Source organism: Cervus elaphus, chromosome 8, assembly GCF_910594005.1.
Source record: "Cervus elaphus chromosome 8, mCerEla1.1, whole genome shotgun sequence".
In the NCBI taxonomy this organism is placed as follows: domain Eukaryota; kingdom Metazoa; phylum Chordata; class Mammalia; order Artiodactyla; family Cervidae; genus Cervus; species Cervus elaphus.
Window position 1 is genome coordinate 39228466 of NC_057822.1, and position 107950 is coordinate 39336415.

Consider the following 107950-nt stretch of genomic DNA (forward strand, 5'->3'; position numbering starts at 1 on the left):
GAGAATAATAGCAAAAATCAATATACTTTAAATACTAAAAATGCCATTCTTCTGATTGTCTATTTACTGCATTGGATTTTTTAGATCTGATTCCTCAAACTGGCTCTGAAAAGCCACAAAGTCAAGAATGCACAAATGGTAGGTGGTAGACAGACATTCACATTAAAAAAGTGATCTTTTCTGTTATAAATAAACTGGGTAGAGGAGCTCAAGTGTCCCTGTGATACATGATCCCACATCCCTAGGAACTCAGCCTTGTTTGCTGACTCTCTGGAGCCTAGCTTCCTATTTAAAAACCAGGGTGATGACAGTGACAACGGAACCCTTCCCTCAGAATGAAGAAGTAAGGAAGTAGACACAAATAACGTCTGCAGATCCAGATTCTCAAGGTTTATAACTGAGTTGTTAACAATATTTTACACAAACAAGGCAGATGTAGATTTCTTTGTGGTTAGCCAACTCAGGATATTCACACATGGCCTCACATGTATGCATGCGTACTCAGTCATGTCCAACTCTTTGTGACCCCATGGCCCCGCCAGGCTCCTCTGTCCATGGAATTTTCCAGGCAAGAATACTGGAGTGGATTTCCATTTCCTTCTCCAGGGGATCTTCCTGACCCAGGGATTGAACCCATGTCTCCTGTGCCTCCTGCATTGGCAGGCAGGTTCTTTTCTAGCTGAAAATGTTAGAAAAGGGCAATGTTAGCACTTTCATTTGTATATCCAATAAGATGAACAGATGCATTGTGCCTTCCATTCTGAAAACGTGCAGTGTGGTAGGCTTTGGAGTGGGGCTGGCCATGGGGAATTAGAATTGGTGCATAGAGGAAAAGCAGGGCCAAAATAGGAAATGAAACTGACAATATAGCCGCAAGCAAAATTCAGAATAAGAAACAAAGGAGCCAAGAGGAACTGCATGTAGAAATAGATTAAAGTCAGGAAAAGTGGCCAGAATTTAGTTTTGCTACGTGACGATATCTAATGATGATCAGTGGTTTGATTTCCTTCATAGGGTCCCTCTCACACATGCAGTTCCTCGGCTGTTGAATCAGCTTGAGTATAGGAATCCAGTAAAGGGAAGGGACAGGGGAGCCAGAGAAAAGCCAATGAAAACATGTTGACCAATGTATTTTTAAAACAGTTACATCCTTTCAGGCATCCCCTGGTCAGTCAGTAAAGAGTCTGCCTGCAATGCAGGAGACCTGGGTTCAATCCCTGGGTCAGGAAGATCCCCTGGAGGAGGAAATGGCAACCCACTCCAATATTCTTGCCTGAAGAATTCCATGGACAAAGGAGCCTACTGGGCTACAGTACATGGGATCACAAAGAGTTGGACACAACGAGAGACTAACACTTTGACTTTCATATCCTTTCATTACCTCCCTTTCACAGATTCTGAAGGCAAGGCTATGGAACAGTAACAGATCACATCAGGCCAATTATAAGATTATTTGGTAGTATAATAAATATGGAAAGACCATCAATATCTATATTTTGTTGTTGTGTAGTCGCCAAGTCCTGTCCAACTCTTTCCGACCCCATGGAGCCCACCATGGGCTCCTCTGTCGGTGGCATTTTCCAGGCAAGAATTCTGGAGTGAGTTGCCATTTCCTTCTCCAGGGAATCTTCCTGGCCCAGGGATCAAACCCATGTCTCCTGCATTGGCAGGCAGGTTCTTCACCACTGAAGCACCAGGGAAGCCTGAATATCTATATTCAGGGAAGAATAACTTGACAGATTTGCTTCAGTCTTTAGCTAATGTTATGCTAGACAGTTCAGTATCAGTGACAGCACACACACAAAGTCAGTTCAATCATTTTGTATTACCTGGATCCATTGATATGTTTGCTTATTGCTGTCTCTGCTCTGCCCTGTCACTTCAATTGTGTCTGATTCTTTGTGACCCCATGGACTGTAGCCCACCAAGCTCCTCTGTCTGTGGGATTTTCCTGGAAGAATACTGGAGTGGGTTGCTGTTTCTGTACTTTCTCCAAATAATTTGGTACCAACTGCTGTTTTTTGAACTACACTGAAATAGAATTGTCAGTCATTGCATCCTTGCTTATACATCCTTCTGAAAGAACCCGTTCCTCCCACAGACCAACCCTAAGACATGGGCCTAGGTGGCCATGTTTGCTCAAATGTCCTTACCACATCAGCCTCCCAAATGGACACACCTGACTCAAGGAGAAACAATCAGAGCTTTCTGTTGCTCTCTCAAGAAATTTGAACTCAGCCAAATGGATGAGTAGGTCGGTGTCTGAGTGACAGCAATGGTAGTGAACAGAAGGAGGCCACAAGGCTGTGTCTGTGAGGTCTGTGGATCCGGTCAGGTTCACTGCCTTCATAAGACTCGGCCGGGCATTGATTTTCCTTGGTATAAGTATCATTATAACAAACCACACTTTTAGTCTAGATTGAATAGATCCTGTCTCTTGACACCACATGAAGCCCGGGTAAACTGCATTTTGAAAGAAAAGCACAGTGTTACACCTGGGCTTCCCAGGTGACACTAGCGGTAAAGAACCCGCCTGCCAGTTCAGGAGACCTAAGAGATACGGGTTCAAACTCTGAATTAGGAAGATCCCCTGGAAGAGGGCATGGCAACCCACTCCAGTATTCTTGCCTGGAGAATCCCATGGACAGAGGAACATGGTGGGCTACAGTCCATAGACTTGCAAAGAGTTGGACATGACTGAAGCGATTTAGCACACGTGCGTACCTTATGGTTTAAGAAAAATTACAGTCGTTTATTAAAGTAGTAGTAGTCATTCCAGTGCTCAGATAGTTCAAGCTTTTGTTGTTGCTTAGTTGCTAAGTGTCTGATTCTTTTGTGATTCCATGGAGTGTGGCCCTCAAGGCTTCTCTGTCCATGAGATTTCCCAGGCAAGAATGCTGGGGAAAAAAAAAAAAAGAATGCTGGAGTGGGTTGCCATTTCCTTCTTCAGGGGATTTTCCCACCCCATTGATTTAACTTGCATCTCCTGTGTCTCCTGTGTTGACAGGAGGATTCTTTAAGTTTTGAATGACAAAGAGTCATGTTAAAAACTGCTGATACTTGTGCTTTCTCTGTAGTTATAAATGGTGCTTAAGGTACAAATGACTCTCTGAAAATTCAGGGAGATTTCAGATGCTTCTACGATGCTTCTGTACTTCCGTAATAAAATGTATGATTTTAAAACCATGGCTAATTTTGGCTTTTTTTTTTTAAGTCAGCATCTCATTTATAGTGAAGAAAACTTAATGTTAAGGACTTCAAGTGAGGTCTTGTGCCCTAATCCTACCACTTCCCCTGCCTCTTCTCGTGGGGTTCTCAACCAAAGCAGTGAGACCACCAAGGACAGTAACTGGAGGAGAACTTGCCTGTCCTCAACACACAGCGAGGCATGTGAGAGTCGGCCCTCAACATGCAGGGCTTCTTCACGGTAAAGCTGAACTAGATTGGAACGTGTAACTCAGACTAAGAAACTGAAGCAAAGCGTCCTGTTCCATTCCCCTGGAGTCACTTTTGCCCATCAGTTATCAGCCAGAACTAGGAGGGAAAGTCAGTGAATACAACCATGGACACACGCCACCTTTCAAGCCAGTGGCCCTGCCCTTCAGTGAGACTCTACCCAGTGGGTGTCAAGCACTGACCGATCAGATGATCAGCTGCTTCTCCAATAGGTGGACATCTAGGAAGGGGTGAGAGAGAGCCATGGGCAGAGCTTCTCTCTGGGGACACTGTAGGAAACATTCAGCCCCATCTCCAGCAGGCTGTATTTCCCAGTATGAATCAGAACTATCACTTGTTTGAACCACTGTGGGGTGACGGGATGCTCTACGATAAACGCCCATAGGAGAAGAGAACAAAGTGATTTTAACCACTCTACCTACTACCATACATCTGTTCAAAATTAATATAAGATACAGCATTATGGGAGGAGGAAAGTATTTGTGTTTGCTATTGGTTTAAAAGTAATGATTGTGCCATTTCAAAACTAATATCTTTCAGAGAATTACTATTTTGTTGTGTTTGTTTTTCAACTGCTGCACTGGTTCTCAGAGTAGCTTATTACATGTAATGAACCATCTTGGAAAATTCTCAAGTCTGGTCTTCCCATTAGGAGTCACTTTAATATGAGATTATTAAAAGATAATTTCTCCATGTTATTAAAACTGTCCGATAAAGGCATGAGGGAAGAATATTCCGTCGGAATTTTAGAGTATGACTCAGATAAAGTCATTATATATATAAAGTGGTTACTTTATTGGTAACTGAAATACAGATTAAGTGTACACCCTTGTAACTGTAGCAGGCAGTCTTAGTTGCCCTCTCTACAGCCCTGCTGCCTTTTTCCTGACTAACTGAACTCTGATTTTGTTGGGATGGTCAATGGGCCCAACCTTCAGCCGTGAATCTTGATAGATCTAATATAGTCTCATTTACCAGTGATTGGTCTAGGGGCAGGCATGTGACCCAGTTTTGTACCGTGATACATGAGGAGAAGTCATCTTCCAGAGGGGCTGTATGTGTGAAAGAGAGAGGGGTGACGTGGGGTGGGGTATGGAGATGGGGAGGGCAGAGAGAAAGTGAATGCATGAATGATATACAAGAAGAAAGCGCTTTGACTTCCACCTACTTCCTTCCTGTTTAAAATGTTCTTCTACCAGAATGTAATGCTTGCAGCTTGGAGAATCATTTTGTGGCAGTAAGGACAGACATCACCGGCAGGGTACCACCAGGAAAGCAGAAGTGTAGAAGGAGAAAAAAACCTCATGCCTGAAACCAAGGCCTCAATGACGTCAAAAAGCCTCAGAGCCAACCCTGGATCAACTTGAGAGTTTCTATCAAACCAATGACAAATATCATTTAAGCCCCTGTTGTGGTTTCTGTCACTTAAACAGCCAAAAGCTATATAACTTGATAGGGAAATAGCTTTTATTTTGTTATTGTTATTGGGAATGAATAGGAAATATATTTAGATAATTTAGACAATTCTCCCACTCGGGTTCCAAAGCTGTATTGACTTTCGTATTTTTAGTGTTCTCAGTTCCAGTTAGTAAATGTTACCAGCCTAGTTCAGTCCTAGACCAATAGTTTTCATTGTTAACATGAATCAGAATCATATGTCAAAAACACATTGCTGGGCCCCATCTGCAGAGTCTCTGATTCAGAAGGTCGTACATGGGGCCTGAGAATCTGCATTCTTCACAAGTTCCCAGGCGGTGCTGCTGTTGCTGATCTGGGGACCACACTTAGATAACCACTGCCCCAGCCAATGGGGCTTCCTAAATCAACCGCCTCCCCAATTCCCTTTATCCACACCTATAGTCCTGAAGCTGTGGTTTTTCCAGTTGTCACGTATGGATGTGAGAGTTGGACTATACAGAAAGCTGAGTGCCCAAGAATTGATGAAGACTCTTTTGAGAGTCCCTTAGCAGGCAAGGAAATCCAACCAGTCCGTCCTAAAGGAATTCAGCCCTGATTATTCATTGGAAAAACTGACGCTGAAGCTGAAACTCCAATACTTTGGCCACCTGATGTGAAGAACTGACTCATTGGAAAAGACCCTGATGCTGGGAAAGATTGAAGGCAGGAGGAGAAGGGGATGACAGAGGATGAGATGGTTGGATGGCATCACCAATGCAATGGACATGAGTTTGAGTAGGCTCCAGGAGTTGGTGATGGACAGGGAAGCCCAGTGTGCTACAGTCCATGGGGTCGCAAACAGTCAGACATTACTGAGTGACTGAACCATAGTCCTGACACTCACTTTCTGGCCACAGGATTCCTCCCCACACTGACCAGCCCAGTGTTTTAGGACTTCTTCATGCCACCCAGACTAGTCCGCCACAATCCTCTGAGCTTTAGTTTTGCAGCCTCCCCACGCTCTCACAGACCACTGGCCCTGCCTAGAGTCTTATCTCACTGAAGCCTCCTTGGGTCTGACACAGTGGGGTGACCTTCCTTCTCCTGGACAAATCACTTTTTATCTCAGAAAGAAGGAAATTATGGAATTCCAACAGACAGAAATAAAGAGCCTTTTCCGCCCTCTACTCCCCGCCAGGTGGGAAATAATGTTGTATACAACCTTCGTTTGCTCCTTTGCTGGCCTTAACATGAGTGTCTTTACCTCTAAAATGGTCCTTGGCTAGAGCTGAATGCTTACTCATTCTGCAGAGGACACGGAAACGTTACCCACACTGACAGCTGAGCTGCTGGAAGCAGAGCCCGTAACCCTCCCAAGCCTGAGCAGCTGCGCTGTGCCTTAGATTAATTTCTTCTGGGCAGAAATGATAAGCCCTCAGAGATCTCTGATCACAAGCTTCTCACTTCATTGGTCCAAGGAAGCATGATTTCTATACAAAGGGCCGTAAGCAGGGTTTTGCAGAGGCGTGGTTTCCTTCTTTCCTGTAGGTACAATACCTGTCTCAGGGAAAGTGGCCCCAGATCCGAGTGTCTCTTGCCAAAGAACAGCATGCAGTAGTCACTCAAGTAATGCCACCAAGTCAGGTTTTCATCCACAGCCCCCAGAAGTCACTGCGATGATTGAAAAATTTCGTGATGCATCCTCAGTCCTCAAACAGACTTGACCCATCAGCAGTGTTTGACCTGGTGGATCATTTCCCTCTCTTCGTATCACTTGCCTTCCAGGGCAGGGCACTCCCGTGGTTTTCTTCCTACTTTATCCCATGAGGTGCCCCATTTTTTCTCTGTATCCTTTGCTAATTCCCCCTCTTCCCTTATAAGGTTGGAGTGCCCCAAGAGTCTATCCTTGGTTATCTTCTCTATCTACACTCATCTGTCAATAATTCCATTTAGTTCCATGGCTTTACATTCTGTCTGTGTGTAGGTAACTCTCCAACTTATATTAGCAGACTTTCATCTCTTCCAAAGTTGACACTTCTCTATTTTTCTTCGAATTCCCAGTTAAATGGCAAATAGGTAAATAAATTGACAAGTCCCAAATTTCTCTTTTATTCCAACATCTCACACCTCAGACTTGTTCCTTCCACAGAATCTCAGTGAAGGGGAACTTATCCTTCCAATTGCTCTAACCAAAATCACTGGAGTCATCCTTTACTTCTCGTTCCCTCACGTTCTACATCCAAGCTCTTAGGAAATCCTATTGGCTCTAACTCCAAAGTATGCTCCTGTAAATCAGATAGTATTGAAATGGAGCAGGATTGTATGGTCCTTGCCACCCCAGCATGTCTTCTGCCTGCCTTTTGTGAAAGAGTAAGTTTAATCAGAGAAGTGAGAAATGCTGAGACAAAGGAAAACAGTCAAAGGAGACTAAATAATAATAATGTAATCATTAAGCATAGTCAGGGGTGGCTACAGTCTGTGGGGCTACTAAGAGTCAGACATGGCTGAGCAAGTAATACACACACAAATACATATACCAAGTGAAACTCAAACATACTTAGGGCTTCACTGTAGCTCAGTTGGTAAAGAATCTGCCTGCAGTACAGGAGACCCAGGTTCGATTCCTGGGTCGGGAAGATCCCCTGGAGAAGGACATGGCAACCCACCCCAGTATTCTTGCCTGGGGAATCCCATGGACAGAGGAGCCTGGCGGGCTACAGTCCATGGGGTCGCAGAGTTGGACACGACTTAGCGACCAAACCACCACCACTACCAGGGACCTTTAACTCTTTCTCAAGGGCTGTAGATAATATTCTGGGCCATATCCTGTGAGCTGTCTTATAGATACCAAAACACCAGGTGGAGAGGTTCACTGCATGATGACCACACTGTACCCAGGACATGAGTGCCATAGTTCTGAGAATTGACCGCAAAGAAATGGGAACAAATGGACCCTGGAACTAAGGATTAACTGTACCTAAAACAGTCAAGATGATGCTGGTCAGACCACTGATGATCAATTTGAAGATGACTGTTCGAGATGACTGTGCTATTTCTGCATGTAACCCCTCACCCCTGCCTATAAAAGCTCTCACTCCCTGCTTGTGGAGGGGAGGGAGGCTGGCCTTTGGACAGATGTCTGCCACCCTCCCCCCTCCCCTTTCCACCAACCTGTCCTGTTTATTGGCTTTTGAGGGCCAAGCGGCCATACCCAGAAATTCCTTTTGGTAATAGCATCTCATCTATGTTTAAAAGTCTGTAGAGGCTGTCTGTTTACTTCAGAGAAAAGGTCAGAGGATGAGGTGGTTGGATGGCATCACTGGCTCAGTGAACATGAAACATTGAGTTTATGTCCGGGAAATGGTCAAGGACAGGGAAGCCTGGCGTGCTGCAGTCCATGGGGTCACAAAGAGTTGGACACGACAGAGTGACTGAACAAAAAGAAAAGGTCAGATCTTTACAATGGCCTCTCCCCATCCCCACCCTCACCTTTGCATCTCTCATCTCTCCTTGGAGAAGGAAATGGCAACCCACTCCAGTATTCTTGCCTGGAAAATTCCATGGACAGAGGAGCCTGGCAGGTCATGGTCCATGGGGGCCACAAAAAATAGTCAGACATGACTGAACGACGAACATCTCTCCTATGCCTCTCTTCCATGCTCTTCCCACTCGGCTCTGGCAGCACTGGCCTCTTAACTACAACTTACATCTGCCAAGAACTCTCCCTCCTCAGAGACTCTACCTGGCACACTCTTTCTCTAAATGGTGCTTAGCCAACGCCTTCACTTCCTTCAAGTCTTTGCTCAACTTTGACTTACTGAATAGAGCCTGCACATGCCACACTATTTAATACTGTCATACTCAGCAGTCTCAAATCTCTTTATCCTGCTCTACTTTTTATTATATTCTATGGCACTTATAACAATCAGTATTATTATTTGTTCATGTATTGTTACTCCATCTCCCATACTAGGATGTCAGGGTCATTATCTGTTCTCTGATCTTTTCTAAGCACCTAGAATAATGCCTGAGACATAATTGTGACCAGTATATGTTTTTTTCCCTCCCTTCTAAATTCTAATGGCAATCATTACTATTTTTTGAAGTATATATAAAAAAGGAAAACCAGTAAATCCAAGGAAGTGAGCAGGTTTTCTTCTAGGGTGATATTATCTAGGTAGAATCCAGCACCAAAGTCTATCTTCATCCTTGCACACACAATAAGAAGTATAATTCTCGGGCACTATTAATCATCCTCAAAAAAACAACCAAAACTAATGATAGAACTAGAATGCCAATTTATAAGTCTTAGGTTTAAAATAGAACCATCCAGGATACCAGATGTCCACAGTCCTGAGAGTGAGTTTACTTCCTATGCAAGCTACATGGGGACACAGATTATAATCAGAAGACTTGGAGTCAGAACAAGGAAAAGTATTTAGATGAATTGGAAATCTGAAAACTTCAGACTCTAATTAACTTTATCTCCACAGTAGAGCCATATGCCATATGGAGTGTTTGAGACCACTGGCAGGGTACTCTCTTCCTACACAGTGCTAACTAGTCTCTCCTGACTGACTTATCCAACACATTTCTTGGGTGCTTACAACGGCTCATACAACATGGGAAACAAGTACGCAGGATACAAGGAATAACTCTGCTCCCAATTCTGATGTGTGGGGATCTTCCCCACCACTAAAATACTCTCTGAGATCAGCCACACGTCCTATGATTCAGCTCAGTTCTTAACGCTGTCCACCTGGAGATCGGCTCAGATCCCACAGGCTGAGAGCTCAGTCCCAACACACACACACACACACACACACACACACACACACACACACACCACTTCAGACACCAATCAAAAGGTCAGACTGTCACCAGTGCTTCTGACCAACGGCTGTGTATCAGCAGTTCCACTGACTCTCTCCTTGGGCGAGGTTACTCTCCTAGAGCATCTCACAGAACTCAAGGAAAGAGTTCACTTAATAGATTACTAGTTTGTTTAAAAAAAAAAAAAAAGATATAACTCAGGAGCCAGATGGAAGAGATGCAGAAGGCAACATATGGGGAAAGGTTATGAAGCTTCTATGCTACTGTCCCCAAATCTCCATGAGCTCATCAACTGGGAAGCTCTCTGAACCCCATCCTTTGGGGGTTTTGTGAAAACTTCATTGTAGGAATGATTGATTAAATCATTGTTGCTATTCAGTTGCTCAGTCGTGTCTGACTTTGCGACCCCATGGACTGTAGCGCCATCTCTCAGAGCTTGCTCAAACTCATGTTCCTTGAGTCGGTGATGCCATCCAACCATCTCATCCTCTGTCATCCCCTTCTCCTGCCTTCAATCTTTCCCAGCATCTGGGTCTTTTCCAATGAGTCGGGTCTTCGCATCAGGTGGCCAAAGCATTGGAGCTTCAGCATCAGTTCTTCCAATGAATATTCAGGACTGACTTCCTTTAGGATTGACTGGTTTGATCTCCCTGCAGTCCAAGGGACTCTCAAGAGTCTTCTCCAACACCACAGTTAGTAAGCATCAATTCCCTGATGCTCAGCCTTCTTTATGGCCCAATTTTCACATCTGTACATGACTACTAGAAAAACTATAGCTTTGACTATACGGAATTTTGTCAGCAAAGTAATGGCTCTGCTTTTTAATATACTGTCTAGGTTGGGCATTAGCTAGCTTTCCTTCCAAGAAACAAGTGTCTTCTAATTTCATGACTACAGTCACCACCCACAGTGATTTTGGAGCCCAAGAAAATAAAGTCTGTCGCTGTTTCCTTTGTTTCCTCATCTGTTTGCCATGAAGTGATGGGACTGGATGCCATGATCTTAACTTTTTGAATGTTTAATTTTAAGCCAACTTTACACTCTCCTCTTTCACGTTCATCAAGAGGCTCTTGAGTTTCCTCTTCACTTTCTGTCATAAGGGTGGTGTCATCTGCATATCTGACATTATTGACATTTCTCACAGCAATCTTGATTCCAGCTTGTGCTTCATCCAGCTCAGCATTTCGCATGAGGTACTCTGCATGTAAGTTAATAAGCAGTGTGACAATATACAGCCTTGACATACTCCTTTCTGTTGGAGTACAGTCTGTTGTTCCATGTCCAGTTCTAACTGTTGCTTCCTGACCTGCATACAGATTTCTCAAGAAGCAGGTCAGGTGGTCTGGTATTCCCATCTCTTGAAGAATTTTCCACAGTTGGTTGTGATCCACATAGTCAAAGGCTTTGGCATAGTCAATAAAGCAGAAATAGATTTTTTTCTGGAACTCTCTTGCTTTACCGATAATCCAACAGATGTTGGCAATTTGATCTCTGGTTCCTCTGCCACTTCTAAATCCAGCTTGTATATCTGGAAGTTCTCAGTTCAGGTACTGTTGAAGCCAGGCTTAGACAGTTTTGAGCATTACCTTGCTAGCATGTGAAAACAGTGCAGTTGTGAGGTCGTTTGAACATTCTTTGACATTGCTTTTCTTTGGGAAACTGATCTTTTCCAGTCTGGTAGCCACTGCTTCATTTTCCAAATTTGCTAGCATACTGAGTGCAGCACTTTCACAGCATCATCTTTTAGGATTTGAAATCGCTCAACTGGAATTCCATCACCTCCTCTAGCTTTGTTAGTAGTGATGCTTCCTAAGGCCCACTTGACTTCACATTCCAGGATGTCTGGCTCTAGGTGAGTGATCTAGGGTAACCATCATGGTTACCCAGGTCATTAAGATCTTTTTTGTACTGTTCTTCTGTGTATTTTTGCCACCTCTTCTTAATATCTTCTGTTAGGTCCACACCATCTCTGTCCCTCATTGTGCCCATCTTGGTGTGAAATGTTGCCTTGTTATCTCTGACTTTTTGAAGAGCTCTCTGTGCTGCAGGCTGTGCTTAGTCGCTTAGAGTGTCTGACTCTTTGCTACCCCTTGGACTGTAGCCCACCAGGCTCCTCTGTCCATGGAGATTCTCCAGGCAAGAATACTGGAGTGGGTTGCCATATCCTCCTCCAGGGGATCTTCCCAACCCAGGTCTCCCTCATTGCAGGTGGATTCTTCACTGTCTGAGCCACTGTCTTTCCCAGTCTATTGTTTTCCTCTATTTCTTTGCCTTGTTCACTAAGGAAGGCTTTCTTATTTCTCCTTGCTATTCTTTGAAACTGCATCCAGGTGGGTGTATCTTTCCTTTTTCCTTTGCCTTTAACTTCTCCTTTTCTCAGCTATTTGCGAAGCTTCTTCAGACAACCATTTTGCCTTTTTGCATTTCTTTTCTTGGAGATGGTTTTGATCACTACCTCTTATACAATGTTGTGAATCTCCATCCACAGTCCTTCAGGCACTCTATCAGATCTAATCCTTTGAATCTATTTGTCACTTCCACTGTATAATCATATGGGATTTGATTTAGGTCATACCTGAATGGCCTAGTGGTTTTCCCTCCTTATTGGCTACTGGTAATTGATTCAGCCTTCAGCCCCTCTCCTCTCCTTTGAGGTCAACGGAGTAAGACTGAAAGTTCCAACCTGCTAAAAGGGAGGTTGGTTTCTCTGGCAACCAGTCCCCTATCCTTAAGTGCTTTGGAAAGTCACCTCATTAACCTAACCAAAGACAATTCCACATTCTCATCCCTTAGGAAATTCCAAGAGTTCAAGGAACTCACTGCCAGGAGATCATCTGGAGGAGGAACTGTTCAAGTCAGGCTGCAATCCATAGTGTCACAAAGAGTCTGACACAACTAAGCGACTGAGCGCTGAGCATGCCAGGAAAGGAACAAAGGGACAAAACCCAAATGTGCACATTTCTCAGTATGAATCACAGCATCACACAGAGAGGAACAAAAGATCTCTCATTCCTGCCTCTGAGGAGTTTGTTTTCTAGTAGAAGCCAATAATAAGTTAACAAATAAAGAACCAAGATGACCACAGGTTGTGCTAATAGTTATGAATAAAATGGAGTTATGTGTTGAAGCTACTTCAGATCAGGTGTTCCTGGAAGACCTCAGGGCTTCCACTGGTAAGGAATCCACTTGCAATGCAGGAGATGCAGTTCAATTCCTGGCTCGGGAAGATCTCCACTGGAGAAGGGGTAGGCTACCCACTCCAGCATGGCTCAGTCGGTAAAGAATCCGCCTGCAATGTGGGAGACTTGGGTTCAATCCCTTGGTTGGGAAGATCCCCTGGAGGAGGGCATGGTAACCCACTCCAATATTCTTGCCTGGAGAATCCCTGTGGACAGAGGGGCCTGGCGGGCTGCAGGTCCACAGAGTCACAAAGAGTCAGATATGACTGAGTGACTAAGCACAGCATGGAAGACCTCAGGGAAGCCTGAAGAATGAGTTTGTACCCTTAGATCAATATCGCCCTTTCGCTGCACATGTCCTCCCAACCCTCCCGTCAGCCCCCAGCCTCTATAACCATCACTCTACTTTCTGTTACAACGAGGTTGACTTTTTTCTTTTTAAATTCCACAGGTGAAATCATGTGACATTTGTCTTTCTGTGTCTGTCATTTCAAATTCACATAATATTCTCCAGGTTCATTCATATTTCCACAAATAGCAGGATTTCCTTCTTTCTTAAGGATAAATAATATTCCATTGTATATGTTATGCCCGATGTCCGAATCCCCGAGCGGGAAGAGAGAGAAGGCTTCCAAGACAATGCAACTCGCAAAAAGGGAAGTTTATTACTGTCTCGAGCCAGGGCTTTCTGCCACAAACATCACAGTGGTGCAGGGTCAGAAAGCGCCGAGCTCAAGCTTGTTACACAGATTTATAAGATATGCAAAAACGGTTAGTAGCTGGCTTAAGCGGATTGGTTACATGTTTGCAAAGTAATTCTATCGGTACAGACTTTCGCGGGCTTTTCAGCTCTCCCTTTGTTCTTACTGGGCGCATATTGATTGGCTGGCTCCAGGTTACCTGATGGGGGTAGGGAATCTTACCATTTCGGGGGAAGCTAAAACTTAGGTCCAGGCCGCCCGTCATGGTATTAACCCTGGCAGCCTCACATTTCCCCCTGTCTTCTTGTTCCTGTAGAGGAATCTTTCTCTTTATCCTGGGCTACCATCTGATATTGCTGCCTCAATACCATAATCTGAATGGTATTTAGACGTTCTTTAATAAATGACATTAGCCGGTTTAAAATACAAGGGCCAAATGTAAGTGTTAATAATAGCACTATAAGCGGGCCCAGGAGGGTGGAAACTAAGGTGGTCAGCCAGGGGGAGCGTTGAAACCAAGACTCAAACCATCCCTGTTGGGCCTCCCGTTCCCTCTTTCGTTGCGCCAGCCCTTCTCTTACTTTTGCCATAGATTTTTTTACCACTCCTGTATGGTCTGCATAGAAACAACATTCTTTTCCCAGAGCCGCGCAGACCCCACCCTGTTGGAGAAAAATCAAGTCTAATTCTCTCCTATTCTGCAAGACCACCTCAGACAAGGAAGTCAGAGACTTCTCTAAGTGGCTGATTGATTCTTCTATACGAGTTATATCTTCATCTATGGCGGCTCGTAGGGAAGAAAACCCTTGGCCTTGCAGAGATAGTGAAGCTATTCCTGTCCCTGCTCCTGCCAGCCCAAGACTGAACAAGGCTGCCATGGTAATCGCACTGATTGGCTCTCTCTTTTGTCTTAGCAATTCCCGGTCCCAATGTGAGTACATAACCTCTTCAGAGTGGTATAAGATTTTTGGCATTACAGCAACCAGGACACAGAATTCTTGACTCTGGTTAAAAACCTTCACATTTAAACATGGGGTTAGCCCAGTATGTGAACAAATCCACCAGCCCCCAACCTCTGGCACAATCCAATTTTTGCCATATAAGCGTAGGTTACTAATAGTCCGGGCACAGAGGGAAGTTTTATCACGTGGCACTGTGCCCAAACAGAGTCCCTGTCCCCAAACTTCATTCATTGTGAGGCCAACCTTGTGTTCTTCCCATCGGCATGGGGGTGAGTTCTGACCTGAAGATAAGTGGTAAGAGACATTGAGGCCTATGGCCTCATAAAAGGGTGGGTGAAGATTATAACAAAGCCAACAGGACTGGGTTGCATTAGGGTTGGTATGGTTTAAGACCGTAAAGGCTGCATTCACTAAGGCCCATAGGGGGTCCTGAATTGCTGAGCTAATGGTAACAGCCAGAGGGCCAGGGGTTTCTGTCAGTTTGCCTCTGAGGCTCGGGGTAGAGGAGATGTTAAACGTTCCTGGCAAGCTTGGTCTGAAGGGGGTTGGCTTGGGGGTCGCCTTGTGCCCCTGTAATGCTTTGACCAGATTGGGACCTAAACTATGTACCTGCACCGGCTCAATAACCTGTTTAATGATTAAAAGCTCGCCTGGGTAGGGGCCGGGCCAATTTACGTGGAGCTGAAAACCCCAAGTCAGTCCTGAGGTCCAGCGGTTTTCTTTTTTTCGCCCGTTCCTGGTTAAATCGTACTCGTACCTGAGGCCCCTGGTGTCTACGGTCCTTGAAGGTGAAGCTAACTAGATCTCTGTTTCCGACATCCCACCTCTGGGGTCCATCACAAGAGGTCACACAACTCCAGCTCCTGCAATAATAGCTTTCTATGCCACCACAGGTTTTCCAGTTAATTTTTACATAGCCCGGGCAAGCCCAAAACCCCAACCTATGGTTTTTTATCCCATCCCTATAGTACTTATCATAGAGACCGTCCTGCTGTGCGAAGAGGCTTGAGAGGTCGAAGTTCAGGTCCGGCCACCAGGTGTTTGGAGGGTGGATTCCTGAGGTCTCATTGAGCAGCTCATGAGTTTGCCCGTCGTTGAGTTTCCATGTGATCTTAGCAGGTTGATGGGGGTTATGACTGGTCACTCCTGGGTCGATGAGAGCTGCCATCAGCAGGAGAATTAGGAGGCCTCCCAGCGGACGAGTTTCAGTTTCAACGGATTTGACGGGTGAGGACTCGCCTTCCATTCTGCTCGCGCTTTTTCCTGTTCTTCCGATGTGGCTTGCCGCACGTGATTGCAGTGAACCCAGAGTCCAATCCCGTCGACCTTGACAGCGGTAGGAGTGGTAAGGAGAACAACATAAGGGCCTTTTTATTTAGGTTTTAATACTTTAGATTGGTGTCGTTTTACCCAAACCCAATCACCTGGGCCAATATTATGTGAGGGGAGGGCCCTCTTGTTTTGGCCCTCATGTATCTCTCGAATCAATTTCTAAACATGGTTATGCACCTTACTTAATGCTATCAGAGTTTGCTGGAATTGTCTCAAAGTAGGGGGTGGCAGACATTTTCCTTCGAAAATAGGATACACAGGAGGGAGTCTTCCATACAGAATCTCAAAAGGAGTAAGATTCAGCTTATAAGGGGTGTTACGTGCCCGAAAGAGTGCAAAGGGAAGGAGGGTCACCCAGTCCCCACCAGTCTCTATTGCCAACTTTGTCAAAGTTTCTTTTAGGGTCCGATTCATTCTCTCAACCTGTCCTGAGCTCTGGGGATTATATTCGCAATGTAACTTCCATTTCGTCCCCAGAGCTTGGGCCAGCCCTTGTACAATCTGGCTCACAAAGGCAGGTCCCTTATCAGAGCCCATAGTCACTGGCAGCCCATACCTAGGCACTATCTCCTCTAAGATCTTTTTAGCAACCACTATTGCTGTCTCTCCCTTGGTGGGGAAAGCTTCTACCCACCCCGAGAAGGTATCTACCAGTACCAACAGATAGCGGTACCCATACTTGCCTGGCCTTACCTCGGTGAAATCTATCTCCCAATGTTGCCCTGGCTTTTCCCCTCGGTACCTCGTTCCCGAGTGCTGCTTTTTCTCTGCCCTCATCAGCTGGCACGCTTCGCAGGCTTGAATTATCTCTCGTACAGTTGCATTTTGTCAAGGGAACCTCAGGCAGGCCATCTGGAGAAGTGTTAGGGTCTTTTTTTCTCCCAAGTGTGTAGTTGTGTGCAGGTGTTCACACAGGTGACGACCCAGGGTGGCAGGCAAGATCAGGTTGTTGTTTTGGTCTCGGTACCATCCATCTTGGTCATCTTTCTGGAGGGTGGTATCCTTGTTGATCCAGGCGAGATCAGGGAGGGAATATTCGGGAACTGGTGGCAAGGTCCCCATACCAGGGGGTGGAAGTCCCACGGCTAATATGGGGGTGGTGTAGTCCCGGCTAGCCGCTTCTCGAGCGGCCGCATCAGCAGCACGATTGCCCCGCGCCTTAGGGTCTTCTCCCTTCTGGTGACCGGGGACATGTACTATCACTACTGCCCGGGGTAGTTGGACAGCTTCCAAGAGCCTGCGAATCTCAGGCAGATTTTTGACCTCTTTTCCCTCAGCTGTCCGAAATCCCCTTTCTTGGTATACGGGACCTTGAATATGGGCAGTGCTGAAAGCATATCGGCTGTCAGTAAAAATGGTGACTCTCTTCCCTTTGGCTTGCTCCAGAGCCTGTATTAGGGCAATCAATTCTGCTTTTTGTGCAGAAGTGTTTGGGGGTAGTGTCTCAGCCCATATCGTCTGCCCTGAATCATCAACTATGGCGGCTCCCGCCTTCCTTTGCCCATCTTTTACATAACTGCTCCCATCGGTGAACCATACTAGCTCACTGTTGCTTAGGGGTACATCAGTTAAGTCTTTTCGTGCCGCCAGGGCCTCAGCCAGTATCTCACCGCAATCATGGAGAGGGCTGTCCTTCTCTGGGTTGGGTAGGAGCGTGGCCGGATTTAGGAAGCAAGGGGTCTGAAAACGCACCCGTGGGGCATCGAGCAGCAAGGCCCGGTAGTGTGTCAAGCGGGCATTGGAGATCCACTTACCCGGCGGCTGCTTTAAAACCCCTTCCACGGCGTGGGGGTGTAAACCGAGAGTTGCTGTCCATACGTCAACTTGTCAGCGTCGCGGACGAGGAGGGCTGTAGCTGCAATGATGCGAAGGCAAGGGGGCCACCCAGAGGCCACCGGGTCTAATCGCTTTGAAAGGTGTGCTACCGGCCGCTTCCATGGTCCCCATTGTTGAGTCAAGACCCCCTTTCCTATTCCTTGCTTTTCATCTACAAACAGCTGGAATGGCTTATTTGGGTTAGGCAGGGCAAGGGCTGGGGCTTCTAGTAGGGCCCGTCTGAGTGTCTGGAAAGCCTGTTTCATTGGCTCAGTCCAAGTCCACTTTGGGGTCTCTTTACTTCCCTCATATAAGGGCCGGGCCTTCTCAGCAAACCCCATAATCCACAGTCTGCAATATCCAACAGTCCCCAGAAACTCTCTCACCTGGCGGGGGTTTTGGGGCTCTGGTATCTGCAATATTGTTTCTTTCATGGCCTGGGTTAGCCACCTTTGCCCCTGCCTGATCTTATACCCCAAATAGGTGACCTCTTGCCGGGCTATTTGTGCCTTCTTTGCGCTAACGCGATACCCCAAGATGCCTAGGGTCTGTAATAGGTCCCCAGTGGCATGGCTGCAAGCTTCTTCTGTGGTTCCAGCCAACATAAGGTCATCTACATATTGTAGCAGAATGACCTCTGGGTGGCAAGCCCGATATCCATAGAGGTCCTCACTCAGAGCCTCATTAAACAAGGTAGGGGAGTTCTTGAACCCCTGCGGGAGGCGGGTCCAAGTTAATTGTACTACCGGTTGGCCCTCCCCCTCAGTCCACTCAAAGGCAAATATCTCCTGGCTCTGGACTGCCAGGGGTAGGCTGAAAAAGGCATCCTTCAAGTCCAGCACAGTGTACCAAGTGTACTCAGGCAGTAAACTGCTCAGGAGGGTATACGGGTTAGGGACAGTTGGGTGTATGTCATTCACCCGTTTGTTGACTTCTCGCAGGTCTTGGACAGGTCTGTAATCTGTACCCCCTGGCTTCTTCACCGGCAGTAAGGGGGTATTCCAAGGGGATTGGCATCGCTTGAGAATTCCGGCCTCCATGAGCCGTCGAATGTGGGGAGTGATCCCCCGCCGAGCTTCTTGGCTCATAGGGTACTGTTTCACCCTCACAGGAATTGCCTCGGCCTTTAGCTCGATGACGACCGGATGTCTCTGTTTAGCTAGTCCCATTCCTGCTGTTTCTGCCCAGGCCAATGGATATTTATGGACCCACGGTTGTACATCTAGTGCTATGGTCTCTGAGGACTTAGGCGCAAAAAGTCTGTATTCATCCCTTAAGGCTAGGGACAAGACATGTATCGGTTGTCCAAGTCCATCCGTGACTGACATTTCCCCGGGGTCAAAATGGATCTGAGCATTAACTTTAGTCAACAAGTCTCTTCCAAGTAGAGGGGCTGGGCATTCTGGTATCACCAAAAACGAATGGGACACCTGGTGGGTCCCCAGATTTACTTTCCGTTCTGTGGTCCAACAATATCTTTTTGTCCCCGTGGCTCCTTGCACTAAGCTGGCTTTCTTAGACATTGGTCCCAGTTTTTTATTTAAAACAGAGTGTTGGGCGCCAGTATCTACCATGAAGCCAATGGGTTTCCCCTCCACATGTATGGTTACCCAGGACTCGGGGAGGGGTGCCGAGTCTCGACTCCCCTAGTCACTGTCTTCCCCCGCATATAGAACTCAAGTTCCGGGGGGGATTTTCTCTCTCTGGGTCATTCCTCTCCTTGAGTCCCTCTTAGGGCACTCGTTTTTCCAGTGCCCCTGTTCTTTGCAGTAGGCGCACTGATCCTTCTTTAGGGCCTGCCTTTTTGGTTTTTCTTTTTCTCCCGTCCGGTGGTCTCGAGGTTCCCTCAATTCTGTTCTGGCCTTTAACCCCGCAAAAAGAATCTGGGCTAGCTCCTTCTGGTTCTTCCGGTTTTCCCTCGCCCTATGTTCCCTCTCTTCTTTCCTGATCTTTTCCGCTAATTCCCTTTCCTCCCGCCGAATTCGCTCTTCCCTTTCTTCTGGGGTCTCCCTATTATTAAATACCTTTTCAGCTACTTTCAGTAAATCCTGTATTGTCTGTTCTCCCAATTCCTCTACCTTTTGTAATTTCTTCCTAATATCTGGGGCTGCCTGATTCACAAACGCTAACAAAACTGCAGCGCGTGACTCCTCAGCCTGGGGGTCCATAGGTGTATATTGCCTGAAAGCTTCCATCAGCCTCTCTAGGAAGGCTGCCGGGCTTTCAGTGGGCTCTTGCCTTACTAAATTTACCTTTGCCAGATTTGTCGGCTTTCTTGCTGCAGCCCGCAGGCCAGCCATTAGAGTCTGGCGGTACACTCGGAGACGCTCCCTACCTTCCACCCGCTCAAAATCCCAGTTAGGCCGCAACAGAGGAAACCCCTCGTCCACAAGATGAGGCTGGGCGGTTGGCCTCCCGTCGACCCCTGGTACCCGTTTCCGCGCCTCTGCCAGAATTCGCTCCCGTTCTTCTGTGGTGAAGAGCACCTGCAACAGCTGCTGACAATCATCCCAGGTGGGATTATGAGTGAACAAAATGGAATCTAAGAGGTCAATGAGGCCTTGGGGCTTCTCTGAGAAAGGAGGGTTTTGGGTCTTCCAATTGTACAGGTCACTCGTGGAAAAGGGCCAGTACTGATAGGTTCGCTCTCCGTCCGGGTTAGTTGGTCCCACTCGGACGGGGAGCGCCTGAACAGTGGATGAAGGTAACTCTGGGTCCCCAGCGTCTTGCTTATCCCTATCTCCCTTAGTTTTCCCCCGGGTCCCCAATGCCGGTCCCCCCTCACGGTCGGTTCCCGTTGGCCCTCTTAATCTTCTCGGTTCACCTGTGGGAGCTTCTCTCCTCGGAGGGGATTGCAAGGAGGGTACATATGGCGGAGGCCTTATCTCCGTTTCTAGATCTATCAGGTTTGGATAAGATGATTCCTGAAGGACTGGTTTTGGGTCCTCTTTCTTTTTGGTTTCCTCCGGGGGGGTCTCCATCACCAGGACCTGTGAACTGGAGGAACTAGGAAGTTTGTAAACAAAAGGTTTTAACCATTTAGGCGGATTTTCCACTAGATCCTGCCAGACCATGACATAGGGGACTTGACTCGGATGGCCCCAGGGATCAGGAGCCATAATCTTCTCCTTCACAGCCTGTATGATGGACGGTTGAAAGGTGCCTTCCAGAGGCCATCCAACCTGAAAGGCGGGCCACTCTGCAGAACAAAAAGTTATTAATTTACTTTTTTTGACTAGCAAAGACAAGTCATGGGCCCTGGCCCTGACATCCGAAAAATGGTCAGTCATGAGAGAAAGTGAGGTAGATTCTCCCTGCCCCATGGTCAAAGAATAAACGGTAAGGAAGAGAGAGAGAATAAGTCAGAAGTGAGAAAGAACAATGCACCAGAAGAGAACGAGACTAGAGACAATGCCGGCACACACAAAAACACGGAGAGCCAAAGACAAACACACGGACAAACAAACGTCGGCCGACGACACAGCGCTGGGTTTTCGGGCCCCCTGAATTTTCTTGCCTCCCGGTAGCAGATTCACCTTACCGAATGGCGTCCGCTGTTCACTAGACTCGGGGTCGGGAGAGGAACTTTTCTTCCCGCGGAGTCGGCTGCCTCCCAGCGCGTCCGCTGGCCTCAGCCTTACGCCGGCTGGCTCCCCCTTTATAAAAGCCCTCCCGCGGAGTCGGCTGCCGCCCAGCGCGTCCGCTGGCCTCGGCCTTACGCCGTCTGGCTCCCCCTTTATAAAAAACCCTCTTTCTGTGCCAGATACCTCCCTGCTTCCTGAGCATCGGTGTTATTATTTATCCTTCCCCTTTGTCCTGTAAGCGTTCCCTTCTCCCAGTCAAGGGATCCCGGACGAGCCCCCAAATGTTATGCCCGATGTCCGAATTGAGCGGGAAGAGAGAGAAGGCTTCCAAGACAATGCAACTCGCAAAAAGGGACGTTTATTACTGTCTCGAGCCAGGGCTTTCTGCCACAAACATCACAGTGGTGCAGGGTCAGAAAGCGCCGAGCTCAAGCTTGTTACACAGATTTATAAGATATGCAAAAACGGTTAGTAGCTGGCTTAAGCGGATTGGTTACATGTTTGCAAAGTAATTCTATCGGTACAGACTTTCGCGGGCTTTTCAGCTCTCCCTTTGTTCTTACTGGGCGCATATTGATTGGCTGGCTCCAGGTTACCTGATGGGGGTAGGGAATCTTACCATTTCGGGGGAAGCTAAAACTTAGGTCCAGGCCGCCCATCATGGTATTAACCCTGGCAGCCTCACAGTATATATACACATCCCATTTTCTTTATCTATTCATCCATGGTTGAACGTTACTGTTGTTTCTTCATCTTGCCTGCTGTGAATAATGCTACAATTTACATGGAAGTTCAGATATTTCCTTAAGATATTGATTTTTATCTCCTTTGGATGTATACCAGAAGTAGGATGGCTGGGTAACAAGGTAGTTCTATTTTTAAACATATTGTTTTCCATAATGGCAGTACAAATTTATATTTCCACCAACAATGCACAGCGGTTCTCTTTTCTCTACTTTTTCTTGAGTCAACTTTGGTAACTTTATTAAAAGAGTTCATCATGTATGTAAATACGTATGTAAAATTATCCTGTAATTTATGTTAAGGGACTACCTACACATTTTAGTGTGTGATGTGTCAAGGATCTTCCTTGTCTCTTGGGAGTTAGAGTCTTCAGATGCATGTATAAGAGCTATCAGATATCAAACAGAATACTGACTGCTTCAAAAAATAGTTTCCATCACAACAAGGAGCAGTCACCAGTTTCTGATTGGTGTGGAGTCTGTCCAAATCAGGGCAAGTTGTGATGGTACAGGTAGATGGAACCCTCTTCTCACCTGCTTCCTCAGGGTGGAGCTGCTTTGTCTCAGAAGGTAAAGACATTGTGAATTACAAACTTGTGATTTACAGGCACTTCCGCCACAGTGGGCTTCCCAGATGGCAAGAGCAGTGAAGAACCTGCCTGCCAATGCAGGAGATGTTAGAGATGCAGGTTCGATCCCTGGATTAGAAAGACTCCCTGGAGGAGGGCAAGGCAACCCACTCCAGTAATGTTGCCTGGAGAATCTGATGGACAGAGGAGCCTAACAGGCTACAGTCCATGGGGTCACAAAGAGCCGGACGTGACTGAAGCAACTTAGCATACACACGCGCACTGCCATACTAGTAAAAAAAATGACAGCTTGTCAGTTATCTATGACGTTGAAAAAATATAATAACTTGTTTTGACTTATAACCCAAACAAACTATGAAAAAGAAAAAATGTGACTAAGTCTATGTGAACTTGAACCAGGAGGTGCAACAGTAATTAAAAACTCCCAGTTAACAGAAGTAAGTGAAACTAAAACTGTCCTCGGACCTTTCACCTTAGCTATCCAAAACCATCCAGGCTCAGGACTATCAATTGCTGCTTAAATTACTTTCCAACATCCCCTAGTTCATTCTCATGTACTTAAACATTTGTCTATTCAATTATATCATTTGCCTGGAACTTCAGACTATCAGACAACCTTCTTTTGGGGGGAGGGCAAGATTTTTGATCCATATAATCAATCAGTGCCAGAGATTGGCTCAAATCTCAACATGGCAGCATTCAGGAAAACATTTCAACCTTCCTCTTTTGCCAGGACCTCAAGTATTATGCTGTCTTGTTGCACATATAATGAAATTTAAAAACGTTAAAATCTGTTCTCAAATTTAAGTCTATATCACTCAAACAGATTTCCAGTGAGGCAGATTTTCTCTGGTCCTAAATTGTCTTATCTGCTCCCAGAAAATCAACAAAATTTGTAGAGAGAAAAATAAATTATACACTTTCCTCTCTCTACTTTATCCCATTCTTGTCCCATTACTAATCAATTTTCATTTTTCAAATGTCCCAAGTTTCTGGTTTTACAAAACCAGTAGTGCCATACTAATACTTTTTGAGAAGAAAGGAATAAATTGGCTTTTGTTGGAGTTGATACTGATTTTTCTCATGGTGTTTTCTGAAGTGTATTGGTGACCACTTATTGTTGTAGCCACACGTTCCGGGAAACAAACTCATTCAGAAGGACAATGCAGAGAGTGAAGTGCAATTTATTACACCTGCAGGCCCGTGGCAGAGTCTCCTCTTAGCCAAGGATCCCCGACCAGTTTTTGTGAAAACCTTATATACCCTAAGCATAAGTGCCCAAACCCAGCTCCCCAAATTCCCTGAAACTAGTCTGAACAAAGGAAAAAGAAAGATACAATCAAAGTTAACCTGTGATTCATATGCCTTAAGCCTAGGTGGTTAACAGTGGACAATTATCAATAGGCTTGTGGTCATACCCCAATAAGCATAATGGAATGTATTATTCTATTCAGTTACACAGATAATTCGGGTACTCTTTTAGGGGATGGAGGGCCCTGGGGCTCTTCCTTTCGGAGGTCTGGTTTTCCAGTTGGTATGCCGTTTCCATAGATACGGGGCATATAGCTCACAATCCGGCCCAAGATGGAGTTCTGCTTTCAAGATAGAGCCTGTTCTGTTTCCTCCTTCGTTATAATTGTTTTAGGAGCATCAATTGTGTTACAGGGAAGAGCCAATGCTGACTCTATCTTGGATCTGTTACTTTAGCCTTTGCTTCCTGTTGCTTTTGTTCACTAAAAGGGTACCGTTTATACATAATCTCCTGCCCCAGGGAACCCTACCCCTTTGCCTGAAAATTAATCCAAAGTGCCTTTGTTCAGGACCACATTCACCTGTGGATAGCTACAGGAAGGAAGAAATTAGCGCATCCCCTCCTGGAGGCTTGTCATTCTAGGAGATATTTGCAAGAGTAATAGCCTTTTTACTTTGTTTCCTCACCTCCCCCCATCTCCGTTCTATATAAGTGGTATCCAGACCCCTACAAGATGGTTGTTTTGAGAGAGTCATGCTGAGAATGCGAATAAAGTCATATTCCTTGCCTCAACACTTAACCTCTCAGAGCAGAGTGAGCTTGGACTCGGGGACAGCTGGGAGCGAGGACTCCCTGATGCCCTGGTTCTCCGGCCACTGCTCTTAGAGTCATGTACCCACGCGTGGCATTCCACCCCTTCTGAAAGACAGGCCTCCAGCCGCCTGGTGACGTTAATGGTAAAGTTCTAATACATTTGGGTTCATGTGACATCATTTTTAAAAACAAAACCTTATTAGGATTACAACAGATACATTTTTTAATTTGAACTTAAAATGTGTGTTTTCAGATTATACTTAAAACTTAAGAGGACAAGTGCATTCATAAATTATTATTATCCTTTTAAAGTCATATTTGGTGCCTTAAAAAATCTATAGCTCTCTCTGTGTGTTCCTAAAAGAACTAATAATCAAATGAATTAGACTCTATTCCTAGGTCAGTCTTATTACCTGGGATGGTTAGTAAGGTGGCTGTTACCCAGGATGTGGGGCCGTTCTTACTGTCTCCTAATCTCTACGGTAACCCCTGCTCTGGACAGCACACAGAAGAAGTTTTACTTGTCTCTCCCACACACACGAAATCAATATGAAATAGCCCTTTGAAACAGAGATGTAGGAGTGGCCTTAAATTATTCATCATCTTTATCACTAATGAATGCACTTCTGTGAGCCCTTAAAAACAGGGCAGCCTCGACATCAGTTTCTTGTGTCATTGCTGGGCAGTCAGAACAGGACATTGACTCTCCATAGGAATGCCACGTCTGACAATGTTACTACTCAACTTGTCCTTCTTCCAAAGCTGCTGAGTAACCACTGCAGAGTGTTTGACTAAACTGAGTCCCCAAGGAAACTAAGGAAGGTAAGGACCTGGCAAGGAGGCAGAGGCACTGTATTTCCAGGAGCGTTGTTGATAGGATGGCAGGCTGGACCCTTCTGCACCTACCTGAGGACTTCGGGATGGGCTCAGGAGATCACCAAGAAGCGTTCTAACCTGATGGCCCTTGCTACAGCTTTTCAAAACAAATCTTACTTGACTATATTTGGAACTTTCCTGGTTTGGGGCCAAGTCTGGTATTATAACTGTTGCTATCATATTTTTAAAGAAATAATGTAAATCAATTTTGTTTTGGTATCTCTCTTTGTAAAGTGTTGCTTATCTGCCCAATAATTTGTACCTTAACTAATATACTCATTAGAAGTAGAAGTCCTTTCTAAGCCTAATTATCATATAACTTTTAAAGACATTTTTCAACTGCTCATATTTAGAAATGTCTTACTCTTAAAACTGCTTAAGGTTTTATTATAAAACAACTTACTCTTTTTGTTGAAAGCAAACTGATACTCCATATATACACACGCACATAAATGCACACATATATGTAATAATGTGTTCAAGTAGATAGTATTTTTCAGGTATTTAATGTGTAGAATTATTTAATATAGTGCTATTAGAAATTCAAGCATTGAGAACTTCAAATTTTGTCCTTCAAAATTCAAGTAAATTTCTACTTTCTTGAAGTGAGAATCTAGTCCACTCTTAAAATGATAATGTCTCAAAAGTTCTAAGTATTCACCTACAGCATGATGACTATAGCTAGCAATACTGTATCATTTTGAAAGTTGCTAAGAGAGTAGATCTTAAAAGGTCTCATCACAAGAAAAAAGAGTATGATAATGATGTTAAAACTATTGTGGTGATCATTTTGTAATATATACATTTATCAAATCATTATGTTATATACCTTGGATTAATATAATGTATGTCAATTATACCTCAGTTTTAAAAAAACAGTTCTAAATATTCACCATATTAGTTTAAGGATCTGGTTCCAGTTTCTGAGATACAGCTCTAAATCCCTAGAGATGCTGCTGCTGCTGCTAAGTCGCTTCAGTCGTGTCTGACTCTGTGCGACCCCGTAGACGGCAGCCCACCAGGCTCCCCCGTCCCTGGGATTCTCCAGGCAAGAACACTGGAGTGAGCTGCCATTTCCTTCTCCAACGCATGAAAGTGAAAAGTGAAAGTGAAGTCGCTTAGTCATGTCCGACTCTGTGCGACCCCATGGAGTGCAGCCCACCAGGCTCCTCCGTCCCTGGGATTCTCCAAGCAAGAGCACTGGAGTGGGCTGCCATTGCCTTCTCCACCCTAGAGATGGGACCCATATTAAAAGCCTCCCCCTGCTTTCCTATTTTTTATCCTCCCGGAGATTTCGGTCTCTCTGAACACCTTGTAGTCATTGCTCCACAGGTAAAAGGACTTTGCTTAGTTGTCTTTTTGCTTCCTATCCCACTTGAACCACTTCAAAACCTCCTGCTTAAAATATTGGTTTGCTTCCAGTTACAAGGACCTTCTTCCCAACTGTCTTTCCAGGAAAGTCCTAAAATGAACCTAGATAAACAAGGTAAGTATTATTGTTAAGTTTCTGAGCACAGTTCAAAACAATACAGAAGTATTTTCAGACTTCCGAGTTGCAAAGGAGTGACATTTGACAAATGCCTGGCTGATAAAGAAACTGGGGGATAGAGAAGATTTTTTTCCTTTTTCTAAACAGAAATTCATAATATGTTGGGTATTTGGTCTGTGGCCCCCATAGCACCAAAAATAATTTAACAAAGACTTGATCTCAATGTAATTGCACTTCAAATTGCTATTCAAATACACAAAATAGCTCATCTCATTTATATATGTCTTAGTTTTTTATTATTAAAATGACGTCATTGTAGGTATTTTAGTTTTGGGGTAAGTTTACAGTGCTATGTGAGGCCAACGTCGGGAAAGAGACTTTCCTGGTGGTCCAGTGGTTAACACTTCACCTTCCAAAGCAGGGGGTATGGGTTCGATCCCTGGTTGGGGAGCTAAGATCCCACATGCCTCACGGCCAAAGAAACAAAACATAAAACAGAAGCGATATTGTTAACAAACTCAATAAAGACTTTAAAAATGGTCCACATCAAAAAAAAAAAAATCTCAAAACAAAGTTGAGAGAAAAAAGCTCACAGCTGTTACTATATGAATATTTGACATTTGATATATGGACAGGGGGAAGCTGATTCCCTCTGCTTCCAGCATCTCTGAATGCCAGGGTAGACCCACGATCGGCATGTGGTAGTTTTATTTCAGGATCTAGTAGCAGTCTTATTCCTCTGGCTAAAATCTAGATTAACTTGGCTTGTTTTATGTAAAATTCTGCATGCTCCTAAGTTATTTATCTAAAACAGCATTCTGAATATTTCAAATTATCTTTGGATTTCTAAAATTGGGCCTTCATACTAGTTAAGCTTCACACAAAGCAGTAGATAATGTATTCAAAGCCCACTTTTCTCTCCATAAAGGAGTTTTTTTCCTACATGTAGTATGTCTGCATCAGAATCGCTGGAGGGTTTGTTCAAATGCTGGGCTCCACCTCCAGGGTTTGTGACTCAGTAGACCCAAAGTAGGGACTGAGAACATGCATTTCTAACTAGTTCCCAGGCCATGCTGATGCTGTCCACTTAGGACCACACTTGGAGGACAACTGGCCTAATATATCTCTTTCTGGATCATCCAACTACATGAGGGACTGCTGAAAGAAATTTTTATTCCATTCTTAGTATCTGTAGAAAATGACACATATTTATTTGGCTAAGTTAAAATATGAGTCGTTTAAAGCAAAATTTGTTCCCCAGTTAAATTGCTTCCATGAACAAGACCATATGTAGCTTATGTTATCATTTCTTTGAACATTGCACATTATTTTGTTTATAGCTTTGGGTCTGATACATCCAGCAATTTTTCTTCTTTTCTTGAGTTTTCTCCTACCAGCAGGAGAAAAAAAAGAAGAAGAAGAAAAAGCCTTGAGGAAGCAGGACTGCTGGTGAATCACCTGGGATGCTCGTTCATTTTCCCCACGTACTCTATCACAGCTTGCCATGTTATGCTGCATAGCTTCATCAGATGACACTGCAAAACATAATTTGACAGGAGTGTGATGGGCCAGATGGTAGAGTAGCCATAGAATCACTCTTCCACCACGAGCAGCATCTGGGAACCTGCAGACTCCCTAGTTTGCTGATTCTCTGTGTTCATTTGGTGCATCTGAGAGGAATCAGGGCACAAAACTTGGCCACTTTCCAAAAGGAAAACCAATGTTGTACATTACATTTTTATAAGTCATTTCCGTACTATGGTGGCTACTCTCCATGTGTTTTCCTTCTCCAGACATGGAGCAGAGAGGGGTGTCTTCTTCCCTTCTCTAACACTGGACTCTTAACTGAAAGCTAAGCCTTTTTAAAACGTCAGGAAATAGTAAACAGAAGAGTTAAAACTGTAGGTCTCTGATATGGTTATACCTGTTCAAAAAAGAATTTTAAAAATATGGAGGGTTTTAAAATAAGCTATCTTGTTTAATGATAGTGTTAGGCACAGCCCACATTCCCCAGAGGTAGGTGTCTTTGGGACTTCCCTGGTGGCTTAGATAGTAAAGAATTTGCCTGCCATACAGGAGAACTGGGTTTGTTCCCTGGGTCAGGACTCATGATCATATATTGATCATTGAATCAGTGTATGTTTAGAAACAGGTCAGAGGTGTGCTCCAAGGCCTCAAGAGTGGGTCTGACCTGGTTCAGTGCCATAACACCCTTGAGTGGCTTAGAAGAGTGCCCCGCACTCAGTACCCACAGGTGGAACAGTTAGGACTTTAAGCCGCACCACTCAAGGGCAAGAAACAGCTGCATGCTTGTTTGTTTTTTACTTTTTGGCCTCGCCCCATAGCACGCGGGATCTCAGTTACCTGATCAGGGGCTGAACCCATGCCCCCTGCATTGGAATCACGGAGTCTTAACCACTGGGCCAGCAGGGAAGTCCTGAAACAGTCCTTTCTGAACCAAAATCAAGTCATCGCTTGGTATGAAATTTAGACTGAGTTGTCTGGGAAGCAGCCATCTCACAACAGAAATAACTCAGATTTTAATCCTGAAAATCTGGTCCCAAGTGTTCAAAACATCTGCTCTGAAGTGGCATCATGGCTGCCACTCACCCTGCTCTTTGCCCTTGGCTTTGGGGTCCACTTGAAGATGTGAGACTCCATGTCAAGACTGGACACAGAAATCCTTGCCAAGCCTAGTGGCTGGTCTCCCTGGTGACACCATACAGTCGTTCCCTCCACCCAGGAAACTGCTCATAATAGTAAGGGCAGCCCTGGAGTCAGCCCACAGATTTTAACCCCGGTTAGGCATCTCCCGCTTGCCTGTCCAGAGGTTAGCATCTCTCCCACCCCAGGGAAAAGAGAGGCATAGCTAGAACAACACTAACATCAAGATTGGTTTTCAAAGGCAAGGGAGATCCTAGAATGTCTGGATGTATATGGGTTAGGGCTGAGGGGCCAGGACAAAGGAAGAGGTTGAGATTCAGGCTGTGGGGGAAACAGCCAGGTGATATTTACCACAGAAAAGTCCCTCTCAGAGGCAACCTGCTCTGCTGACCATCCTGCATCTAGTCATGTTTCTTCTGGTGAAGCAGTGCACCTATTTTCTTGTGGAAGAACAACATCCCCCTGCTCTTAGCCCATGTAATTGTAGCAGTGTTGATTCCAACTCTCCTGTGCATGGATGGAATTGATTCTTGGGTGGGCCTTTCATACTAAGGCCTGAGTGGGTTGAATTCGGGGTGGCCCCCTAAGCACTGGCCCCTTAAAAGATGGTAAGGAGTAAAGAGAACTTAAGCCTCAGAACACACACAGAAATGGACGTGGAAACATTGCCTTTTCATTCTTTTAATTCTCCCACTGCTGTGAGAACAAGGAAGGAATTAAAATCACCATAATTTATCCTGCTACATGTTTTTGAATCAATGAAATCTCCCTCCTTCCCCCCAATAAGTCCTTGTTTTGTTTTGTTTAGGGCCCACTGTGTTTCTAGTCACAAACACTTCTCTAGCACACAGACCATTTATTCCCAATTGCCTGAGTTTTATAGTAATCAGCTGATGATAAATTTGAAAATAGCTTTATTTTCCTCAAGGCATCTTCCCTTCAGCATAATCAATACAAGTCAGTCCTGGACTCAAAGCTTGTTTGCGTGTGAAATCTTGCCTCCAAGTAAGCATTAGGGTGTAAAGTCTACTTAATTGAAATTTGTCATCACAGGAAACATTAGTGATGCCATGTTGCTTGGCAGTTCTTTCTAAAGTGTGTGACTGGTCACCTCTCTCAATGGCTGCCGCACCAATTTCAAATCTTCATCATTCCTCAAGTTTTCTGCTCACCATCTCCTCCTAACTCTGAGTGAATTTGTTCCTCACTTCAAAAAGAAAACAGAAGCCCTTAGAATGCCCTCTTCTCCCTAGCCATCATCATCTCCATATGTTTCTTCCTCTCAGGGAATGAGCTTCTCACCAGAGCTAATTCCTTCACCTATGTATCTTCTCCCAACCATTGCCTCTACCTCAGGGATTGTATCAGTTAGCTGTATTTCAATGGCTTGTGGGAGAAAATAGCTCAAAGAGGCCTTATTACCTTGTTTAATTAATGACGCAAGGGAGGACTAGCTTGCTCTGGTCCTAGGTAACGTCACTAGGGTGTGACTTTTCTCTGTCTCCAAGTTCATCTCATCTCTTCTTTGTGTGCTGATTGTACACTCAAGCTACACACCCAGACGAGAGAGTAACTACCACTACAATCTCGGATTCCAAGTTCAAGAGGAAAAAAGTAATTTAAACAGAGAGTCCTTGATCCAAGTTTCATTGGTGTATTCCTTGCCTGATTTTGGTTATGTGCCCATGTCTGCAGAGGACAATGATGTACTCACTGATCAGGTTGGCCAGGCCACATACTCCCCATGGAAATAGGAGTGTTGGAATGAAAACAGCTAGAATTTCATGGACTAAGATTAGGGGGAGATTGTTCACAGAAGAAAGATGAATGGATGCTGAATAGCTAAGGTATGTGCCCTTATATGTTTAGTCAATATATAGACTTAGCTATATGAAATACGACCTGGATCCCTGCTTCTTGGACCCTCAACCTCATCCTCTCTCCTGATTCCCTGTTTTGACCCATTAACATATTCTGGAATCTTGCCTACCTCTGAAAACAAGATTTAGGCTGTCTTCAGAGTATGGCTCTTGAAAGAGTTGTCTTTTTAAAACCCTGTGCAGTTTGATTTGGGCCCCCACATTCCCATAAAACTGTTCTTAGGGAGCCTTCAATAGTCAGGTTAATCATACACGGAGGTTACTTTTTAGCCCATAGTTAATCTCCTTGTGGCTCCCAGGGACTGAAGCATTGACTTGTCTCTACTTTCTGAAACTCACCTGCCTTGGCCTTTGCACCGTCGCTGTCTGCTGCTTTCTTTGGCTTTCCCTTCTCATCCTTCCTCTTGGGTTTCTCTTCCTCATGCTACTTAAGTGATTATGTTTCTCAGTCATACTGTTACTTAGCCTAATTTTATCTTCACTTAAAGCATTTTTCTTAGACAGCCTAATAGTTGAACATGCTTTTGCCCAAAGCCAGAGCTGCTGACTCCTAAGTTCTATCCCATCCCAAATAGCAACCCTGACCTCCAGACAGAGTCAAAAATCGAGGCCTGTTCAGCACCCTGAACAGCTCTCCTCTCCCAGCCAGTATTCTCGAAAACTGAGCTGTCAGTCTGGTAGCCACTAGCCACATGTAGCTATCAAGCCCTTGAAATGTGGTTAGTCCAAAATGAGATGTGCTACAAGTGTAAAAAAGACAGGAACAATAGAAAATATCTTAATAATTTTTATGTTGGTTACATCAGTTCAGTCAGTCGCTCAGTCGTGTCTGACTCTTTGAGAGCCCATGGACTGCAGCACGCCAGGCCTCCCTGTCCATCACCAACTCCCGGAGCTTGCTCAAACTCGTGTCCATCGAGTCAGTGATGCCATCCAGCCATCTCATCCTCTGTCATCCCCTTCTGCTACTGCCTTCAATCTTTCCCAGCATCAGGGTCTTTTCCAATGAGTCAGTTCTTCACATCAGGTGGCCAAAGTATTGGAGTTTCAGCTTCAGCATCAGCATGTTGGTTACATAATAACTTGATAGATTGCCTGCTTGCTTAGTCGTGTCTGACTCTTTGCAACCCTTTGGACAGTAGCCCGCCAGACTCCTCTGTCCATGGTGTTTTCCAGGCAAGAATACTGAAGCGAGTTGCCAGTTCCTTCTCCAGGGGACATTTCTGACCCAGGGATCAAAACTGAATCTCCTGCATCTCCTGCATTGCAGACAGATTCTTTACCCACTGAGCAAAGATTAGATTAAATGAAATACATTAAAATTAATCTCACCTGTTTCATCTTAAAATGTAGCTGCTAAAAATTTAAGCTGACATTATTTGACACATATTATATTTCTCCTATTGGACAGCAATATTCTAAAAGGTTCTCATGGCTACTCATGATGCTAGGAAATCTCTTTAAGCTTCTTATTTTCCCCACCATGTGGAACCTTCTGGCTGTAGTCCAGCATTCCCAGTTTCTGACCTGTTACCTTTCACCTGGCCTCTGCTTGATCTCCAAGCCTTCTCAGAAAGACACCTTGACCGACATGTATACCTGACCTCTCAGATCACCTTAGTTCCAGGCTCTGCAGTCCAAGGACCATGCCCTGAATTCCAAGCCCAGGCCTCGGGGGCCAAGTCCAGGTTCCACATTCCTGGATTCCCAAGTGTCTGAGAGTGGGTTCCAACTGCCTACTAGACATCTCCATTCAGCTGTCTTATAGAAACCTCAAACTCAGAGGTTAAAAAATGAATCCCCCTTCCACCTCTATGTGCAAACTTTTTCCTCCCCCGTTATTTCCTACACTTGATCTCCCTTCCACAATCAATCAGCCATCAATCCCTGTCAATTTCACTAGCAAATTATGCCTCATATTTCCCTGCAATTTTCTCTCGCTAGCTCCATTCAGACCCCTATCATGTTACAGAAAGTAAAAAATTAAACCCTTCCCATAATGTACTCCTGTCCCTAGATAAATAAAGTTTGATAGAGAGTTTTACAAATTCATGTTTAACTCTGTAGTACATTCTGGTGTTATTTTTGTTTATGATCTGAACTGTGGTACCTATATCATGTTTTTCAAAAGAGTTATACATCCGATGGTCTCAATATTATTATTAAATAAACTATCATTTCCTCATTGGTATAAACCACTGACATAAACCACCAATATAAAGGGAAGTTGTTGATTCTCATTGAGTTAAAATATCATATTTATCATATGCTAAAACCCTTTGTATACATAGGTCAGTTTCTGATTCCTTCCTATTCCATTACCCTATCTTTCCTTGAAATAAACACACATTGCATTTATTCTTACAGATTAATTTTATATTGTTTTGTCAAGTTCCAAATGATAACTGGAATTGGGGTTGGAATTGCCTTAAATTTTGGGCTTCCCTGGTGACTCAGTCAGTAAAGAATCTACCTGCAATGTAAGAGACCGCCTGCAATGCAGGAGATCTGGGTTCCATCCCTGAGATGGGAGAAACCCCTGGAGAAGGAAATAGCAACCCACTCCAGTATTTTTGCCTGGGAAATCCCATGGACTAAGGAGACTGGGGGGCCACAGCCCTTGAGGTCCTAAGAGTTGAACACAATACAGGTACTAAACCACCAACCACCACATCAGTTTAAATTTATAGATTCATTTGGAGTAGAGTTCACATTTTTGTGATATTGAACATTCCTACCCAGGAATGGAGGAAGTAGATGTCTCCATGTATTCATATTATCTATAATGTCTTTCAGTAAAACTTTATAAGGTCTTATACAATGTTTCCTGTACTTTAGACTTTTTTTAGATGTTAAAATTACCTGTTATAATTGTTCTTTAAAACAATGATCCTCAAAGTATAGTTCCAGAACTGAAAGCACAAGCATCGCCTGAGATCAGAAATGCAATTCCCAGACCCCCTCCAGACTCTGGGGGTAAGACCAGCAATCTGAGGCAAGATAAATTTGAAAACCACTGATATAAAAGGAGTTACTGATTCTCAAGCAACTGTCCAAAATCCAACCAACTTGCAGATGATCATCATGAATTATCTAAATAGAGATCATCCATAAATCTCTTCCTTCCCGAAATTCATAACTCTTATTTTTATGTTTCTGTAGATTAGAATTCCAAAACAGGGACAGCAAATAAATTCCTACTATATTATTACGTACCAGCTCCAATGGACTGATACTGACATTCTGGAGGGCTGTCCTTCAAGATCTACCCAAGAGACTCTGCCCCGTCTGGTACAGTGTGGAGGGGACAGAGGTGGCCCTGATGCCCTGAGGTTTGTCTCTCTGCTTCAGACTAGTACAGGCTCATAGTGGTGACATGGGCTGTGGGGCTGATTTTTCTCCTAGTTGAACTGGGGTATCTTTTGTCTACCACATTTATTAAAATTTGCCTTTTTATTTCTGACATTTTAAGTATGTTTTCTTCTCTTCCGAGATCATGTCCCATGTATCATGTACCAAGATCAGTTTTTAAAAATCAGACTGGCTTTAACCAACATATTCTGAGAATTCACTGATTCAATAGTTTTTTTCCTTCTTTTAATATATAAACCAACTGTTGAACAAAGTTTGAATTCCTAAACTAAATCTTTCTATATACTGGAACATAATTTTTAATATGTTCTTGAAAATGTTTGATATGTTTATCTTTGCTTTCATCTTATATAAGATATGTTTATTTTTTATATATCTGATTTAGGGGATATTTAGATGATACATTAGACTTTTGAGTTGATACTGGAACAATTCCATATTAGACAATTTTCCTTGGCCAGTTACACCAATTTCCTTCAAAGCTTCAACTCAGAATTTAGCTCAGTTAAATTTTTTTCAGTTATAACAGTGTAATTTTTTCAATAAATCTTTATCAGATATTAGTATTACAGTTATGCCAGTGTCCTAAAATAAACTGGGGAGTTTTCTCAGTGTTTCCAGTTTTTAGAAAAGTTGAGTAAAAGTAATTCCCCAATCCCTTGAAAGTTTAAAGGAATTTGCCTGGAAAACCATCTCTTCTTATGGTTGTTTATCTTTGAAGACTGTTTCTCCTTGTTAAAAATCTTCTGTAGTAACTAATCTTTCAAATATTTTTAGTGAATTTTGATGATGTCTATTTTCTATTACATATATATTTTCAAATTTGTTGGTATAAAATTATACAGAGCATTTTTCCATTTTAAAATATTATCTGTATCTATAAATATAAATATTTTTTCATTTCTAATGTTTTATATTTTTTCCTTCTCTATTCTTGTCAATTGTTTGCTTAATTTACTTTTCTTACCAAAAAAGCCAGTTCCTGTTCCCGCCCCCCCCCCCCCAATTCTATTACTATTATGGTTTTGCAGCTTAGGTACTTATAGTATTGAGAGTCATTCTTTTTTCATCTTTTTAGCCCCTAGATAGTGCTTAATTTCAACTTTGATTTCTAAATTGACCTCATGACATTTATAAAAAGTTTAAAATATGTTTCACAATGACAACTTTAAAAAAAAGTCTTTTCATTGATTATTTCTAGTTTTATTGCATTGTGGGCCAGAGAACGTGTCATTTCTCTAGTTCTGTAATATTTCTGCTACTTTTGAAATTCATTAAATTTTCCTTGTGGCTGAATCATGATCAATCCTATCATCTGGACCTGAGTCATTGAAATAAATTCTTATTTCTAATTTCACCAGTAACCCGTTCTTCACAACTGATGGACTGAGCTTTATAAAGTTTCTATCAATCCCCAGGAGGACTTCCTTGGTGGCTCAGTGGTAAAGAATTTACCTGTCAATGCAGGAGATTCGGGTTCGATCCCTGGGTAAGGAAGTTCCCCTGGAGAAGGAAATGGCAATCCACTCCAGTGTTCTTGCCTGGGAAATTCCATGGACAGAGGAGCCTGGGCTGGCTACAGTCCACAGGGACACACGACTTAATGACTAAATAGCAACAACATCAATCAATTCCATGCTTGCAAGAAAACTGCAATCTCTTTAATGAACTCACACCAACCTACCCCACGCCCTCCCTCCCCCAGCTCTCTGATCAGCCAGACTGATCTCCTTGGTCCCCATACACCTGTGACTTTGCACCAGCTCTGCCTAGACCTGGGAAATGCCATTCCCCCAAACCCTTCACCTGACTTAATGCCCTGAAGATTTCCTATTTTTCCTTCAAGAGTCAACTCTCACTTCATCTCCCCTGAGAAATCATCTGTCTGCACTCCTATGTGTTTAGCCCTATTATCAGTTCAGTTCAGTTGTGTCCAATTCTTTGCGACCCCATGGACTGTAGCATGTCAGGCTTCCCTGTCCATCACCAACTACCAGAGCTTGCTCAAACTCATGTCCATTGAGTCGGTGATGCCATCCAACCATCTCATCCTCTATCGTCCCCTTCTCCTATTGCCATCAATCTTTCCCAGCATCAGGGTCTCTTCAAATGAGTCAGTTCTTCACATTAGGTGGTCAAAATATTGGAGTCTCAACTTCAGCATCAGTCCCTCAAATGAATATTCAGGACTGATTTCGTTTAGGATGGACTGGTTGGATCTCCAAGGGACTCTCAAGAGTCTTCTCTAACACCACAATTCAAAAGCATTAATTCTTTGGAACTTAGCTTTCTTTATAGTCTGACTCTCACATCCATGCATGACTACTGGAAAAACCATAGCTTTGACTAGATGGATCTTTGTTGGCAAAGTAATGTCTCTGCTTTTTAATATGCTGTCTAGATTGGTCATAGCTTTTCTTCCAAGGAGCAAGAGTCTTTTAATTTCATGGCTGCAGTCACCATCTGCAGACCAAAAAGTAGTCTGTCACTGTTTTCATTGTTTCCCCATCTATTTGTCATGAAGTGATGGGACTGGATGCCATGATCTTAGTTTTCTGAATGTTGGGTTTCAAGTCAACTTTTTCACTCTGCTCTTTCACTTTCATCAAGAGGCTCTTTAGTTCTTCTTTACTTTCTTACATAAGGGTGGTGCCATGTGCATATCTGAGGTCACTGATATTTCTCCTGGCAATCTTGATTCCAGCTTGTGCTTCATCCAGCCCAGCATTTTGCATGATGTACTCTGCATATAAGTTTTAAAAGTAAGGTAACAATATACAGTCTTGACGTACTCCTTTCCCAATTTGGAATCAGTCTGTTGTTCCATGTCCAGTTCTAACTGTTCCTTCTTGACCTGCATACAGGTTTCTCAGGAGGCAGGTCAGGTGGTCTGGTATTCCCATCTGTTTGAGAATTTTCCACAGTGTATTGTGATCCACACAGTCAAAGGCTTTGGTGTAATCAATAAAGCAAAAATAGATGTTTTTCTGGAACTCTCTTGCTTTTTCTATGATCCAACGGATGTTGGCAATTTGATCTCTGGTTCCTCTGCCTTTTCTAAATCTATCTTGAACATCTGGAATTTCACAGTCCATGTACTGTTGAAGCCTGGCTTGGAGAATTTTGAGCATTATTTTACAAGCGTGTGAGATGAGTACAATTGTGCGGTAAATTGAACTTTCTTTGTCATTGCCTTTCTTTGGAATTGGGATGAAAACTGACCTTTTCCAGTCCTGTGTCCACTGCTGAGTTTTCCAAATTTGCTGGCATATTGAGTGCAGCATTTTAACAGCATCATCTTTTAGGATTTGAAATAGCTCAACTGGAATTCCATCACCTCCACTAGCTTTGTTCATAGTGATGCTTCCTAAGGTCCACTTGACTTTGCATTCCAGGTTGTCTGGCTCTAAATGAGTGATCACATCATTGTGGTTATCTGGGTCATGAAGATCTTTTCTGTATAGTTCTTCTGTGTATTTTTGCCACCTCTTCTTAATGTCTTCTGCTTCTGTTAGGTGCATACCATTTCTGTGCTTTATCGAACCCATCTTGGCATGAAATGTTCCCTTGGTATCTCTAATTTTCTTGAAGACATCTCTAGTCTTTCCCATTCTGTTGTTTTCCTCTATTTCTTTGCACTGATCGCTGAGGAAGGCTTTTTTTAATCTCTCCTTGCTGTTCTTTGGAACTCTGCATTCAGATGGGCATATCTTTCCTTTTCTCCTTTGCCTTTAGCTTCTCTTGTTTTCTCAGCTATTTGTAAGGCCTCCTCAGACAACCATTTTGCCTTTTTGCATTTCTTTTTCTTGGGGATGGTCTTGATCCCTATCTCCTGTACAATGTCATAAACCTCTGTCCATAGTTCATCAGGCACTCTGTTTATCAGATCTAATCCCTTGAATCTATTTCTCACTTCCACTGTATAATCAATCATAAGGGATTTAATTTAGGTCATACCTGAATGGTCTAGTGGTTTTCCCTACTTTCTTAAATTTAAGTCTGAATTTGGCAATAAGGAGTTCGTGATCTGAGCCACAGTCAGCTCCTGGTCTTGTTTTTGCTGACTGTATAGAGCTTCTCCCTCTTTGGCTGCAAAGAATATAATCAATCTGATTTCGGTGTTGACCATCTGGTGATGTCCATGTGTAGAGTCTTCTCTTGTGTTGTTGGAAGAGGGTGTTTGCTATGACCAGTGCATTCTCTTGGCAAAACTCTGTTAGCCTTTGCCCTGCTTCATTTTGTACTCCAAAACCAAATTTGCCTGTTACTCCAGGTATTTCTTGACTTCCTACTTTTGCATTCCAGTCACCTGTAATGAAAAGGACATCTTTTTAGGGTGTAGTTCTAAAGGTCTTGTAGGTCTTCACAGAAATGTTCAACTTCAGCTTTTTTAGCGTTACTGGTTGGGGCATAGACTTGGATTACTGTGATATTGAATGGTTTGCCTTGGAAATGAACAGAGGTCATTCTGTTGTTTTTTAGATTGCACCCAAGAACTGCATTTCAGACTCTCCTATTGACTGTAATGGCTACTCCATTTCTTCTAAGGGATTCTTGCCCACGGTAGTAGATATAATGGTCATCTGAGTTAAATTCACTCATTTAAGTCCATTTTAGTTCACTGATTCCTAAAACGTCGATGTTCACTTTTTGCATCTCCTGTTATAACCCTACTACAAATGTACATATTTTGTTTCTCCCTTGACATTGAGAACTCCTGTTTTTTTGTAATGCCCTCAGTACCCAGCATAATACCTAGGACCTCTTAGTCACTCAAATCTTGGGTGTTTTGTGTACATGAGAGGGGGACACATTAATGAATAAATAAACAAATATGAATAGCTATTTTATGTTGACTTAACTGCAGATGTCTCTATAAGCAAGCTTTCACACATAGTAGAAACTTGAGAGATACTTTCTAAATTTGTGGTGTTTTTTTCTACAGCTATTCCTTCAGACATTCATTTAACAAATATATATCATGTATTCCTTTGAAGACACAGATGATTCAAGCAAGAAGATCCCATCAAAGATTGGCCATTAGAGAGAAATGAGCATAAGGCAAAATAGAGAAGGCCACAGGCTGGGAGAGAGGTCAACCGTGGCAGTGTGGGAGTGCTGAGTCAGAGAAAGAATAATCATGGGCTTTCATGGGTCGCCACCACCATTTCTACCAGCATCATCTAAAATGATAGCAAACACCTGTAACGTCAAAGTGTGACTTGCAACCCATTTGTGTGTCATGAAATCAGTTTAAATGGTTAACCTAGAACTTTTTTTTCATGTTTATGTAGGTTATTTATTTATTCTAAATTTGAGAATTTTAAGTCTAGATAATATGAATTCAGTGGTCAGTGGCATTCTTTTAGATTTTCCTTTTTCTAGAAATGAAGACTAATCATTTCAGTCTCAACCAATCAAAAGTTCTATTTTGAGGTTGTTATATGTCTCTTAAACAAAAATCAAACTTGAAAGATCAGTGAAACAAATTAAATTGTAGGTCCTCAGCAGAAGTAAGAGAGATAATTATCTGTATTTTCTTTTTTAAATCATGTGAATACCCTAGGAGGAGAGTAATGTGATCCCTATTAATCTGATGAATACACTGAAGATCAAAGTAAACTAGTTTCCCCAAAGAAAAAAGGAAAGAATGGACCTAGATATGGCTCCAGCACTTTCTCTTCTCCACACTGTGAAAGGGGTGAATACATACTCTGTGCCTGGTAAGTGCTCAGAAATGCTAGCCACTATTGTAGTGATGTTGGTGGTGTTAAAAGAAGGTATATTAATAATTCTTTTCTGATTATAAAAGTAACATGTGCTCTTCACCAAAAATTTAGGTAATATTGACAAGTAGGAAGAAAATAACCAAGAATTCTAGCACTCACAGATACACACTGTTAACAATTTTGATGAATGCCACTAGAAATCAAGCTCCTTGTGGCAAGAATTTTTATCTGTTAACTGCTATGTTCAAGAGCCTGGACTTCTGCCAGGGTCATATAGCAAGAACTCAATAAAAATCTGCTAAATGAATGGATGGATAGGTTTTGAGTAATTTTCATAGATGCATAAATATGTGTGTACATATGAGTAGAATATGTTAACAATTTATATTCTACAGATAGTTTTTTGTCTTATTGTTTTGTTTCACAAGGTCATTTTGTTTTTGTATAAAAAGCGGATAGCTTCATAGAGGAGTCCTCCTCGTTGGGGGACTGATTACTTAATGTAGGGCACTATGAGAATGCTCTCTAGTGCCACCTGCAGCCTAGGATAGTGTTGCTGTTTAAGTTGCTAAATTGAACCTATGGACTATATAGCTCACCAGGCTCCTCTGTCCTTGGGATTTCCCAGGCAAGCATACTGGAGTGGGTTGCCATGTTACAAGTGTTTGCTATCATTTTAGATGATGCTGGTAGAAATGGTGGTGATTACCCATGAAAGCCCATGATTACTCTTTCTCCAGGGGGTCTTCCTGACCAAGGGATTGAATCCATGTCTCTTATTTCTCCTGCGTTGGCAGGAGGGTTCTTTACCGCTAGCACCACCTAGAAACTTTTTTTTTTTTTGGATCACACCTCATAACTTTTTGGAGAAGGAAATGGCAACCCACTCCAGTACTCTTGCCTGCAAAATTCCATGGATGGAGGAGCCTGGTGCACTACTGTCCATGGGGTTGCAAAGAGTCAAACACAACTAAGCAACTTCACTTTCTTTCTTTTCTTTCATAACTTATGGGATCTTAGTTCCCTGACCTGGAATCGAACCTGGGCCCTCAGCAGTGAAAGCACAGAGTCATAACCACTGGAACACCAGAGAATTCAAGGATACTGTAGAACATTATTATTTGCTCCCAGGTAGGAAAGAGCAACGGGCTTCCCTGACGGCTCAGTGCTAAAGAATCTGCCTGCAATGCAGGAGACACGAGTTCAGTCCCTGGGTGGAGAAGATCCCCTGGAGGAGGGCATGGCAACCCACTCCAGTATTATCGCCTGGAGAATCCCATGGACAGAGGAGCCCGGTGGGCTACAGTCGCAGGGCTGCAAAGAGTCAGACATGACTGAAGCGACTTAGTACTTGTACCAGGAAAGAGCAATAGCCCTTGTTTTCCTCACCTGCAAAATAAAGCAGGGCTACATGCTCTCTTGCCTTTCCAGGTGGCTCAGTGGTAAAGAATCTACCTTCCAACACAGGAGATATGAATTTGATTCCCGGGCAGGGAAGATCCCCTGGAGAAGAAAATGGCAACCCACTCCAGTATTCTTGCCTGGGAAATCCCATGAACAGAGGAGCCTGGGGGACAGGGGTACAGTCCACAAAGAGTCAGATATGACTTAGTGACTAAGCAGCATAACATGCTTGCTAGGATTTCCTTACAAGATTTATCTAATGGGAGAGTCCTTTATCTATGATATTTCATGTTTTCTTTACAGATGCCCTTAATAGTATTGAGAATTCCACTTATAGAACAGCCTTCAAATTACGATCACTGCAAACCCTGTGTCAATGTAAGTGCAGGCTTTCTTGAAACATTGAAATAATCTGACCCTGATAAATAAAGTAAAATGCACAAAGAACCGAAAACTCCCCCATGTGAATGACTGCTGAATCCAGAAGGTTGGACCTGTGCATGTACCCCCCTTGTAACAGAGAAGATGAAGTGGGTAAGATACTCCTGTGTATTCAGACTACATGCAGCTTTGATAATTATTTGTGGATGAGAATTTTAATTCTTAAAAAAATTTTTCCTACTTGTTTCTGGAATGTTTTTGTTGTTGTTGTTTATTTTTCAGGATACCATTATTGATACAAAATAAAATCACAAAATAAGTTAGTTTAACTTGTAGATTCAAATATAAACATTTCTAAATTCCTCCTACCACTTAAAATTTGCATTTTTAAGCTGTTCCCCCTATCTGTTTCTGAACCTGCAAAAGTAAGTTTGGAGGAATAATCCTCAGGCCATAAAGTTTAAAATTTTCTTGAGAATTTTCTGAACTGCTCTTTTGCATCAAATTTTATCTGATTGAATGCCACCATTTCTTCTCCTATACGGTTATAACTAGGTAAAATATGGTAAAATATAGTAAAATGTTTATCCCGTAAGAATTCTCCAAAACAAAATGACTGGGTCCTGACCATGAAAAACAGGCATTCAGCATATCTAAAGTGTTGATTTCTAATGAGTTTTATATTGCATTTAAAAATCACTTCATGTGAAATGATTTATGACATTTATTACAGCAGATATAAATGAAAATTTTTTACATATATATATACATGTATATATAAAGGTTGAAATTTTTTTATATATTACTTTCTGCCTAATAGGTTAGATAGACTAGTGGTTTCCAAATTGCTTCAGAGTGGACATGGGTGTGAAGTAGGATAAGAAAGGGTCAGCAAAGCAGGAAAAGGAAGTACAGGCAAGCCAAGAAAACCCAAAAGACAACCCAAAAGTTGTTCCTGCACCAGAACAATTCTGTTTTTCTCTATCTTTCATACTGCACTTCTGTGAAAGAATCCCTTTGAAGAAGGAATTCTTGGCCTAAAATGTTTTTATTCATGGATATAGATAAATCACTAATTCCAGAAATTCACAAAAGACAGAATATGCTCAATAAAAAATTCACCCTCAATTATGCTGTTTTCCTGGAGAATGTCTCCTAGTAAAGAAATTTAGCAGCCAATGTTGTACGAGCCTCCATCATTAATGCCTGTAATTGATGTAGTGTAATCTGAGGATGTACCTTTTTCAACTTTTTATTACACCTGGCATCAGAAACAGTGAATATAAATAATACTCATTGGAAATAGCAACAGTACACACAGGAAGAAGCTGGAAACTTCCACGTATAGAAGATAGCCACACAAAATTGGAAAACAAAAAGAAAAGTCCCAGACACCAAGATAAAGTATATCGTGAGCTCCAGGCGGCAGGATCTGGGGAGCTAGAGAGCGTTGCTGCCCAAATCTGGTGGTGAGATGAATGGACACCACTATTATCTGTTTTGCTGTAGTATAGAACTCTCTGCGGAAGATGCAGCCTCCTGTGTACCGCAAGCCAGGCTGAGGTGATAGGTTTTGCGATTGAATAATGATAAAAGAGTTTGCAGCCTCCACCACCTGCAGCCAGGTTTTTATTAAAGTCACATCCCCAAACCTACCCCCTCACTTCCTTAGACTCTCCCTTAAAAGCGGTATCAGAGAACAAATAAAAAATTTTTATTATACTTGCTAGATTTCTCATCTGTGAGGTTGATTTACGAAGTAGACAGAAACGCGGGGTTTTATCACTGCACAAGCTGAAGCATTTTAAATGCCAGCAGCTCTTGGTGCCACTGACATCCCCATCTCTCAGATGGCACGAGTGGGTGTTTATTCATTTTGTCTGTCATTCTCCATCTGCAAGAAACCATAGGGTTGGTTCTATTTCATTCTCCCTTATCTTTGTTGCCTTGTAACATTTTTAGGAGAATGTGATAAAAAAAAATATGTAACAAATAAACCATTATTTTTTGTAAGCAAACTTGGTTTTATTAAGTGCCTTCCAGGATAGTAATACTGACGGGACCAAGATCAAAAAAATAAATATTACTAAGGCAAGAGTGATACCTAAAGAGTCTGATAATTCAGCAACTGTTCTCTTATAAAGATCACTGGGTTTTTTAAGTAATGCAAGTATGTTTTAACATACAATATTCCTTCTCGAGCTAGGCCATGCACCAAGAAAAAAAAGTTATGTAAACATGAAAGGTGAATTTTCTCAATCCACTTAATAAAGAGTATAAAAAATGCTTTTCCCAACTTATCACCAGTATTCTAAATTCCTCAGAAAGCTGTTTTCAAGCTTTTCACTTCTTTACCTTTTAATTTCCTACTTTAAAGTCACATCTTAAGAGGTTATACTGGGAATAAAGTTCTAACTTTCCTTTGCTAACAAATGCACTTTTCTAAAATCAAATTAACTGTCAGCATAGGAATGCCTTAATTATGTACAAAATGGTGGCTCAGATGGTGAAGAATCTGCCTGCAGTGTAGGAAACCCAGGTTCGATCCCTGGGTCGAGAAGATCCCCTGGAGAAGGAAATGCATTCCAGTATTCTTGCCTGGAGAATCCCATGGAGAGAGGAGTGTGGCAGGCTTAGTCCATGGGGTCACAAAGAGTCAGACAGGACTAAGCGATTAATACACTGTATCCAAATTGTGGTCATATGTAACTCCCTTAAAAACTAGCTGCCATAAAAGAATGTCTTATAGACTAGATGCTGTTTACTTTTTTTGAAGCCTTTTGTTCCCATCACAGATGAAGCAGTGTTTCCTTTGCTTCCTGCAGTGGACTTGATTGGCAGTTCTCTGATTCAGCATGTCCTACTACGTCAGCATCTCTGGGAGGCAGGAGAAAGCACCCTCTCTCTGCAGCAGCTTTTTCAGGCTCTGCAGGCGATGTTCCAGAAAGTCAGAGTGGAAAAACCAGGACAGGTGCACCCCAGGGCTTCGGAACTCACTCTGAGCCTTCTCACTACGATGTATGACAGGTGAGGGTGAAGAGATCAAGCTGTGACCTAACAGGGGGTGTGCAGTTGCCTCCAGTCATTGACCAGCTGAGGATGCCTAATATTTGCTCAGGGTTTGAGGTCTAAGAAAGCTTCTTTGTTTGTTTTCCTCAAATGTATTACTCATTCAGAAGGGGAACAAAGAAGTACATGCTTAACAACCTCACTAACATAAATGAATCATGCAAAGCAATAAGAAGGAAAATCCACATTTTCATACAAACTGCATTTCCACTTCAGAGAAGCATGCACACCTTTTTCTAGGGCAATTACATCTATAGATACTAAAAATTACACTTTTTCTTGTTCAGTTGCTAAGTCGTGTCTGACACTTTGCAACCTCATGAACTGCAGCATGCCAAGCTTCCCTGCCCTTCATTATCTCCTGGAACTTGCTTGAACTGATGTCCATTGAATTGATGCCATCCAAGCGTCTCATCCTCTTTCCCTCCCTTCTCTTCCCTTCAATCTTTCCCAGCATGAGTCCCCGGTAATTTACTTCTTTGTTTATTTCTTTATAACCATTTATCAGTTTCTGTTTGTGGGATAAGATTGAATAACTCGTGCATAAATGGCTAACCTCTTGTCTTAGTCTGTTTGGGTTGCTACACAAAAATATCATAGACCAGGTGACTTAACAGACATCTGTTTCTCACAGTTCTGGAGGCTAGGAAGTCTAAGATCAAAGGCAGCTGCAGACACTTGGGTCTGGTGAGAAACCACTTGCAGGCACTCAGAGGTCCGTCTTCTGGCTGTATCTTCACGTGGTGGAAGAGAATGAGAGTTTTCTGGGGTCTCTTTTATAGTAACAGTAATCTAGTTCATGAGAGTTCCACCTTTGTGACTTAGTCATCTCCCCAAATCCTACCTCTAAATAGTCTCTCACTAGGAGCTAGGATTTGACATATGACTTGGAGAGGGAAGGTACATAAACATTTCCACCTTGTCAAAACTTGATTATGCATGCTCTGGAGTAAGTGATGTTGTGTGTGTGTGTGTATATGTGTGTTTCGCTGAACCCGAGTTTATCACTTTTTTGCTCCACTTCAGCTCTGTTTATCTATGTAGTCTTGACCCAGTTGGCTTCATCTTGTAGAATGGACTTTTAAAAATTCGCAGTGAATATAAAACATTTGGAAAGTGCAGAAAAGAGTAAGGAAGAAGCAATATCACCCCAAAGCCTGCATCCTAGAGACAAGGACAGTTTAACCATTTGGCAAATTCCTTACTAATTTATTGTTTCTTTTTTGTGGTGCAAATAATAAGTATGTCCTCAAGTGATTTTTTTTTCTTGATTTCAGGCTCCTTAGGCATTAAGCTTTTGGCTGTCCTTTCTATATTCAATGCCTGCCTCTAACAAACCACCTGCCTCTGATACATTGTTCTGTAGCTTTCAGAACTGCATAGCTGGTGGGCACAGGCTGATGAGGCTCTAGGTAGTGACCTGAGAAGAGGAAGATTTTTTTAACATAAAGGTTTGCTCATTCTGCCTGCCCTTTGGTCCTTGTCTCTCTTGTTTGTTTTCTGGGCCCGTGAACCCTAAAGAAAATGAGATCACCTGGTCCAGGAAGAGAAGGTGCACCCCTGGGTCCCCAGCGCCTAGGCTAGTGCTTTGTACCGAGAAAGCACCCAATAAACATCTGTTGAACACATAAATGGATAAATAATGAAGGATGAAATATTTCTATTCAGTTCTTAGTCCTGTCAAATTCTAGACATAGGAAAACAGACCATGAAGAGCATGAACTTGTAACATGATGTCAGAAATGTTCCTTCATAGTCATGGTTTTTAGAGAATAACCCTGCCTTTCCTATCCTTGCCTCTGTTGTTTTGTTGTTGTTGTTGCCATGCAGCACAGGAACGGGTTTTCTCAAGCTTGCACCTGCAGCCGCCGCTCTGATCACCCTCTCAGGGGACAGTCCTCTTACAAAATACAGAGGTAACATAAGTAGGAGTTTAGAGTGTCTGAAGTGTGGTGACCACCAGACCTCTCCAACACATGATAGTCTTCACTCACTCCTGTATCCCCACTGCCACATGGCTCTGGTTCAGCTTGTACCCAGCAAAACTCAGAATTTTCCAAAATGTTAATCTGTGTGTTCTAACTATTCATAATTTGGTTATCCTTGATATTTGTTTGTATAGAGATTATTCAGACATCAGTAGTTCTTATTCTCTTAAAGCAGTCCCTATTCCCATCACCATTCACCAAACTCATGGTCTTTGCCATTGATGTGCTCAATTATCAAAAATTAGAAATGTGTGTGGATCTTCACTACTTGTCAAGTTTCTTAGTTTGGGAAGCCTTCAAAATAGCAAGCGGATAATCAAGAATTATAACTTTCCCCTCTTTCCCCCTTTAGATCCTAAAAATTGTGTTTAGGATTCAAAGCACATACTCTTCAAAGATATATGGCAAGTATTCAACTAAAGGTTTCTCTTCCCCCTTATATGTCTAGCTCTTTTTCAGCTCTATGCAGAAAATAACAGGGGAGGTCATGATCTGGGGGCACGCATGACTCGAAGGGTTTTGAGAAACCTACTAACAGATCTACAACAGGTAAATCTCTAATGCTCAAGAGTTCTAAATGTGTTCCAGTTATATTTGTCATATTAATTATTAAAGGATCTTATTCTTTACAGTGTCGATTCTATCTTGATATAGTTCTCCAAGCAATCTCTCTCTTCTCTAGCCACTGGTAATATCTGAGTGTAGTCTGACCTATTGCAATTATTTCCTAACTGGTTTGCCCAACTCAGGCCTCTCCTTTCTCCAACTCTTCTTCCACACAGCAGCCAGTGACTCTTCCAAATGTCAATATAAATGCCTAAAATTCCTCATTGGCCATTTCTGGCTATAGAATAAAACCTAAACTCCTTAGTATCACAAGCAAAGCTTTCTCCAATCTTATATTTTCAAAAAGAGGTAAAATCATGATACTTATACAAATTTAAATGAATGCAAACAAATAAATATTTGTAACTCAAATATGGGTAACTTAAAAGTAAGTAAATATAAAAATGTATTCAATTTTTTATTTATTAACTATAAGAGGGCTCCAGTAAGATGTCACAAGTTGAAAGAAATAACTAAAGAACAAACTGATAGATTAAGAATGTTGTAATGAATTTGCAGGTGGACCCAAGAGTGGCTTGGGAAGGGGTGGGAGTTGTCACTCAACCAGGAGAGAATTCATTTGCATGTCCATAAATAGGAATTATTTGCATTGTGATCAGTTGTCAACAAGTTGACATTAATCTCTATAAAATTATAAGGTAGCCTAGTCAAAGAGAGTGATGCACATCTCTATAGGTTCAGATAATCCCCAATGAAAAGAAATCCAGTGGTTTCCTTTGTGTATTAATTTTTCCTTATACTCCTTCCAGCTTTGTCTCTCCTGCATATCAAAATCCTTACTGTATCTGACATGCTCCACTCCTGGCTTGTGCAGGTACATCTATCCACACACACTGTCTCTCCTTTACTTGACAAATACTGTTTGTCTTTCAAGTTTACTCAAAATATTAGTCACCTCGTCACTGAAAACTTCTTAAACTCCTTGTATATAACTTTGTTATAGCACTTGTCAAATTTTGTTGCAATCATGCCTTAGATATGTGCTTTTCCCACTAGGGTGCTTCTCAAGGGCAATGATTATATCTCAGTGATCTTTATGTCTCCAATAGCTTGAGAAGTGCTTGATACTAAAGTCTTCACGTGTGCATGCATATGTGCTAAGTCATGTCTGACTCTGCAATCCAGTGGACAGTAGCCCACCAGGCTCCTCTGTCCATGGGATTTTCCAGACAAGATTATTGGAGTGGGTTGCCATGCCCTCCTCCAGGGGATCTTCCTGACCCAGGGATCGAAACTGCATCTCCTGAAGCTTCTGCATTGCAGGCAGATTCTTTACTGAGGAGCTACCAGGGAAGCCTACTAAGGCCTTTAACAAGTGCTTAATGAAAACATAGATGAAATGCAGCCCTGAGTACTCAATAGTTGATTTCCATCATTTCCTATGCTTTAAGAATGTGCAAATAAAACATTGTTTTCATCCAATTAGTAAGGAATCTAACCTCCTTAATGTAAATATGCTTCTTAATTGTAAAAAATGACATAACCAAGCAAGGTCTTCTGCAAATGGGTTATGTAGGCTCTGGGTTATTTTGTGTACAAGTGATTACTGTCTCTATATCTTTTACCCCTGCTTTAAGGATGTCTTTATTATTCTTCAAGCCCCTGTGAAATCCTCAAACTAGGTTTTCTGCACTGTGAAACTATAGTAATTTTCTGTGCTTTTCCCCCTGGTTCTGAACTGTAGGGAAGAAAAAAATTCTTTTTCCCTTACCCATCTTAAGTTCTGTGTCTGGGGCCCTGTAAATTAGACTTGTAAAAGAATTAACAAGAGAAAAACAAACCAAAGTATATTCATGTGTGTGGTGCCTGGGAACACCCAGTGATGAGTAACTCAAAGAAATAGATACGACTCAGGCTTGTAAGCTATTTTACACTACATAAAGGAAAGGGGACTCTGGGCTTCTAAGTCGGGGAGGCAAGTTTATGAGAAGATGATCAGGAAATAGATGGTGAACAAGGGTTGTTTAGTAGGGTTTGTTTGTTATGCACATTTAAGTCTGTGATTTCTCCACTAACAAGGGTTGTTAAGGGTCCTCCTCTTCCTAATAGGTAAAGGCAGACATTATTGGTAAAAACAAATTTCCTATATAAATGTAAGTTACCTTTACAAAAGGAAAACCTGTGTCCTATTTTTAGAGCTTTTTCTGCTTCTATTGGCTCTCAGTGACTTTTAGTTCAAAATAATACATATGCCAAGGAGGTTTATTTGGGGGTGGCATATTCTGGTACACTGGAGAACCAAGGATTCTGAACGGGGGATTATTACAGTAAGAGTGGGAGGTGGATAAGGAGAAAGATTATCAGACAAGGAATACGATTTAGGAAAACCTACCCAAATTACCTTACTTCCCTGGTGGTCCAGTGGTTAAGACTCCACACTTCCACTACAAGGGGGATGGGTTTGATCTCTGGTCGGTATATCCTGCATGCCTGGCATGCATTGCAGGCCATGCAGTGCTGCCAAAAAATAAAATTAAATAAATAAAATATAATTACTTTTCCCCAAAACAATAAAAATTTAAAAAGTTACCCTTGCTTTGATTTGGTCTTAATATTAAGAGTTTATGTTCATACTGATTGCAATAATTAGTACTTAATTTATTCTGTAAATTTGAAACAACGTTTAAGATGCTCATAATTCTTAAGTGGAGCAATGATCTTTTTTTCATTTCTAAGGTTCAAACCTCAGATGTAGTTTTCAAAGACCTCTTCTGGTGGTTGCCCCAGCACACGGATCCTGTCACCAGTTTTCTGCTGACTCCCAGGCATATCTTAAGAAGTTACTGCCCCAACAATCCCCACATTTGAGGGGGAGACTGGGAAAATCTGCCCATCCCTTTATGCAATCAGCCTAGTTAGACTGAAGTGGTGAAGTGGATGTGATGAAAGAAGGTGGACGGAGGGGCATCTTCCTTCTGAAATCCTATGCCGCTTCCTCACTAGGACAGCTGGGCCCAGGCTGGCTCCCCACCCACGAGGCCCTAAAAATCTGCCCTTGTTTCAGGCTCAACCAAGGTCAACGAGCTGCTGAAATGGCAGCTCCTGCTGCGCCCTCTCCCCCTCATGCATCAGTAGGCTTCTGAGAAAGCTGTTAGGAAGGTGGAGATTTGCATAGTAAATTATCATCCCATTGACTTCCATTAAGAACACCGAGATGGGTTCCCATAGAAGACTCCGGGCCCCTCTGTGTGAGCCCACTCCCTCCCCCGAGAATCCTAATTATCATTTCAAGCGGTGTTCTGCCTATGCTGCAGGCCCTCTAGCCACATTTAATTCTTCCTTAGATTATCTGCAAGAAATTAGTCAAATGGGCACAAAATCTTTGTGCACACACTTAAGAGCCAAAAATGTAGGTTAAAACCCACAACAGAAGTGAATTTTCTTTTGACTGATATCAGAATCCCAGAACTGGCTAGTGGATCCTATCTGATTCACTTTCCTTACTGTACAAATGAGGCTAAACCTCTTTCCCAGGGCTCAAGATACCATCCAAATAAGTGGTTCAGTTAGTTCATCAGTATTCGCAGGCCAAAGTAGGGGTAATGAGTTATTTTTTCAGACAAAAGCCAAATAACACATCATGTTTAGTTCAGCTGGTGATGGGGTTATTATTAATTTAAAGTACAAGCCATCTTGTCACGATTACACAAATGTTTGTTGACTTCTGCCTGGCTAATTGTCAGCAAAGTGGTTCTAAGTGCCACTTTCCTGATTAGAAGAATGTTTATTCGAGTTGATGGACTCAGCAGGGGGGTCTTTGAAATTACTTCTGAACTTGGGAGCAATGCCTGCTGACAATCTGTGCTGTAGAAGGCATCAGACATGAAATTAGGACACGTGACCAAATGGGCATAAATGGAGGTGACAGGTACATGTATCTGTGCATATAGTTAATGTCAGGGCCAAGTCCCTGGCCATCTCAGCAGTCACAGGGTGTTCTCGGTCCCTTAGTTAAACTCCTTAATGTGGCTGAGTGAAAGATGGAAACCACTGAGTGAGGTAGTGTTAAATCAAGCCACTAGAATACATATCAGGTCCAGGTGTGACAAAGCTTTGGGAGAACCCCTCAGCAGAGTAGTCTTGGAGGGAGATCTCATTTGTATAGCAATTCACATCTGTTTTGTTTGTTTGTTTTACCTTGAGCAAAATATCAGATCTCAATTATTTCTTGTTGTAAACAAGGATAATAACTGCTCTACCTCAAAAACTGGCATTTATTAAAATGAGATGATGTGTGTTTGAAAGGTTTTCCTTAAAACTGCCCTGAACTTTAATATGGTATTGTTGTTACATGTAATTCGTAGGTGAACGAGGGCAAGTTCAGTTCAGTCACTCAGTCATGTCCGATTCTTTGCAACCCCATGGACCACAGCACACCAGGCCTCCCTGTCCATCACCAACTTCCGGAGTTTACTCAAACTCATGTCCATTGAGTCGGTGATGCCATGCAACCATCTCATCCTCTGTTGTCCCCTTCTCCTCCTGCCTTCAATCTTTCCCAGCATCAGGGTTTTTTCCAATGAATCAGTCCTTCGCATCAGGTAGCCAAAGGGTTGGAGTTTCAGCTTCAGCATCAGTCCTTCCAATGAATATTCAGGACTGATTTCCTTTTGGAGTTTCAGCTTCAGCATCAGTCCTTCCAATGAATATTCAGGACTGATTTCCTTTACGATGGACTGGTTGGATCTCCTTGTAGTCCAAGGGCAAAGAAAGGTTAAATAATTTAACTGGGGTCACGAGAGAAACATGGAAGCCCTCCCTGTATTGCCCTCATTGCCAGAACTTCTTACTCTCCTCGTCCCAGCCCCATTTCTCCCCACTTGTTCATTCTTTGTCTCTATTCATACACTGCACAAAATCCACACGTCTCGTTTGCCTAACTGAAACAGTTCATCCAGCCTCAGACACCAGATATGTGTGACTCTTTGACCATAAGTGCCACTGCTCAGGTGTGACTAGCGGCCACCCACTTCTCCATTTCTTAATCACTGACACAGGGTTTCTTGCCTCTTGTAGATTCCAACTGTCGTTGGGGAAAGTCGTGCTCTGTGCTCTGTGGAGAGTGCTACACGCAGCTGTTTCCAAGGGGTGAGTGCCACGCACATGTCCTTGGGAACTGGGGGCAGACACAGCTGCTGACCCATTTCAATCACACACCTACTACTCCACACGCATCCCAGACAACCTAATTCAGGAGGTAAATTCACCTAATTCACCTTTGCACGAGATAAACTTCTTCAGCAGAGTCAACAGAAGCAGAGCCAGAAGAGAAGATGAAAACACATCTACAAGAGACTGCAGTCCTGCTTGGAGACATATTTGACTGTGCCACTGTTTTTCAGGTGTTGAGCCCAGTAATCAAAGAAGAGAAATTCCTGTCTTGGTTGCAGTCTGAGCCTCCCATCCTCTTATGGATCCCAACCTGCTACCGACTGTCAGCCACTGAAATGGCCACTCACCCTGTTCGCTGTAGAATCTGCAGGAACTTTCCCATCACAGGACTGAGGTACAGTCACTCATCACTGTTACACAGACCATCACTCTCCAAATGGATCTAGAGTTGGAGATTCTTCTCTCCAGATTCTTTTGGTTGTCTAACTCACACTTTTAGAACTCAGCTAATTTGGTGGGGGCAGATAATAATTTCCTGTATGAATGATCCTGCTTATATTTTATTTTGCTTTCTATAATTAATGGAATATTAAGTTCTAGTGACACGTATTCAGACCACTAGATATTTTTATTCCTTAAAGGGAAAATGTTGTCTTTTGTTACCAAAACTCTTTTAAATATTTTGTAGTTAACCATAACGATAACAATAGTTTACATATTTTGTTCTTTAAAAATATTTTTGAAGTATAATTGATTTACAGGTTTGTGTTAATTTCTGCTGTACAGTAAAGTGGTTCAGTTATACACACATGCATTCTTTTACATATTCTTTTCCATTATGGTTCATCATAGGATATTGACTATGATTCCCTGTGCTATAGGACCTTATTTACGTTTGCTAAATGTTGAACAAATATTAGGTTGTGTGGTTCACATGGATCAGTTGTGGAAAACGTTATAACTCTATATAATAAATGGTGTTATTATGCCTAATGGTGGTATTATTATTATTTAGCAGAGAAGCTAAGTAACCTAAGCTTAAGCTCACATGGTTAGCAAGTGGCTGAGGCTGCGGCCGGAATCGAGTCCCTGCTCTGCAACCGTGATGCTCTGCTGCCTCCTTGTGCGGACAACTGAGAACATTCCTTGAAACCAAAGAAATGATGAGGCTTTATGGGAGCTGCTCATGCCAGAGCTTCTCTTTTCCTGGAGGAAAAGGCAGATTTGAAAGCTAGGTTTGGACATAGAAAATTCAGATCTTTCCATGGCTTTGAGATGACAGTCAAAATCCCATCTTAGGAAAAGGGTATTGTAGGTTTCCTCTAAATAAAACACTAAAGAAGTAAAATTTGAGTTATTATTAAAGGTGGGGAGGAGAGAAGGAAGCCAGCAAGTGGGGGCCAGGCAAGTGGGTGACCATCACCATGGATGAACACAGGTGTAACAGGGGCTAGTGATGTGGTGGAACTGATGAGCTAGGACAACCTGGGAACTCAAAACTGGTTTTAAAAGGGGGTATGCGCAGAAGGGGCAGGAAAAGTGACATAAAATAAGTCTGATATAAAATAAGTCTGTTGAGCTCACTAAGAACTGGAAATCAGGTTTTAATTTTGCTGAGGAAGTAAATTGATTTTGCAGAGAATTCTGAGGACACAATGAAATTTCACTCATAGAAACTCTTCACAAATAACACAAGTTGAGACAAAAAAACATACCAATGGCCCCAAATGTTGGTAACCAAGCAAGCTAAACCAAAGAAATATCCACACTACAATGAAAAGTAAATTCTTTTTTTAACTGGGCAGTGGGAAAACATTAATACGATTTTCAATATTACAAGTATATCATAATCATTTACTCAATAAACAAGCATTACATAAGCAGTTACGCTGTGTCCTGTACTGGGCCAGAGACAGAATTTGTTTTTGCAGTTACATAAAATACAACTTTAACATTGACGTATTTTTTTCAAAATCATTATATATAACATAAAGCATGTATTGTTATTTTTATTTGATCAAGGAGTCTTAGAATGTGAATGACTTGCTTAGGTCATTAAAAAAAAAAATAGCAAAAGCATGGGGCCAAATATGCCATACTATAAGTTTTAGGTTATGTCCCTACCTACTAAGAGTAAGATTAAGCTGCTTCTTAGAAATGCCTCTGTGTGACCCATCTTTCCTCCTAGAAATCTAAGGCAATGTATAGTTCTCCTATATGCAGACAGCTGAGTCATCTGGGCATGACCTCGAGCTTCTCTAGACCACAGTTTCTTTGTAAGCAAGAGAAGGATGGGTGAATCAAAGGATGACTTAGGCTTCTCTTAGCTGTAACCATCTGAGCTTATTAGAAAGTGCTTAAGTACATTATAGGTCTAACCTTAAACCTGTGGTTTTGACTCTCAGAAAACCCCAGCTATAGCATCAGGGCTTTTAGTTTCAGTGAGAGTCACAAAGTCATCTTAGAGCAGAAGTGTTCGCAGATCTGGAGTTAGCAAGAAGAGGGCAAGACTTGGCCTCCTAAAGTCGGAGAGAAAGACCAGAGATTGTTCCTAAGTTGAGGGTCCAATTTTAGCAGGACGTGTCACACTTATACTCCTGAATAGCCATGTAAGTTTGAAATGAGATTAGGGGGAAATGACGTGGTCCTTTGTGAGTAAAAGCATCAACAACAGACCAGCTCATTATCCACACTGCGCCCTTTCTCATGCCTCTGTCGGTAGTTTCAGAGCACGGAGGAAATAAGCCAAGGTTAGTGTCACCATATTGTCCTAAGGAATCAACTGCAACCATACAGTAAAGCCAAATAAAGCAGCCAGTACAGATGGCTTATCAAATCATCTTAGTAAAAAATACTTCATGTTATACACATCACGTCTCCCCGAGTACGCATGTTGAATAATTTTCAAAGTTTTATAAAACTTTACAAAGGCCTCGGCTACCCTGGTGGCTCAGACGGTAAAGTGTCTCCCTGCAATGCGGGAGACCCCGGTTCAATCCCTAGGTCAGGAAGATCCCCTGAACAAAGAAATGGCAACCCACTCCAGTATTCTAGCCTGGAAAATTCCATGGACTGAGGAGCCTGGTAGGCTACAGTCCATGGGGTCGCAAAGAGTTGGACACGACTGCGCGGCTTCACACTCTTACAAGGCCTAGAGGTCAGGATTTACTAGCCCCATTTTCCTCCTTGAAGAAACGAAGTCATTCATTTAACTCAATCAATAAATGTTCATTGAAAACCTACCATGTGCCAGGTATCTTCAATGAACTTAAGTTTCTGTTTCAAGGTCATCTAGTAATAGTGGCATGTGACTCTAATCAAGTCTCCTGCCTTGGTATTCTGTTTTATATATACATTTGGTGGTGGTTTGGTGGTTCAGTTACTAAGTTGTATCTGACTCTGTGCGACCCCATGGACTGTAGCCCACCAGGCTTCTCTGTCCATGGGATTCTCCAGGCAAGAATACTGGAGTGGGTTGTCATTTCCTTATTCAGGGGATCTTCCCGACCCAGAAATCAAACCCAGGTCTCCTGCACCTGCAGGCAGATTCTGTACCAACTGAGCTATAAGGGAAGCCCTTGTATATATGTGTATTTATTTATTGTTTACTTACTTGGTTTAACCAGGTCTTAGTTTCAGCACTCAGCATCTTCTAGTTGCAGCATGTGATCTCATAGTTGCGGCACATGGGATCTAGTTCCCCAACCAGGGATCGAACCCAGGCCTCCTCCATTGGGATTGTGGGGTCTTAGCCACAGGACCACTAAGGAAGTCTCCCCTTGGTGGTCTATTACATGGGTTAAAATAGCTGGCTCTCCATTCAGATGGTATCCCTGGACTCAAAGCCTAATTAAACCATTACCAAGTCATTGTGTAACTTTGTGCATTTGCTTAATATCTCTTTGAGTTTTAAGAACTGATTTAAAGAAACCGGTTTCTTCAAATGAGGGTAACAATAAGAATGCCTTCCCTTAAAGAACTTTCATGGGGATTAACTATGTCAATGCATGTCCCCTGCCAGCTGCATAGTGAGGGCTCAAAAATGTTTTCAATGCTACTATGATAGCCCTTCAACACTACCCACTGTGAGTCTAGGTATCAGGGACAGCAGTGAACAAGGGCCATGAGAGCTGGCCTCATGGCACTTGAATTCTCCTGCTTTGCCTTCCAATGATTTTGTTCAAAAACCCTTCTGCCATCTGGCCTCAGGAACATTCCAACTTTTTATTCCTCTGTTCTCCAGAGTTATCTGTAGGTCTGATAGATCTGACAAGCTCTAAACCCTTCTTCACCCCAGTCTGCATTACCTCATACCTCCTCTTCTTTCTACCTGGGATTTCTTTCACCTTAATCTCCCACCCAGCATTCTACACCCAGCACGAGCCTCACTTCTTCTATGAAAGCTAATCAGACCATCCCATCCCCAGGTGTCTTCACCTCTCTTCCTACTGCATTTATTTTCCATGCCTCTCACTCTGCACTTCATCACACGGTACTTAATTTTGCTAGTTAGTATACCTCAAGCTTCCCTATCATGTCTTTGCAGCAAGATAGAAAACTTGAAGAGTATAGGAATCTTGTCATAGTTTTACTTTTGTAACTGGAAACAGGAATTGAAAACTTAAATGCTTTCTGGGGCAGGACAAGTATATAAACGAGGGGAAGAGGGTAGGGAGGAACTGTCCTAAAGGAATAGCTGCCACTTTGCCCTCACCCATTGCTGCCACTGATGGGGAAGACACGACTTTATGTCACAGAATCTGTAGTTGCATATCAGTTAAAATATAGGGAAAAAGGTATAGATAGAGAAGGGACCCCTCCTACACTGTAGGTGGGAATGTAAATTGATATAACCATTATAGAGAACAGTACGGAGGTTTTGTAAAAAACTAAAAATAGAGCTACCATATGACCCTGCAATCCTGGTCCTGAGCATATATCTGGAGAAAAACATGGTCCAAAAGTATACACACTCCCCAGTGTTCTTTGCAACACTGTTTACGATAGCCAAGACATGGAAGCAACCTAGCATCCATTCACAGAGGAATGGATAAAGATATTTTGTGTGTATATATATAATATAATTGAATATTGTTTATATAATGGAACATGGTGTGTATATATATATATTCCATATATAATGGAATATTACTCAGCCATTAAAAAGAATGAAATTATGCCATTTGCACCAACTTGGATGTACTTAGAGATTGTCATACTGAGTGAAGTAAGTTAGATAGAGGAGAAATATTGTATGACATCCCTTACATGCAGAATCTAAAAAGAAATGATACAAATGAGAATTCCATGGACAGAGGAGCCTGGCAGGCTACAGTCCATGGAGTTGCAAAGAGTTGGACACGACTGAGCGACTTTCACTTTTGGGAGATACATGTACACACTGCTATATATAAAATGGACAACCAACAAGGTCCTACTGTATAGCACAGGGAACTCTGCTCAATGTTATGTGGCAGCTTGTTGGGAGAGGAGTTTGGGAGAGAGTGGATACATGTATGTGTATGTCTGACTCCTTGTCCACCTGAAACAGTCACAACATTGTTAATCATCTATACCCAAATGCAAAATAAAAAGCTTTTTTTTGGAAAAAGTATAGATCCCTGATATTTTACAAATGGTATGATTCTATTCATCCTTGAAAGTTACTAATTCTTGACTGTGTGGTCTCACAGCAATGCCCCCCAAAAGCACAACATTTTCCCTGAGTGCCTAAAGACACCCTTCCTTAGCAGAATGTCTCAAGATCTCCTCTCCTCCGACAGGCGATTTAAGGTTGTAACTGTTCATAATAGAGAGTCTGCAGAGCTGGTGTGTTCACAAACTTGGCTGTGTTTGTCACTCAGTCTTGGCTGTTGGAGAAGGAAATGGCAACCCACTCCAGTACCTTTGCCTGGAAAATCCCATGGATGGAGGAGCCCGGTAGGCTGCAGTCCATGGGGTCGCAAAGAGTTGGACACGACTGAGCGGCTTCGCTTGGACTTGGACCTTGGCTGATGGGGAACTCCCGCTCTTCACTGTATTCCTTCCTACGTACAAATTTCTAAAAAAAATGACACATTTATTTTAGATTCTTTTATCTATGATTTTATTTTCCTCAATACCACACAGGAATGCAGGTCCAATATCATCAGATCTCACAAATTCTCAAGAGAATTTAGAATTCTAACTTTTTGGAAATCTCCCAGGTTTCTTTAGATTGGCAATTGCATTGAAATTGCTCATTTTGTGCAGCTACCCAAAATGTGGCCGCAAACTTCAGAGTGTATCTTAAGGGTTGTTGCACACAGTCCCATGCGTATAAAAGACACTTGGTATTTTTTGGTGGGGGAGAGGATAAATCAGGCCTCTTTACTATAGTTTGTTGACAAAATTATATTCATTTGATGTCATATTATAAAAATGACAAATAAAATGAATGATAAAAAGAAGACCTAACTGTACACTCACTCAATAGCTCAGATCCTCAGATATCTCTTATTTATCTTAGGATGCTCCTTCTTCTGACTAATATTTTCTTTGCTCACCTATGAATAGTGATGTAAGTCACACTTCCACTTTAATTGGCAGATACCGCTGTCTGAAGTGTCTCAACTTTGACATCTGCCAAGTGTGTTTCTTATCTAGTCTTCAGGGTGAGTCCCACCAGAAGTCTCATCCCGTGGTTGAGAACTGCATCCAGGTAACATTTAATGCAATGTACCAAGCTATTCATAAGTCTTATCAATGAGAGCTACAGCAATGAAAAAAACGTTCCCATCAGGAAGACCACAGATTCTACTCCTTTCATACATTACAATATTTAAAATTAAAGAAGTGGCAAGCTCAACCTTAAATATCTCTCAATATACATATACTTTACACTGTAGATTTTAATAAAACCTTTTGGAGACAATGGGCCAGAGTCTAATCCGAAGCCACTGACCGGTACTATGTGTAAGAAAATATCTGAGGAATAAGAGGGGAGAGGCATCGGAAATGGATACAGATTAAAAATTTTAAAACTCTCATTTGGTAAAAAAAAAAAAAAACGAAAAAACGATGCAATGAGGTCTCTAGATGCTAGTGCGTTTCAGAAGTTTTCTTTTTTAACATGTCTTTTCCTCAGCGCTAAAATTCAAGTATATTTTTCCTAGTAAAAACAAAAGAGAAAGATTACTATCTCAGTTTTGACTGGAGCCAGTATAAAACTAGACTTTATAGCTGACTTTCAAAAAAAATTTAAAGAAAACTATAAATATGCAGGAAGAGAATTCAGCTCATGATAATAACAAAGAGAAATAGGATACTTTTAAGGCAGAGAGCATTTAAGATTTTCCAGAAATCACTTAGTAGAAATCAGTTTCTCCATGCAGTTGGCCTCACTCTCAAATTCCAAATAGTAAAAGCTGTTGACTAATTACCTTTACTGAAGACAGTTTTCCCTCATGATCTCTTTACCGTGAATGGTCCACCAAAGTCAAGTGCCTCAATCTTGCCAAATAATTTTCAGAGGATATTGCTTTACTAAACTTTATTAACTCAGCTTCTCAGGTTTATTAGCGTATGATCCTCCTATCTAGGGGAAAATAGGTCTTATCGATGTTAGACTGACACCATGTGGTCATTTTGTTATTACACTTTAGATTTCAAGAGTTGAACATTCTGTAACTTCTCATTACTTTGTTTCCTTTTGGCTTACTTGTGGGGTCCATGGATGGACTTCAGGTGGCCTGTGAATCCACTGAACTTTTATGGAAAATTAAATTTATAGGCATTTTTCTGGAAATAAATTTCCAAAGAATCCCTCCAATTAGCATCCATAGACATAGTTCTCTTTCACATCCTCTTTTAGCTTTAGAATTCCACATTCCAGAAGAGGAGTTATTGTGGAAGTTAGGGGGTATTTAATTTGGAAATGGATATTATATGTATGTGAATAGAGAGAGAATGTGAAGAAGTTCAGATGGGATGCAAGTAAAATGATTTTTCTGTGGACATAAAAATTAGTGAAATAATCTTAGAAACTTTCATGGCGGCCAGTCCACCCAAGTAAGGAAAGAAGACTGCGTTAAGGCTGATCTGATGCCCTTTGTACTGTTGGCCATCCCAGCAGATGTCAGCAAAGGACAATACAAAACTCATCCTCAGGACCCTCAGAAACAATCTGCTCCAAGGGCGCTGTAGGAGGAAAGAAGCTGCAAGAAGGCAATGGCTCCTGGACAAGGTGAATCCAAAGGATATGGCTAATCGTGCATGGGCCAGGTGAGTGGATTCCTGCAGGGTGGCAACCCGAAGCCTGGTACTGGGGTTACGCAGCCAGCCCAGGGCATCTGCAGCGGGGGAAGGGGTAAGATGCTGTTCCCCTCTAGAAACAACCTTTAATTTTAAAGTAGAACAAGAGACAAAACTACCTTTAAGTGGCCCGTCCCATCACTTAGTTATCCCAGCTGAAGACCTCAGACAGACACAGATTTTTAATATTAGAGGATTTGAATAACTTTCTCCAACATCTTTCTTTTTCATTGGTTTACTTTGGAAAGCCTAATTCAGAATTAATATTTTATTTTAAAAAAGGAAAAGAAAGACACATTCCATCACTCACAACCATATGCTGTTCACATTTCAGTATTACCAAATCAGGAATTATGCTGTGGATACAGATTTTCATTCTTTTTTCCATATACATTAAATGGAGAGCATTTGTCCTGTCATTAGTGGTGCTAGTGGTAAAGAACCCGCCAGCCAATGCAAGAGACACAAAAGAGGTGGGTTCAATCCCTGGATCAGGAAGATCCCCGAAAGTAGGAAATGACAACCCACTCCAGTATTCTTGCCTAGAAAACCCCGTGGACAGAGGAGCCTGGTGGACTATAGTCCGTAGGGTCGCAGAGTCATACAAAACTGAAGCAACTTAGCATGTAGCTTCTTCCATCATTTCAATGACCTCACTCTCATCCTTATAAAGAAGTGCCATAATTTAGAAGCAATCCCTTAACATTTTGATTCTTTTCAAATTTTGCCCCCCGCTAAAATTCTGTAGTCAACATCCCTATATGTGCATTTTCCTATATGTTTAATACTTCGTTAAGATAAATTCACCCAAGTAAAACAGTTGCATTAAAAGTTGTGAATTTTGTTAATCCGCAAAATTCAGAATTCCAATCTGTGTTCCAAAGGGCTACTCAAAGGACACCCATCACCCTGGTAACTGAGATCATCCATCACACACTTGAGTACCAGCCTAAAGGTGACCTTTTAAAAGTCATCATGACCTGAAAGTTTGAAGTCACTATTTCTTTATAATTTAAAACTCCAGAAGATAAAGAAAGAGGCACTATTTCCATGGGCTTATGATCATGAAACTTTTGGAAGGAAAGCAGCCAGAATAATCCATGCACTCTTATTTTATCTACCAGAAGTGTAAAAATAGATCACTTTAATAAAATTGATATTAATTTGTTAATTTCTTCTGTAATTCTCTAAACTTCTCAGATATCTATCAGCATATTTCCATCTCAATCCTAGACCCTATTTGTGTGGTCATTTTGTCACTTTATAGTTTGGTGTAATTTCATATATTTTTATAGCTTTCTGAAAGGAAAAATACGTATTGACTTGGAAATTAGATACCATGCCTATACCTTAACCACATTTACCTAGCAGGTGGTTATCACCGGACTCATAAAGTTAGAGAATTTGGCTAACTCTAGTTCATCTTCTCTTTGGCTGCGCTTGGTCTTGGCTGCATTTGCGGGCTTTCTCTGGTTGCGGTGAGTGGGGTCTCCTCTTGGTTGTGGTGTGTGGGGCTCTTATCGTGGTGGCTTCTCTTGCTGTGGAGCACAGGCTGTGGCGCTCCGGCCCAGTCGTTGTGGCACGGGGATTTAGCTGCTCAGGAGCATATGGAATCTTCCTGGACTGGAGATCAAACCCATGTCCCCTGCATTGGCAGGCAGAGTCTTATCCACTGCGCCATCAGGGAAGTCCTGGCTATCATCTTGATGTATATCTTCAACATAGCACAAATAATTTAAATTTAAAAATAAAAGCAAAGATATTAGGTAGCAACTCATCTGTCATCTTCAAGCCATTTATTTCACCTTTCCCTAGCAGAGTAACACTAAACTCTGACAATTAGTCAGCTGGATTTATTGCATACTTGAAATCTTCTCCAGATCCCTCCATTCTCATAGTTAGAACACCAAGATTGATGCTCTTATTTGCATTTCTTTTGGCCACAGAAGCCTGGCTGATCTCTAAAAAAAAAACAAAGTAAGATGGTATTCCTCACACATTCATTTCTCCCAAACTTACTGTAGGCCTTAAGCCCCTCCATTAGCTTCGCATTGTTTTTAAGCTAAAGACTGAACACTGTAAGATGACTTAGAAAACTCCTGCGTGTTTGAGCCACGCTGGGAACCTCTCCAGGTCCATTCTCCCCTCCACACCTCTGTTCTCCAGTTCTGTTCCTCCCTCCTCACCATAGGACTAAGCCCTATCCCCCAGTCTCACAATTAAAACCTTTACTTTAAAGAACTGGTATCCTTAGACCACCTCTTTGCATGGCTGGACTCCTTACCTCTTAAATACTCGCAAAAGGTCTAGTCAGATGTCAGCTCATCCTTAAGGCCCTGCCTGACTACCTATTTTACCATTTTATCCCCTGTCCCCACTCTGACACTCCCAAACTCCCTCCCTTGTTTTATTTCTCTTCAAAAGTATTTCATCAGCATCTGATGTTCTATATATTCACTTTTTTCGCTTTAATGGAAACTCCATTGGGGGAGGGAACTTTTATTGTTTCCAGTTGTATTTCCAGAATTTACAGCAGCATCTCAGTATGATAAATGCACAATAAATATTTGCTGAATACTGATGGACTGAATAATAAAATGAGTGGATGCATGATAGAGGAATTGATGGATGGTTGGATTGATAACATGGGTCTCTTAGAATGGAGTATGAAGTGTCACAAGGAGTAATTAATTATCCAGTGTTGGAAGACGTTCAGTTCAGTTCAGTTCAGTTCAGTTCTGTTGCTCAGTCATGTCTGACTCTTTGCGACCCCATGAATTGCAGCACGCCAGGCCTCCCTGTCCATCACAAACTCCCGGAGGTTACTCAAACTCATGTCCATCGAGTCGGTGATGCCATCCAGCCATCTCATCCTGTCATCCCCTTCTCCTCCTGCCCCCAATCCCTCCCAGCATCAAGGTCTTTTCCAATGAGTCAACTCTTCACATGAGGTGATCAAAGTATTGGAGTTTCAGCTTCAGCATCAGTCCTTCCAATGAACACCCAGGACTGATCTCCTTTAGGATGGACTGGTTGAATCTCCTTGCAGTCAAAAGGACTCTCAAGAGTCCTCCAACACCACAATTCAAAAGCATCAATTTTTCGGTGCTCAGCTTTCTTCACAGTCCAACTCTCACATCCATACATGACCACTGGAAAAACCATAGCCTTGACCAGATGGACCTTTGTTGGCAAAGTAATGTCTCCGCTTTTTAATATGCTATCTAGGTTGGTCATAACTTTTCTTCCAAGGAGTAAGCGTCTTTTAATTTCATGGCTGCAGTCACCATCTGAACTGATTTTGGAGCCCAAAAACATAAAGTCTGACACTGTTTCCACTGGCTCCCCATCTATTTCCCATGAGGTGATGGGACCAGATGCCATGATCTTAGTTTTCTGAATGTTAAGCTTTAAGCCAACTTTTTCACTCTCCTCTTTCACTTTCATCAAGAGGCTTTTTAGTTCCTCTTCACTTCCTGCCATAAGGGTGGTGTCATCTGCATTTCTGAGGTTATTGATATTTCTCCCAGCAATCTTGATTCCAACTTGTGCTTCTTCCAGCCCAGCGTTTCTCATGATGTACTCTGCATACAAGTTAAATAAGCAGGGTGACAATATACAGCCTTGACATATTCCTTCTCCTATTTGGAACCAGTCTGTTGTTCCATGCCCAGTTCTAACTGTTGCTTCCTGACCTGCATACAGGTTTTTCAAGAGGCAGGTCAGGTGGTCTGGTATTCCCATCTCTTTCAGAATTTTCCACAGTTTGTTGTGATCCACACAGTCAAAGGCTTTGGCATAGTCAATAGCAGAAATAGATGTTTTTCTGGAACTCTCTTGCTTTTTCAATGATCCAACAGATGTTGGCAATTTGATCTCTGGTTCCTCTGCCTTTTCTAAATCCAGCTTGAACACCTGGAAGTTCTCAGTTCACGTATTGCTGAGACCTGGCTTGGAGAATTTTGAGCATTACTTTACTAGCATGTGAGATGAGTGCAATTGTGTGGTAGTTTGAGCATTCTTTGGCATTGCCTTTCTTAGGGATTGGAATGAAAACTGATCTTTTCCAGTCCTGTGGCCACTGCTGAGTTTTCCAAATTTGCTGGCATATTGAGTGCAGCATTTTCACAGCATCATCTTTTAGGATTTGAAATAGCTCAACTGGAATTCCATCACATCCACTAGCTTTGTTCTAGTGACGTTTAAATCTGGGACAGAAAGATAAAGAAGTCTTGTTCTTATCCAGTGAGTGGCCTTGGGGAATGTTTCTAAGACTTTGTTTTTTTCACGTGATGATAGAGATAACTTGTTCTTCCTACTCCCAGAGTAGTGTTTATGGAGATAAGATGAAAAAAGGGAATTGTAAGCCCTATGCAAAGCTAGGACTTGCCAATATCCATTGGATCATAGAAAAAGGAAGAAAATTCCAGAAAAACATCTACTTTTGCTTCATTGACTATGCTATAGCCTTTGACTGTGTGGATCACAACAAACTGTGGAAAGTTCTTAAAGACATGATAACAGACCACCTTACCTGCCCCCTGAGAAACCTGTATGCAGGTCAAGAAACCAACAGTTAGGACCAGGCATGGAACAGTAGACTGGTTCAAACTTGGGAAAGAGCTATATACATCTGTATACAGCTTTATACATCAAGACTGTATATTGTCACCCTGCTTATTTAACTTTATGCAGAGTACATCATGTGAAATTCTGGATTGATGAAGGGCAAGCTGGAATCAAGATTGCCTGAGGAAATATCATAACCTCAGATATGCAGATGAAACCATCCTTATGGCAGAAAGTGAAGAGGAACTGAAGACCCTCTTGATAAATGTGAAAGAGGAGAGTGAAAAAGCTGGCTTAAAACTCAGCATTCAAAAAATGAAGATCATGGCATCCTGTCCCATCACTTCATGGCAAATAGGTAGGGAAACAATGGAAACAGTGACAGATTTTATTTTCTTGGGCTCCAAAATCACTGCAGATGGTGACTGCAGCTATGAAGTTAAAAGACACTTGCTTCTTCGGAAGGAAAAAACTATGACAAACCTAGACAGCATACTAAAAGCAGAGACATTATTTTGCTGAAAAAGGTCCATCTAGTCAAAGCTATGGTTTTTCCAGTAGTCATGTATGGATGTGAGAATTGGACAGTAAAGAAAGTTGAACGCTGAGGAATTGATACTTTTTAGCTGTGGTGTTGGAGAAGACTCTTGAGCATCCCTTGGACTGCAAGGAGATCCAACCAGTCCATCCTAAAGGAAATCAGTCCTGAATATTCATTGGAAGGATTGATGCTGAAGTTGAAGTTGCAATACTTTGGCCACCTTATGCAAAGAGCTGGTTCGTTAAAAAAAAGACCCTGATGCTGGGGAAGATTGAAGGAAGGAAGAGAAGGGGATGATAGAGGACAAGATGGTTGGATGGCATCAATGACTCGGTGGACATGAGTTTGAGCAAACTCTGGAGTTGATGAAGGACAGGAAGCCTGGCATGCTGCAGTCCGTGGGGTTTCAGAGTCAGAGATGAGTGAGGAACTGAACAACAGCAACGTGCAGAGCTAAAGGTTCTTAAAATGTCAGTGTGTTATATTCTGTTCACCAGAAAGTGCCAGCCCCGTAAACACACAAGTGCAGTGTACCGCAGAGTAATCACTTATTTTCTTATACTCTCATTGCATTCTGTAAAAATAAGTGCGCTATGTCAGAAATGATTGTATTTGTCTGTTCATTAGACATAAATTCTCTATGAGCAGGGAGTTCTCTTTTTTTTTTTTTTAAGTCTTTTTTGTCTGCAATAACTCAAGATGGTAAGATACTTTAAATAGTTTTTGAATGAGGGAATGAAATTAAATGCAGTTGTATAAAATGAAATATGCCTGACCTTAAACTACTCTACTCTATGCTATTTTAGCTATGTTGGTAATAAACACATGTCTGCATTTACCCCTAGTGTCTGACCCGGACAGGATGGCCTGGGAGATTTTCTGTAGTCATCCCTGAACTTCTTTACATTCTCATTTCTAGATTATCAAGAGGAAAGGGAATGGAAGTTTTGTTCCTCTTGTTGGTTAATTAGCTCCATATCAACTAAGTAGTTGAAAGAGAGAGACAGCACAGAGAAAAAGCTGAACTACTCTGTTGTTATTTTTTTTTTATATTAGATTGAATAACTGACTTAACATTTTCTAACAAGATTCTCCTCAATGTCACACCTGATCATTAAAACTTATTACAACCTCTCATAAAATCCTACTTTTATAACAGGCTCTCCAGTCAGTGTAATAGATCTGAAGGACCAATGTATGAGTGTACAACTGAACCAGTAGAAATAGCAGCCTCAGAGACCTTCAAACAAAAGCTTCAAAGACTATCTCAGGCTCAGCAAACCAATGGCAGCAACCCACATCATCAGGTGAGACCAAAGAGGAAAAGAACAATCAAAGCACAATTAATCTGGACTTGCATTGGTGTGGTGAACTGCCATGGGCCATTCCTTAATTTGGGGAATATTTTCAAGCTGCTAATATGATCAAAGAAAAATCTAGGAGCGTCTTTCTTTTTTGAAGCTCATTATAAGCTGTTTTTATTGTCATTCAAGCTTCAAAATTATCAACACAGCTAAGAACTAGGTTAGTAGGTTTTCCTTCTTCTAATCCACTATTAGGAATGTATTTCTTAAAATAGCTTATTTCCAGTCATAAAGTGCTACATATTTATTGTAAAGTTTGGAAAATTCAGAGACGAGCAAAGAGCAAAATTAAAACTGCAATCAATCTCTAACTATTGTTAATATTTTTGGTTTCTTATTTTCTCTGCAAATATTTCAAATATAGTTTACATCATACTGCAAAATGTGTTGATCATATAGTTCTATAACTGTAAGTTATATTGTGGGTGTTTTCCCATTGCTGTTACAGTTCTTCAAGAACATCTTAATGGTTGTATATTTTTTACTTAAATGGACTGAGCAATATTTATCTAACACCTCCTCTGTTGTTGGATATTTGGGTTATTTCCAACTTTTGCTATAATTTCAACATTTACTACTGAAATCTTCATACCTTAATCTTTGTACATGGCTCCCCACTTATTTCATGAGTGTATATTTTGTGAAGTGGAATCACTAAGTGAGAAGTGGGAACATTTTAAAGACTCTTCATACAAAATTGCTATTTAAAAAGGATATACCAAATTACACTCCTAGTGAGTTCAAGTAACTCTCTGAATCTTTGTTAATATTGACTATTAACAATTTTAAATTTTGTTAATTTTATGAGGAGGATATAGTTTATTTGCCATAATTTCTATTTCTCTGATTAAGGGTGAAATGAAACTTCCTTTTCCCCACATAGTTTAGAAGGTAGTTATATTTCCTTTCTGCTGTTTGCTGCTCATTTGTACTGATGCATCAACTTGATTTATTAATGGATTTTAACTTTTTAAATGTTAAGCTTAACTGTGCAGAACCTTTCTTTATAGTTATTTTCTTTAATCTTATTTATAATGTGTCTTGTTATATAGACATTTTCAATTCTTATGAAAGTGCTCTCAATCTTAACATTCCTGTCTTTTTACACAGCTTTATGCTAGGAAAGTTCTTACCATTAAGAAATCAAATGACTTTTTAGCTGTATTTGTTTTAACACTATTTGATTGCTTTTTAACATTTTTTTTTCTTTTCTTTTTTTTTTTTTATTAGTTGGAGGCTAATTACTTCACAACATTTCAGTGGGTTTTGTCATACATTGATATGAATCAGCCATAGATTTACACATATTCCCCATCCCGATCCCTCCTCCCACCTCCCTCTCCACCCGATTCCTCTGGGTCTTCCCAGTGCACCAGGCCCGAGCACTTGTCTCATGCATCCCACCTGGGCTGGTGATCTGTTTCACCATAGACAGTATACATGCTGTTCTTTCGAAACATCCCACCCTCACCTTCTCCCACAGAGTTCAAAAGTCTGTTCTGTACGTCTGTGTCTCTTTTTCTTAAAGTTTAAATATAGCTGGCTGTTATTTTGATACATATTAGAAAGTGAGGGTATTCCCTTACTCTTACTTTGCATTTAAATAGCCAGTTTTCTCTGACTTCAAGTTAATCTTTTCCTTTTTTAAAATTCTATGTAGTGGTTTATTTAGTATATATTATAATTTTTACCATTTTAGAATGTGTTTTATTGCCATTTATTTGGCTCAATTGCTTTTAATTTTATTTTTAACACAAGAATATTTTTTAATCATTCTAGCTTTAATGGCAACCCACTCCAGTGTTCTCGCCTTGAGAATCCCAGGGATGGGGGAGCCTGGTGGGCTGCCATCTATGGGGTCGCACAGAGTCGGACACGACTGAAGTGACTTAGCAGCAGTAGCAGCTTTATGATACCATTAGCATATTATAGAACAAATTTGCTTTCTTCAATTCAAAATGCATTCATTATGATCTTTCACACCATCAATTTAACTCACATGGGATAATTCACAAAGTAACCCAAAGTTGATAGTTTCCATTTTTGTTTGTTTGTTTTTCCTATTGAGATATAATTGATATATAACATTACATTAGTTGCAGATGTACAACATAATAATTCAATGTATGTACAACTGTGTTATGCTCACCATTAGTCTAGTCAATGTCCTCCACGACACATAGTTACAAACAGTTTTTCTTTCAGTAAGAATGTTTAAGATCAACTCTCTTAGCAACTTTTGAATATACAACTAACTATGTTACTAACTATAGTCACCATGCTGTATCAGAGCTTATTTACTTTTTAACTGGAACTTTGCATCTTCTGATCACCTTCATCCATTTTGTCTCCCTCCTATATCCTGCTTCAGCAATCACTGGTCTATTTTTGGTTTTGGGGTATTTTTGCTGTTTTTTTTTTTAAGATTCCACATACAAGTTAGATCATGCAGTATTACTCTTCCACTGTCTACTATTTCAAATAAAATAATGCCTTCGAGGTCCATCCATGTTGTTGCAAATGAAAAAATTTCCTCCTTCTTATGGTTCATTTATATATTTTATATATAGACAGATAGATATAGATATATCACATTTTCTTTATCCATTCATCCATCAGTGGACATTTAGGTTGCTTCCATGTCTTGGCTATTGTAAACAATGCTGCAGTGAAAATGGGTGTGAGACTATCTTTTTGAGTTACTGTTCTTGTTTCCTTTGGATAAATATTCTGGAATGGACTTTATGGATCGTATGATAGTTCTATCTCTGATTTTTTGAGGAATCTCCAAACTGTTTTCCATAGTGGCTGCATCAGTCTACATTCCCATCAATAGTGCACAATGGTTTCCTTTTCTGCACATCCTCACCAACACTTGTTACTTCTTGTGTTTTTGATAATAGATGTTCTAATAGGAATGAAGTGATATCTCATTGTGGTTTTAATTTGCAAGTTCCTGATGAGTGTCTTCTCATGTTCCTGTTGGCCATTTGTATGTCTTCTTTGGAAAAGTGTCTATTCGTAGAAATTCTGTTCATTTTAAAAATTAGATTATTTGTAGTTTTTGTTAGTTATAGGACATGTGTATGTGTCTGTCTGTCTATCTATATGTCTGTGTGTCTGTGTACATTTTTTCTTTGACCTTTGTGTTAGTTCAAACTGCTGTCTTTGTTTTCTGTGATCCCTAGGCATCTAGAATGCAAAAGTAGGAAGTCAAGAAATACCTGGAGTAACGGGCAAATTTGGCCTTAGAGTACAGAATGAAGCAGGGCAAAGGCTAACAGAGTTTTCCAAGAGAAAGCACTGGTCATAGCAAACACCCTCTTCCAACAACACAAGAGAAGACTCTACACATAGACATCACCAGAATGTCAATGTGGAAATCATATTGATTATAAGTCTTTGCAGCCAAAGATGGAGAAGCTCTATACAATCAGCAAAAACAAGACTGGGAGCTGACTGTGTGAGCTCCTTATTGCCAAGTTCAGACTTAAATTGAAGAAAGTAGGGAAAACCACTAGACCATTCAGGTACGACCTAAATTAAATCCCTAACGATTATACAGTGGAAATGACAAATAGATTCAAGGGATTAGATCTGATAGACAGAGTGCCTGAAGAACTATGGATGAAGGTTCGTGACATTGTACAGGAGGCAGAGATCAAGACCATCCCCAAGGAAAAGAAATGCAAAAAGGCAAAATGGTTGTCTGAGGAGGCCTAACAAACAGCTGTGAAAAGAGGAGAAGCAAAAAGCAACGGAGAAAAGGAAAGATAAACCCATTTGAGTGCAGAGTTCCAAAGAAGAGCAAGGAGAGATAAGAAAGCTTTCCTCAGTGATCAATGCAAAGAAATAGAGGAAAAAAATAGAATGGAAAAGACTAGAGATCTCTTCAATAAAATCAGAGATACCAAGGGAATATTTCATGCAAAGATGGGCACAATAAAGGACTGAAGTGGTATGGATCTAACAGAAGCAGAAGATATTAAGAAGAGGTGGCAAGAATACACAGAAGAACTATACAAAAAAGATCTTCATGACCCAGATAATGACGATGGTGCGATCATTCACCTAGAGTCAGACATCCTAAAATGCGAAGTCAGGTGGGCCTTAGGAAGCATCACTATGAACAAAGCTAGTGGAGGTGATGGAATTCCAGTTGAGCATTTCAAATCCTAAAAATTGATGCTTTTAAAGTGCTTCACTCAATATTCCAGCAAATTTGGAAAACTCGGCAGTGGCCACAGGACTGGAAAAGATCAGTTTTCATTCCAATCCCAAAGAAAGGCAATGCCAAAGAATACTCAAACTACTGCACAATTGCACTCATCTCACACACTAGCAAAGTAATGCTCAAAATTCTCCAAGCCAGGCTTCAACAGTAGGTGAACCATGAACTTCCAGATGTTCAAGCTGGATTTAGAAAAGGCAGAGGAACCAGAGATCAAATTGCCAGCATCTGTTGGATCATTGAAAAAGCAAGAGAGTTCCAGAAAAACATCTATTTCTGCTATTGACTATGCCAAAGCCTTTGACTGTGTGGATCACAACAAACTGTGGAAAATTCTCAAAGAGATGGGAATACCTCCTGACCTGCCTCCTGAGAAATCTGTATGCAAGTCAAAAAGCAACAGTTAGAACTGGACATGGAACAACAGGCTAGTTCCAAATTGCGAAAGGAGTAAATCAAGGCTGTATATTGTCACCCTGCTTATTTAACTTATATGCAGAGTACATCATGAGAAATGCTGGGCTGGAGGAAGCAGAAGCTGGAATCAAGATTGCTGGGAGAAATATCAATAACCTCAGACATACAGATGATACCAACCTTATGGCAGAAAGTGAAGAACTCAAGAGCCTCTTGATGAAAGCGGAAGAGTAGAGTGAAAAAGTTGACTTAAAACCCAACATTCAGAAAACTAAGATCATGGCATCTGGTCCCATCACTTCATGGCAAATAGATGGGGAAACAGTGACAGACTTTATTTTGGGGGGCTCCAAAATCACTGCAGATTGTGACTGCAGCCATGAAATTAAAAGACGCTTACTCCTTGGAAGAAAAGTTATGACCAACCTAGATAGCATATTAAAAAGCAGAGACATTACTTTGCCAACAAAGGTCCATCTAGTCAAAGCTATGGTTTTTCCAGTGGTCATGTATGGATGTGAGAGGTGGACTCTAAAGAAAGCTGAGCACCGAAGAACTGATGCTTTTGAACTGCGATGTTGGAGAAGACTCTTGAGAGTCCCTTGGACTGCAAGGAGATCCAACCAGTCCATCCTAAAGGAAATCAGTCCTGAATACCCATTGGAAGGACTGATGCTGAAGCTGAAACTCCAGTACTTTGGCCACCTGATGAGAAGAACTGACTCACTGGAAAATACCCTCATGCTGGGAAAGATTGAAGATGGGAGGAGAAAGGGGACGGCAGAGGATGAGGTGGTTGGATGGCATCACTGACTCAATGGACATGTGTTTGAGTAAACTCTGGGAGTTGGTGATGGACAGGGTTGCCTGGCATGCTGCAGTCCATGGGGTCGCAAAGAGTCGGACAGGACTGAGAGACTGAACTGAAGGCATCTAGAATGTGATGAGACAGGTTAGACAGAAGCCACTGCATTAGACAGAAAAAATCATAATAGTGGTCTGTGGTCCAGATCTTCCCTTTCTTCTCCAGGCAGAAGCCGAATGTTCTTGTATTGTTGTTCAGTCAGTGTATCTTGATGGAAAGGAGGATCCAGGGCTTGCTTTTCCACCATCTTGATAGCATCACTCTTATTTTTCAAGTGTTGTTCAGTCACTCAGTCGTGTCTGACTCTTTGAAACCCCATGGACTGCAGCATGCCAGGCTTCCCTGTCCTTCATCATCTCTCTGAGCTTGCTCAAACTCATGTACATTGAGTCAGTACTGTTAATAAACAATTATTCTTCTAGGAAATCTTTAAAATCGTTTGTAAGGTGCCAAATTAGTCTGTTAGTATTTCATTTAGACTTGCATTAAACCTATATGTTGTTGTGACAATATCTGTCATCTTTGTGGTATTTAGGTCTCTACTTTTTTCAGCTCTTTCTCAGTAAAAGTTCTCAGTAAAAAAAGGTTATATGTAGCTTACTTCTTATCATTCTGTGTTTCTCACTGGGGACACCCTGGGTATCACATATTTATTGCTATTGTGAATAAAGGTTTTTCTAATTTTACCTTTTTTGTAGCTAGATTGATGACGGTTATGGATTTCTGAATTGGTATCTTGTAAAGAAAAACCTTTCTGAACTCTTAGTAATTTCAAATATTGGTTTAGCTTGAATCTCTTGCTGCTAGGTAGGCAATCAAAAGGTTTGTTTCAGTGTCTTTCTTTCTAGTATCTAAACCTCTCATTTCTCTTTCATGTCTTAATTCCTGGGAGGCTCCAGATCTTTCACAACAAAATTCATTAATGCAAGAGATGATGGGGCTTGTATCAGATGATCTTAAATTGGATCAACTTTAATGGGTGTTTTTCTAGTATTTCTTCATTAAATACTATGGTGTTAGTTGTCTGTTTGAGATTCCTTCTAGTATGGGGAAAGTCATTTTCTTTTTCTTTTTTAAGAAATTTTTTGGGGGTATGCAGTCAGAATTGATTTTGAATTTATTTGTTTTATATCCCATGTTTTCTCTTCTTGAAAGCATTGCACTAATAGCATCCCTGATAGTAAATATTCCTGGGATTGTGGGGACTAAAAGCTAAACCTGTTTATAGTAAATTATTCTCTAACTACACTTTAGATTTTATTTGCTCATTTTTTATTTAGAATTGCATTATTTATGAATCAGAATAGTCTCTTTTTCTCTCTCAATATGATTTTTGTTGGTTTTGAGCATTTGAGGTTTGGTAGCTACATGTAAGCAACTAGTTATTATTCATCTTAACAATTTTTCTAACATAAGGACCATTTATTTCTTTAGACCAAGTTCAAGAGTAAAAGCTTATGACATGGGAACCTTTATAATATTTAGATAAAATTTTCAGTTCACAGTTCAAGAGTTAAATAGACACAATTCAAGAAGACCCGAGGACATTGGAATCTTTATAGTATTTAGATAAAGTTTTCTGTTTCCTCAGGCTTAGTAATCTCTTCATACTTCTTCATACTTTCTTCAGTTAACTTTGATAATTTAATTTTCTTGAAGAAATTATCTACTTCATGATTTTCAAATTTAATTAAGAAAGTTATTTTAAACTTATTATTTCATTCATTTTTCAATTCTTCAAATTTCTTTTAATTCAACTCAAATATTCTCAGCTTTTACCCCAAGAGAAAAAAGTGGCATTTGTATCAGAAGGGTCAAACTAAATATGTTAGGAAAACCTGTAATACGCTCAAAATACAAAACTGCACATCTGTCTTTGGCCTATTTAATACACTTAATTGCATAGCTTTTCCTGAATATAATAGATCAGGTTAATCTGATGTTCACAAGGATCAAGTACATCATAACTTTTCTATCCAGTTAAGAACTATGAATTAATGGCAACGGTGATATATGCAATTAATTACAGTATAATTTGTATTGCCCATTTGCAGTATTTTTAGAAGACTGCATAGTGACATTCTTAAGGAGATACAAACCTAACCTTATTTACATGTAGATGAGGAACATAAATGTTCCCTTACCTGTTGCCCCCTAAAGAGTGGGCAGTTCCAACCCCAGCACATGCTACCTCTGATGTACAACTGTCTTGTTCACTGCCTTAGTAGATAAAGTTTAACTTTGAGAGGACTCTGCCTATTCAATTTTGATATCTTTAAATTACTCCAGTGTCCATAGATAATAAGTCTCCTCCCAAAACTTCAAAATAAAGCTTACATGCAGACAAGGCTTTCTTCTGCCCACAATTCCTTAATTTGACAACTCAGTATCCTAAGATTCTATGTATTATAATTTAAAAGTTGGGAACGTGGGGGAATTAGTTCATCTGTACATAAAGAATGGATAAGGCAATGGCAACCCACTCCAGTACTCTTGCATGGAAAATCCCATGGACAGAGGAGCCTGGTAGGCTTCAGTCCATGGGGTCGCGAAGAGTCGGATGCGACTGAGCGACTTCACTTTCACTTTTCACTTTCATGCATTGGAGAAGGAAATAGCAACCCATTCCAGTGTTCTTGCCTGGAGTATCCCAGGGATGGGGGAGCCTGGTGGGCTGCCGTCTATGAGGTCGCACAGAGTCGGACACGACTGAAGCGACTTAGCAGCAGCAGCAGTACATAAAGAAAATGTTCAGGAGTTTTCAAAGGGAAGAGTTGAGACAGAAAAGTGAAAGAAGCATAAGAGAGAGGAAACTTAAAAAAGCAAAATCCCAGTGAAATATTTTTTCATCAAAGGGATTAGAAATGCTTCCTGTTTTTTTTAAGCGTACATTCTGCAACTACTTTATCATGTTTCAATCAGTTGTTGATTTGCCCTCCCATGTGTAACTCCACTTGTAGGCGTTCCTTTCATCATCATAATCAGTACAGTCAGATCCTAAGGAAGGTCTTCAAAATATGATCATCTGTGATGTTTTTCAATCAAAGAGAAATTAGAGTTCCCATATTGCAGTTGCTCTGGGTAGCAGTGCGGGTGGAGAGTAAGTCTTGTGACCACCCAGGCATGGGCTGGGCCGCTGCCTCTGGGCGATGGCCTTTCAGATCTGCGTGCGTTTTCATCAGCAGCTCAGGCAGCCAAGCCCCTGACTGCCTCACTGCACACCCAGCAAGGCTTCTGGCTGGAGTTAGGCATGGGGGCGACCAACGAGGAGCTGTTCCACCTCCTGCATTGAATAAAAGCGGAAGAAAAGTCATTCTCACTGAGCAGTTTGTTTCACTTTTTAAATGTTTATCTTTTTTTAATTGGAGCATAATAGCTTTACAATGTTTTGTTCGTTTCTGCTGTACAGTGGAGTAAATCAGTTATATGTTTACATAAATCTCCTCCTTCTAGAGCCTCCCTCCCTCCCCTGCCCCATCTCACCCCTCCAGGTCATCTCAGAGCCCTGAGCTCTCTGTTCTATATGGCAGCTTCTCACTAGCTATCTGCTGTACTCATGGTCGTGTATATATCTGAAGAAGGGAATGGCAACCCACTCCAGTATTTTTTCTGGAAGTCCATGGACAGAGAAGGCTGGTGGACTACAGTCCATGGGATCGCAAAGAGTCGGACGTGACGGAACACTAACACGTTCACTTTTCAGTGTATATGTATCGGTCCTACTCTCCCAATTCATCTCACCCATCCCCTACTGTGTCCACACATCCATTCTCTATGTCTGCACCTCTATTCCTGCCCTGAAAACATTTAAAATTATACAAATAAGACTTGAATCTGTTTGCCTTGTATTTTAAAACAGTTAAAATATTACAGATAAGGGTAAAGTCCTTTTCAGCCATAATTCCCAGCCCAAATCTGGTCCCTAGTTTTCTAGAGGTTATCGGTTTGGGGTATATCTTGCAGACCTTGTACGACACATACAACTATTCAAATATTCATTTGTGTGTGTGTGTGCCCAAAGGGGACAAATGGCTACTATCTATTAAACTTAATATCTGGGGGAAAACTTAAAACCTGGAACTTGCACATATATGCACAAGAAGGTATGAACCACTTTGTTCACTGCAACACTGCTTATTAATTCTGAAAAGTTGGAAACAGAGGAAAAGTTGGAAACAGGAAGTATCCTTCCGTTGCAAATGACTAAGTCATGATGCCTGTTCTCTGGATATACCATGATACATCCATATGTGCTAACCTTTAATGCTTCTCAGTTGCAGGACGGTATGTACCATATGATAACATTGATATTAATGATGTAGATTCCACTGATTCACCATGACCTATGCTAGGCATGTAGAAATTGTTTGAATATTTGAATGAAGAGGTAGACAGGCACGAGTCACTCAGAAGGGCCACAAAGAGCAGGTACCCAACCAGACAATGTGACTTCAAGTCTGTAGCTCACTTTTTTTCCCTGCCCCACCCTCTTTCTCTTGTAGGCTATTCTATGGAAGAACGTTCCCCAAGTGCCCAGTCCCTCTTCAGATTATTAATAGGGAGGAGAGAAGGCCACAGGGCATAGCCGCAGCTGCCTATCAATGTAGAATAATGAAATCTAATCTCCCATACAGACCTGTGGTCTGGTACATGGTGGTGCCCCAGGAGCCTGGGCCAGGCTGGGTCAGGTCAGGACTTGCTCTTAGGGTGCAGTTCAGGAAGCAGCTAAGTTTGCTGAGAAAAATCCTGTATGAGAACTGAGCTGATGATTATTAACTCAAAGAGACTCGGTGAATGCCAAGAGAAATGATGAATCTCAATGCACATGAAATGGAAAGATAAGAAACTTTCAATAGGAGGTACAAGTGAAAGATTTCTTGAGCCAAGAGAAATAAAATAATCCAGCTGCTTTTTGCAGATGCCTTTGGGGAAGATGTTCTGGGCAACAACGAAACTCAGGCAAAAGACTATTGTGACTTATTTTTAAAACCTAAAAATTTTACTCATGTTTGTATATCTTTAAAGAGAAGTGTCTCATGTAAAAATGAGATGATGTGATAGCACTTTGAGCATACAAACACTCGTCACTTTTTGAAAAAGAACATTTTTGAAATATCATTATCATGTTATTATGAATTTTTAGGAATATGGATTAAATTCAAATCAAAGACTTATTTTCTCTATTTCTTGCTTCTCTAGACCATAGTCAGCATTAGGAATGAACTGTGGAGGACCCGTGAATCCATTAATGCTCTCCATAGAGACAGAAGGTAGGAACCACATGTATGTGGACAAATACTAACAGCAGAGACACATCAATAGCATTACACTTTGCTTTTATAGAAAAAAATTTTGCAAAGTTTTTACTGCGTTGTTTCTAATCTGGAAATAGTCCTTAAATGGAGAAATCCTATGATTCCATATGAAGGTAACGGGGAGATTTGAGTGGTTAAGCATGACAAAAACCACTTGGATAGTTAGATTAAGTTTTAGGTTTTAATTTATTTTATTCCTTGAAATTTGCTTAAGCATTTTCAGTGAGGTATTCTGTGTGTCTCTTGTGTGTCTCATCTGCTTCTATAGAAATCAGTATACCTTCTCTAGCAGCATCTTTCTTGAAGGTTTATTAGGTTGGTTGGAAACTGTTTACCATCTTATTGTGTCTCAAAGGCAGATCATTCTTTGAGTCCCTGTATCCTGTTGTCATTCCTTTAGAAGACAGAATTCCTGGCCCTCAATAAGAAGGACGATCTGAGGGAAGATCTTTGTTTGCACGCACAATACTTGGTATCTAGTAGATGCTCAGTAAAGCAATGTATAAATATATGTTAATAAATATGTATTAAAATAAAAATGCTGTCAATAAATTTATTGAACATTTAATATAGCTTCATCATATATATACCCATAATGAGATGGGTATATACATGCATATATATACATAATGAGATGTGCTTCATAATATAAAAATATGATAGATAAGGAACATTTAAAAATTCTATAATAATTCATGAAAAGAAGCTTAACAACACTTTTAAAAATAATTTAATGTTAAAAACAATGTTGATCTTTTTTATCTTTTTCGTGATGTCATTTCAGTTCCGTTTAGTCTCTCAGTCATGTCTGACTCTTTGTGACCCCATGGACTGCAGCGTGCCAGGCCTCCCTGCCCATCACCAACTCCTGGAGCTTGCTCAAACTCATGTCCATCGAGTCAGTGATGCCATCTCATCCTCTGTTGTCCCCTTCTCCTCCCACCTCCAATCTTTCCCAGCATCAGGGTCTTTTCCAATGAGTCAGTTCTTCACATCAGGTGGCCAAAGTATCAGAACTTCAGCTTCAACATCAGTCCTTCCAATGAATATTCAGGACTGATTTCCTTTAGGATGGACTGGTTGGATCTCCTTGTAGTCCAAGGGACTCTCAAGAGTCTTCTCCAACACCACTGCTCAAAAGCATCAATTCCTTCGTGCTCAGTTTTCATTACAGTCCACCTCTCACATCCATACATGACTACTGGAAAAACCATAACTTTGACTAGATGGACCTTGGTTACCAAAGTAATGTCTCTGCTTTCTAATATGCATCTAGGTTGGTCATAACTTTTCTTCCAAGAAGCAAGCATCTTCTAATTTCATGGCAGCAGTCACCATCTACAGTGATTTTGGAGCCCCCCAAAATAAAGCCTCTCACTGTTTCCATTGCATCCCCATCTATTTGCCATGAAGGGATGGGACCAGATGCCATGACCTTAGTTTTCTGAATGTTGAGTTTTAAGCCACCTTTTCCACCCTCCTTTTTCACTTTCCTCAGGAAGCTCTTTAGTTCTTCTCCACTCTCTGCCATCAGGGCGGTATCATCTCCATATCTAACATTATTGATATTTCTCCTGGCAATCTTGATTCCAGCTTGTGCTTCATCCAGCCTGGCATTTCTCATGGTGTACTCTGCAAATAAGTTAAATAAGCAGGGTGACAATATACAGCCTTGACGTACTCCTTCCCCAATTTGGAACCAGTCTGTTGTTCCATGTCCAGTTCTACTGTTGCTTCTTGACCTGCATACAGGTTTCTCAAGAGGCAGGTCCAGTGGTCTGGTATTCCCATCTCTTTGAGAATTTTCCACAGTTTGTTGTGATCCACACAGTCAAAGGTTTTGGCATAGTCAATAAAGCAGTAGATGTTTTTCTGGAACTCTCTTGCTTTTTCAGTGATCCAACAGATATTGGCAATTTGATCTCTGGTTCTTCTGCCTTTTCTAAATCCAGCTTGAACATCTGGAAGATATGGAAAGTAAATTAGAAATAAACTTAAGGAAAATAGTATAGAAATAGAAAGGCATTTTTGAAACACAAAATGTAGAAATAAAAAGGAAACTTTGAAATTTAATTCTTAAAATAACTGAGCCAAGAATTCTCTATTAAGGAATGACAATAGGGTACAGAAATGCAAGGATTGATTTGTCCTTTGAAACACAATAAAAGTATTTCAAGCTATTGTTTTAAACTAACTGATTCCATTTTATATACTTCATACCCACTAAATACACCTTTGGTCTCCTAGTAAAGTATTTATCAACACATAATACCAGTGTGAAGTTAACTAATGAGTAAAATCTATGTGAAGGCTTTATCTTTGTTCCTGTCTACACCATTGTGTTCATCAAAGATTTGGATAAAATAGTAGATAGCATACTTCACAAATGTGTGTGACATGATACCAAAAGGCATAAATAATAGGTCAAAATGGAGTCTTAAATCTCTAAGATGCTGCAGTCTGGAATAGTGGGGCAATTAGTAAAGACTAAATTTTAAAAGATTAAATGTAAATCCTATCATTATAGGCCCAGTTTCACAGTAAATAGTGTGGAAAGGCCTGAGATAAATTAGTCAACTATAAGTTTCATAACAGCCCACACTGTGTCACTGATTATTTAAAAAGCAATGTAGTCTCAGGCTACATTACAAGGAAGAGTATCATTCAATTACTAGTTGTCTATTTGTTACTCTCTACTAGGTGTTGATCAAGGAAAGTAACTATCACTACTCTGTACATGATTGATTTGCCTTGTGAATATTTGTGTTCTGTTTGAAGGCCTCCTACATAGGAGATTCAAGCTCCTTAGCCTCAGAAAGCAGAACTACATGTAAAGATCTAATTTATAAAGACAGATTTCAGATCACTTGAAAGGAATTATTTCTCAAATAATCTGAACCATATTAGCAGTGAATATTTGCCTGGAAATATGGGTACTAGGTAAATTATGTTCACCAGAAACTCTCTATGATAATTTCTCCATTAAAAAAAAAAAAACAAAAGAGAGTCAGAAAAGAAATGCAGGCTTCCCCTGCTTTCTCCTGGATTGTCCAAGATGTGAATGTGTGTCTATGAGGTGTTCAAACATGGTGGATGGGCCAGAGGAGGCAAGGGACGGCGGTGACAGGCAGTACAGCAGAAAATGGATGTCGTTACTGGTCATAACAAACACAGCACTCTACTTATAGAAAATACTGTCTAGAGAAGCTTTTGGAGAATGCTTCTTTGTCGTCTGCTATATAAAAATCTCTCAGCTGACTCTTCTGAAAAGTCCATCATAAAGATGTACTTGAAATGCTAATTACAATCAAAGATGTTAAAGTCAGACTCTTGTTCCACCTGTGTGGCTATCTGGAAGTTAGAGGGCCATCTTTTAGAGATGCCTGCTTTGGATATGAACCCCAGCTAAATTCCAAGACCTCTCCAAGATCTGTGGCAATTAACATTTTCAATGGCTCTAACACTGAAAATGTTTGTTTTGTTTCCTACCAGGGAGCCAATGTCCACAAATTCCACAAATAGAACAGTACTGGTCAAATAATAAGACTGTGCTTTAAAAAGCCAATTTTAGTTGTATATGTACTTTGTAACAGGAACTGTTTTAGGCCTGGGTTTGGGGATATGACAAGAAGCAAAATAGAAAAAAAAAAGTTGCCAGAATAAAGACACAATAAGTAGTTATTAAGTAATAGAATAAATAAAATAAGAGTGAAGTAACAAGTAAAGCAGTTAGTGTGTTTTAAAAGTGACTATCCAGAAGTCTGAAGACTTGAGACTAAGTCAAAATCTAGGATTGCGTCTTGTTCTGCAGCAATTAGATGTGGCAAAAATCCACGGAGACAAGGAGATGGGAAGGACTGGGGAAGGAGATGGGGGATGATGGAGGTGAGGTTGCGGGTTCTGGTTTGCAGTTTCAAGTAGAGTAGTGAGGGAGAGCCTCACTGAGGGTAAGATGGCAACTGGAAGCTTAAAGATGATGGGATGAGTTGAGCAAAAACCTAGGGAAGGAGAATTCCAGACAGAGGGGCCCAAAAGAGCCAGCTCTGAGGGGAGTTCAAGCAGTTACCAAGAGCTCTGTGTGGCTGAAGGGCAGTCAGTGAGCAGGAGAAGTTAGAGATGAGGTCAAGGAGGGAAGGGAGATTCTGGCCATCTTATCAAGTTTTGGCTGCCTCTGTAAGGACTTTGGTTTATTCTAAATAAAGAGGGGGAGACACTGGAGGACTTTTAGCAGAGGAGCAACATAATCTCCCTCATGTTATGAAAGAATTACTCTGACTACTTGATTCATTCTGAAACCAATGAACAACTAGACTTAGGGTGAGAAGCCAAGATAGACCCAGAATTCACGAATTGCTTGATTGCTCCTTCCCTTGTGGTCTTGGTCAGATGTTAGGTATTTAGCCATGACATGCATGCCGTCATTCTAAATGGAGTATTTATGGACAGAAGGATGATGAATAAAGTCAATAGTCACATGTAAGGAGCTGCTGAAGGTATGCTGTCAAAAACAGTCCATAATAGGCATGATGAATTTCTGAAAACACCTCTAAAAACACTGAAATTCTTGGGATAATTGTGTATATAGTAGACATGAAAACAGCGGTACAGGGTGAACAGGTTAAGGCAAGACTGATGAATGTTAGGTGTTATTAGTCAAATCCAGGCTTCTCCAGCACCTTCTCCCACAGAGATGACCCAGTGTACATTTCGCTAGGGCTCTTGCATCTTGCTATACTGGTGTCTTGCCCTTCCAAGCCACTCAGACCTGTCCTCTTTGCAGGCTCCTTAAAAAGTGGTTAAACTGATACAAAGACAAGTTGCAAGCCATCTATGCCTGCCAGGAAGAAAAAAGTTGCAGATATGATACAAAGATTCACAAACTCACAGTCAATCAGGACAGTCTGTGGACCAGCTAATGGGACAGGATCTACAGGTATAGAATGTGGGAGACACTGGTCATCTGGACCATCTGGAGGTCTGACCTAGAATCTTTGGGCTGAGGGTGGGCTGCAGCCTGAGGCTCTTGCACCTCACTCTGATCTCCCTTTCCCACTTTTCTCCATACCCTGATCAACTCCCCCTTTCATCAGCCAGATGATATCTTCCACTTTTCTGAAGGTAGTGCCATTGGGAGACAACAGCATGGGTACCATTTACAAACAGTAGACTTGGGGCAAAAAGGTACTTTATAGCATTGATTCTTAAACCTTTAGTCTCAGCATCCCTTTTAGATTCTTATAATTTTTTGAGGGTCCCAGAGAGCTTTTGTGGGTTATATCTATTGCTATTTACCTTAATCAAAATTAAGACTGATAAGTGGTTTTAAAATAAATTTAACTAATTTGAAAATGAAAATAATAAACCTATTATATAATATAATGTTTTAAACAGTAATTAAATATTTGTGTGTGTGTGTGTGTGGTAGTTGCTCAGTTGTGTCCAACTCTTTGCAACCCTGTGGACTATAGCCCACCAGGCTCCCCTGTCCATGGAATTCTCCAGGCAAAAATAGTGGAGTGGGTAGCCATGCTCTCCTCCAGGGGATCTTCCCAACCCATGGATTGAATCCAGGTCTCCTGCATTACAGGTGGATTCTTTACCATCTGAGCCACCAGGGAAGCCCATATATTCTTATATATGTATTTAATTAGAAGACTGGCATTGTTTTATGTTTTTTTACAAATCTATTTAATGTCTGGCTTCACAAAGACAGTTGAATTTTTCCTGCTTCAGCATTCAGTCTGTTGCAAGATGTTTTGGCTGAAGTATGTGAAGAAATCTGGCCTCACACAGATTTGCAGATGAAAAAGAAAGAAGCATCTTAGTTGCCTTTTCAGATAATTGGAGATCTTCCTTGATACCAAATCAAAACATAATAAATGATTGTTTCTTAAGAGAATGGTTGCAATATTGAATCTGAAACCAGATGTCTTTTGCACCCTGTTTCATTAAGACACAATATTCTGTTGTGCTTTTTGAATGAATCTTCTATCTAGGCATGATTTTGTATTATCATACATTGGTCAGTTGGAAATTTACCAAGCTATGCTGAACTTCCTAATGCTCACCCATTTCATTATACAAGATTTTAAAAATCATATTCATTAATATTACCATGAATCTTGTCGGAAAAGTCTTTAAGAATTGGAATGGAGGCAAGCTCATGGTAGTGGATGCAAGTTTTATAAAATTCTAGTGTTTGCTTAAAAGCTCAGCTATTAAAATTGTCTTCAGAGAACATTGTTTTCCTTACTGCAATAGTCTCACTTCATTCATTTTTGAAAAAGATGTTTGCCAAATACCAAAGCTTAATTCTTTTGCATAAGAGACAATTTTTATATTTCAGTAAACATCAGAAATGTTTTATGCATACATCACATTTCATCACATACAATATTAAGGAGACATGTTACTGAGAAAAACAAGAATTTTTGCTACACCTTCAAGGATATTCTTTTTTCCTTTTTTATTGGAGAATAGATGATATACAATGTTGTGTTCAAGTATACAGCAAAGTGATTCAGTTATACATAAATACATATATTCCTTTTCAGATTCTTTTCCATAAAGGTTATTACAAGATATTGAATATAGTTCCTTGTGCTATAGAAAGGGTCTCAGGGACCTCCAGGAGTCCACAGACTTACACTTAGAGACCTGTACTTCATAGGCTGCACACTCCCTAGATTTTATACCTATGGCTTATTTTGAAACCTACCTAAGTAGATCATTATGAACTTTTTATTGTAATATTTTTATCTATCAATACAATATATCATGACATTTTCAGATATTCCTTTGATATTTTGGAACTTAAACTTTCAGAACCTAGAGTTTTCCAAAATTCCTTATGATTATTCCCTGTGATCTTTTTAGAATCTAAACTGTTCTAACTTTTGTAGATAGTTTTAGGGTGACATTGAATTAGCAGCATAAAATAAAATTGCTAATATTGTAGAGACAAAAAAGAAAGTATGGCATTAAAATTTCCTATTGAAATATTGAAATTTAACACATAATGAAAAGGTAAGAAAAATGTTAATTTCTTCATAAATAAAATTTTCTTTACCTAGGCAATGTTGCAGCCCCTCCATCCTTCATCTTTTTCCTGGCAAAATGTGATTGCCAAGGGTGACCACGGAAAGGGTGAAGAAAGATTTCAGAACAGGGGAGGAGATTCTTCCCAGATCAAGGGTTCCACTGAGGATGGTTCACAACAGGAAACACTTCCTAAGTCCACCGTGATTAATGGAAGCCACAGAGGTCCAGCGCCTGCAAGACATGCTCTACCAAACTCAGAATTACCAGAGGCCACCTTAAAGCCGAGGCCAGCGCAAAGCCCCAGGGCACAAAGCCAAGCACAGAAGACCTCAAAGGAAACCTCTAGTGCCCTGCCCAGTTCCCAGGAAGGACGGCTGCAGGACATCCCAAAAATTCCTCCTGTTGAAATGACTGGTCTTGCTCTGGCACCAGGGGAAAAGAAAGGGGCAATGAACATCCAGGAGAGGAAGGATGAGCTAGAGGAAGAACTGCAAGAGCTGTTGTCAAAACTCACAGATGCCTTCACTCTGGAAGCGCCTTCTGGTAAGATTCTTACAATCACTAGAGATAATGATGAGCAGGGGATCTGGTTGCCTTTTAAAACAATTGAGTCCATAATATTAGCCCAATAGCTGTAATTCATCTAGTGAGTAACAGAATTGTGAGTCTTTTGGATATTAATAGCTTCTTTAATGGAGTAGGAAATGGCAACCCACTCCTGTATGCTTGTCTGGAGAATTCCATGGATAGAGAAGCCTGATGGGCTCCAGTCCATGGGGTTGCAAACAGTTGGATAACGACTGAGAGACTGAGCACTCTTTGAATTGATTTCTAGTATTGCCTAATTGATGGTGTTATTGTGAGCCTTAGTTGTGATAAGCCATGTGAGATTTTATTATAGCACCTGGCACATACCAAGAATTCAATAAATGCCTATTATTTTGTTGTGGCAACTGTCATTATCAATAGTACTAAAACATATATAACGGGGCAGCCTGATGTGACCCTTTTAAAATGAGAGTAAGAATGATAGTCTTTCTCTGGAGGATAATTGATGAATGTTTCTACAAGTAACACCGTCATCATCAGCACCCTTATAAGCTGTGTCTTGTTGCTAAATCCGAGGGTTCTTTTTATTAATTCTTTATTTATTAAATTCTATTTATTAATTCTTTATTTTAGCTATTTCTTCTGTTTTGCGGTGACATTGTCTTATTTATAGAAGATTTTGTCATCTTAATATATCTATATCTGTATTTACATCCCTTTCTTTTTAAGATCTTTTATGTTGGAATGAGTCATCTAGAGACCAGCAATAAAACAAAGGTTAATGTTCTCATATGTTTTTGTATCAGAGAAGACCTTCCCCAAATATTTCTGAGTTGATGTATTAGCTTACTAGGACTGCCATAATGAAGAATCACAGATCGGGTGGATTAAACAATTGAATTTTTTCCCTCACACTTCTGGATGCTAGAAGCTGGAGATCAAGGTATAAGCAGCACTGGTGTCTTCTAAGGCCTCTCTCTTGGCTTGGCAATGACTGTCTTCTCCTTGTGTTTTCGCATCATTTCCCTCCATGCATGTCTCTATAATGGGCTTCCCAGGTGGCTCAGTAGTAGAGAAACTGATGGGTTTTGATCTCTGAGTCAGGAATATCCTTGGGAAAGGGAATGGCAACCCGCTCCAGTGTTCTTACCTGGAAAATTCCATGAACAGAGGAGCCTGGTGAGCTACAGTCCCAGCCCATGGGATCCCCAAAAGAGTCAAACACGAGTAAGTGACAAAACAACAAAATGTCTCTGTCCAAATTTCTTCTTTTTTATAAGTCCATTGCTCATATTGGGTTAGGATCCAGCCACACAAAGTTCATTTAATTTAATTAACTCTTTAAAGACTCTACCTAGAAATATAGTCACATTTGGAGATAGTGGAAGTGGAACTTCAGTATAAAAATTTAGGAAGGGAAATATGATAACAGTTGGTGAGCTGTAAGATGGGAACATGATAATGTCAGTTAACTTGGTAGAGCCAAGTCAATGAAGTAATTACCAGGTAATTCTAAAAATATCTACTATGAAGAGAGCTGGAGTTATAATCCTGTATTAGAGAAAGTGAAATCACAAAAATGCCAGAAGTATGCTCAGCCTGCCTGAGATAAAGACTAGACAAAAACTGCTTGTTCCTGATTCTTAGGCCAACACAAGATTCCACCCACTTATTTCCATCCAAACATCACTGGGGTCATGATGAGTATTCCAAAATAAAGTCAATATCCACTAGACCTTTTTAGGAAAATTTCACATAAAAATGTGGTTTTATTTTAGAAACTCTTCTAGGATTTCACATACTCATCCCATTTTTATTTTTTGTTTTTGTTTTTATTTCTCCAATTGAATTTATGAAAGCTATTGATTTTTAAAATACTAAAAATATTGGGTTAGCCCTCACAAATGTGGTTCACTTCAGATTCTTAACAGACTACATCTGCTACACATATTTGGGAGACAATATCCCAGCACTGTATACTGGTGTAAGATGGCGTAGTAGAAGGGCATGCGCTCATCTTCTCTTGCGAGAACTCCAAAACTAAAACTCGCAGCTAAACAACCATTGACTGGAGAATGTTAGATCTTGCCAAAAAAGATACTCCATACTGTAAAGGAGAAGCCTCAGCAAGATGGTTGGAGGGGTGAAATCACATTTAGAATCAAACCCCTTACCCACCAGAAATGCTCAGAGGGCTCAAACAAATCTTGTGCCCACCAGGACCCAGAGACCCCACAGAGACTGAGCCAGAACTGTGTCTGAGCATCTCCTTCAGGTACGGGTCAGCAGTGGCCTGCCACAGGGGCAGGGGTTCTGGGTGCAGCAGACCTGGGTATGGCATAAGCCCTCTTTGAGGAGGTCACTATTAATCCCAGCACAGAGCCACCAGAACTTACACAGGAAACAGACTCTTGGACAGCACAAACAGAACCTTGCATGCACCAAGACCCAGGAGGAAGGAGCAGTGATCCCACAAGAGACTGACCAGACTCGCCCGTGAGTGTCCAGGAGTCTCTAGCAGAGGCGTGGGTTGACGGTGGCCAGCTGCAGGGTCGGGGCGCTGAGTGTAGCAGTGCCTGCATGGGACCTTTTGAAGGGGGTCACCCTTATCTTCATCACCTCCACCATAGTTTGGCCTCAGGTCAAAAAACAGGGAGGGAACACAGCCTGTACATCAACAGAAAAATAGATTAAAGATTTACTGAGCATGGCCCCGCCCATCAGAACAAGACCCAGTTTTCCCCTCAGTCAGTCTCTTTCATCAGGAAGCTTCCATAAGCCTCTTATCCTTATCCATCAGAGGGCAGACAGAATGAAAACCACAATTACAGAAAACTAACCAAACTGCTCACACGAACCACAGCCTTGACTAACTCAACGAAATTATGAGCCATGCCATATAGGGCCACCCAAGATGGATAGGTTATGGTGGAGAGTTCTGACAAAATGTGGTCCACTGGAGAAGGGAATGGCAAACCACTTCAGCATTCTTACCTTGAGAACCCCATGAACATCATGAAAAGGCAAAAAGATGGGACACTGACAGATGAATTCCCCCTGTCAGTAGGTGCCCAATATGCTACTGGAGATCAGTGGAGAAATAACTCCAGAAAGAATGAAGAGACGGAGCCAAAGCAAAAACAACACCCAGTTGTGGATGTGACTGGTGATGGAAGTGAAGTCCGATGCTGTGAAGTGCAATATTGCATAGGAACCTGGATTGTTAGGTCCATGAATCAAGGGAAATTGGAAGTGGTCAAACAGGAGATGGCTAGAGTGAACATAGACATTTTTGAATCAGCGAACTAAAATGGGCTGAAATGGGTGAATTTAACTCAGATGACCATTATATCTACTACTGAGGGCAGGAATCCCTTAGAAGAAATGGAGTAGCCATCACAGTCAACAAAAGAGTCTGAAATGCAGTACTTGGATGCAATCTCAAAAACAACAGAATGATCTCTGTTCGTTTCCGAGGCAAACCATTCAAAATCACAGTAATCCAAGTCTGTGCCCCAACCATGAATGCTGAAGAAGCTGAAGTGGAATGGTTCTATGAAGAACTACAAGACCTTTTAGAACTAAAACCCAAAAGAGATGTCTTTTCCATTAGACGGGACTGGAGTGCAAAAGTAGGAAGTCAAGAGATACCTGGAGTAACAGGCAAATTTGGCCTTGGAGTATAAAATGAAGCAGGTCAAAGGCTAACAGAGTTTTGCCAAGAGAACACACTGGTCATAGCAAACACCATCTTCCAACAACACAAGAGAAGACTTTACACGTGGACGTCACCAGATGGTCAATACCGAAATCAGATTGATTATATTCTTTGCAACCAGAAATGGAGAAGCTCTATACAGTTAGCAAAAACAAGGCTAGGAGCTGACTGTGGCTCAGATCATGAACTCCTTATTGCCAAATTCAGACTTAAATTGAAGAAAGTAGGGAAAACCATTAGACCATTCAGGTATGACCTAATCAAATCCCTTATGATTATACAGTGGAAGTGAGAAATGGATTCAAGATCTGATTGACAGAGTGCCTGAGGAGCTATGGACAGAGGTTTGTGACATTGTGCAAGAGGCAGTGATCAAGACCACCCACAAGAAAAACAAATGCAAAAAGGCAAAATGGCTGAGGAGGCCTTACAAATAGCTGAGAAAAGAAGAGAAGTGAAAAGCAAAGGAGAAAAGGAAAGATATACCCATCTGAATGAAGTGTTCCAAAGAATAGCAAGGAGAGATAAGAAAGCCTTCCTCAGTGATCAATGCAAAGAAATAGAGGAAAACAATAGAATGGGAAAGACTAGAGATCTCTTCAAGACAATTAGAGATACCAAGAGAACATTTCATGCAAAGATGGCACAATAAAGGACAGAAATGGTATGGACCTAACAGAAGCAGAAGATATTAAGAAGAGGTGGCAAGAATACACAGAAAAATTATACAAAAAAGATCTTCATGACCCAGATCTTCATGACACGATGGTGTGATCACTCATCTAGAGCCAGACATTCTGGAGTCTGAAGTCAGGTGGGCCTTAGGAAGCATCACTATGAACAAAGCTAGTGGATGTGGTGGAATTACAGTTGAGCTATTTCAAATCCTAAAAGATGATGCTGTGAAAGTGCTGCACTCAATATGCCAACAAATTTGGAAAACTCGGCAGTGGCCACAGGACTGGAAAAGGACAGTTTTCATTCCAATCCCCAAAAAAGGCAATGCCCGAGAATGTTTGAACTACCTCACAACTGCACTCATCTCGCATGCTAGCAAAGCAATGCTCAAAATTCTACAAGCCAGGCTTCAATAGTCAGTGAACCGTGAACTTCCAGATGTTCAAGCTGGATTTAGAAAAGGCAGAGGAACCAGAGATCAAATTGCCAGCATTTGCTGGATCATAGAAAAAGCAAGCGAGTTCCAAAAAAAAAGTCTACTTCTGCTTTATTGACTATGCCAAAATCTTTGACTTTGTGGATCACAAAAACTGTGGAAAATTCTTAAAGAGATGGAATACCAGACCACCTGACCTGCCTCCTGAGAAATCTGTATGTAGGTCCAGAAGGAATAGTTAGAACTGGACATGGAACAACAGACTGGTTCCAAATAGGAAAAGGAGTGCATCAAGGCTGTATATTGTCACCCTGCTTATTTAACTTATGTGCAGAGTACATCATGAGAAATGCTGGGCTGGAGGAAGCACAAGCTGCAATCAAGATTGCTGAAAGAAATATCAATAACCTCAGATACACAGATGACACCACCCTTATGGCAGAAACTGAAGAAGAACTAAAGAGCCTCTTGATGAAAGTGAAAGAGGAGTCAAAAAGTTGGCTTAAAACTCAACATTCAGAAAACTAAGGTCATGGCATCTGGTCCCATCCCTTCATGGCAAATAGATGGGGAAGCAATGGAAACAGTGAGAGACTTTATTTTGGGGGGTTCTGGAATCACTGTAGATGGTGACTGCTGCCATGAAATTAGAAGATGCTTGCTCCTTGGAAGAAAAGTTATGACCAACCTAGATGCATATTAGAAAGCAGAGACATTACTTTGGTAACCAAGGTCCATCTAGTCAAAGCTATAGTTTTTCCAGTAGTCATGTGTGGATGTGAGAGGTGGACTGTAATGAAAACTGAGCACAAAAGAACTGATGCTTTTGAGCTGTGGTGTTGGAGAAGACTCTTGAGAGTCCCTTGGACTACAAGGAGATCCAACCAGTCCATCCTAAAGGAAGTCAGTCCTGAATATTCATTGGAAGGACTGATGTTGAAGCTGAAACTCCAATATTTTGGCCACCTGATGTGAAGAACTGACTCATTGGAAAAGACCCTTATGCTGGGAAAGATTGAAGGCGGGAGGAGAAGGGGACGGCAGAGGATGAGATGGTTGGATGGCATCACTGACTCGATGGACATGAGTTTGAGTAAACTCCGGGAGTTGGTGATGGACAGGGAAGCCTGGTGTGCAGCAGTCCATAGGGTCACAAAGAGTCGAACATGACGAGCAACTGAACTGAATTGACTGATCAGAGCACTGTATGCAGTTTGATGCCTAAAAGTTCCATGAATATTTTAAGTAGCTTTACCAAGGTCTATACATATAGACAAATGGAGCTTCCCTAGTAGTTCAGCTAGTAAAGAATTCACCTGCAATGTAAGAGATTCCAGTTTGATTTCTGGGTTGGTAAGTTCCCCTGGAGAAGGGATAGGCTACCCACTCCAGTATTCTTGGATTTCCCTTGTGGTTCAGATGGTAAAGAATCCGCCTGCAGTTCTTGAGACCTGGGTTTGATCCCTGGGTTGGGAAGATGCCTTGGAGGAGGGCATGGCAACCCACTTCAGTATTCTTGTCTGGAGAATCCCCGTGGACAATGGAGCCTGGCAGGCTATAGTCCATGGTGTCACAAAGAGTCGGAAATATCTGAGTGGCTAAGCACGTACACATAAATGGAGGCTTCCCTGGTGGGCCAGCAGTAGACCATCAGCCTGCAGTGCGGGAGACGCAGGAGGCACACGTGAGACAGATCCCCTGGGGAAGGGAATGGCCGCCCACCCCAGTGTTCCTGCTGGGAAACCCCATGGACAGAGGAGCCTGGAAGGTTGCAGTCCATGGGGTCTCAAGCAGTCAGACATGACTTGGCAGTTAAACAGCAGCATATATATATATACACATATATATATGTATATATTGATATATCTATATATACACCCATCATTAGATGATTAAAAGGGATATCATGAAAAGGCAAAGTTTATTTTTAAATTCAGATGAGGCAATAATGTAAAAAGATACGATTAGCATTATCCAATCTTGTAGATAATATAAAAAATATATATCTCAAAAAATTTACCTGTTTCCATTTACAGTAGCACCATTGACCTGCTTCTGCAGAAAGCATGCATTATTAGACACACATGCTTATGATATTAGCAGGAAAGTACACCTTTCCCTTTTTGTTATTCTATTGCATTGTATACTTTGTGATAATTCAGCAAGTACTAACTGTAAGGTTTAAATTTATTGTTTCATTTCTTTTACATCAATTTAATTTCTTTGAGGTCTTTAAGCATAGGATCTATGTATACCTTCATGGCTACTTTTTACATTTATTTAACACTGCCATTATTTTTTTTTAATTTATTTTAATTGGAAGCTAATTACTTTACAATATTGTGGTGGTTTTTGCCATACATTCTCACGAATCAGCCATAGGTGTACATGTGTTCCCCATCCTGACCCTCTCTCCCACCTCCTTCCCCATCCCATCCCTCTGGGTCATCCCAGTGCACCAGCCCTGAGCACCCTGCCTCATGCATTGAACCTGGACTGGCGATCTGTTTCACATATGTTAATATACATGTTTCAGTGCTATTCTCTCAAATCATCCCACCCTCACCTTCTCCTGCAGAGTCCACAAATCTGTTATTTATATCTGTGTCTCTTTTGCTGTCTCGCATATAAGGTCATTGTTACCATCTTTCTAAATTCCATATATATGCATTAATATACTGTTTGGGTGTTTTTCTTTCTGGCTTACTTCACTCTGTATAATAGGCTCCAGTTTTATCCACCTCATTAGAACTGATTCAAATGCATTCTTTTTAATAGCTGAGTAATATTCCATTGTGTATATGTACCACATCTTTCTTATCCATTTGTCTGCCGATGGGCATCTAGGTTGCTTCCATGTCCTGGCTATTGTAAACAGTGCTGCGATGAACACTGGGGTGCACGTGTCTCTTTCAATTCTGGATTCCTCCGTGTGTATGCCCAGCAGTGGGATTGTTGGGTTGTATGGCAGTTCTATTTCCAGTTTTTTAAGGAATCTCCACACTGTTCTCCATAGTGAACACTGTCATTCTTTACTCAAATATTTCTTATTAACTTTTTATCCTTGTTCAGTGATGTATTGAATATAATCCTGTTTGTAAACTCAACTTAGCCATTGTTGATATGGATTATAAAAATACCCCCTGTAATTTGTACATAACCTATGCATGCCTACCAAAATCACACCAAATGTAATCAGAGACAGAAATGTGATAACCACATTTATGAAGATGTGGAAAGGCAAACAAACTAAATTAAGGTATTGGTCGTTTTTATTTTATTTCTATCTCTGTTACAGATGCATCAGATAACAGCAGGAAGTTTCTAATCATTTTACTGCCCCAATTTTTTAATTTTTTTATTTGAGAATTGTTAGAAAAACCAGAAAGATCCATAGTTTGTAAGATACTGATTTACTCAGACTATCAATATATTCCCTGAGTGTTGTGATTATCCTGGTAACTGACTAGCCTTCTGAGTTGGAGCTTTGCTAAGAAGTCAACATAGTTTGGAAATTAAGACGAACTGTATATGACTATATGACTCGGGCTTCCTGGATGGTGCTAGTGTAAAGAATACACCTGCCAATGCAGGAGATGCAACAAAAATGGTAAGCTTCATGGTCAGTTTGGCATAGTTGTTGACATAACTGAATAGAGTCATTCAGTATCGAGATCTAGGATAATAGAATTTCAGGAGACTCTGAGAACTTACTGGAAAAGAAGAAGTGTATAGAAGGGTCTCCCCAAACCTCTTTAAATTCCAAATGTTGGATTGAAAATCAGTGGCAAATGATTTGTTCAAACTTGAAGTAAAGAAATTAGATTTGAAGGAGCATCTAACACTATTTATTTTTATGGTGACAAAAAAAGGGCAGCATACTCTAGTCTTACTTTCTCATTAATTATTTTCTTTTCATTTATGAGTGAAATTTCCAATGTAAATCTATGAAATCCTTTCCTCTGCTCCTCTTCCATCTCTCTGGCTTCTGTTTACCACAGCATGTTTCAAGGATGAGAAGGCGAGGGAGTGATGAGAGGGTTAGGAGGCGAGGTTAAGGGGGATGTGGGAGCATTATTCCATTTCCTTTATTTCCCACCCGGAACCGTCATCTAAACTATTATTTTAAATAATCTGAAAATGAAGCTTGAACTTCAGCAGATTGTAGAAAAATAAAGAGCAGTGCTTAAGCAACACTGGATCTTTATCTCAATTATTTAGAAAGTAGACTTCTCAAAAGTAGCCATGAAGGTATACATAGATATACTGCCTAGGAATCCTAAGTGTATGTACTGAAGTCTTAGTCTTTCTCTCTTTGTCATATATACATGTACACATATATATGCACATATTTGAAACTCACTGATAGGAAACGGTACACAAAATTCTAGCATTAAGCTCCATGAAGGTAGAAAAAAATGTGTCTAGTTGGTTCATCATTCATTCATTCAACAAATAGTAATTGAACTTTATGTGCTAAGAGCTGTGTTGGATCCTGAGAATTCATTCAGAAAGGGGTAGATTTATGTTGTTACAAAACTGACATTGTGTGGAAAATGACTTGAAGAAGGACAAGAGGGTTTGTAAACAGACTGGATGAGAGTCTATTGTAGTCTAGGCAAGTGACAGTGGCTTAGCCTGCATGGAAGGTTATATACTTATTGCAATGAGGAAGGCTGGGAAAGCTAAGACAGAGGTCAACACATCAGGAGTTCTGTCTTGAACACATTAAGTGTAAATTGCTTGGAAACAACCAAATAGAAATATCAGAAGCAATTAACATGTACAATCTGGAGCTCAAGAGAGAGGTCTTAGTCCAGAGAAGATATTCACTATATACTGGTTTGCCTGATTAATTATTCTTGTAAGGAAGGCATGGGATCAGTATTTCCATTGCCAGAAATCTAATGCAGACTAGATAATCTAATATGTTTAAACCTCTGTACCCATTATTTTGATAGCCTTCTCTCACATCCTTATTTCATTCAGAGCCCAGATTGATTGATAGTTGCAGTCAAGTGAATTATTTTCCAATTGCAATTTCCTCCGGACTGTTGGGTGATACTAGTGGTAAAGAATCCACCTGCCAATGCAGGAGATGTAAGAGATACAGGTTTGACCCCTGGGTCAGGTAGATCACCTGCAGGAGGGTATGGCAACCTATTCCATGGTGAATTGCCTGGAGAATTCCATGGACAGACGAGCCTGGCAGGCTACAGTCCGTAGGGTCACAAAGAGTTGGACCCGACTGAAACAACTTAGCATGCACCCGTGCACACTGATTTCACAGGTGTTCCTGTTAGAGGAAGGGGGACCCCCTCCAGGGCCCAAAGGTGGGCTCTTGTATAACACATGGAAGTGAATAGTCTGAGGAGACACACAGGCTGACAAAGCAAGAGACTTATTGGAAAAAGGTGCCCGGGCAGAGAGCAGGAGGGTAAAGGAACCCAGGAGAACTGCTCTGCCATATGGCTCACAGTCTTGGGTTTTATGGTGATGGGATTAGTTTCTGGGTTGTCTCTAGCCAATCATTCTGACTCAGGGTCCTTGCTGGTGGCACATGCATTGCTCAGTCAAGATGGATTCCAACAAGAAGGATTTGGGAAGGTGGCAGGACACGTGGCCTCTCCTTTTGATCCCACCTGAACAGCCTTGAAGAGCTCCTTTCCCAATTTTGAACCAGTCTATTGTTCCATGACCAGTTCTAACTGTTGCTTCTTAACCTGCACACGGGTTTCTCAGGAGGCAGGTAAGGTGGTCTGGTAGTCCCATCTTTTTAAGAATTTTCCACATTTTGTTGTAAACTGACTTTAGCATAGTCAATGAGGCAGAAGTAGATGTTTCTCTGGAATTCCTTTGCTTTTTCTATGATCCAGCGGATATTGGCGATTTAATCTCTGGTTCCTCGGCCTTTTCTAAGTCCAGCTTGTACATCTGGAAGTTCTCAGTTCACGTACTGTTGAAGCCTAGCTTGAAGGATTTCGAGCATTATCTTGCTAGCATGTGAAATGAGCACAATTGTGCAGTAGTTTGGACATTCTTTGGCACTGACCTTCTTTGGGGTTGTAATGAATATTTCCCAGTCCGGTGGCCACTGCTGAGTTTTCCAAATTTGCTGGCGTGTTGAGAGCAGCATTCTCACAGCATCATCTTTTAGGATTTGAAATAGTTCAGCTGGAATTCCATCACCTCCACTAGCTTTGTTTGTAGTGATGTTTCCTAAGGCCCACTTGACTTCACATTCCAGGATGTCTGGCTCTAGGTGAATGATCACACCATCATGGTTATCCAAGTCATTAAAGCTTTTTCATACAGTTCTTCTATGTATTCTTGCCACCTCTCCTTCATATCTTCTGCTTCTGTTAAGATCTTACCGTTGCTGTCCTTTATCGTGCTCATCCTTTCACAAAATATTCCCTTGATATCTCCAATTTTCTTGAAGCAGTCTCTAGTCTTTCCCATAACACTTTTTCCCTCTACTTCTTTGTACTGTTCATTTAAGAAGGCCTCTTACGTCTCCTTGTTATTCTCTGGAACTCTGCATTCATTTGGGTATATCTTTTCCTTTCTCCCTTGCTTTTTGCTTCTCTTCTTTCCTTAGCTATGTGTGAAGCCTCCTTAGACAACCACTTTACCTTCTTGCATTTCCTTTTCTTTTGGATGGTTTTGGTCACCGCCTCCTGTACAATGTTATGAACTTCTGTCCATAATTCCTCATGCACTCTGTGTACCAGATCTAATCCCTTGCATCTTTTTGTCACTTCCACTGTATAAACATAAAAGATTTGACTTAGGTCATACTGAACTGGCCTAGTGATTTTCCATACTTTCTTCACTTTCAGCCTGAATTTTGCAATAAGGAGCTGATGATCTGAGCCACAGTCAGCTCTAGGTGCATATCTTCGGCTATTTTAACATCTCAAGGGACTGGAACTTTAAAAAATAACAACTAAATTTTTAAAAAATGTATGAAATGGAGTGTTGTTTCTCTATTTTTTATTACTGTATTTAAAGTTCTTATAACTATGGGCTGAGAAACAGAATATTCTAAAATAAGTTGGCCACTGGACAATATTTTATTCGGGCAATAAAATATTATTTATTCAAGGTTCTTGTAGTTCTGGAGCAGTGTTAGAGAATAAACAGTAAAAAAAGGCATGAACCCTCTCCTCTTATGTTCAACAGAAAACAGCACAGATGGAGCCAAAATAAATCATGTAACTGAAGTGTATAACTAACAAAATAAGCCTTTCCAAGTTTTTATTTCCTGTGATCTTATTTTTATTAATTGCACAAACAATATTATGCTCATCATAAAATTAAAATGGCCAAGTGCACATGCTTTTTAAAAATGAATTCACCATCATGACCTGGTACCTATTTCTCAGAAGTAAACATTGTTGGCAGTTTAGTGAATTTTTCTTCAGACTTTTTTCTTTGCATGTATGTGTCTCTACTTTCTCAGCATAAATTAGATTGTACTTGTTTTTGCTCTTTTCACTTGCCAATATACCTTAGACATTGAGCAATGTCATTTTTAAAGTGCTACATAATATCCCAGGGTATAAATATATAATAATTTACTTATTGGTATGTAGTTAAGTTGATCCCAATTTTTTATTATCTTAAGAATGTTTTGGTGAGTATCTTTATAGCATATATATTTGCACTCATGTGTAAATATGTTTGTAGGATCAATTCCTAGAAGTGGAACTTTTAGCTTAAAAATTATGCATATCCATTTTTTGGTTGATAACTGCCAAACTGAAGATCTTTCTACAGCACGATTCCTATTACAATAGATCATACGGGACCACTCAAGCCATTAATCAGTAACTATAGAGCAGAGGTCTCAAAGCATCGTCCCTAGGCCAGCAGCATCAGTATCACCCAGGAACCTATTAGGAACACAGTTTCTTGGGTCCCATCCCTGATATGCTGTAGCAGTCTGAGTTCTCCAGAACTGATGTCTCCTTTTGAGTCCAAAAGCAGAAGAAAATTGATGCCTCTGCTGGAAAACAATCAGGCAGAAGGAATTCTCTGACTCAGACCTTTTCTATTCAAGCCTTCAATTGATTGGATGAGGTCCATCCACCTAATTAGGGAGGGCACTTTGCTCTGCTCAGCCTACTCATTCAAATGTTAACCTCATCCAGAAACACCTGCACAGACACACCCAGAAAAATGTTTTACTAAATATCCAAGCACCACACTCTATTCAAATTGACACATAAAATTAACCCTTGTGTATACTGAATCTGAACTCTGAGCCTGAGACCTAGCAATCTGTTTTAATACTCTCAAGGTGATTTTAGGTTTTCTTTGGTGGCTCAGATGATACAGAATCTGCCTGCAGTGCAGGAGACCCAGCTTCGATCCCTGGGTCGGAAAGATCCCCTGGAGAAGGAAATGGCAACCAACTCCAGTATTTTTGTCTGGAGAATTCCATGGACGGGGAGACTGGCAGGCTACAGTCCATGTGATCATAAAGAGTCAGAAATGACTGAGCAACTAACACAACAAACAAAGGCGATTTCAACATACACCAGAGTTTGAAAACCGCTGCTCAAGAGTGGGCTTTCTGGTTACTCAGAATGCTGCTTGGACCTATGGGAAAATTCTCTTTAAGAACCACAACTTGTCTCGATTGGTAATTGATCAAGGTAAATGATACCCATCTCATTTGCAGGCTAGCTTAGAGAAAGGGCATTGCCACCAGGAACTGAAGAGAGATGAATTTTAGTTCTTCTCTGTGCTAGAACTTTATTCAGATCAGTTTAAGGACCTACAGGTGCTTTTCTCTGAAGGACTTTCCTTCTGCTGATTTCAGACCTAAAATCTTCAGTAAACCTGGACCTGTATTGTGGAGCTGAGGGAGTGTGCAGGGCCTTCTCTGCCCTTGATCAGATCACCTTGACCGACCTGAAGTGAAAAGGAACCCAGATTCCAAGGCCCCTTAAGGTGATGACGAAGCATGTTTTCAAAATCTGTACTGACCACACTAAATCTTCTACCTCTTTCTTGATAGTCTGCTATGAAGCATGACGCAAATTTTATTTTTTTAATCTCTCTCCTCTTGTGACTTATTCTTCAGAGTAAAGCCTTGGGAGTGAGGAGAGGTAGAGGGAAATGGAAAGAAGAAGCAACTCAAATCTAGTTGTGCTGTACTTCCAACAGAGGCCCTTTCTTTGAATACATTGGTAGTCGTATTCAAGTGTGTGGTCTACAGGCATTTGTGCAACTATCTTCTTCAATATCTAAATTTCCAAATTGATGACCTAATTTTCTGTCCAGATACTTCTGCTGGAGAACAGGCTTGGCAAAGAACAAAATAAACACACACAGGAGTGCATGCAGAACCTGTCAGATCTGAATAAACCTTGCAGATTCTATCAATGTCAATTCTCTGGTTGTGTTATTGTACTATATAGTTATGCAAGATGTTACTATGGAGGGAACCTGGATGAAGGGTAAATAGGATGTCTCTGTATTATCTCTTACAATGTGTATGACTCAGCAATTGTCTCAAAATAAATTTATTTTAAAACATGAATGTTTCTTACTAAAATCCCACGTTCAATGAATCTGATCAAAGTACTTCTGTGCTTCCCTCCTCTGTATGTATGATTAGGGTATTTAACTGAACAAAGTTCAAAGTAGTAACTAACACTTTTAAACTGTGAGAGTGTTTAGCTTCTACACACCGTATATGTACTAGCTCATTTAAACCTCACAACAAACCTAGTAAATAGATATCTCATTTTATAAGAAAATTAAGGCACAAAGATGGTCAGTAACTTGTCCAAAGTCGTCACTACCTGATGAAGTTGAGCCTCGAACCCAGCTCTTGGGCCTGTACTCTAACCACTGCTTTCAACTTTGAATAAAAATTGCTTTGGTTCCATTATTTCACCTATTGTCTGGATGTGCAGTTCGTGTTACACTTAGAGAGACTGTGTGCTCTTTTTCATATGATCCATAAATTCTAGTAATGTTTCCAAAGTGAAATTATGTCCAACTGGGTAGGATTAAGACTATGTTATTCCTGTTCAATCTCATCCTAATCTTTTTGAATCTGCTTTTTAGCCTAACATGATTTTTTTTTGTTGGGGGGGGGGGCGGTTGTTATTCAGCATATTCACTCTTTCTTACTTCCTCCCAGCTTATTCCTTGCAAGTTTGATAAGGATGCCCCAGAGCACCGGTCAGCAAACTACAGCCCAAGGGTCAAATCTGCCCACTGCCAGTTTTGTGCTGGCTGTGCATAAAGAGAGGTTATTACGTTAAAAAAAGAAATAACTGGAAAACGTCAAATGACGAATAATGTTTTCTAACACTTGAAAGTGACTTGGAGTCAAATTTCAGTGTCCACAAGCCAAGTTTTATTGGAACACTGCCATGTTCATGTATTTACATGTTGTCTACAGCTGCTTGCCTTCTACAAAGACAGAACTGATTAATTGCACCAGAGACTAGATGGCTCACAAAGCATCAGAAAAAACTGGCAGCCCCTCTCGTGTAGGACCGAGGTGTAGGAGGAGTAAGGGGCAAGCCGTGCAAGAATGGCATCTCTTCAACGATGTATAACAGATAATGAGTTTATGTGATACTTTTTAAGAAATTGATATAAGACATTAGTGAAAGTAGCACAAAAGTAAAACTATGACCCTCTGTAGAAATGGTAGTCAAAGAATGGCAGCTCTCAATGTGCTCATTCTTCTAATCAAGTTAAAGCTGAGGCTGGGCCCCCTTCTCACTTCCTTCCCCAGACTTCCTTCCCCTATCATCAGGATCTGGTGAATCTTCAGATGCAGCTATGTCTTCTAATGTTAACCCTTTGGATAAGATTTATTATTTAAGGAGGCCCTAAATCTTCAGTGAAAACACTTACTGAGACTTCCTTTGGATCTAGGAAAGCAAGTGAATTGCTAACATAGCTGAAATTCACTCTGGTTTTCAACCACCAGTTATAGTAGTCAGAATGATTGGCAAGATGAACATAATTAGAGATAAAAATAGCATTATGTCTGGGACTCAAATAAATTTGCTAATTGGACTTCTTTGCAATGAACCTTATTCAGGCCTGGTCATTTTGAGGAAAAATATTTTTATGGGTTCTTTTCTTATAATGCTGCTTTTATTTTTAGTTTGTTTTTCAAAGCAATTATATCAATTATAGTCATAATATTTAATCCAATAGAAAATATACTAATTGGAGAAAAAATTTATACTTACTGCTATTTTGTTAGAGTTTGGATTATCATTAATGGTAACACTGAATATTGAAATAAAAAGACTTCAGTAACATTACTTGGGGTCCAGAGCTTTTATTAATCTTGTTTCTGTTAGTAGAATTGCTTCATTTTGTTTTTCACATCACTCAGTTCAAAATATTCAAAAATATTCTTCCAAACAAAATTCAGGTAATTAATAAGTATAGTATCATATGCCTGTGCATAAGCAATTCAGTGATTGATGTCTTTGAAGCCATGCAGTGTATTCAAATTAAATGTCTAGCACTCCAGTTCATTAACAATGTCAAACATCCCAAAACAATGACCAAAATGAATATAAAGAATCTGAGTAGCCCCATCCAACCCCCTCCAGTATTCTTGCCTGGAGAATCCCATGGACAGAGGAGTCTGGGGGCTACAGTCCATTGGGTCGCAAAGAGTCAGACAAAACTGAAGCAGCTTAGAATTCACAGGTCCTCTCTTTCAGACAGTGGGATGATCTGACAGCACTTGAAGGAATGTGCTAGCAGCCTAAAAGAATGAAGCTAAGTACTCCGAGGGAATGTGGTTTAATATTTATCTTTTTACACTCCCATCATTTCAAGTAAATGAATGATCAATAGTCAAGAAAAATATATATATTTGTTTAAATGCCAAGATGTGTGTAGCTCTGAGGGTAGATTTATTTTCTCTTTATTTCCAGGCCACTGGTCACTTTTCCAATGAACTTTGATCTGCTCCTATGCACATGCATGCTTATCAAGTCTTCAATCAACTCTTTCTTCTTTAGGGAAGGGGTTCTTGGTTGCTGAGAATAGGCACCTGAAAGTAGAAAAAAGGAACTAATCATTAGATCACCAAAATATTTTCAGGCTGATTAAACATCAATGACTTGATTTTAAAAAGAAAATTTTCTGCCACTCTATTTCTGCTACTCTGCTATTAAGGTTCTGTACAAATTTATTGCAAAGGTATATGTGTAAATTTTTATTTATGCAAAAATTTGTGTTCTATAATGTTTAATTATGTAATATGAATTAAGTAGATTATAAGAAATACATTTCCTATTGGATTAATATGTATTAAAGTATACTTTTCTGACTAGAAAAGTTAAAAATTGTTATATAATATAAAAATTAAAAAAAAAACTTTAAACCATCTATAGTATAATCTTCCAAAGAGAATCATAATACATACTTTATGCCATAATTTAATTTATCATTACCTGACTATGGGACATTTAGATTATTTCCAATTTTCTGTTACTATAAATAATATTGCAGTGAAGAAACTTGTACTGCAAAATTGACTACAGTACCAAATGTTTCTTTAGAAAGATTTCTAGATAAGTAATTTCTGAATATGCTACTTAAAAAATTTCTTATAGTGAGTAAAGCAGAAAATCAAGCATTTGTAAATCTAATTTGTATTTCTAAAGCATTGTTTTGTCTTCTGCTTAGTGTTTAAAAAATAAGCACTATGAACATTTGTCAGCTAGTTAGACACCAACTGCAAACATCATCAAATTCTAAATCTAAATGTTAATTTTCATGTCAAAGAGGAAAGCAAAGACTCACAATTTTTCTAGACCATCCAAACTACCAAGCTCCGGAAGGCAAGTTTTTCTGTTCCTCTCAGGGGCAGAGCAAGATTTGTTGAAGCAAGGAATCATCATTTTTGATACAAACAAGGATATGCTTAAAAATCCTTTCATTTGTATTGAAGCCTTTACTAACCCATGAGTTAACCTCAACTCTGTTATTTTCTACTTGGGAGACATTATCAGCTTACAGTTTTCCTAAATCAATTTATCATTTTCTCTCTCATTCTCTCTGCCTATCTGCCTATCTGCCTGGGTATAACCTCTTCAGTCTTCTGAATATTTCAGCATTCAGTTTAGCTGGTATTTTTCTAGACAAATTAATGATGCTCTTCTGAGTCTTTTCTCAAACAATGATATCTTTAGGTCTCAGAATTTTGGCAATTTTCATTTCTGGATCACCTCTGTTCCTGCTTATCATCATTATAAAGCACCACAGTGTCTAGGTCATCACTAAGCTCAGGAAGTTATCCTTGGAGTAAAAAGCTCTTTCAGATTCTTCCTATAGGTAAATCCATGCTTTTCATACATTCATTTTTTATAAGATCACAGAACATCAGAACATAGAACCTTAAGAGACATTACGGGTCTTCTAATTTTTTCCATATCCCTCTTTTTCAGATGAAGAAACTAAGGGTTAAATAAGTCAATTAGATTGCCCAAGGTTATATAGCTATTTGATATCTCTTGTTTTTATATTTGCTGACTCAGTATTAACAAATATATTAAAAAAACAAATATATTAACATACAAAGTTATATAGAAGTTCTGTGTTTTTAATAAGGTATGATTCATTGCAACATTATTCAAGTGTATTTAAACTATTTAACTTGAAGACATCAAAATAGCAAGAACCTTTTTGTGTATTATGGAGACACTTATTTTAGTTCTTCTCTTCTGCTCTGATGATGTAATTTTCCTGAGAACTATAGGGACAAACACCTCTTCACTCTCACCCCATCCCAACCTGATAGAATATTAATTCCCTGGAGACAAAAAAAAAAAATTAGTAGAGAATCTGTGCAGGTACATCCAGAGTCTAGTTGAGCCACTAGAGATTTAATCAAGCCTCTTGAGATAAAATCTTAATGTTCCTGCAACTATTTAGCTTTACAACATGGTGTCTCCTTGACCCAAGACCCTCTTTGACTGTGACTATACAGTATAAATGGAAAGTCTTACTTCCTGATATGCAACAATTGATTATGTCAAACATTAAAATAACTTCAATAAAGTAAGATGTTTAGTCCTACTGCTTGCAAAGTTTTCAGATCAACTGGGTCAATAGCATCTCTGTAGCAAGACGAAGGAAGTGACTTGCAATGCTGAAGACAAATCCACCAGTTTTTTTTAAATAGAAATGTTGAAGTGTGCTCAGAAAATTACATGTAGTCTCAGACTATTTTGATAGCCTATTGCAAACAAGCAAACTGAAAGTATTGTTTGAGATTCTATGTATATCTACATAATTATAATATAGAATTATAGTACATAATATATAATTATAATATCATTATATGTGATATATTTATAGATTATTTTCATGTTAAGTTGAACACAAATATTATTATTTTCATTTATTCTATAGATAAAGTAATTCAAAGTGAGTGTAAAATACAAAACCAAGAAATACTGGTAGTAATTTGAGTATGACAGCTATATAGGAAAAGAGTGGTGGGATAAAAAGTCTATAGTACACATGAAGAAAATATACAGTGCTTACTAATGTCAATATCTGGGCGGCCTCTGTTCAAAATATTTTCAAAATATTGGCAACCAACATTTATAGACACTCATATTGTACTTCTGCTTTAGTAACTAAGCTGGTGAAAGAATATTTCCTCTAGGAAGTGAATTAGTTTAAGTGACAATAACATTTGCCAAAACAATAAATTTATGTATAAATAATACCAGTGGATTATCTGGTTTTATGGATCAGTTAATCATATCTTTTGTTATTGAGATTAAAACAAATTAAATATTTAAATGTTCTACAATATCTTGAGAAAAGATTTATCTAGAACTATCACTGTTAGTTGCTATTTTAATAGATTTTTCCATTTTACAATTATATAACAATTCTCACAACAAAATGTGCAAATGAAAAAATTATTTTATTTTTCAGTTTTCCACTGCTTCATAAACAGTTAGTGCCACTCGAACAGCCCTTTTTGCAAGCTTTAGAAGTTCATTGGTTGAAAACAACACAGAAAAAGGAACAAAGACAGTATGAATAAGGCTGTTATCTCTCAGCTTACTCACAGTGCTTCATTCACCCTCATTCTAATTCTATAAGGGAAATTTTTTTCTAGTGCCCCCAGAGAAGACTGATACATGTAAGACTGAAGATTTATATATCTTAAAATATTACATATTTGAATATATATTTATTCAATGAAAAATCTAAATTTGTAGGAAGTCCCAGATTTCTAAAAATTAATTACTCAGCTTGCTGGAAGTTAATCACTTATTTGAGATTTGTTCAGAAAACAAGGAAGAGTGAATTTGCAAGCCAGCTGATTTTTCTACCATTTATATCATCAACTAAGTGAATTTCAAGGAGTCCTTCTATTTATATGAAAACATTTGGGTTATTTTTTTTATTTAAAAGGGGTAAGAGCGCGTGTGCTGTAGGTGTTCCTCAGGCTTATATTCAAACTTCCTGATTCCATAGCAAGTAAACACAGGTTATGACTACCAATGTTGAACCTAACTGAAAAAAAAAATGTAAATTTTGGGGCATCCCTTTATACCTCGATATTGTGTTTTAGGAATCATGTCTTTTCTTACTTGTCTATCTGATTCTTCTTTGCTGCTATTTACCAGAAGTATGAAGATGAGGACAATATGTTGATTTTTTAAAAGCTACCGCAAATTACAAAAAGAAGTGTTAAGTATCTTCCTATCACTTGTGTGTTCTTTGGGTTCACCCCCAAGAAGACTATGTGTGGCAATGGATTCCCCTAAAGCCATTTCCCTGTTCCTCACAATTCAGCACATTCATGCTTGGTTACCCTTTCAAGAGACATGGGGCCTGGGGTGGACCACCTTTTTTTCTCCCTGTGTGCTGTGGATGCACTGCTGAGATCTTCACTTCCTCTCCAGTCAATTGTCTTCTTCCTAAGCCATGGTTTCTGGAGAGAACACAGTCCACATAGATGTCCCAGAAGAGTTGGGCCAGATCCCAAAACAATGCCCCATGCTGCAAGTTTTCAGATGACTTCAGGTAGATCATAAAATCCCAGAAACCTGAAACAGTGTTAGAGATTCGAGGCTTCCACATTTCCAGGAGGAGCACTGAAGAAGATTCCCAGCACTGAGGATCAGCTTGGTTAAGAGCCAGCAGATCTGTCTGGCTATGACAAAAGAAAGGAGACACACAGCACATTCCCACAATGAGCAGGGAGCAGGTGAGACTCAAGGGGTGGTAGATCCTTCCTCTGTTTCCAGGACTGGCCATGACCTTGAAACTGCACAAGATGGAAATATTTCATATGAGTCCCTACTTGTGCTCTATTCGGTAAAGAAAATAATTATGTCCTTTAAGAACCGTGGTGCCAGCAATGGAAACATACCAGTATCCTTAGGAAAAGTCTTATCCTACCTCCCACAAGCCCCACTCTATCTAAAATGATGCATTGTCAAGCCAGGTAGCCTAAAACAATGATATTTAGATTAAGAAAGATTTACTCCTAACAAATGCTCCTTTGTAAGATAAATAAAGCTGTTTTTCCCTAGTACTGAGAAATATAGTTTAAAGGAGTATTAGGTGAAATTTTTCAGTCTTGCTACATGGCTTTATTATTCTATAATTTAGCCTAGCTATCCTAAACTAAGACTCCCAAGCAATTA

At 40.7% G+C, this 107950-nt stretch overlaps 2 protein-coding genes across 2 annotated transcripts; one reads left to right on the forward strand and one right to left on the reverse strand.

Moving 5' to 3' along the window:
- The first annotated feature begins 40601 nt into the window (after nucleotides 1-40601).
- On the forward strand, nucleotides 40602-100196 carry DYTN (dystrotelin). The gene is given in 13 exon segments (XM_043908882.1): nucleotides 40602-40662; nucleotides 42376-42450; nucleotides 45279-45480; nucleotides 47353-47438; nucleotides 47959-48059; nucleotides 53154-53225; nucleotides 53480-53643; nucleotides 59838-59949; nucleotides 61363-61511; nucleotides 83624-83754; nucleotides 83757-83776; nucleotides 85917-86427; nucleotides 100096-100196. Coding segments are annotated over 13 exon segments (1785 nt in total).
- A 2978-nt stretch (nucleotides 100197-103174) lies between these two features.
- Nucleotides 103175-107558, reverse strand: FAM237A (family with sequence similarity 237 member A). The gene is made up of 2 exons (XM_043910263.1): nucleotides 107147-107558; nucleotides 103175-103320 (listed from the first exon to the last, which is right to left on the reverse strand). The coding sequence occupies exons 1-2, from the start codon at nucleotides 107556-107558 to the stop codon at nucleotides 103181-103183; spliced, it is 552 nt and encodes a 183-aa protein (XP_043766198.1). The 3' UTR covers nucleotides 103175-103180.
- Nucleotides 107559-107950: the final 392 nt, after the last annotated feature.

Coding starts and splice junctions, on each gene's coding strand:
- FAM237A (XM_043910263.1), bottom strand. CDS start 107,558: ATGGCCAGTCCTGGAAACAGAGGAAGGATCTACCACCCCTTGAGTCTC. Junction 103,321..107,146: donor GCACACAGGGAGAAAAAAAG/GTGGTCCACCCC, acceptor TTCTACTTTCAG/GTGCCTATTCTCAGCAACCA.